The 139,801-nt window shown below is 38.6% G+C and overlaps 1 protein-coding gene across 2 annotated transcripts; it reads right to left on the reverse strand.

The window, feature by feature from the left end:
• Positions 1 to 16,626: 16,626 nt before the first annotated feature.
• On the reverse strand, positions 16,627 to 100,757 carry MOXD1 (monooxygenase DBH like 1). 2 transcript variants are annotated; one of them, XM_014781055.2, is made up of 12 exons: positions 100,480 to 100,757; positions 81,085 to 81,231; positions 79,250 to 79,417; positions 79,030 to 79,113; positions 39,742 to 39,921; positions 39,355 to 39,457; positions 37,722 to 37,888; positions 36,239 to 36,430; positions 34,645 to 34,704; positions 29,255 to 29,397; positions 18,516 to 18,684; positions 16,627 to 18,049 (listed from the first exon to the last, which is right to left on the reverse strand). In XM_014781055.2, exons 1-12 carry the CDS (start codon positions 100,741 to 100,743, stop codon positions 17,879 to 17,881), a joined length of 1,848 nt encoding a protein of 615 aa, XP_014636541.2. In that variant the 5' UTR covers positions 100,744 to 100,757; the 3' UTR covers positions 16,627 to 17,878. The 2 variants fall into 2 exon arrangements, with proteins under 2 accessions (XP_014636541.2, XP_087300251.1); XM_087444125.1 differs by lacking the exon at positions 36,239 to 36,430.
• Between the last annotated feature and the right edge of the window lie 39,044 nt (positions 100,758 to 139,801).

Consider the following 139,801-nt stretch of genomic DNA (forward strand, 5'->3'; position numbering starts at 1 on the left):
TTTCACTTAATGTAATAGTTTCAGGATCCATCCATGTTGCTGCAAATGGGGCGATTTTGTCTTTTTTATGGCTGAGTAGCATAACATTGTTTATATATACCACATTTTTTTATCCCTTCATCAGTTGATGGGCACCTGGGTTGCTTCCACATCTTGGCTATTGTGAAGAATACTGCAGTGAACATAGGGGTGCATAAATCTCTTTGTATTGTTGATTTCATGTTCTTTGGATAAATACCCAGTAGTAGGATAGCTGTTTCTCATACTAAGACTTTTTTTTTGGACCAGACTGTAAATCTTGAAAAGCACATCATAAATTCTCTCCCCTCACTCTACTCTTTTCTAAGTATCTAGAACGTGCTAAGCATATAAGAGGGTATTTGATTCACTGTGCAAAAGGAATAACGGAATGTGTGGAATAAGACCAGTGTGGGAGACATTTTCAACCTATCATCTTTCTAGAGCCCTGCACATCAAAACCCAAGAGAATTACCCTCTCTGGTTCTGTGTTCCAGTGTGAACAGGCACCACGTCTCTTAGGGAAAAAAGCAATCATGACCCTTGGCATGCTTTATTCTTCCTGAATTGGAGTACTGTTACATTAGATATGCCTTAAATTCAATTGCAGAGTCCCCAGATTGAGGAAGCAAAATCCTTATGGGTACTTTATTCTGCAGAATCCTCTTGTCTTTCCAGATTTAGTCTGCTAATTTGCAGGCCCTCAGTTGCTTCCTGAAAGCTGTGGAATGGTCAACCACAGCCCCTACTTTGTTCAAAAGATTTTGTGCTGAGATAATTATATGAAAAAGGAAAACTCTTGTCTCTGCATGCCTTGGGATCTCAGATTTCTATCTTCCACAATTATTCAGAAGGCAGGAATGGACCTTGTTCATTTTACGTGTTAACTTGACTGGGCTAAAGGATGTCCAGCTAGCTGGTAGGAACATTATTTCTGGAAGGGTCTGTGAGGGTGTCTAGGGAAGAGAGTAGCATTTGAATTGGTAAACTGAGTAAAGCAAATTGTCCTCACCAGTGTGGTGGGTGAGCATCATCTAATCCATGGAGGGCCTGAATAGAACAAAAAGGCAGAGGAAGGGTGAATTCACTCTCTCTCTGCTTGAGCTGGACGTCCATCTTCTCCTGCCCTCGGGTCATCAATGTTCCTAGTTCTTAGGCCTTGGATTCAGATAGGGACTTACACCATCAGCCCCTGAATCTCAGGCCTTCTGACTCAGACTGAATTACACCACCAACTTTCCTGCTTCTCCAGCCTACAGACAGTCTTCCCCACCCTGCCACTCTGGGAGCCAATTCCTTTAATGAGCTTCCTCCCATAAATATCTCTGTGTATTCTACCGGTTCTGTTGCTCTGGAGAACCCTAATACAGACCTCCTAGGATGGCCATATTGTGCCCAGTTTTAAATTAAGTTAAAATTTTATTGACACTCTATTTTAGAAAGTTGAAAATATAGGAAAATTAGCCATAAAAGTGTACTTCCTTTTGGGAAGAACTAAATTAATCTATAGTTTATTTTTAAATAAGTCTACATTTTAAAAAATCATTTTTTAACAAGTAAAACACAGTAGGTAATGTGCTGCATTCGTCAATGTACTAACGAAAGTGAGGACTTTATCCTTTCTCTCTATACACCTTGTGTACAGTGCAGTACCTGACACGTAGCAGGCACTACATACATTTCTAATATAATAAGCTCTCTTCAAGTGCATTTAAAACATACAAATGAATTTACACAGCTTTCATTACTTAATCCATCTATCTCACATATCTGAATTCTTGCAGACAAATAATATTATATGAAGCTTTCTATTCACTAAACAAAATTAAACAAAACCAGTATGCTTTTATTATGCCAGACACCCGCTAAACATTCAGGTTCTTGAGATAGAAAATTTAAATTTAGCAGCATTTGTCACAAATGGACATTGACAATAAATTTGGGGATGTTTTATTGTTTGTTTAATTGTTTCAGTTTGAAGTGGCTAGAAACATTTGGCATGTTGTTATTTCCAATAGATTCCACTAATGCACCCAAGACAAGAGACTGTGAAGGAAACCATGTCTGGCTTCAAAACCAATACTTTATAATAAATGCCTTTCAGAAAGTTATATTAAGATGAACTTTCTTTTCCTTCTTAAGTAATACAAGTGAATATATGTATTACTAAGGTACACACTACATATGTTTATATTCACTTATATATACACTAATAGAAAATATGAAATTCTATTAGGATTGCATTCAAGAATTTTATGCAGATCCTCTAATGCCCAGCCAACTTTTGACAATATTCAAATTCTTCTTAAAGTCTTACTTTGGATTCCCTCCAGAGAAATTTACCACTCTCTTTGCAAAGTGACAGATTTACCACGAGAGGGCACTGTGCTCCCAATTCACTCAAAAAGAAGCTAAAATTAGAAAGAGTTCTCTGTCCTGGCTTACCCCAGAAGGTTCCAGATGTTGCAAAAAGAATGTTTGCACGTATCTGTCGTATTTGGAGGGATATGAAACAGAGAAGCCATTAGGAGCTCAGTTGTTCCAAAGGCAAGAAAACAAACGTAATGAGAACTACTAGTTTGTCAGCACGTCATTTTTCGTTCATGCCACAAGATGGCACCTCTTCCTCAATCCCAGCTGTGCTGCCAGCACTGAGCCAGCTGTCGATTTCTCTTTTAAAAACTTTAGGTTTGCAGAAATAGAAGTATAATGATGTACACCTGAAATTTATACAATGTTATAAACCAATGTTACCGCAATAAAAAAATAAATAAAAAATAAACACCAAAAAAACCCACTTCGGGTTCATAATTTTTTTTGAAAAAAGAGTAGAACTTTATTAAGAAACTTTTTAAGTCTTTTTCATGTATTTAGGAAAATTTGCTATTTTTAGGGAATGTATTTCTGTTAAAGATGATCAAATATTAGAATAACGAAATGGAGAGCTGTTTTCACTGTATGTGAGGGATTCCCACAAGAACCTGATCAGAGGCTCGTTTAATACAAGTAATGCTGAGTTGCACATGTCTCTTGTTTCCAGGACTGGGTTAAAACTCTCTCAACAAAACTGATAGAAATCCTTATTTTAAACAATCAATAACAATTTATCCATGAAAACCATGAAAAAGATAAATTTTATTTTGAGGAATATGATCTCATTATTTAGGGTTGCAACCAGGTTTTCAATTCTGAGTTTAGCTGGATAATTTTCTAACTCTTAGAAAACTCCTGCTCATTTGCCTTTTGATTTGCACTATCCGTTATTCCAGTTCTCAAGCTTGAGGCGTTTATGGGCTGTATTGCAGCACCTTGAACTATGGTTTCTCTTTGCCACGTTCGGGTGATGTACTCTCCCTTTTAGAAGGAGGAAAGAAGAAAACAGGGTGCATGTGAATGGGTTTATATAGGAAATATAGACTGATATCATGTAACAATAGGAATATTGATGAGTATTTTTAAGAAGTACCGCATTGCCTTAATTAAGCAATTGTGAGTATTCATCCCCTGAGACTGTGGTTCAGCAGGTGTGACATGGGGACTGAGACTGAGGATCTTTAGTTTTACAAAATGCCCCAGGTGATTCTGACTCACATCCACGTTTTGGAATCACTGACAAGGAAACTATGGCAAAAGATCAGATAAGAGATAATAAGAACGTGAGTCGAACTCATAACAGTGAGGATGGCAGAAAGCATTTAAGGGTCTACAAGACATAAGGACAGAGAGATTGTGGGGATTAAAGAAATGGGTGAAATCTCTGATGAGTTCAAATTTCATTTTAGATGAATGAGAAGACTGTGGTGCCAGTTCACAAAAAAGGAAACAGATAAGAATACAGTCTTTTTGGAGTAAGACGACTTCTATTTGGGATGTAATAAATTTGAAATGAATATATATGTGTATATATATAGCATATAATTATATAATATAATGAGGGAATAGTGCCTGGAGACCCTACAAGGTTAGGAATAATGCTAGTGTCTATTCCCAACAGCCAGAGTGGAAAACTCATAATTTATGGGACACTGGTTAAAATACTAAGAAAGATCGTGCTTTAGCAGTGGGAAAAAATTAACCCTAGACTAAATGCTGCTCTCTTTCCACCAACAAAGTGTAAAAGCAAGATGTGGGGATTACCTTGTTTCCAAGTAACTTAAGAGTGTTCCATAACAAGTTCAAGAATATTTACAGTAATACAAAAATATCCAGCAACCAGCAAGGTAAATTTCAAAGTACCTGGCATTCAATCAAAAATCACTGCAAAGAAGCAAGAAAATACAGTCCATAACAAGGGGGAAAAAGTTAATCAGTTGAAAGTTCTCTAGAGATGTGAAGGTGATGGGATTATTAGATGAGGACATTACAATAGTTATTGCAACCGTATTTCATATGTTCAAGAAACTAGAGGAAACATTGAGCATATGTAGAGACATAGAAGATATAAAAAAGATTCGGTTCAAATTTCTAGAGATGAAAACTACAATATCATTGATGAAAATACACTGGGTGGTAATAACAGTGTATAAAACATTGCTGAAAAGACATACCAATAAAAACTATCCAAAATTTAACACAGTATAAGAAAAAATACTGCTCTGAAAAAATAAATACATAAAGCACCAATAACTGTGGGATAACTTCAAAAGGTCAAATATGCAAATAATTGGAATTCCAGAAGGAGGATGGTCCCAGACAGAAAAAATATTTGAAGAAATAATAGCCAAAATCTTTCCAAATATGACAAAAACTTTAAACCTCAGATCCAAGAACCGCAACAAACCCCAAGCACAAGAAATATGAAGACAATTACATCAAGGCATATCATAATCAAATTGCTTTAAACTAAGGATAAATAGAAAGCAGTCAGAGAAAATGACTCACATGTACAGAAGAATAAAGATAATGCTGACAGCATGTTTTTATCAGAAATGATGCAAAAGAGCAACATCTTTAAAGCCCTAAAAGAAAAATTGCCAGCCTAGAATTCTTTACCCAGCAAAAATATCTTTCAAAAAGAAGATGAAATAATACAAAAGCTGAAAGAATTTATTACTAGCAGACCTGCACTACAAGAGATGTTAGAGGAAGTCTGACATTTGACGGCAAATGATACCAGAGGGAATCCTGGATATACACTAGGAAACGAAGATCACTGGAATGTTAATTGCATGGGCAAAATAAAGACTTTTTCTTATTACTTAAATTGCTTTCATTTAAATTATACCCTGTTTAAAGCAAAAATAATATCATGTATCATGGGGTTTATAATATACGTAGAAGTAACATATATGCCAACAGTAGCAAAAAGGCCTAAAAAGGAGGAGCAGGAATAGGGCTGTGTAAGGTTCTTATACTAAACACGAAGTCGTAAGATATCACTTAAAGGCAGGTCATGATAAATTAAAGATGTATCTGCCAAACCCTGCAGCGAGCACTGAGATAACACAACTGGGAGGTGTAGCTAGCCAACAAAATGGAGCTATAATTAATAAAGGTAGAAAAAGAGAGAAGAATGAACAAAGAACGGATGGAACAAGTAGAAAACAACAAGACAGCAGGTTTGAACCCAGCCATATCAATAAGCATATTAAATGTAAACGGTCTAGATACCCCAATTAAAACAGAAATGATCTGATTGGATAAAACAGCAAGAGCCAACTATATGCTGCCCCAAAGAAACTCACTTTAAATATAAAGACATAAATCAATTAAAAGTAAAAGGGAGAAAAAAATACATACCACACTAACACTAACAAATATCAACTAAATACCTGAAAATTACTTTGCTATGAACAGGTGTCAGCTTCCTGGCTAAATTTATTTGCGTGAAAAACAGTATCTGGGGGCAGGGGAGTATATGAGAAATCTCTGTACCTTCCTTTCAATCTTGTTGTAAACCTAAAACTGCTCTAAAAAATAGTCTTTTAAAAGACAAAAATATCTACAAAATTGTTTAGGTATCTTCTGTTAGGCACCCTGTTAAGTGTTTGTCCCTTAAACATCATCCAAGTGATGTTTCATATGTTTCATAACCATAGGAGAGACGAAAACTTCATTTTGTTGGGTATAGTCACATTTTATAGCATCTACTCAAGGAAATCAAGCTGTTAAATGGGAGAGTGGACCTCAGCAGCAGTATATGCATTGTTGAGATCCTGGCATGTTTAAGAGAAAACATTGTTATTTTGCCCCAGTACACATTGACAGACTCTTCGAAATAATGATGAAGTTGGCCATGGTCTTTGAATAAGAAAGACTATATCTACAAAGCTGAGAGTCTGGCTTTCTTTGGAAAAGTTTGCACTAGAAGTCACATCACCCCTGGCAGTGAAGCTGAGATGATGGAGTAGCCTCGGGACCCTGAGGGGCTCTCACAGCTCCAGCTGAGGTGAATCACCAGGTGACAGAGGCAGCACTTCAGCTGAATGACCGGCACCTGCAAGTCCTGTCCTCACCGTGACTGGTGGCCCCAAGCTGGAAGAAAGCACAGGCTCCAGATTATGTTCCCTAACTCCCTTCCTGAAGTTAAACATTCTCCCAACACCCTGCACAGATCACAGTTCTAATACATTATTTATTTGTGTTATTTTTCCAACAAATACATAGTGAATTATTTTATTTTAAAATTTTTCATGTATACTTTTTATTATTGAATAGTTTAAGACTCACAGAAGTTGAAAAATTAGTTCAGATAATCTGTGTACCATTCACTCAGCTTCCCCTGATGATAGCATCTTATATAATCACAGTACATTGTCAAGAGCAGTAAATCGACATGGGTGCAACACAATGAACTAAACTACAGACAACATTTGTATTTCACCAGTATTCGTGTGTGCTCTCTTTTTTTTTTTGGAGAGAGGTACATAGTTCTATGAAATCTTATCACATGTATGTATTTGTGTAACTATCACCATCAGGAAACAGAACTATTCTATCACCACAAAGAAAGGTCCTGATTTTACTCATTTACAGTCAAATCCTACACCCAACCCTAATTCCTGGCAACCACAGATCTGTCCTCCATCACCACAACTGTGCATTTTGATAATATTATATAAACGGGATCATATATTATATAACCTTTGGAGATTGCCTTTTACACTCAGCATAATGACCTTGAGAACTATCTAAGCTCTTGTATCAATAGTTCATCCTTTTACTGCTGATTTTACTGGTGTTTCATTGGTTGCATGAACCCAGGTTTGTTTTTCCATTCATCCAGGTAAGAACATTTGGGTTGTTTCCAGTTTTTAGTTATTATAAATAAAGTCGCTGTGAACATTCATGTAGGTTTTTGGGTGAACATGAGGTTTCCTTTCTCTAGTGTAAATTCCTGTGACGACTGCGTTGTATGCTAAATAAATGTTTCACTTTATAAGAAGCTGCAAACTTTTCTCAAAGTGGCTGTACCATTTTACATTCCCATCAGAAATATGTAAGAAATTAATATACTTTTGCCTCACATCCTCACGGGCATTTTTTTTCAGTATTTTTAATTTTAGCCATTCCACTATATGTAGAGTGGTATTTGTGTAGTTATTGTTCATTGTATTGCTCTCCCTCTAGGCTGTCAACTCTAGAAAGTCAGGAAATTTGTCTTGTTTATGGCCTGGCAACGTGTGATGCTCAATAAGTGTGCGCTGTCTAGCTCAGAATATGCAAGAGAGAACAAAGACAGGAAGTGAGAAACGAGACGTAGAAGGGAAAATGGGGAGAGAACAAAGAATAAAGGCAGAAGAAGGATGAGGAATCTGTGGGGCCACAGTGTTGGCTCAAACTCCAGGCAGTCATTCTGTCTGCAAGAGCGGACCGCTGGACCCTGCAGTGATGAGCATATTTCTGCAGCTGGCTGGCCTCTGCCCCACAGTGGCACCCAGGTCCTTTAAAACCAAATGAGGACTTCAATGCTGTGTCACCCCCTCTACTCTTTGGTGAGGTCACCCCACCACTGAAAGGGAAGAAGGAACACCTCTGATCCCTTGACCTCTCACCCCACAACCTTGTTCTTGATTGGTCAAGTCCGTTTCTACCTGCAGAAGGCTGAAAGAAAACGTAGCTGTTGTACGTGGGGGCTCATTTTAAACTTTGCCTTAGACTTTTCCTCTTGTTAAACCGCAGACTCCTATCTCGCACTGGAATAAATATTATGCTACTTTTGTGGATGACAGGAGAGAATGCATTAAATGCAAATTATCCTGACAAATCTCAGGTGTGTGGCTTATGCACACCTGTAGTGCCAACTAAGGAAACTGGAGAGGAGGTTGTCTTAGACTCTTTTTCAGTGTCCGTTACCTTTGGCAGGTACTCTTGTTCACTCTGTCACCTGAATACTCCACCCAGTTCATCTCCTCCAACCCTCTTATCCCCGCCACATTCCACTAAATTCCTTTATCTTTTAGGAAGAATTAATATTTAATGTATTATCATTCCCATTACCAAATAATAATGCTCTATTTTTGGAATTTTAGGCATCAGCCAGCTAGGTAGTTTTTCCACCCATCCTGTAAGCTTCTGAATTCATGAAGCTGGATCATGTGACCGGTTATCCATTTTGCGTAAGTACAAAGTGAGCTCTGCCTACAAGACATGGCCTTCAACTAGTCTTAGAATTCTGTTCACTGTATTTTTCTACCAACAAGACATCCCAAGAAAGAAGTTTGTATTAAAAAGCTTGATTTATTTAGTCTGACGTTACGTGCTTTATATCACATTTGGTACAAAACACTCTAAATTTGAATTTTTAGAGTTTTAAATACTAAACATATTTAGCCTATTGGGATTTGGCAACCCACTTTGACAACATTTTTAAAGGCTAATCAGAGATAATCTAAAACTACGTATTTCAGAATTGTTCAACTAATTCTTGTAATGAAATTATTATAGGCATTTCACTGTTCTAAACTCTATAGGGGTTACAAAGGGAAATAATGAAAACTTTTCAGTTAAATCACATTAGACACTACTCAGCCCTAAAAAAAAGATGAAATCTTGCCATTTGCGACAACATGGATGGACCTTGAGGGTATTATGCTAAGCGAAATGTCAGAGAGAGAAAGTCAAATACCATATGACCTTATAAATAGAAGATAAAAACAACAGCAAACAAACACCTAGATACAGGGATGAAATTGGGGGTGACAGGGTACATGTGTATGGTGGTGGATGGTAATTAGTCTTCAGGTGGCAAACATGATGTAAGCTACACGGAAATCAAAATATAATAATGATGTTCATCTGAAATTTATATAATGTTATTAACCAATGTTTTTGCAATAAAAAAAGAAAAAGAGGGGCCGGCCCGGTGGCACAAGTGGTTAAGTGCACGCGCTCTGCTGCGGCGGCCCAGTGTTCGCCGGTTCAGATCCCGGGAGCACACCGATGCTTCATAAGCCATGCTGTGGCTGCGTCCCATATAAAGTGGAGGAAGATGGGCACAGATGTTAGCCCAGGGCCAGTCTTCCTCAGCAAAAAAAAGAGGAAGATTGGCAGCAGATGTTAGCACAGGGCTGATGGTCCTCACAGAAAAAAAAAAAAAAGAAAGAAAGAAATCACATCAGTCTAATGGACGTGGATTTTTAGTGGTTATTTTAAGAGGATTTTAAAAAATTTAATATTTTCTTCTAGCTTCTTCATTGTACTTGGGTGAACTTTAAATCAATCTTATGTTCATTGTAATGAAGTAAAGCAAAGATTTAATGTCAATTCTTCACATTAGAATAGGTACTAAAAGCTACTCTGACCTGGAGACTAAGCATTGTGTAACAATTCCAAGTAAAAGTGTTTTTCTGTAGATATGCAGTATTAGTCACAGGACACGACCAAACCTCTCCTCCTCTGGCTCTCTGCTGGCTCATCCCACGTCTTAGTCTCCCTTCACTGTCATAGGCAGAGTGCTCAAAAGTGTAATTTATAAATCAGACAGAGTTGAATGGATCCAAATCACATAAAAAAACAATATTGTTATTGGAGATGCAGGCCTACCTTACTTTAAGACAGACCTTTTAAACTGTCGAATTTAAATAAATTCACCTGGGCCGGCTCTGTGGCTTAGCGGTTAAGTGCGCGCGCTCTGATGCTGGCGGCCCGGGTTCGGATCCCGGGCGCGCCCCGAGGCACCACTTCTCCGTCCAACGCGAGGCCGAGTCCCACGTACAGCAACTAGAAGGATGTGAACCTATGACATACAACTGTCTACTGTGGCTTTGGGGGGAAAAAAAATGAATAAATAAAATCTTTAAAAAATAAAAAAAAAAATAAAAAAAAATAAATAAATAAATAAATTCATCTGTAGATAATACAGAAAATAAGTTAATGGTTCTAAAGATATCGCTAACATTGAGGTCAAATCAATGCTTAACTGTACACAACATACAAGTCACATATTATGACAGTAGAGATGTGTACTATAGGTGAAAACAACCACGTCCTATGGCCATCAGAACTGATGCTATATTAGCTATGCAAAGAGGACTCAACAATAAGAGATTTTTCAAAGTCATACCTACAATCCCAAAATAGAAGGTATAAAACACAAGCTACAGTAAAATAACAATCCCTAGATTTGAGCTTCACTTTCTTGTTCACCAGTGTATTTCAAGTCCATAGCACAGTGTCTGGTTCAAGGGTGAATGAGTAATGAATAGTTAAAATGTTTAAGAGCTGCATATGGACTTTCTGCAGAGCCCATGTGTACAACCACATTCAATAAACAAAGGACAGACTGTAGGAGATTTCTGTTAACCATAAAAATGGAATATTTTAAAACAAAGAGAGAGAAAATTTCTGCAGCCAATTAGCAATCACAGAAGTGACAAGAAAACTGAAAACCTCAGAAGTAGACTTCGTATACCATATTTGCTCAGTTCTCCAAGACCACTGCCCATATATGGCTCCTGGCTAGGCAAATGAACTTGTCATAGCTTACTCCAAATCCTGAGGTTTCATAACTTGGAGATTATGGAGTTTTAAAGAACAGAGTACTTCATCTGTGGACTAAATGGTCTGTGGAAAGCAACGCCATTCTTGCAAATCCAGTATGCCATCCGAGTGATGGGGTATATGACTCCAGCAAGATTAGCAAATGACTTCAAGCACTGGGGACTTATCCTCATCTGTCCTGGGAAATCCTTTACAGGGAGCCAGTGACGTAGACGCAGAGAGTTCCAGGGGGAAAAAATTCCTCCACTTTTCCTTGTTTATAAAGTGTGTTCTTACACTGCTCACAATCCCATTTAAGTGCTGCAAGCTGTTTTTAGAATAAAGAAGTATATTTTTTTAAACAGAGAACTAATGATAAATAATAAAGAGATGGGGAAGCAATGATTAAGATGGTTAGATCAGAATTAAAACTGGAAATTAAATTAAAAAACAAAAACAGAAAGGTGAGAGATAAGAGAACAGAAAGTTAAAGATCTAAATAATCCCAAAATAGAAGGTATAAAACACAAGCTACAGTAAAATAACAATTTGGAAATTTTAAAAAGAGGCTTAGAATCGTCACAGCAAAAGGTTAAGAGACTTAACCTTGACCTTAGAGCTAAACCCACAAAAAGAAAGTTTAAATTTAAGTAATTGCATTTAGAATTAGCAAAAATAAAGGTAGTGTGGAAGGAAGTAGGTGGAGTCGGAGACGGGAAGGGTCAGGGAGGTTGTTAGAGGCTGTCAGCATTTCCACGCCCGCGCCCACGTGGGCAGGATTCACAACCAGATACACGGACGCCCTCTAGTGGACAATAGAGAGAAACACTTTCCTCCTGAATACAGATGCCTCTCCCACCCCACTCTTTTATTTCCCTTATTTCCTTATTTTTGGTGAACAGAATATTATTATATGTAGTAGGATTATTTGGAAGAACCTGTTTTTACAGACATGGCCTCATAAGAGAAGATAATTTATGCAATAATTTCTCAAGGTGAGGTGAACATACCATAATCAAATGTGAAAGAAAAAGTCTCCTGAAGCGATAAAAAATAGAGCAGAATTTTAAAACTGTTCACGTAAAAAACTAGTCATATAAAAGACAAGAAAGGTGAACTGATTCATTTGAACTCTGAAATAGCCTCAGTTTCAATGAGAACAGATTATTTCCAAGAGGATACACAAGAGCAAAGTACAGTGTTTTTCCTCCTCAGAAACATAACATGTAACAAGTAGCCAGTCATTAAAGATTTGTGTGTGTGAGCGACTGCCACATTCACTCAGACCTAATATTCATTTGATTAAGCATTGTGCACTTAGCAGAACTGGTTCTGTTAAAGTCAAATTTCAGCCGACTATGTCTGAAAGGTAGGAGAGAAAATCCACATTGGTTGCCAGGCATCGTGCACCTTCAAAGTGAGATCTTGCAAAGGGAGGAGGAAAACTAACCTTGATCGAGCTCACTGTGCTGGGCACTGTGTCTTCATTATCACAGTTAATCCACAATCCACTTTATAAGATTGGAAACTATTATCCCTACTTTACTGATAGGAAAACAGAAGTTGAGTAACTCCAAGTAGTTTGGGTCTAGTTTACGCACACGTAGTTTGTAAAGTGATTGAAAGCTAGGTCTCCCATGATTATTGCAATACAACTGCTGTCTACTTAGCTTTTCTGAATACAATATTCACCTGTAAAGCAGTTTTAAACATTAAATGAGAAATACTGTGAAAGCACCTTGCAAATTCCAAAGGATTATGTAAATGTATTTTGGTTGTCAATATTTAATGGGGTTATTTAAAAATATTAAGGGGGAAATTGATTCAATTCAGGCTCGTGTCCTAATTTATAGATTATTCCCCTCAATTTCTTTTTTTTTTTAGTATTACATCAATTCCACACCATTAGTCTGTGTTTATAGGTATGAAACTTTCCAAAGATACATAGCCTTACTTGTCAACATTTTTCAGTTACCTTATTCATGCCATGTAATTCATTTTAGTATATTCTTTATTTAAAAAAAAAAAGGTAAATTCCTTTTTCTTGCTCTCTGTAAATTGTACTCTATTTTAGTAAAAATAATAATAATAATAATGTTATTTGTTTGTTGGCAAAACAAAACAGCAAATAAGGAATAGACCAGTGAACCCAACTGGAAGACCTACGTCTGTTGGGCTATGTTTTGCAGCTACCCATGAACAGCTTGGAATCTTCAGAAAAGTTGTTGCAGAAACCTAGACATGCTCTGCTGGGAAAGTTGTGTGCCTCAAAGCTTGTTCCTTGGGGAACGGTGCTCCCCCACAACATGGTACAGTGGTCAATGAAATGTTGGGAAATGTTTCATACTACACAACTTCTCTTGGACTTTCAAATCCACATTCATATGTTAAAGACTCTGAGAAGTTCTGCAGTTAAGTCTGTTTAACTTTGTAACAATTTTCCATGATTCTTTATATTTTCCATGGAACATAGCTCTGGCCAGGGTAATAAGAAATGCTGCCATGAATCTTTTCAATTGACCATTTTCTGCTGATAAAGTACTAGTTTGACTATGCTGACTTTGGATACAACTGTCAGTCAAGGTCTTTTAAGGCTGTGATGATCAAAAAGATATAAACCAGGTTAGTTGTCCAAATAGTCTATGGAGAAGTGATGGTCCATGAGGACGAATAGGCTTTTCATAAATGTATTCAATTTGAAGGACTTACATTTATTCTGAATCCTTCCATTGTTTTAAATGAAATGTTGGTGATAGAAGATTTTAGTTGACTCAGCTATCAGCTTCATCGAGAGACTATAATCTCTATCATGGCAGAGACAATATGTGTGTCTGCTCACAATTGTAAGCCCAACACTCTAGTACAGAGCCTGGCTCCAAGTAGGCTTTTAATAAAATTTGTTAAATAAATAGGAATTATTCTGCTTTGTGCTCTACTTGACAAAATGTGTAGTTGACAGCCCTATATTGATCTGATTGTTTTTTTTACTGAGGTAACATTGGTTTATAACATTATGTAAATTTCAGGTGACCATCATTATATTTTGATTTCTGTGTAGACTACATCATGTTCACCACCCAAAAACTAATTACTATCCATCATTGTACACATGTGCCCTTTTATCCCTTTCACCCTCTCCCCTCTCTCCTCCTTCTCTGGTAACTACCAATTTGTTCTCTATATCTATGTGTGTGTGTGTTGTTGTTGTTTTTAATCTTCCACTTATGAGTGAAATCATACAGTATTTGACTTTGTCTGAGTTATTTCACTCAGCATAACACCCTCAAGGTCCATCCATGTTGTCACAAATGGCAAGATTCCATCCATTTTATGGCTGAGTAGTATTCCATTGTGTATATATACTACATCTTCTTATCCATGATAGTCATTTCTAAAACTCAAAAATATTGGAATCACTGGACCAGAAGAAATTCAGTTTTGCTAAAAATATGCATTGCAACAGAAGTAGTTTCTCCTGTGTAGTGTTGTCATTGGGGACATTATATTCCCAGTCCCTTTTGCATTTCAGTGAAGCCATGACACTAATTTTAATCAACAGTGGGAAAGGGGGAGTGATTTCTCTCCTTCTAGGCCAGGTCTTTCTCCAGGAGCAGGCTGCATGCAGAGGACCCCCAGGTTCTAGGGATGATGGAGCCACAAGATTTCGGGTCTCTGAATCACCTTGAGAAGGAAAGCCCATTACCAATGAACCACACACAGGAAACTATTAAGTGAGCATGAAATAAACTTTATTGTGTTAAACCACTGGTATTTTCGAATTTGTTTCAGAAACTAGTGATATCTAACACCTATATATGGATTCACACAAATATATACTTTCACAGACATATACCAGAAGCATATGCACCAAAAGGTTAAAAGTGGTATTCTCTAGGTAGTAGGATTAACAGATTTTATTTTTTTCAAAGTTACCATATTTTCTAAATTTTCTTCAGTGAATAGGCATTACTATACATTAGGTTTATAATCAGAAGGAAAAACACAAAATAAATTTTATATATATATATATATATTTTAATGATTCTCAGTTCCAAGATCTCTTCCTGTTTTGATTTGGGGATCCTTCCTCACTCCTTGGACTCTCCGAGCCCGTTGTTTGTTCTGGACCTCCAAACTGGGAATGTACCCCATCTTTAGTCAGAACTGGCAAACTGCCAGTCACCCCTCCCCTCTCTCATGGGCATCTGAGGAGTAATCACAATCCAGCTTCTCTGCCACCCCAAAACGGTGGACTATTGTCTGGGGAAGAAAGCCTGCCTGGATCACTTTACTGTAAGTGGATCCTTCGTTATTTCATTTGCAGTTGTAACTTTTTATTCTGAAATAATTTCAAACTTAAAAAGTTGCAAGAATAGTATTAAAAAAAGCTCCTATACCCTTCACCCAAAGTCCTCCATTGTTATCATTTTACCATATTTGAATTATCATTCTGTCTCTGCAGACAGATAGAGGATAAATAAACAGAATTCTCTTCTGAACGGTTTGAGAATAATTTGAATAAATTGAAGACATCTGGTAATATTCATCAAAATTCTCAAAAATTTATAAATGTTAATTCAGAATTCTCAAAAATATATAATTATTAATTCTATAATTCCACTTATAGTAACTTATAAGGCAATACTTATAAAGGTGAGAAAGTTTTAACCATAACTGTTAATCACAGCCATGTTTATCATATTGAAAAACTGGAAATGGCCTGTATGTCCAACAATAAGAGTTCAATTGAGCAAATTGTACAGTGCAGTTGCATACTGCTTCCATCTGCCCTCCTGTTGGCCACTCGTCATTGGCCTCCATAGCCATTGGGAGAAGGTTCAAAGCTCTTAATACGTCTGCCTCCACTGACTGCACTGCACAGACTGCACTGCAAGGCCAGGACTGCCTTCATCCCACCCGAGACCTCTTCAGAGAAGAGGATCACCCAAGATACCCCCAACCTCACACGGCCTTGATGAATATTGGTTCAAGCACACGTCTCTCCCACCCGCCTGCATTAACGATCAAACCAGGGACCACTGTACGCGGAGACTCCATTCTCCCTTGGGTCTCAGGAGCTCCTTCCTGACAGCCTAGGAAATAGGGATGCAACCTGATCCAGGGCAGCAATGAAACGCCTAGGCTGTTCCGGAAGGTCTGCTCAGTGGAAGGGCAAACTGAGAATATAATCAGAAACCTGCCAAACTTGAACAGATAACCTATCCTAATTTCAAATAAAGAGTCAATTTCTCAAAATTACACATTCATGAGAATTCCTAGGAGAAGAAGAGTGTCAGCGTTCCTCTTCGTAACATCAACTGGAAAAATAGATGCCCCCGGCTACAAAAATGCGAGCTTCCAAAGGCTGCGTATCCTTTTCTAGCTGCTACACTGGTAAGCTTTCTTCCTTACCAAGAACGATGAAAATAAATATAATATTACATAATCCCCCCCCGAAAATCATTCTACTTTGACATCTCAGATTCAGAAATTCTGAAGTAAAAATAAACAAGAACTTTCAAATAGGGAGTGTTGGGATTATCATCTTTCTTATACAAATATTTGGACGGAAAATCACAGAATCTGATATAGCACTTACGAAATGAGAAGCAGTAAAATTAACTATAAAATATGCCTCATAAATATTAGAAACATTTCGTTAAATGGACAGATCCTGAGAATCAAGAATGAAACACTCCAAAACACAATATTTATTTAAAGGACAATGTCGTTTGTGGTGAAGACATTGTTTGCTGGGGAGAAAGGGCTTAAAAATGGGATAGAAAAATGCAACATTCTCAATTGATTTGGCTGGAAACATCAGTCCTGAATCACTTGCTTCCCTCGCAGACTGTACAAGATACCACACAAAAATTTAACTTTATTTAGTTTATTAATAGGATCCAAACAGATTTAGCCTAAGAAATGAGGAAAGAACACAAAAGATTTGGCTGAACTATACAAAAAGAACCAAAAAAGTGACGAGATTCTCAATTGGTGACAATTATGGACAGTTAGTTTATTAACTAATACAAAAATAAATCTACAATAGCAACTGTGACTCAGATCGAGCCAGTACGCAGCGTGTGTCAGTGAGGTACTCACCGCACGGACCTCACGCCCTCCTCGGCCGGCTCACACTGTCTGCCCTCTGACCTGGAACCTCATAAAGGACCCCTCACTGCCCGGAGTACGCAGCCAGCTACATTTTCTCCTAAGCCCACAATCAGTTAGATGCCATTTCTATGTTTCCCGTGGCTTCTTTCTTTTCAGACAGTGACAGAGCTCAAGAAAAACTCAACTGGCCAGTGCTGAGCAGGGAAGGAAAAGAGTATCTTGAGATGGGTTTGGGGTAGTTTGGGGGTACCAGTAGACTCTGATAAACGAGGAGACTCGAATGGGCATCATCCAAAAGGGGCCCATGGTAACTCACAGGAAGGATGGAACAGATAACAGAGAGATGGGAAGGACCATGTGACACGAAGGAAGTCGCACCCACGGGACAACGACAGGAAGAAAACCGGAATGGAGAACGCCTCCTGGCTTATATTTTTAAGACGAAAGCATTTTTAAAAATGAATATAGAAGCCAAATCAAAAATTAGAATGTAAAATAGCAACAATGAGTATTTAAATAAAATGGAATATGGAAGGAAATAAAGAATTCTTTTACTTCCACTTGGTCCAATTTTTAAAAAGGTTATACGACGTCAGGCCAGTTTGCTTTACGGGCCATCGACACATCGTATCAGACATTTCTGAGGAAAAGGAGAAGCCGATGGACACCCCTCAGGGAGCCTGGGGAGGAGGAGGCGGGGAGGACTGGAATGTGTGAAAGGAAGCAAGCTCTTCACACTCTCTCTTCGTGACCCAAGTGTCTTCCACCTGCGCGTTAAGTGACAGGTTCGGATCACAGAAACGTCGTCACCAGCGCAACAGAATTACGACCACAGGTGCCAGCTGCCTGGTGTGCTGCCGAGCACCATCAAGGCCACGAGGAGCGTGCGAGGGACATCTCTGTGCAGCGAAGAGGAGGGAGAGGTGCCACACACCAGAGGCTCGGCTTTATAGGGTCTTGCTATGTCTGGAGGTAACGCTGTCATCCCTTGAATCTGAAAATAGAAGAGCAGACAAGGCCAATCAGCGTGTGCTTCAGAGCAGGACTGCGGCCAAGCCTGCTCAGCCCTGCACTGCTGCAGGGATCAAAGGGGAGCGGGGGGGCTGCTGAGGTCAAAGGTCAGGACTCAGAACCTCAGGGATTCCCAGGGGGGTGGAGAAGACGGCCAGACATGTCTTTGGGAAAGAGGAGATAGAGGCAGGCTCTGGTGCTTTCTGGAGCTCTCATCTCCTCCTATTCCTGCTTCATCCCAACTGTAGTTTTAGAATAAATTTGAGTGGAATCAGGAGTTCTCAGTCAACCCAGGGAATCGCTGAGCAAATAAATCATCAGACACATCAAAAGACAAGCGGGCTGTTGGATGTGTGGATACTGGTCTGTTCCTTAGAGTTCACCTGTTGTGGGTGCAGGTGAAAGGTGACATCTGGTTTCCCAGAAGATTAAAACAAAGTAGGGCTTACCGACCACTCTGCGTTGTCTGTCTTGGAGCATCTCACATTCACGGGCAGGCTAAGGACAAGCTTATTGAAGGAGAGACCTTCCTCCTTAGTCCATTTAAACTTATTCATTGCATCCATGAAAGAAAGATTTTTATACTGCTTAGGGCTTTTGATAATGAAAGGCCAGGTCCTGAATTTAAAATAAAAAACCACAATTAGTCATATTCAGAACAAAAGCACCACGTTTCCATTACTTTTCAACCTCCTAAAATAGACCTCATACTTGTCCATTTTTACACACATAGATAACCTAATGCAAAGCATTGTTGAACTCATCAGCAGTTACTAAAAGAAATATATGCCAAATAAGGAGTCTTTGTAAAAAAATGAAATTCCTGGGGCCGGCCCGGTGGCGCAAGCAGTTAAGTGCGTGCGCTCCGCTGCGGCGGCCCGGGGTTCGCGGGTTTGGATCCCATGCACGGCTGGATGCACCGCTTGTCAAGCCATGCTGTGGCGGCGTCCCATATAAAGCAGAGGAAGATAGGTACGGATGTTAGCCCAGGGCCATCTTCCTCAACAAAAAAGAGGAGGATTGGCATCGGATGTTAGCTCAGGGCTGATCTTCCTCACAAAAAAAAAAAAAAAAGAAAAGAAAAGAAATTCCTTGTTTTAGTAGCAGATGCGTATCACTTTCAGACAAATAATTTTGGCTCAGAAAGCTTCCCCAGAGCCTCACAGTTCCTCACTTGTTTGTTTTGGCTCCAGTTACAACGTCACTGGTAAGCACGCGGTTCTGAAGGGCATAATGCTAGCAAAGTAATAAAGCAACGTGTATGTTCTTACAAGGTCCTGCGCAGAAATGGAAACTTCAATTCCATGCAGTTGAAAAGCCTGACCCCCTGTGGGCTGCCCTGTTTTATACGTCCCTTGGCTAAGTGACAATGAATACAAAAAAACTGAAATTGAACCACTATTTTTAAAATCGTACTGAGAAAAAACACTCTGTAGAAGATACATTCTGCTTCCACTTGTGGCTCGAAAAATACACATGTTAAATGTCCAAGAAATACAGAAGAAATCACAGAAGAATGGCACGACTAGCTGGAAAAGACACTCTTCAGGTGACGCTTTTCATTAAATATGCTTTATATTATTGATTCCCGAAAAAAGGAAAATATAATAGTTGTCATATCACAAAAATTTGCATAAACTAATTCCTGGACCTTCCAGGAGATTATTATGGGTGCACGGTAGGTATTTGGCTCCCTGACAACTCAAGAAGAGACTTTAGTGATTTTCAATAATTACCAACTAATTAACCTCCAGCCAAAGAATCTACATTTTCAGTATTTGATCTTCACAATTTCATCATTTATTTATGTCATTGCTCATTCTCTTTCTTACACACATAACCTACTCAGGCACATAGAATGTTATCTTTTTAACTAAATTAAACATCCTTTATTAATTATTTTTAGAGTTACGAAGATAAATTTTCAATGCCTAAATTAAAATTATTTCCTCCATACTCTAATAAATGAAACAATGAGTAGAACAATGGGTAATATATAAGGATCTTTCTACTCTTCCTCCTACCTTCCTTTTTCCTTTAATTAAAGTCACATCTGCTTTGAGTTTTAAACGCATTATTTTTATAGAAAACTTAAAGTTAAGTACCCTTTATAAAGAAAGAGCAATCAGCATCACACTCCGTTAAACATATCTAGGAATGACCTAAAACCGACAGCATTTTAAAATTAAGCATGCCGTGAAGACTTGTAGAGAGACAGTCCAGAATTAGTATAAAACAAAAACCTGGCTTGAAAAGAGCCTATTATATTTACAGACAATGCCTTTTTAAATACACTAAAAGCTACAGCTAGATTTTATTAAATATAAAATACTTTTAAATCAAATATTAAAAATAAAATTTACTTTTCAAAAAGATAAGGTGTCTGTCTTGAAAAAAGAAAATCAACTTTATAACCAGGGAAATGCTGGGGGAAACCATCAGGCTGTAACCATCTAAAACGCCACTAGGTGGCGCTGAAATCTCTACTAAGGCTGTGAGGTGGCTTAAATCCTCTGAATTTTCTGCAGCCTTGCTGGTAAGAGTGAGTAGGGTAATACTGTACACAGACGAAATCTTTTTTTTTTTTTTTGTGAGGAAGATCGGCCCTGAGCTAACATCCGTGCTAATCCTCTTTTTGCTGAGGAAGACCGGCTCTGAGCTAACATCTATTGCCAATCCTCCTCCTTTTATATCCCCAAAGCCCCACTAGATAGTTGTATGTCATAGTTGCACATCCTCCTAGTTGCTATATGTGGGACTAGGCTTCAGCGTGGCCAGAGAAGCAGTGTGTCAGTGCGCGCTCGGGGTTCCGAACCCGGGATCCAAACTCAGGCTGCCAGTAGCAGAGCGCACGCACTTAACCGCTAAGCCACGGGGCCGGCCCCACAGACGAAATCTTAAAAAGCTTTGCTGCTAGAATAAATCAGTAAACTAGTATTTATTGAGATTGCACAGCATAAAGTGACAGAAGAGGTGTAAACACATTTGTTAACTTACTATAAATATGTGGGAAAAGGATAGAGAAAAGGGCAAACCCAAAGGTTGACATGTTGGAGACAGCAGGACGGAGGCTGGGTGAACAGGAGATGTGCTCAGCCATCTCTCTGAGGTGCATCACTGTCTCATATTTTTTATCTCCTTTCCATTCCCACTAACTTTGTTCAGACTCCCACTGTGTAATAACATCACACCAACAAACTTCCTGTGTGTCATCTCTAACCTTTCTAGCCTATCCTGCACTGGGATCACCCCTGGAGAAAAGAAAAGAAAAAGACAGAAAGAGGAGAAATCCTGAAAAAGTTAGTATTTATCCTGAGTATTTTTCCTTAAAAGACTAAGCTTTAAACCAGAAACAGGTAACCTTGAAGTAGCAAGTTCTTCTACTATCAGGGGCTGGGATTTAGGAATATTAGGAATTTTCTAGAAATTAAAACAGTTACCTTTCTGCACATCTGGGCAGAGTGTAAATGTCTACTCAGATATACACATAAATAAAAGGGTATTACTTATACATCACTGTAGTCGATCAAAATAAATCACATTAATATGATTTAATATTGATGAGTAATTTTCCTTTGTAAGTTTAATCTAATTGACAAGTTGATTTAAAAATACACTCAAGGGGGCCAGCCCCGGGGCTTAGCGGTTAGGTGCTCGAGATCCGCTACTGGCGGCCCAGGTTCGGATCCCGGGCACGCACCGACGCACTGCTACTCCGGCCATCCTGAGGCCGCGTCCCACATACAGCAACTAGAAGGATGTGCAACTATGACACACAACTATCTACTGGGGCTTTGCGGAAAAAAAGGAGTAGGATTGGCAATAGATGTTAGCTCAGAGCCGGTCTTCCTCAGCAAAAAGAGGAGGATTAGCATGGATGTTAGCTCAGGGCTGATCTTCCTCATAAAAAAAAAAAAAAAACACTCAAAAATGGAATAAACTTAGACTATGAAAAACAATTTTGGGAAAAGAAAAAAATGACAAAGTTTGGGGACTTACATGCTCTTATTTCAAGACTTACTATAAAACTATAATAATTGAGTGTGGTATTATAGTAAGGCTAAATATGTACAGTAATGAAACAGAATACAGAGTCCAGGAATAGTCAACATATGGTCAAATGATTTTTCAACAAACATTCCAGGGTAATTCAATAGGAAAGGGTAGTTTTTTTCATCAAATGGTTCTTGAACAACTTGATATCCGAAGGAAAACAATGAACCTCACTATTTACCTCATACCACACACAAAAATTTATTCAAAATGGACCATCAATCTAAATCTAAAGGTTAAAACTGTAAAAATGTTAGGGGGGAAAAAATACAGGAGTAAATGTTCACAACCTTGGGTAGGAGGGCAAAGATTTCTTACATGGGATCTCAAAAGCACAAAACAAACCAAAAATGATAAAATGGACTTCAAAAAAATACAGTTAAAAAAATGAAAATCAAGCCAAAAATTGGGAAAAATTATTTGCAAACATATATCTGACGAAGGACTTATATCCAAAGTTTAAAGAACTCTCAAAAATTATAAAGAACTCTTACAACTCAATTATGAAAACAAGTAACCCAATTAAACAATGGACAAAAATTGAACAGGCAATTAAAAAGGAACATACATGAATGACTAATAAGTATGTGAAAAATGGCTCAACATCATTAGTCATAAGGGAAATGGGAAATAAAGCTACAATAAGATACTACCACATACACATGAAAATAGATAAAATTTAAATATTAAAAATCAAAACATTGGGAAGAATGTTAAGCAATAGGAACTCTTATATGTTACTGGTGAGAATGTGAAAAGGTACACGGTTTGGAAGAACATTTTGAGAGTCTTATGAAGTAAACATCAACTTAGTATACAATCCAGTGATTCCACCTCTAGGTATTAACCTAGAAATTGAAAACATGTGTCCACACAAAGACTAACACAATAGTGTTCATAGCAGCTTTCTTCAAAATAGTCAGGAACTAGAAACAATCCAAATGTCTTTCAGCTGGTGAATCGATGAACGATTTTGGGTGTATCCACCCAAGGGAATACTACTCAGCAATAAAAAGGAATGGGCTGCTGCTACACACACCAGCAAAGATGAATCTCAGGAACATTCTCACTCAAAGAAGCCAGGCACAAAAGAGTACATGCTATATGATCCCATTTTTATAAAATCTAGAAAAGACCAAACCAAGATAAGGACATAGAGCAGCTTCACAGTTTCCTGGGCCTTTGTGTGGGAGGTGGGATTGTCTCCAGATAGGCACAAGAGAACTTTTGGGGGGGATAGAAATGTTCTATATCTCGATTTTGATGGGGTTAAATAGGTGTACACATCTGAGAAAACAATAGGTGCATTTTATTGTATGTAAATTCTACCTCAAGCAACTTGACTTTGAAAAATAATAAAACAGAAATAAAAATATATCAACAAGCTGACAAAAAAAGACACAATCTAATACCATAAACTTTACAATCTAATTGTTAAAGAAGGAAACCAGGGAGCTGGCCTGATGACGTAGTGGTTAAGTTTGCACGCTCCGCTTCAGCTGCCCAGGGCTTGCAGGTTCAGATCCTGGGCGTGGACCTACACATTGCTCATCAAGCCATGCTGTGGCAGCATCCCACATACATAATAGAGGGAGAAGGGCATGGATGTTAGCTCAGGGACAATCTTCCTCAGCAAAAATTAATAATAAAAAAAGAAGGAAACCAGGAAATCTGACCTAACAAGATACAACCCCTAATCCTCTTGATACTCACTCTCTACATAAATGAATATTGAGGAGGACACAGTAAAGGTAAGTCTCTCTGACAGAAGATTTGATAGCCTGATATGAGGCCTGGGACCTTCCTCCATGGAAAGGGATTCAGCCCCTACCAGTTAGAAAACTTCCTTGAATTGATTTTTAATAAAATCTGAAGAAGGAATAACAGTCCCACCTCTACACTCACAGTCCTTTACCCTCAAAATATAGAAAAGTATATACATAAAATATATCACCCAAACCTCACACTGTGGTGTGGAGAGAAAGAAAGCTACTCTCAGCTTGGCTTACAAGGTCGCCAAGAATTTACCTACATTTTATGAGAGCAAAGAGGAGTTTGAGAGAGAACTGGCTCAGCATAAGCAAGAAATGACATAACCATGCAAACACAGAGCAAAAAGGAAATTCTATGACATTTCATGTAAAGAGATGGAAAAAACTGACTCTAGAAGAAAATATAAACCAAATATACCGGAGAGAATTCCCACAAGTGTTTCACGCTATAAGCTTATTTAATAAAAACATGAGTTCAATTAAACAAGAGCTCAAATACAAGACGATAAAACCACAGAAGGAGATGAAAAGGGAGACAGCACACCAAAGGAAATAAATTTGACAAAACAAATTTAGTACCAAATAAATTAGAGAAAGCAAGAAGCAGAAGGGCACTTCTGAAAAATTAGAAGAGAAATCGCTTGAGAAAAATCCCAAATAGATTAGAAAAGCTTGTAGATATAACATAAGAAAATTTCCCTGAAACGCAAAAAAAAAAAGAAGTGAACATATGTACTGAAAGAACACTGTGTTTCAGGAAAATTTGATTCAGATGCTCAACACTGAACTATGTTCAACACAACTTATGAATTCTACAGCTAGAGGAAGAATGCTCCCATTCATCCAAAGAGATCTCTGAAGGGGAGAAAAAGAGGTAGGACCCCAAAATATTATATCCAGCCAAATATTGTCCAAATATAAATGCAGAAATTCTCAAACATAAAAGAACTCAGGGCATAAAGCACCTGGGAGCCCTTCTTTATTAAACAACTTAAAGATAAAATTCTGATGAATCAAATTAAAGAACTCAGAACTGCAGAAATCATATAGAGATTAGGGATTGTCATTGAATCTATTCAAATAGAAAAATTGCATTAAATATTGTGGGAATTAGGGTTCAGAATTAAGTGTGGAAATGAAAAATCTTTAAAATATAAAAATTATAAATAATATTTGGAGGTATGGAAAAAGGAGGTAGGAGAAAATGTGAAAGCATGAATGTCCTCATCTTTTATGATCACAAATGGAAACATGTAGTTGGAAAAAAAGTGAGTGAGACACTTAATGCCTTTTATGATCTATTTTCGCAACATTTGAGAGCCCCTTTATAAAATATTTATCTCTTGTGGTTAAAAACAACAACAGCCACGCTTATTTGAGGTTCAACAATTGCTCACTTTTAGTGTAGTTTCTTTTTCTTCTGATAAATTAAAATAAAATTAAGGGGCCAGCCCAGTGGCATAGCGGTTAAGTTCGCATGCTCCACTTTGGCAACCTGGGGTTCACAGGTTCGAATCCCGGGCACAGACCAATGCACCACTCATCAAGCCATGCTGTGGCGGCATCCCATATGCAAAATAGAGGAAGATGGGCACAGATGTTAGCTCACAGCCAATCTTCCTCACACACACAAAAAACCCCACAAAATTAGAATTTAATGTTTTTGTTTAAAACAGTGCACAAATTATAATCTTTACAACAATAAGCAATTCATCTTTATATCAATGCCTACCTAGAAAGATGTCTGTAATAACATCCAATTAATGTTAGTATTGTTTATTTGTAACAGAATTTGAGGTGATTGTTTTTGTTTTCTTTTTAAAACCTTTTTCTGCATTACCTAAACTCTTTGTAAAAAACATGTGTGATTTTTACACATTATAAACATAAAGTGATTTTTCCTGAAAAAAAAATAGAAACACTTCTCTTGTTTCTTTTTCAGAAATAGAACACATAACACAGGAACTTTCCATCACATAAACCTCACTGGAACTGCATAGACAGTGTTGATGTGTGGTGCAGCAGAGATACACAATTTATCTAAACTCATTATCTATTCTGTTATCTGATCTTTGCGAGTTTTTTTGTTTTTCCTTAAGCCTTGCCAGACCTGTAAGAGGCAGACAAAAACTGCATCTCCCAGAACAAACAAATCCTGATACAGGATGCAGTTGTCTCTATTTTTCTACCAACTCATCTTCTAATCCTAGGATCACTAGAGAAGGTTTAAAATAAAATGGAGCACCTAACTAGTCATTATATTAAAAGCAGAGAATAGGAGATTTGGGGTTATATGTTATATGAAATCCCTTTTTAGTATTGTATCCTGAATCCAAATTAGCAACATTCTTTTAAGCAAAACAGGAAAACACCCAAACCATTTCTCTCTCTCTGATCTTTTAGCCAGTACCTTGTTGGTTTGCCCTTCAATAACATTTATGTCACTGTGATGATGAACTAGTCTTGAAGGTCAGATTTAAAGCACAAACATGTATTTTATAACAGAGGCTCTTTTTCACTGGTATTTTTGAAGAATAAATATGTCTAGCCGTGTAGTTAAATGGTTTTATGTGGGCAATGACATCTCAAAACCAGCCTTGTTCTATGAGGCAATTCTCCCTGTCTTTCTAAGTGATGAAAAACCCAACTTCAATATTTCCGGGGGGGGGACCAAAGGTGTGGACCCTGACAGAGCCCCTTGGGACATGGGAGCTGAGCATCTCCGGTGGCTTCACACAAACTGAACACGAAAGAAAATGGGCCATAGAATGCATTTCGAATCATCCTCTTGTAAACACACAGCTTTGAACGTCCATTTGTTTTCAACATTCTCTCAGATTAACCCTTGATTAGGAAAAGTTTCTAGTCAATATGTAAAAAATATTCTAAAGGAAAAGAAGGCTACTTAAGTCTTAGTAAGGAACAATATAATATTGATATTTTAAAAACAAGACCATAGCCTAGTGTTTTTAGAATGACATTTTATGTGCTGTTTTGATTTTTATTAATATTTTATTTGTTTGCATATATAATTATTTATTTTGAATAAAAAGATACCACAATACAAACCCAAGCTCCCCCATTTATTACGTACTATATGATGTTGAACAGTTTCTTAATCTCTCTATCCATTTCTTCCTCCGTAAAACTGAGATTGCAAATCCTGCTCTACTTATGGGAATGGTGTGAAAAGAAATTAAATGAAATCATGCGTGTGAAAATGCTTCATAAACTACAAACTAATTTACACAAGCATTTTGTTCTTTGTATTTTAGTAGATAACAGATTTCCGTTCTGGTGGACATTGGGTGGTCTGGGTAGGAACTCTGTGGAACATATCTACAAATAGTAAGTTCATACAGTTCATAATTTATAATCCCTATAATATTTCAGAACAAAAAGTAGACCATAATCATATTCTCCTTCAGCATCTGCCTTTTACCACCTCTTCACAAAGTGTCTTTTATACTCTCTCCTTAAATACACCCCCTCAAAAATCTATGTGTATCTTTTGCCTAATTACATCGGTCTCTTTCATTTTGAAAAGCCCTAATCATTAGAAAATTCTTCCTTATAGTAAAACAAAATCTATGCTCCAAAATTTCCACCAGCCACCTTAATTCTTCTCTGTGGTGTTACTGAGAATGGATAAAATCCTTTTTTCTACATCAACCTTAGTATATCCACAACAGATCTTCAATTCTCCTTCACACATGTCCCCTACACCATTTGCACACCATCAGGTTTCCTTCCTCTTCTCTTTCCACCTCCGTCTCCCTGATACGCAGTCAATCAACAAGTCCAGTGGGTGCTACCTTCAAACGGTGACCTGAACATAACCATTTCTCATCAACTCTAGCGCCACCACCCTCGTCCCACACCCCTTCGCCTCTCAACTGGACAGTCACGATACTCTCCTGGTTGGAATTATTGTCCTCCTAGAGTCCTTTCTCAACACAGTAGCCAAATTTTTTATATTTGTTTATAGCCTAAAATGGCTTCTCTTTGCACTTAAAACCCCGAGTCCTTATGTTGCCTATCAAGTCCTATATGATCTGGTCCCACTTGCTGTCAGACCTCCTCATTTATTCTCTACCATATTTCCCTCTGTTCCAGCCAAACTCACCTTCTTGCTGTTGTTTGAACATGCTAGCTTCATACCCACCACAGGTCATTACACGGCTTCTTCTCTCTGCAAAGAGTATACTCGTATATCTTTCTGTGGATGGCTCCTCATCACTTAGGTCTCTGCTCAAACATTACCTCCTGCCATGGATTGAATGTTTGTGTCCCCCCAAAATTCATATGTTAAAATCCTACCACCCGACATGATGTTATTAGGAGGTAGGCCCTTTGGGAGGTGGTTAGGTCATGAGGGAGAGTCCTCATGAATGGGATTAGTGCTCTTATAAAAGCAGCTTGAGAAAGCTCCCTTGCCCCTTCTGCCATGTGAGGTGAATGCGAGAGGACAGTTGTCTATGGGGAAGTGGGTTCTCACCAGGCACAGAATCTGCCAGCACCTTGACCTTGGACATCCCAGCCTCCAGAACTGTGAGAGATACATTTCTGTTGTATATGAGCCGCACTGTCTATGGTGTTTATATTATAGTAGCCTGGACAGCCTGAGACACCCCCCAGAAAGGCTTCTACCACCCTACTGACAACAGCCCAAGACCACCATCCTTAGAAATGCCTACTTGGATGGATGACCTTTGGCTGACATCAAGAAACTTAAAATAGTCAACAATTTCCTGAGATAAAACTTTAAGTAAATGATAAGAGTGACTCACTGTGTCTACACTGTTTGTACAAATGATGCCGTTTACGTTGAACACTTGCTTTCCTTCTGGAGTCTGGAATGTTGGTACTTACTAAGCAGAGGGCACCTATGTGACCAGCCCCCAGTAAAAACTCTCGACACTGAGTGTCTCATGAGCTTCTCCAGTTGACAACATTTCATACATGTTGTCATAATTTGATGCTGGTGGAATTACGCACATTCTGAGCAACTCCACTGGGAGAGGTTTCTTGGAAGCTTGCACCTGGTTTCCTCTGGACCTTGTCCCATGTGCCTTCTCCTTCTATTCATTTTCTTTATATTCTTTCACTGTAATAAATATTAGTCATGAGTCCAACTATATGCTGAATCCTTTAGGTCCTCCTAGAAAATCACTGAACCTGGGGGTAGTCTTGGGGACCCTGGACACAGCAACCAAGAAGCTCACCTGGTCTCTCAGTTGAAAAGAATCAAAGAGAACAGCACATAAAGGAATTCTACAACATGGTGATGAATCCAATATGAAAATAAAGCCCATCCTTCCCTGAAGTATATTACCCTACTATGAAATCCATTTACTACTTACGTGACTGGCCTGTAGATCTCCTTAACACCAATGAACTGAAGTTGTTCCATAATGTCTGGAATACTTGCACATCGAGTAAGATTAATTCTTGGGTAATAGAGAAGGTATGAGAGACACATTTCATTCCTGGTGCTTAGTCCTCCCTGAAAAATAGATATTTTATTTAGTAAAGCATGGGTTCCACCAATTCTGACCCTTATAGCACACAAGCCACTAATGTCATACAGTTCCAATATTGAAATGCAATAAATATTACAGCTGGAAAATAATAATCTAAATGATAATTTGGTTTTTTAAAAGGTAGTGACACATTTAACAATTAAAAGAGTTATTTCCATCTCTTTAAAAGTTGCCTCTCTTAAATAACCTAATAATCTCCTTAAAGTTCTGTTTATATGATGCAAACTTCCCACCACAGTGAATATTTCAGGGGATTATGGGGATGTTTGGTTAACATGATACCAGTCAGTCAGTCTGATGGAATCTGCCTGATGGAACTGAATTTTCTATAATCTTGTTGTCATGTGTATAAAGATCAGTAGCTGCATGCCACAGAGGAGACAGATTTCACATTTTGAATCTTAATAGTAAATTATCTACTAAAATTAAAAAAGATCAAAGATCCTCAGAAGAACAGAATCTAGAGTTGCTGCAACATATTATCTACAATGTCCAATTTTCAACCAAAAGTTATTAAACATGAAAAGAAACAGGAAACTATGATCTGTACTCAGGAAAATGACGTTGGTCAGTAGAAACTAATTGTGAGAGGATACAGATGCTGGATTTAGCAAAGATTTAAAAGCAGATATAAATATGTTTAAAGAGTGAAAGAAAGATGGTCAAGTAATTAAAAGCAAATACGCTAAAAATGAGTGAACAGGTAGAGGAAAAGAAAACATAAAAAAGAACCATGGGGCCGGCCCCGCGGCGTAGCGGTTAAGTACGCGTGCTCCACTACTGGCGGCCCGGGTTCGGATCCCAGGTGCGCACGGATGCACTGCTTGTCAGGCCATGCTGAGGTGGCGTCCCATATAAAGTGGACGAAGATGAGCACAGATGTTAGCCCAGGGCCAGTCTTCCTCAGCAAAAAGAGGAGGATTGGCATGGATGTTAGTTCAGGGCTGATATTCCTCACAAAAAAAAAAAAAGGACCAAATCAAAATTTTAGAGTTTAAAGGTACCATAACTGGATAAAAAAATTCACAGGATGAGCTCAACAGCAGATTTGAGATGGCAAAGGAAAGAATCAGTGAATTTGAAGATAGATCAGTAGAAATTTTCCAATCCAAAGAACAGAGAGAGAGAGAAAAAAAGACTAAAGAAAGTGAAAACATCTCAGAGATCTGTAGGACAATATTTAATGTTCCAACATACATGTAATTGGAGTTCCAGAATGAGAGGGAAGAAAGAAAAGAATAGACAAAAATTTTAAAAAATAATGGCTGAAATCTTCCCAAATTTAGCAAAAAACATTAACAGACAGACCCCAGAAGTTCAATAAATGCCAAAGATAAATATGAAGAAAGCCATACCTAGGCACATCATAGTCATATTGCTGAAAGCCCAAGAGAAAGAGAAAATCTTGAAAGCAGCAAGAGAAAAATGACACGTCACATACGGGGAACAATAATACAATTGACAGCTGACATCTCATCATAAATGATGGAAGTAACAAAAAGATATTGGAATTACATATTCAAGTGCTGTGGGGAAAAAGAAATTAACTAAGAATTCTGTATCCAGCAAATCATCTGTCCTTCAAAAATGAAGGTGAGGAGGGAGGAGGGTGAAAGGGGTGACTGGGCACATGTGTACAGTGATGGATGGTAATTAGTCTTTGGGCAGTGAACATGATGTAATCTACACAGAAATCGAAATAGAATGATGTACACCTGAAATTTATATAATGTTATAAACCAAGTTACCTCAATAAAAAAAATAAAAATAAATTTTTAAAAAATGAAGGTGAAAAACAGCAGTATTGTTCATAGTTATAAATTAACGTAGTGGCTAATATGCAATGATTTTACAAATTGCAAAACATAATGTCTTGCTCTTCAGGATTGGGCCAAGGGAAAGGCTGATCTACAAATGAGGTTACAACTGTCACCTCAGTAAATATCATATTTAATTTATCCCTGAGTTGGATGGCTCTTCAGAGTTATACCAAATTTTAGGAAGGGAGCTGGGCCTTTGTATCCTCATATCGACCAGTCATGGGCTGCTGGTCACCCCACTGGAGAGGGTGCAACTTTAAGTGAGGCATTCCCAGATACCAAGGGCTGTGCCCAATGAGGGACACAGTTGTGAGTTCTCATCATCCGATATTTTCAGTGGCTGGGGTTTAGCTGTGTTGGCCCTGAAGAGGGAGGGTATCCAGGCAGAGCACCAAAATATGCACTAAAATAATAATTTATTATGTCTATAATAAAATATTTCATGCAAACAAAATTATATATAAGGCATGAGAAAAATAAAGCCAACACCAGTGTATTGACTACACTCTGTGCTCATCTTCAATTCTCCTCTTTCCCATCCTAACCAAAGATGACAATTGTCTTAATATTTTCATTCTATTGCTTTTCATCACACTCTAAATTCAGTTTATTGATGTATGTTTCCTTAGACAATATATTGCTTATCTATATTTTGTATGTTCTTGAACCTTAGATAAATGGTATCATACTACATTTAGTCTGATGTAAACTCCTTCTTTTCAATCAACATTATTTTCTTCAGCTACATTCATGTTAATATATGTGGCTTTAGTTCATTAATTTTCATAACTATATATCACTCATATATTATATGGACATATTATAATGCATTTATTTGTTCTCCTTTTTATAAGTAGTTGAGCTGTAACCAGTTTTTTGTTCCTGTGTTGTTATACGTTACTATGAATATTTTATATATTTCTCTCCCGGAACACTTTGCAAAAATAATGTCAAGGTGAAATCTACACAGGAATAGAACTGGGTAGGGCATATACGAATCTCCAACTTTACTAGATAATGCCATGTTTTTCCCCAAAGTGGTTTTATAAATTTACCTTCAGCAGTGTAGAGGGTTCCAGTGTTAGCACATTGGAATTGCAATTTTAAATATTACCAAACTCGTGGGTATAAAATATCTCATTCTGGTTTACATGTGCATTAATTTGGTTTGCTTCAAATGAAATAGAGCATCCTTTATCTGTTTATTATTTATCTGGGCTTATATTTCTGTGAAATGTTTTTTTCTTTTGCTCTTTTTCTATTGTATGTTTATCTTATGTTACTGATTTATGGAATTTCTTTTATATGCTGGATACTAATGCTTTTCTAATCTATGCATTGCAAATTTTTTTTTTTTTTTAGTTTAAAACTTGTTTTTTCACTTACTTAATAGTGTTTTTTGGTAACCAAAATCTTTAAGGTAGTCAAATTCATCATTCTTTTAATTTATAGTTTGTACTTCTTATATATTATTTCAGAAGTTCTTACCTACCCCAAAGTCATAAAGATGTATTCATACATTTTTCTCCTAATGGTTTTAAAATTTTGCTCTTCACATTTAAATACGTAATCTACCTGGAATTGATTTTCTTTGTATATTGTGAGATAAAGACACCATTTTATTTTTGTTATCCAGATAGCCAATTGTGCCAGTATTCTTTAATGAAAAGTCTATCCTTTCCCACTTCTCTGAATGCCATGTCTACCCTAAAAACAAGTCCTCCACAAATGGAGGTTTTGTGGGTCTGTTTCTTGGCTCACTATTCTGTTCCACTGTTCGAAGTCTGGACCCAAAACATACTATTCACCATCATAGCTTTAAAATAAGACTTCATATCCAGTAGCTTGTTTCCCATCTTGTTCTTTTTTGTAGTGTTTTGCCTATGATTAACCCTTTGCTCTTCTATGTAGATTTTAGAATCAATTTGCTCCACGTAAAAGCTAAAACTGTAAAATTTTTAGAAAAGTTAAAAAATAGGAGAAAATCTCTGTGGCTATAGCCAGGCATGATTTCTTAGTTAGGATACTAAAATCCTAAATCTGAAAATCTCTCTGACTTTTTTTACTGGAATTATATCAAATTTATAGACCAATTTAAATTGAAAGATTATTTTACTGAGCCTTATTACCCATGAACATAGTATCTCTTAATTTCTTTAGGTGTTCTTTAATGTCTTGCAATAAAGACTAATAATTTTTCCATTGAGATTAAACACATCTAATGTTAGATTTTATTTCTGTAGAACTTATAATTTTAAATTTCGTTTTCTTGAGATAGTTTCTTGTATACTAAAAGACAACTAATTTTAGATATTATCAATTTTTAGGAAGTTTTTGATGTAGTAAATTACAGTATCTGTGAATAATGTGCTTTACTTCTTTGCTTCTTCCTTTCTGATCCTTGTATCTCTTTTTTTTCTTTTCCAGTACAATGTTGAGTAGAAACAATGATAATAAATATCCTATTCTTCTTGATTTTAAAGAAATACCTCTAATATTTCATTTAGTTAGATATTTGCTATCAATTTTTCATAGCCAATCTTTACCCAGTGAAGGCAATTCTCTCCTCTTCCTGGTTTGCTAAATGTCATTTTTTCCCCCATGACTGACTTAAATTTTATAAATGCTTTTTCTGCTTCTATTGAGGTGATCATATATCTTATTCCTTCAATCTCTTGGTTGAAGAATGGCATTAATATATTTTCTAAGTTAAACCAATTTTATATTCCTTGGCTAAACCCAAATTGGTCCTAACATTACATGTTTACTTAATGCAAGCTTTGGTTTGTCAATACTTTGTCAAAGATAGTTCCACCGGGGGCATGCTGTTGACCTCTCTCACATGCTCTTATCAAGTTTTAGTATTAAGATTATGTTAACTTCGTAAACTGAGTTGACGGGAGGCGTTCCCTCTTTTTGTGTTCCGTAGAAGAGAAGAGTCAGGCACGAATGATCTATTTCCTGAATGTTTGGCAGAACTCCCCAGCAAAGCTGTTGGGACCAGATTTCTCTTTGGGTCAGAAGCCCTCTGGTCATGCAATTCATTCTTCCTTTTGAAGTCTTGATTCATCTAAGTCCGGACACACGTAGATGGACATTAGTGACCACAGGTCTTTTATTAATAATATTTGGTGAGAAAAAATTAAAAGACTAAAGAAAGCTTTTCATGAAGGAGTCAATAAATTACACTGCAAATATTACCATAGTATCATTACTTAATCTGATAAAATTCTAAAACAGCTCTGATTTCAGTTTTATAATGTTTCACGCTCAAGATGTTTAGGAGTTTTGCTTCCAAATGGGAATGCTTTTTACTTTTTTTCTTCTAAAATCAAAGTTTATTCCTCCCTTTCCACAAATGAACTTTAAAAATAATAAAAATTTTCTTACCCACGTCATCCGGCCTCTATCTTTTGTGTTGTAGCGACACTCAGTAATTAGATTATCTCCCTGAAACATAAAAGTAAAAGCTTTCAGATTGGAGTTTTATGCTGTTTTATTTAGCTAACACATTTGCAGGCCAACAGGTTAATTTGCTATATGAATGGGTGTATTAAGTAATTTGATTCAGGAGAAGATCTTTGATCTGTTTAATTCTAGGATTGCTAGTATAATAAGCAAACAAACAACTAAGGCTCTCAGGCCAGACTCCACCATGCCCTAGTTGTATGACCTTTGGTAAGGAAATGAATCATCTGGGCACAGTTTGTTCACCTAAAAAATAATGATAAAAATAGCACTTATTTTGCACAGCTGTTGTGAGGAAATTAAATGACATACACACTTAGTTCTTAGAACAGATTGAACACTTCATAAATGTCAGCCGTAGATGTTAGTTATTGTGATCGCCTCTTCATTTACATTATTTTCCCCAAAGGTCTTTAATCATGTCTATTTCCTTATAACAGAACTGTGAGGCAAAGTAATAGTAATTTATTGTTCTAGTGTTTTCCAACCTTTTGAACAATTCAGTACACGCAGAAAACATTTTTTTATGGCTCCCACTCAGGTAAATGAGCAGGCTATTCATGGACCAGAGGCAGCTAGCTCTGGGTGCTAGCCCCCAGGCTCGCTCTCCCTGCTCCACTCCTCAGAGAGCCCCTGTCTCAGCATCTCAGCACACGCACACCTGCTCATGGCACACCAGGTGGGGAGCTCCGAGATAACACAATAAGACTGGTTGGAAAGCCCCAAGACAAGACAATGTAATAAAAGAGAGTGTAGTCCTTCAAATCTTGACAAGATCACTACTTCTCAATCTTCATTTTTCTACTCTCGGGGTGTATCAAGGGATTTCTCACGTAGAAAAGATAATGCTATTACTCTCATTTCTTAAACAGTATAAGAATCTGACTTTTAAGAAAGGCATAAAGGTAGGAAATTGTATAACTATGGAGCTTGATGCCTATGGAATAAAAAATTTGACAAAACAAAGCATCATAAAGTTTTTTTTAAATCCTTTATTATAAGGCACAAGATTCTCTTCTGTGTCCCTCCATCATGAACCAAGTATTGTTGCAAGCTGGATTACATAGCATAGTATAATTAGCTATGTCTGAATACCTTTGTCAAATGAAAGAATTATCTTTATGTTCATTTTTACTGAAATGAAACTACCAAAAAATATCCTATGGTATGAGGAAACCTCTGATTTTACCATTACTAGAATTGCAATCCAAAGTTTTGTTAACTGGGGAGTCAATTAAAAAAAAGAGCAATATTTAGTGCTCAGAACCCAAGTTTTTATTTTCTTTTTAAGTCAACAACTTGAATTGCCCCCGGGGAATCATAAGAAAAATGAGCTTTGATTTTGGAAAACAGATCAAACACATTCCACCTGCGTTGTGCAACACTGTGGTGGGTGGTTTAAAGACTACGCATATGACAAGCAATTCATTTTGCCAGTAGAAACCTTGCTAATTTTAGCAGATAGATGTCTCACCACTTTCATAATATTCATTGAAAAAGAACAAAACATTCATACTGGTAAGATTGTTTGTTCTTCCTTTAGATACTGAAACTCCTGGAAATTGAAGTCAAAATCGTCATCATAAGCGAGTAATCTCATTTCCTCCCCTTTGCGAAAATGACGCAGCCTGATGCCTCTGCCCGCCAGGTGAGCATGCAGAAGGACAGCAAACACATGGATTCCACTCGGCTTTTCGGCTTCCAGAGCCTTCGGGGGACACAGACAAAGACCTAATTAACCCAAACAAGCACGTGTTCAGACAGTTCGCATTAAAACAGACTTGGAGGGACAGCTGAGAAGAAAAGCTAATGCAATTTAAGTGAATGCCTGAGCCGCCAAACATTTTGAATTTGGATTTATCGTGACTTATTCCTTGTAGTGTTATCCTCGTGAAGCAACATTTGCCGGGAGAAAAGAAAGGGAGCTAACATTTATTGAGGACCTACTGGACCACTCCTAAATGTTATCTATTTCCTTCTTTTAGGAGGTAAGGAGGCAGTCAAAGCTCCTGACAAAAAGATTCCAGTATGTTAGTAACCTGCAAGTCAAAGTTTTTAAAGGAGAAATTATTTCCACTTTTCCAGATAAGAAAACCGCAGGGGGAGAGCGGAACTAAGTGAATTGCCCATGGTCCTACAGCTAGTGAATGATGTCAGGGCAATTTGAATCACGTCTAAATAACTCAGAAGAGCACAATCTTTCCACCTCACCCGTCTGGCATACTGTCTAAAAATATCTTATAATTCATAAAGAAGATGATTCATGTTGAAATACTTTCATTCAAGAAAAAAGAGCTATAAATGGAAGCAGCCATTATTAAATACTTATATATGGTTTTCTCTTATCCAACATGATTTTTTTGCGTGGGGGAGGAAGATTGGCCCTGAGCTAACATCTGTGCCAATATTCCTCTACTTTCTATATGTGGGATGCCACCAAAGCATGGCTTGATGAGTGGTGTGTAGGTCCGTGCCTGGGATCCAAACCTGCTAACCCCAGGCTGCCCAAGTGGAATAAGTGAACTTAACCACTATGCCACCAGGCCAGCCCTTCAAATATGTATTTTTATCTTAGTTATTCTTGCTCTTTGGCTAAAGAAGGGAAGGAAACTATAAGGCAGAGAAAAAGAGAAAAAAAATTGAAAATGAATAATGGAAAAAATATGGATAAAAAGCTAAGTAGAGAAAGGAAAAAAAGACTAGACAAACAAAGGTAGAAATTGTAAAAGATAAAATAAAGTGTCCAATCTGAAACAAAGGAGGGAGAAGCCAGAAGGAAATCACCCTGGAAGTTACTCTCGTCTTCAGAACTCTACTCCTGTTGCCCTCAAGATTTAATACAGCAGCCAAAGATCTTGCTAACACTAGAAATAATGGTTTTACAGCACGACAATAAGAAAAAGATGAACACTAAACAAGCATGGAATTTTCCAAACCTAGTTCTCTAAGAGCATTGATGAATCTGTAAACAGCAGCTCATAGACTCAGATGCAGCATACCTCGTCCAGGCATTCCAGGGTGCAGTGACCCTCGGACCGGAATTCGGGCATCCCTGGAGGGATGGTATGGAAGAGGCTCACCCAGAGGCCAGCCTCAATCACTCCGGCATCGTACTTCCTTATATCTGTCGTGTGAAATAACCTCAGTCCAGAATTATCGATTAAGCCTGGAACAAGGACATATAATTAAAATGAGTTCGAGTTCTTAAAAAAAAAAATGTTCTCCATATTCAGTTGAAATGGGTTCATTAATTTTCCTTAAAATCTCACAAGAGAAAGAAACACAAGCAAAGATTAATGGAAGACAACACTCAGCTTCACAAACAGGAATCAAAAGACAAGTCGCCACATTGTCTGCAACCATTTTCAACACACACAGCAAACCACGGGAGAAATGTCTGTGCTGTCCAGCTGAAATATTCCACAATTATCTAACAGGAAGACAGGATGAAAATTCTAACGTCATTCATTAGAATACAGAATAACTCAACAAAAGTTTTATTTTATATCGTTTTGAGGTAAAGTTCAATAACATTTCCATAGCAGTGAAAGTCTCTTAGTCTAGAAACCATCTGCTGATGGAGTAAACTGCTAATGATTAACTTTCTTTATAGTTCGTCATCATCTTTTAATGATTCAACAAACATTCAATAAACAAAAACTTATTGAGAATCTATTATGTGCACAGCCCTGCATTAGGCATTGTAGGGATGAAAGATGAATAAGACACATTCGTTGCTGTGACACAGTTGACATAAGGACGGAGAGTATGAGTCCCAAACACTTCATAAATCTGTTCCACTAACTTTGAAATGAATTGACTCCCTTCAGCCGCGGCAACTTACCTACCTGTGACTACCAAATGGACCCTTTGGATCGATTAGCATATACGTAATTTTATTAATTGGCGTGATTATTTTAATGTTTCTCTTTCCCGCTACACTATAATTTCCACGGGGGTGGGGACAGTATCTGTTTTTCACTCACATTATATCATTAAGCACAGACCCAGCTGGTGCTCAGTATTTGCTGAATAATTGCACCAATCAATGTAAAAAATAACTCTTAGTTGCTTTGGTTGATAATTTCATAGTGAATCTTTCAATTTTTTGGTTTTGGAATATTACATAAGTAAATTCAGAAGTCAAATGTAAATACCCCCTCTTCATTTCAATATCATATTACACAGTGTCACTGCATAAATATTTCTTGGGTATATTTATGGTTTGCCTATCACATAACAAAATGCTTAATATTTTCTAGGGTGATGAATGGTAGTTTTTCATATGTGCAATAAGATAGAAAATGTTTCATAAGCACCACGTATTGGGGACTAATTTACATTACAAAGGGAAACAGTCTATTATTCTACTTCCTGGTAAGTAGTATACAAATGGCTTGTTCAGATTAGTGACCACATGTGTCCATTGGTTCAGTGTTAGTTAACGACTGTTGTCCCAGTGGAATTATTAACAGTACCCTCTTTCACTCTAAAAAGTATCCTAACTTGGATGACAAATGTATAAGTTAATTTTTTCTAACATTGGATGCTATTTTCTTTTAACTCTATCAACGATAGGAATTGCAAAACTTTTTTAAAATCTTAGGTAGAATATATGAAGAATAAACTCACCTTCCTTATATGTCGGGTTGTCATAATGGACTTCCAGGAGCACATAGTGAGGATCTAACGGAGTGCCGAGGGATAATCCAACATGAGGTGGATAGGAAAAACCCTAAAGGAGGAGAATTCCATGAGACAGTGTCCTATGAAAGTCACCGCAAGTTCTGCTCCACTCAGAAACCAACCGTTCTGAAAGATATTTCAACAGTCCAGAACTCCATTAATCTGTAGTTGATAAAATGGCTTAAGGAAAGAATTACTTCCAATGGAAAGAAAAACAAGCCACCCTCATATCAAAAATAGTGTATAGAGCTTTACTTATAAGTGTTAGACTCACAGGGGAAAAACATGATCAATTAATAAATAGTGTCACATCTCAGTCATCGTGAGCCCCACCTCTCCACCAATGGCCCAGGCGAAAATGACGGTCTCGCAGGTGAGGAACGCATCGGGCATGTTAGGGTGGTAGCACTCGTGGCCGTAGTCCAGAACGCTGTCGTTAAAGCTGCTGCCGCACTGATAGAGCAAGATGTGATGGACCAGACTCTCGTGGCCTCTCTGTATCACTGGCTCAACCTAAACAAGCACAAACAACAGGGAGGGTGTGATAAATAAACCACCCTACAACATCCAACCGTAAGCATGAAACTAGCATAAACGATGATCAGTGTTTCAAAGCAACAGTTTTCTCAATTACTCGAATGGTATGGAGTTCAAGGATAATTTGTTCTGGAGATGACGACGACGATGATGATGACGACGACGACAATGGTAGCAGTGAAGACGAGATAACCATTTATTCCAAGAACCACAGGACTTTACTAATCCATTGTTTGTTTTTTTAACTCACTTTTGTTTCCCTTAGCATTCGGCATAGCGGCCGTTTCTAAACGTGCTTGCTTTCTTCCAGGCTTGGCCTTGCCCTTCCCCTCCTCCCTTTTTTTTTTCACATAGAAAAAAATAATCAAGGCTATAGGCATAACTCCCTCAGTCTCCCTCTCTTCCACCTCAAAATATTATCTTTACCCACCCCTAATGGAGGTGATAGATGATGTCTCATTCATCTATCTGTCATCTATCTATCTATCTATCTATCACTATCTATCTATCTATCTATCTACCTATCTATCATCTATCTATCTATCTTCTCTCCGTCTATATGGTGCTGAGCATGGTGCTGGGCATAAAGTAGGGCTCAATAATGGATATTTTTCTTTTATTGATTAAAATCAAATTCTAATAAGAATTTTACTATTAGAATATAGGAGAGGAAAAAAAACATTGTAGTGATGTGCTCCTGTGACACTGCTCAAATTAGGAGAGGGAAACCAGAAACCAGTGAAAATGGAATGAGCCGTGGAGTCGGTCCCAGTATTGAAAGCACCACCCATGTGAGCATGCTCCTTCCAGTGTCCCTTCTGTAAGGTCCCTTCATGACACTGCCCCCATCAGGCCAGGAACTCAGAATGAGCTAAGACATCCTAACATCCCAGGGAGGCTTACAGCCAGAGGAAAGGCACGAGCCAGATACTTAGCCTAGCTGGGCTACAGGCATTGCCATCAGTCACAGGGTTCTTTGACTCTTCCATTCATCTGTCAAAGAAGCGCTGATGTGTCCATAAATTTCCAAGAGTTGAGCTCATCAACACCTCTGCTTTTAGCCCTAACTCCTCAAATGCAGGCAGCACATTTTGAACCCCTGCTTGCTCTCTGCTTCACACGGATATAAAGATGAAGTGTTTTCAGCTCTTTTCTCCTAAGGCTTTCCATTTTGATTTTCTACATAGGTTTCCTTTTTTTTTTAATAGGAAAATCTAAGCAGCCAAAGAGAGAAACAATGTGTAGTAGTAGAGCTCTGAATGGGCAGCCAGGGGTTGAGTTTTTAAATCCAGCTCTCTTTCGTGTTGCAGTGAGTCATGCCACACCCAAGTCACATGAATATTTTTAACATCCCAGTCACAGAAATGATACTGCCCATGGCTTTGTTTGCACTTTTCTCATCTCTAAAAGATCTTGCACTCTGAAGGCAGAAACTATTTTCTATTTTGCTTGAAAATGACAGTGATTGTTCAAGCTTGGTTGCATAATATACAACAATTACACAGAAGGGCAGAATTTCAATTAGATTTTAGTTTTCACATCTAGTTTGAGCTTTCTTGCAAGACCTGACTTATTTGGGCACTCAGTATTCCAAGGGGACAGGGCACTGCTAATCCGGCCACAGGCAAATATTCAGGCATGTGTGAGGCTTTTGCTAAGTGCCTTCTAAGTGCAGGCAGAACTTGTAGGTTGTGCTGAGCTCTACAAGGTGGGTCCTGGGAAGGAGCCTTTAGGGCAAATGAGAGCTGGCTCTTGCTAAGGCAGTTGCAAACTAGTGGCTTCATTGAGGCCTAGCAAGACGGAACTAAGAGAGAGTGGGTACGGAGTATGTGAGGCTGGGTGGCTCCTGCCTTTAAGGAGCTTCAAATAAACTTAAGAGAAGCTTTTAAGAAGTGTTTTTTTTTTTTTAATAATTTTATTTATTTATTTATTTTTCCCCCAAAGCCCCAGTAGATAGTTGTATGTCATAGTTGCACATCCTTCTAGTTGCTGTATGTGGGACGCCGCCTCAGCACGGCCGGAGAAGCGGTGCATCGGTGGGTGCCCGGGATCCGAACCCAGGCTGCCAGCAGTGGAATGCTCGCACTTAACCGCTAAGCCATGGGGCCAGCCCCTAAGAAGTGTTTTTTTAACAGATATAGGAAGTGCTGAAACCAACACCAAGCTGCCAAGATACTAACGCATTCTGGGAACAACAGTAGTAACATCTGTCTTTTATTTGGCACCTACTCTCTGCCAGCTACTATATTAGTCATTTGACATACTTCATTTAATATTTACAACAAATTTATAAGGGAAATGTTACTGCCTCCATTTTACAGATGAGAAACTGAGGCTCAGAGGATTAGGCAACCAGGCCAAAGTACCACGGTTAGGAAGCAGCAGACGGGGATTTGAAACTAGGCTAGTACCACCCCAAGGTCAGAACTCTTCTAAGGGCAGCACGTGACTGGAGGAAGACACGCTGGAGAAGCACCAAGGCCCCTGGACGTGGCTGCCAGTGAGCGGGAGGATGAAGGCTTCACGTGAGCAAGGTGCCAACAGCCGTCAGCAATGGGGATGGCAACACCGCGGAGCCGAGGCCAGGAGGCGCTTCTGGAGCCTTTACCAAGAACCACCACATGACACGGCCATGGGAGGAGCAGTGCCAGACTGGGAGCCTTAAGCTGGGGCTCTCCTGTCCTCTTGCCACTCAGTCCAAGTGCCCCTTGGCATCTAGGGAGAGGACACAGACCCGTGGTCTCTAAATGTGCTCTCTCCTAAGGAGGGCAAATAACAAGGTCTCTCCTTGAATCCTAGCGAGGGCCTCAAGGAAAATTAAACTGTAACCCAATCACCAGATTACAAATTGAGGGTATAGACTAAAAAATAAGGATTTTCTTAGGAAAAACACACTCATGAACCAACAAAGAAACTTTCCACATGCAAACCTAGGTATTGATCATAGGAAAATATAGGAAGGCTCGGAAGAAGCAAAGCCCTTGGCAAAATAGAAAGGATGTGAGATAGGAGAGGGACAAAGAGAGAAAGAATTATATGTAAGGATAACTATTGAATTAAGGAGCCCCTAATATGGAGGAAAAAATATGGGTTATGAAACACCTGAAGAATAGGAGAATTTCTGGAGAGGGAATTTTACGATGACCCAGGGGAATAATTAAATGAGACATCAAGAATAGTCGTACGGATGGGTATAACCTGTTTAGTGCAGGGTGTGTGTTCCAGGGGATGGGAGCACTTGGATCAGAGTGGGTCAGGGCCATTGGCTCGTGGTGCCCAACATGGGATAGGATCTCCCACAAGCTCCCTGCCACGCTTACAGAGCCCAGTAATGCCCGTACAGGGCTCCCAGTCCCCAAATGACGGCCGCTCCTTATCTTGCGCCTCCTCCAGCTGTTCCACAAACAGCTGAAGCAGTCACAGCACCTGTGTGTGGCACCCTGTTGCGATACTCTTCCTGAGCCTGAGGAAGGCTGAGGCAGAGCCTGGAGAGCACGTCGGAGAAAGGAGAGTGAGGCACTCAAGTGCTCCATCACACAGCCTGCTGTTGGCTGAAAGCAAGCATTACACACTGCTCTTTCTAACGTACTAGGAACCTGCCCGCGGGAAAAAGACTTTTCCTTCTGCATCACTGCATCGTATGAAACAATGGTGGAGTTACACATTTCTGTATTTAAAGTATTTCTGAGACAAATGAGGCTGTAACAAACTAGTGCTATAGGGGGCAGCACTTAAAAAGGATTTCCTATTTCGGTTACTTCACAGATGTCATGCTATTATCACAATCAAAATGGAATGCCAAGAGTTGCCTCTATTCAAAAAAATATGAAAATTATAGAAATTCTCAAAGAAGAGCATGGCAACATAAAGTGTAAATGTAGATACATTGGTATTTCTGAGACTGGAATAAACGTTTAATTTAATTTTTATTTTAGGCTGGCTATTTGATGGCCAAAGAAATAAATTAAAAGGAATATAAAGCAGTGCATATGGAAGTGGGTGGCAGTGACACAGAGGCCTGATGACATGTGAAGCTATGTTATTGGTCACTGTGTTCTTGCACATCAGCGGGATTTACAGACACAGAACAGGGGATAGGCCTGTACTCCCACCTTCAGATGCAACTGATGCCAGGCAAGGATGCCTGGCAGCCATGGGCTATCTGTTAGCCTCATATTAAACGAACAGCCAGGAACCAAAACACAGATGAAAAAGAGAGGGGAAGACTTCAACCTGAAGGATTTTAAAGAATAAAACAGGACCTTCAGTTAGTTCAAGTAACTAGAACTTTGGGGTCCTCTGGAGAGGAGTTAGGAGTAAAAAGAGAAGAAGAAAGAAAAGAGCTACTAAGCACAGGCAAAACCAAAGTGGAGATGAACCTCGACCATAAAACTGAATCTGGAAACTGAAAAGCCCCAAATATTTACACCGTTCCTCATGACCCCATCATCTTCTCTTGTCCTCTTTATCCGTGTCAAATATATCTAGCATAGTCGCTGCAACACACAGACTGTTTAATAACTATTTATCGAATGGAAAAGAAGTGAATGCTACCCTTTCCATGAAGCCAACATCAACGAGCCTGAGTCATCAAATTCATTGCCTCCTAATTTCTTGACTGTCTCAACTCCAGCAACCTACCCTGCATTCCACTTTAGCAACCCAATCCCACTGCCCCACCCTGTACTCATCACCACCCTGCACTGCACTCCCTCTGAAGCTCTCGTTCTGTCCCCCTTTCCTGCTCTTTTTGTTCTTTCACACATTTCTAGTCGCTCAACCGCACTTTTTCCCAGGAGGCCACTTGAACTACTTACTCCCCAGATGCTCATACTGTGGATCAAGCCTGTTGATCCTCCACTTGGGAGACTGAAGATAATTTCACAACCATTCATAAAAGACCTCAAAACTCATGATTCACACTTTTGCCTCCATGCATCAATCTTTGTTTTCTTTTGCTCTGCATTCTGTTCCCTGGCTATGGACGGGCATAATCTGTTCAGTGCAGGGTATAAGTTCCAGGGAATCGGAGCACTTTGCTTCCATTGCAAACTTTCAAGAATCCATGCATACCACCCAATCAGCTCTCAGCAAATGACTCAACTATTTTGGTAAGAGAGAAAAGAATTTCTGTCCACTCTATAACTGCATGAGGGCAGAGCTGGGGATGGAATTTTATGCAAAGGACACAACATAATTGAAAAATCTTAAACATCAGCAACCCACTCTACATAGCCAGTAAAAATAAAAAGTATATAAAAATTATATAAAGTAATGAAATGATCCAAAGAATCTCACTTGGAATAAGATGAAGATAGGCCAAAAATCTCCTAAGTGTCTCAGAATTCCTTAGAACTTAGAACCAAGGCACTATATGAGAACAGCAGGTAGGAAAATCTTAGGGGAAATGTATGTAATCTTTCTACAGTGAAGGTAGGGGGTCCTTGACAAAACTGTGCCCACCTGCTGGTCTTCTTTCACCAGTTCCTACTGTGAAATAGATTCAGTTCCAAAAGGACTTCTCCAGAAAGCCACTGAGCATTGGCAAACTTAAGAATCCACATGCTTTTGTAACCTCCAAATATCAATTACCCAAATGATAACACTTGGTGAAAGAAACATATTTTTTTTTGCTTAATTCCCCTGTACTGTTGAATAGTGTCCCTCCAAAATTCATGTTCCCGTGGAACACCAGAATGTGACCTTATTTGAAAATAGGATCTCTGCAGGTATAATTGGTTAAGATGAGGTTACACTGGCTTAGGGTGGGTCCTAAATCCAATGACTAGTGTCTTTATAAAAGAGAAAGGAGAGGGAGATTCAGACTCAGACACGCACACACAGAGAAGATGACCATGTGAAGACGGAGGCAGAGACTGGAGTCAAGCTGCCATAAGCCAAGAATGCCAGAAACCATCAGCAGCTGGAAGAGCCAAGGAAGGATTCTTCCCTAGAGCCTCCGGAGGGAGCATGGCCCTGCCCATGCCTTGATTTTAGACTTCTGGCTTCCAGAACTGTGAGAGAACAAACTTCTGCTCTTTCAAGCTACCCAGCTGTGGTCATTTATTATGGCAGCCCTGGTAACTAATACATCTCCTACTCTCAATTCTTTTTTATGACAAACTAACAATTTTCAGATTTGTACATTTATACCCAGGTCATGATTGTCCCTGCACTTGTTCATGACATCACAAATATATCACAAATATACATTGTTTCCCCTCAACACGATTGATGTTAAATAAGTGTCATTATCTATAGCTAAATGTATGTGTATCTTGCTTTAGTTTTTATTTGGAGGGGTAGGAAAAAAGTGGGGAGAAAGCACTCTTCTTGATTTGTCTAAGTGCAGTGAGCTCAGTGTAAGAAAAAAGGAGGTTATTAGAGCTCCTTATGAGCCATTTTCCTATACTTCTTCTTCCAGGTCTACCCATTTAAGATGTGGCCTGTTGAAACATGAGTGGAACGTAGCTCTCCAAAAACAACTTGCAATTCAATAAATTAACAATTAAAATAAAAGGAGAAAGGTGATGGGCGGAATCTGTAATGAGCTGGAAATTGTGTAAACTCCCATCACTTTTCTTCCTGCCCATTCTTGTTCCCGGCATCCTGCTTTACATACCCACTCGAGGCACAGGTTGCCATCCCTACAAAAGCCAGCAAACCACCTCTGACAAAGGTTATCCAAAGGGCAGCTGGCTCATAAAGCGATGCCGCCTATGAGAACGTTTCAGCCGGAACCAACAGTGTAGCTAGGTGATTATAAGATCATGCGGATACGTCCATGTGACTGTGGTGGGACAGGGGTATCTGCCTCTCTCTCTCTCTCCCCCCCTCTCTTTATCCTCATCCCTAATGGGAAAAGCTTTTTTAGCACAACAATATATCTGACTTATGAAGCAACCTAATTGAGCAAGAGAATGGTATCATTGTCCCGTAGGTAATCCATTCTTCAAAAGGTCAGGGTTCAAAGCAAAGCGGGACTTGCTGATGGCGTGTCAAGAAGCCAGAGCCTGAATGGACTTGGCAGCTAAATGCCAGGAAGTGATGGTGAAGGGGGACAGAGATGAAGAAAAGGAAGGAAGAAAAGGGAAGAACCGAGGGAGAGGAGACTTCTGGGAAATAATTCTCCCCCTACTGCAATCCTGAATTCTCACGGGAACTACCACCTTCAGGCATGACCATGCCCTGCCACCCACAGTTGACCAGTTCAGGGATGGGTGTCCAACCCATCGACCTTTTCTTGGGATTTTCAAACTATGAAAAAGAACCCATCTGGAGTTCTTTGGAAGCTGGGGACTGTGGAAGAAGCCAGTGTGTAGTGAGATACAATGAAGTCAACACCCAGAAAAGTTCCAAGGACAAGATGAAACAGTCTTGGCAGGATTTGATCACCTAACTTAAGCTGTCCCTGAAACCAGCTGCATCTCGGCCATTCTGTGGCTTATTTAGTCAAGCTTTCCTCTGATTTCATGAGTCAATACGTTCCTTTCTACTTCCTAAGCCAGTTCAAGTTGGGTTTCTGTTATTTGCAACCAAGAGTCCTGATTAATAACCAAACAGAAGTAACTATAATTATCAACCCATCATACTATAATTATCAACCCAACACACACATATTGATTATGTGTGTGTATTTGTGTATGTGCTATCTGAAATTATCTTTTTTTTTTTCTTAGGAACCTTGCCACATAAAACTACTTTGCTTTTGTTTTACTCTTTCATTTTATTTAGTATTCTTAATGAGATCTGGGTAAGTTAATAACAAAATTACTTCAATAAATGCCCTTGAAAAGCAATACGGGAAAAAAGATCACCCCCTGTAATACACACAAATGTCTCTCTCCCTTGCTTACTGATTCCTGAAATTCCACATAGGTATTTAGTATTAAGTCTGTTTTACTTGATGAATATGTAAGTATCCTTGAGAGAGTAAAATGTTATGATTTACAGTCATTTATTTCTGAATGTGAATTAATTAGATTCTTTTGCCAAACACCTCAAGAAAACAAAAGCAAACAAAACAAAACAGAAAATTACCTTTAAGAAAGATTATAACATAGCACGCTTAGTGAATATACTGTTCTTTGAATTTTTAATGGATTATTCATGAACTCTAAGGTAGCTTCTGGCCCTATATTAACATATATGTTAATTTTCAGTTAACTGAGATACCCAAACTAGAGATCCCGTAACTACCATAAGAAATTTTAAATTAACACCTATATGGCCAGTAAGCAGTAGTGGAAAGACCTGGAGGTTAGGAGACCAAGTTTACTTCTTGGCTATGCCACTAACCAGCTGTGTGACATGACCTTGAGCAAGTCACATCACACTAGCTCTTCCTTTCCATCAGGCTCTAACACTCGAGTCTAGTCTATATATAGACTAAACAAATACATGTATATATATAGTCATTTAATTCTCAAAACAACCTTATGAGCTTAAGTGATAGAATTATCACACATTTTACAGATGCAGAAAATAAAACACGTAAAATTAAGAAATCTGCCCAAGTGTCAGAGCTCAGATTTGACCTCTGGTGCCTGAATCAGGAGTCGGTGGTCCTAACATCCACTGATATAGTCATTCTTTACTGGCAGGGTAGAGACAGGACAGTGTCAGTGCTCCACCAAGGTCATTTCAGTCCCTTTAACCTTTTCCATGTACCCATCACCCAGGTTCTGGGTGCCTTATTTCTAATCACTTGCACCTGTGATTTTCCTCAAAGGCCTGATCTTGGGCTCACTTTGCAGAGAGCAAGAAGCATCAGAAAATGTACATTCCTCTAGGGCAGGGGAAAGGTAAGGGAGTATGAATGTCCAGCCATCTAGTGTCAGATGGGACAAACTCTGAACACATTTTATGTTCTCCATGGGTGCTATGGACTGAATATTTGTGTCCCCAAAAATTCATATATTGAAATCCTAAACACCAAGGTGATGATATTAGAAGGTGGGGCCATAGAGGGAAGACCCCTGATGAATGGGATTAGTGCCCTTATAGAAGAGACCCCAGAGAGATCCCTCATCCCTTCCACCATGTGAGGGTACAGTGAGAAGACCAGCCTCACAAGAAAAGCAATCCTCAGCAGACACCAAATCTGTTAGTGCCTTGATCTTGGACTTCCCAGACTCCAGAACTGCAAGAAATAAATTTCTGCTGTTTATAAGCCAGCCAGTCTACGGTATTTTGTTATTGCAGTCTGACAGACTAAGACAATGGGATTAGGTTGAAGGGAGAACTACAACGCAATCATGGGCTTGCTTTGCTTCTTCCCCTTCCCTAGCCATACTTTCCCCCCTGGTGTTTGCTCCTGACGCTTCCTTAACCAAACACTTGCACACAAATCCTTGTCTCAAGGAACTGCATCTGGGAACCCAACCTAAGACAAGTAGCATAACGGAAGAGCGTTTTTTTGGATCACATTGTCTTGGGTTTGAATCTTCTCCATCATTTTCTCTGTTTCCTAGTTGCTTAACTTCTCTCCAAATCTCAGTTTCCTTATCAGTAAATCAGTGATAATGAAGTTGACTTATAAGATTACTTGAGAATTAAATGGCCATCACATATAAAGCAACAGACACCTTGTAGGTGCTCAAAGAATGATGTGAGTATTATTATTATAAGTTGGGTTCTGGGTTTTTCAATACATTTTTAACATTGTGCTCACATAGATAACAAGCAAATCTACACAAGTAATCCATTTACAAATTCCAGTATTTCGAAATCTAATTTTAAGACTTGTATGTTACAAAAATTCAGGCAAAAAATATTGCCATGGTCAAATGTTTTACTAAAAAATACGTAATCATATGACATATATATTTATGTGTGCCACGTCAATTTATTTAGGATTTGATTTTCAAATTAGTATGTATAAGATGGAGCTGTATTTTCTCTACAGAGGTCTTTTTCTGAAATATGACCTCTCTCCTTTCTCCAAAAGAAACTTAGCCCTAAGGACACATCTTATGTGTGTTTATATACAGTTCTGAATATAAATTTTCCTTACAATTTTTCTGTAAAAATCTTCTCTCTCAAAGAGATGTCCTCCATTCATTCATTTATGCCTGCACGCGTGCCCTCAGCTAATCAACTAAAAAAAATACAGCCCACCTATATCTACCTACTCTATGCTCTTTGTTACATGCCAACAGAGAAAACAAAGATGCATCAAACATAAATCTGACGGTCATACAGTTCATATTCTAGAATGGTAGAGAAGCCAAGGCCAAGGAATGATAATTTTTGGTTGCCTTCCAGCATCGATTCCTCCAGAAGACATTCCTACCAGGATCTTGAGTTGCTTAGCCACACCATTTGGCTAAGAATAATTCCTGCCTTCCTGGAGCAGCCTAAACCCATCTATGTGATCCCACCCTTGACATGAACTTCAACTGGTCAAATCACAGGGACTTTTACATGGTGGTTGACAGAAGAGCTGTCCTCTCCCTTCCCTAAGACATGAAAGAAAAAGTGCTACTTCAGGAGGTTGAGCTGCCGTTTTTCTACCAAAAGGGAAAACAGCCTAAGGATAAAGACAACACAATATTAAGGGCAAAGCTCAAAATGAAGCCGCAGCTCTTCAAACATCATAAACCTCTGGACGAGGGGACTGCCTGAAATAAACCCAAGCAACACTCAGTTGAAATAAAAGTGGCTTTGATGCTGATGGTAATTGTCAACGACAATTGTTTTCTCAGTCACTCTTTATTTGTTTCTTTCCCCTCTTTAGACAAACAAAGAAAACGGAGATGACTACCCAAATCTGGATTAAGTTAGAAGCTTTGTTAATTCAGGCTTCTGAAAAAAACAAAAAAGAGTTCCCAAAATAACTAATAGCTGAGTCTCTGCTTCTATCACGTATTTGAAAACTGAATTTTTTCCTGAGAACACTGAGTATTTAGAACATGCCAAAGCAACATGACTCATCCTGTTTCATATTTCTCATCTTCCAAATGTCCTTCATGTTACTTTCCAGCCACAGCAATCATCCTAGTCCACACCTCCTAGCCGTCCTACCTGGGTTATACCAACAGCCACCTATTTATCTTCTTGGATGTTCAAGGGCCTGCTTTCCGGACAAGACTCCATACCCCAGCCAAACAATCTTCCCAGATCCACACTTTTCACCTGGTTAATCTAACTGATAATATTCAGTGGCTCCACATCACCCATCCTGTAGCTGATCACATCCTCATTTCTTTCCCTGACATTCAGGGCCTCTGTGGTTGCTGCATGTTACCTACACAGTTCCACATGCATGGATTCCCAGTCACAGGGATCCCTCCACTTTAGACACCACATTCATTCTTACTTCTGAGATTTCATTCACACTGTTTCTCCATCCAATAAGTCCCCCGTATTCAACTTTGCTTATTAAAATCCTACTCATTCTTGAAAGCCCAGGTTTTGTTTTCCCTGGATGTCTTCTCGGATTATTTTGGCCCACATTTGCCTTGTTTCTCTGAACTTCTTTCAGGAGGCAGTACTATGTGGTACCTTGACGCCAAAGACTTAGTTTGGAATCCAACGTCTGGCACTTACTAGCTCTGTGACCTGAGGCAAATGACTTAACCCTATTGAAACTCAGTTTTCTTATTTATAAAATGAAACTACAAATCCACTGTTAATCCATTATAAAAAGTAAAGGAGAAAATGTGTCTAGCAGATAATAATTTGTAGTAAGCAGTCGAAAACTATAGTCAGTTCTGTACAACTTAGCACATATACCATTTTTTATTGAATGCAATTATTTCATACGTGAATTTTTTTTCTCCTTAGTTGGAGCAGCAACCCATTGTTGCATCACTTGCTGACAATTCATTACATGGAGCAGACTTCTTCAAAGCCTTTATTATTTGTGTGTGTTGTAATTAAGAAAATATAACATCAAGACTAGATCTTGCTAGTTATTCTGTGACATGCCATTGCTTACATCCTTATAAATGTGAGCTGTTTTTAAATGATAAATTGAACTATTTTTTTAGGTTAACCTGTATTTCAAATGCTGGCGCTTCATGGAATGGAAAGTACATACAGCTCATATAAAGTAGATATGATTTTGCTGTTTCATACTGCAGAAAAATGGTTCAGAGAACTTTTCCAACAGTTTTATTGGTTAACACATGTTCTTCAGTGCAACCATACATAGGTCAAAGGTGTAAGTATATCTGGGTTTCTGCCAATTCCCATGCAGGGTAAAGAGACACACATGGACCAACATGTTTTATGGAGGATAAAAACTGCAGGAATGGGGAACATCTTATAGGAACACAGTTCCACATCAGAGAATGACAGGGGAGACAGAACTGTGCAACAAAATGCATGGACTCTCCAACTTTATTTAATATACCCCATCCTCCTATCCTGGAGAAGTGAACTAAAGATTAACAGAGGAAAGAACTGGAAGCAACACTCAGCTGAACAAAGATAAGTAAACATTAAATTACCAAAATGATGAAGAAAATTTTTGCAACATTTATGTCACGAAAAGGGCTAATTCCCTTACCATAAAAAAGCTCTGCTAAAGCAAACACAAAAGCCCAATAGTGAAAATGGGCAAAATACATGAATGAAAAGTTCATAGCAGAGAGACAAAGTGGTTACAAACAGAGAAAAAGGTGTTCAAAGTCATTCATAATTACGTGGATGGAAATAAAAACAACAAACTCTCTCACCTATCAGACCAGTAACATATTAAAAGTTTGTTACTAGGCAACGTTGGAGAGTGTTCTGGACTGAATGTTGTATCCCCCCAAATTCATATGTTGAAGCCCTAATCCCCAAAGTGACTACATTTGGAGATGGGGCCTTATGGAGGTAATTAAGGTTAAATGAGGTCATAAGGGTAAGGCCCTGATCCAGTAGGATTAGAGTCCTTACCAGAAGAGATAAGCGAGTGCTCGATCTCTCTCTCTACCTCTAATGAGAACACAGTGAGAATACAGCCATCTACAAGCCAAGAGAAGGGGCTTCAGAATGAAACCCACCTTGCTGGCATCTTGATTTTGGACTTCCCAACCTCCAGAACTGTGAGAAATAAATGTCTGTTGTTTAAGCCACCCAGTCTATGGCATTTTGTTATGGCAGCCCAAGCAGACTAATACAGAGAGAAAGTACATAATAGCATAAAACTGGAAATAATTTAACATTGTTTATTAAATTATATTAAATTCAGACAACGGACTACCACACAGTCATAAAAGAATAAGATAGATCTATACCTACTGAAGTGAAACATTTTCCAAGACATACTGCTAAATGTAAAAAGCAAGTATCAAAATATATAGTGTAATCTGATTAGAGTCTAAAAATAAAAACAAGAAAAACTATAGATACATAAAGAGAGAGAGATGAAAATATAAAAAAAAAGACATAAAGGTATATGACCGCACATGTATAGAAAATTTCAGAAAATATGAATGATGGCTTATGGGAAGTGGAACTTGAGTGGTAGAAGTTAAGAGTTTTTTGCTCTTCACTTTATGGCTTTCTGTATTTGAATTTTTACAGTGAACAAATATTAATTTTATAATATATTTTTAAAATTCTGGTTTCATCACTTACTAGCTGAATGACCCCTGACAAGTTGATTAGCTGTATGAGGCTCTATTCCTACCTTACAAGGTGATGGTGAGAATTACACGAGATACTGGAAACCCCCACATAGTGCATGCTATGTACAAAGCAGTCATCAAACGTTAGTTCTCATATTTCTCAGCCATAATCGATCACAGATAGATATACTATATATATACATAATATTACGTATGTTACATATATATTATATATAATATTACACACACATTTATGCTATGCTATTATACTTAATTATATAATATGGAGTCCCCAAAAATCTTCAAACATGTTTATTTCCCTAATCTTGAATCAATGCAACGTTACCTATTTCCTCCCATAATTTTTTTAATTTAAAATTTGTTATTTAGAGTAATAATTGGCCAGCATGGATTTGAGTTAGGTTTCCAGAACAACATATTGTTCCTCTGAAAACCCAATGATATCCTCCAAGTTTTTAGGCCTTTAGAATAAAAAAGTTTTCTTCCCCAAACCTGCTGTCAAGACTTCACAGCTCTATGGCAGATGTCACTACGTGTAGCTTCACCCCTGAGCAGGCATAGCTCCTGCTGGGAGGCACCAGCAAAGGCACCAAGACCTTTCCTCGGTTCTATATCAGTTTGTGTCTCTCTGGATTTTTTTTTGCTGTTTGGTCTCCTTTGAAGTTACAGTTGCTAGTCTGCTTTTTTTGTTGTTGTGTGTGGGGTTTTTTTATGGCTTAAAGGCCCAATAATTCCATCCATGAAAGGACAGAACTCAATTACTAACAGATGATCCTCATGATAAAACACCACAGCCCCAAATTAGGGGAAAGGAAAAAACCTAGTTTTTCATTTAGTCCAATAAAACTTACATATAAAAATAACCAATTTAATTCTGCAGATTTTAAAACTTGTTTTCACATCCTGAAACTTCTATTACTTGTGTTTATATATAATTTATCATAGTGATTTTGGAAGTTTTAAATAAAGTATATTATTTTAGCATTTATTCATCATAATTTGAGAATTGTATTTCCCGGAGAAATTTAATAAATGGGCCATGTTGTTTTTCTTCTAGGAGTAGGGAAATAATCATTCAATGGCACTTTTTATTCCTTCAGGCATACTTTAAAGATTAGATCTAATTGTAGGCAACACGAATTAATAACACCACCTCATGCAGAGTTCTGCGTTCGCTTTTAACCAGAGGTCTAGAATTCATTGCTCTTTAAATTTAAACTAAATTTAAATGTAAAGTATATTCTGATTCATCCTGTAATGAAAATAAAAACTGATGTTAAGTGTTTTTCTCTAGGATAAAAAATAATGTTGCTTTAGAACTGGTAAATTATCAAATCATAATTTACTTTATTGAATTTTGGCCCATTCTATGAAGTCTACAAGTAGCACAGCAGAACTGTTCAGTTCAGCCCTTAAATTAGACACAGGATCCACAGTACCACACATTCAAAATTCATGTGTCCCAGGGATAAGAGATTTTCTAAACATTGTTTACAACTCACCATCACTGACTTGAGTCTAGATTTGAGTCATTCATCCAACAAACCCTCCTTGAGCACCACAGTCAGGAACTGTGCCCAGGTTTAAAGATCGAAGGATGAACACAGCACAATGTCAGGGACTTAGATTCCATGGTCGGGTAAAAAGATGAGTCCCATAAAAAACATATAGGTGCTACGGGATCAATAATTGCTACTATTTGTGAGTATTTACATGTGCCAAGCACATTACACATTTAATTTCATTTAATCTTCATATACTCCAGAGACAGATGTCACCGTCTTCGTTTCACAGACAAGGAAATTGAGGTACAGTTAAGTAAGCTGAACAACCTCACGTAGACTTGAAAGTGCGCCCAGGGCCAAGCGGCTCAAGTCCCACTCTCTGGATGACTGCTTGTCCCCCTTAGCTATGTGCACAGGCTACAGTGGGGGTGTGAAGGGAGATCTATGGAATAAGGAATACGGCTCAAAAGCATCCTGTACTTTCCTATTATATACTGTTTCAAAGAGCCATTGGATTTATTTGATGGAGTTTTGCCCTCTGGTTGGAAAAAGGATGATAAAAAAAAATGAAAAAGACTATGCTTGACTTGTCACAGAATTTGTGATTAACCACTATTACAATTAAGAGATACAGTCTTTTACACTTCAGGAAAGTTAAATAAATGAATACCAGTGGATGGCTTTTGTAATTCTGGCTCCTCTCTCTATTTCTCTTATTCTCTATGTGTTTAAACATGAGGCCTCCATGAAAAGAAGTCCCTGTTTATAGGGCAATCCCAATAGAAAGGGAAAACAACAAGCTGAACTGTGTCTTGGGCTATGGCTAAGATGAACGCTGGTCTGTGGGCGCATCTCCACTCTAGGTGGACAACCTCTCTTCCACGAAGCCTTTGCTTCGCTTAGTAAACAGGTTCACACTGAATTCACCTTCTCAAAGCCCTTACGTCTCCTGCTGCCTTCCAGCTATTTGAATAAATAAATCTCTAGATGTAGGTTTCTGCAGAGCAAAGCAAATGTCTTATTAATCTTCGAGGTTGTTAGTTTGCCTGCTTTTGATTTAATTTGAGCATTTTATATATAGAGAAAATAATACAACATCATTCACAGACCAACCACCTGGAATTAATTAGCATTTTGTCATTTTTGCTTTGCCCTACATATTTGATGAATAATCCCACTTAACCCAGCACATTTCTATGTTCCCACTAAGTACTCAACGATGACCTGGATTGCCAAACTCGTATATCAGGATGAGTCGCAAGGACAAACTCAAGAGTTGTTCATCTTAGGCCTGATCTGCCTTTTTTCCTAAATGTGTCAGCCATCTCCTTTAAATTAAACCTAAAATAATGTTTGCAATCAATACTTTTTATCAGAGGGCAAATATTCTCAGACCTGTAGTCACAGAAATTACATTAAAAGTGGATCTGCTCATGAAGGAAACATATAAAAAGCATGAGTGATTGATTCCATATTACTCTCTGTCAGACAAAAACCACACTCAATCTAAATTCGTAGTTTACAGGCTGCACAGGTATTCATATTCAAAGAGAAATGTGCAGTTTCAGAAATGCAGCTAATCTGCTTTCTTGGCAGTTGAAAGAAGAAACCAAAAAAAGATTTGATAAATGGAATCAGAATAAGGTTCCAAAAGAGAACTTGTTATCTGCTTTCCCCCATGAACCATCACTTCTTGCAGATTTTTACTGAAGTCCTAACCCTGAACATCAAATGAGTTGCCAAGTGTTTCAACTTCTCCCTCCACAACAATCTTTGTGTGCATTCTCTTCTTATGTCCAAGGCCACTTTCTCAGTTGAGGTTGCTTTCTCCTCTCACATACACTCTCCTAACATGTCCAGGCTAAACTCCTGGCTCTAAACTGTACCCTAAAGTCTCTACAACGAATCACGCCATTCCTTCAGCCAAAACCCAATAGTTCCACTTGGCCTCAAGAGAAACTCACTTTTTGGCCTCCTATCCATGCTCTCTCTGATCCTGTCACAAGACCCCCCAAACATTACCAGGAATGTCTGGTCTCTGTGCCTTTGGTCACAGCACTCTAGCCTTCCCAGCCCTGAATCTGGCAAAACTGAGTTGCATCCATCACAACATGAGTTTTCAGTAGGATAGCTAGATGTTCTGAATACCCCTCACTTGGAAAACATCTGGATTCTCAAAACTTAAAATAAACATGCCTTCAAATGTATTGATAAGCTCAAGAAATTAGGGGTAAATTTCCCAGAGTAATATATATATATATATATATAAAATTGAAATCAAAGTGATAAACAAAAACAGAAACTAAGGCTCCCCTGAGAACATACGTCCATCCTATGATCCTAGAGTCTCCAGGAATAATGGTCACAGGAAAGGCTAACTGAACGATGGGGGAGACTGAACTGGACACACCTCTTCCCCCGCACCATTCATTTGAACACAGAACCTGGACCCTCCAAGTTGATACAACTCCAGTGAAATGGTAGACGAGAAAAATCTAGCTGCTGGCAAAGGCAGCCAATGAAAAAACCTGTCTGTCCCTGCCAAAATTCTGGGTTATTATGGACTAAATGTTTATGTCTTTCCCAAATTCCTAGGTTGAGTCCTAACCTAGGCACTTGAAGATGGGGCCTTTGGGAGGTAATTAGGATTGGATGAGGTCATGGGGGTGGGGCCTTCACGATGGAATTAACACCTTTATAAGAAAGACACCAGAGAGCTTGCTCTCGCTCTCCATGCTCACACAAGAAAGAGGTCACATGGGCACACAGTGACATGGTAGCCACCTACAAGCCAAAAGAAGAGGCCTCAGAATGACACCACCTTGCTGGTACCTTGATCTTGGACTTCCTGGCCTCTAGAACTGTGAGAAATAAATTGCTGCTGTGTCCCAGTTTACGAGTCATTTTGTTATGGCAGCCCAAGCTGACTGAGACATGGGTAGACAAAAATAATAACAATCTTCTCCCCTGGAGATGTGTAAACATAGCTCCACCCACACCTGAGAGGAGGATTTGAATTTATAGCCCGGTATGGTTGGGAAAATTCCAAACCAAGAAAATAAAAGACCCTTCAAGGGTTGTATTCCCTGGTTTCTGGCAAAAGCAAACACAACGCTTCCTGGAGGAAAGCATCCTCAGTCCAGAGCCCTGTGATTCCCACGGACTAGGTGAACCTGGCAAAGTTGAGGCAACTCTTGGAGCAACAAGAGACTATCCACACATATTTACATTCCCAAAGACTTGAGTGATTGGAATTATCAGACATAAAATAGAATATAACCATGTATATTTTATCTTAAAATGTTATTCATTACATTTAAATGTTTAAAAACAATAAAAAATGGACTTGGAAAGATGAGCCAGAACTGAGTCAAGGCTAACTCTGCAGATTTGAAAAAGAACAAAATAGAATTTCTAGAACTAAAAAATGATGTAGCAATTGAAATTTGGAACTCTACGGATGAGTTAAATGACATATTAAAAATAATTTAAGGAAGAATTACTGAATGTGAAAATATTCTGACCTCAGACTTTTCCAGGGTGACATTGTTTTTCACTTTTATTAAAGTATAATTGAAATACACTAAATTGCACATATTTCAGTAGAAAATCTGATAAGTTTTGACATACGGATATACTCATAAAACCACTGCTACAATTGAGATAATCAATATACCTATTATCCCCAAAAGTTTCCTCATGCCCCTTGGCAATCTCTCCTTGTCTTCCCTCCTTGCTCCAACTTCATCACCAGGAAACCACTGAAGAGCTTCGTGTCACTATAGATTACTTTCATTTTCTAGAATTTTATAAAAAATGGAATCATATTATATGTACACTGTTTTGTCTGACTCCTTTCATTCAGCATAATTATTTTCAGATTAATCCATGTTGCTTTTATGTATCATTAGTTCATTCTTTTTACTTGCTGAGTAGTATTTAGCACAATATGTTTGTCCATTCACCTATTAATAGATATTTGGGTTGTTTCCATTTCTTAGCTATTACAAATAAAGCTTCTATGAACACTCTTTTAAAGTCTTTGTATGGACATATGCTTTCATTACTCTTGGATACATATCTAGCAGTGGAATAGTTGGAATGTGTAGTATTGTATATTTAAGTATTTAAGAAACTACCAAATAGTTTTTCAAAGTAGTGGTACCACTTCATACTTCCATCAGCAGTGTATTAGAGTTCCAGATACCTCACATCTCACCAACCCTTTAATTGTAGTTATTCATATAGGTGTGGGGTGGTATCCCAGTGCAGTTTTAATTTGCACTTCCTTAATGAGCAATGGTGTTGAGCAGCATCTCAAGACACTGGACACCAGGCGAAAAAGAGAGTGACCTCTGAGAAACGAGAAACAAATGAGGTGAGTCCTATGATTCCTCAGCTTTCTGCCTGGAGAGCTTCCAGGCTTTTTCAGAGGAAGGGGAAACCCAGGCAGAACCTGGCATTGTCCCTGAGTTGAACAGATAGAATTGGGAGTCCAGGGAGGCCAAGCAGGTTTCAGTTCATGGAAAAAAATAAGGGAGAGGAGACAGATGCACAGAGAGAGAACTCAGGACATCCGCAGAAGGTCTGCCACACGCACCTTACTGAGTACTATCCTCTCGTGCAGGTAAAAGTCACCCTAAAAAATCCTACCCACAACCAGGTAAAAACCACTCTAAAGGATTAGAAGAAACAATGTCAGAAATATCACAGTGCGGAGAATAGGGCCTTTTCCCAACAGAGTGGAAAATCTTATAATTCACAGAGCATTAGGTACAGCACTCAGAAGCATTTTGCCTTGCAGTGGGTAAAATTAGCATCTAACAAAGCTTAAAAATAAAGTCCCAAAGGTCTGATTGCAAGTAATTTAACTACATCCCAGAACAAAGCTCAAGAGTATTTATGGGAATACAAACATATCCAGCATCTGGTAAGGTAAATTAAAAATATCTGGCATCCAACCAAAAATTACTAGTTATACAAAGAATTAGGAAAATAAAACCCATAATGACAAAAGTCAAATCAATCTAACCCAGAAATCATGCAAATGATAGAAGCAATAGACAAGGACGTTAAAGTAGATATTATAACGGTATTCCATATATTCTATATGTTCCAGAGGATAGAGCAAAGATTGAACATGGTAAGGGGCCGGCCTGGTGGCGTAGTGGTGAAGTGCTCGCGCTCTGCTGCCGCAGCCCGAAGTTCAAAGTTTTGGATCCTGGGCGTGGACCGATGCACCGCTTGTCAAGCCATGCTGTGGCGGCGTCCCATATAAAATAGAGGAAGATGGGCACGGATGTTAGCCCAGGGCCAATCTTCCTCAGCAAAAAGAGGAGGATTGGCATCAGATGTTAGCTCAGGGCTAATCTTCCTCAAAAAAAAAAAAAAAAAGATTGAACATGTTAAGTAGAGACATGGAGATATTTTTAAAATACTCAAATCTAACTTTTAGAGATTAAAATTATAATGTCTAAGATGAGAGGGACAGTGTACAGTATTAAGAGCAGAGTAGACAATGAAGAAGAAAAGATTGGCAAGCTTGAAGATAGAGCAATAAAACTATTCAAAGTTAGAAAACAGACTGAAAGAAATGAAGTTTCAGTGAGCTATGGGACAACTAGAAGCAGCCTACTATACATATAATTGGAGTCACCATAAGAGAAGAGTGATGGCAAAACCTAGAACTCACAGCACACAGCACACCTAATGATAAAAGACTGAATACTTTCTCCCTTAGTTAAGGAACAAGCAAGGAGTCCCCTCTCATCATCTCTATACATCATTAGACTGGGGGTTCCACACAGTACAATAAGGAAAAAATTTGAAAAGAAAGAAAGAAAAGGCATCAGATCAGAAAGGAAGAAGTAAAACTTTCTTCTCAGATGACATGATGATCCACGTAGAAAGTCCAGTTGAATCTATAACGCTGCTAGAACTAATAGGTGAGTTTAGCACATTTGAGGGATACAAGATCCATATATAAAAATTATTTCTACATATTGGTAATAATCAGAAAATGAAATTTAGAGGTAAATGCCATTTAAAATAACATCAAAAATATTAAATACTTAGGAATAAATCTGACAAAAGCTATGCAAGACTTCTACACTAAAAACCAAAAACATTGCTAAGAGAAGTTAAATAAGAAAATATTCACGACCTTGGGTGTGGCAAAAATTTCTTAGTTACAACACCAAAAGTGCAATCCATAAAAGAAAAAGAAATAGAATAGACTTTAGCAAAATTAAGAACTTTCAAAAACAATTTTCAGTGAGTGAAAAGACAGACTATAGATTAAGACAACATATTTGCAAATCACATGTGTGATAAACAAATTATATTCAGAATATTAAAGACTACTCAAGACTCAATAATAAGAAAACAAACATCCAATTTTAAAAACGGATAAAGATTTGAAGAGGCACTTCACCAAAGAAGATATACCAATAGCAAATAAGCACGTGAAAAGATGTTCAAGGGGGCCAGCCCCATGGCTTAGCAGTTAAGTGTGCGCGCTCCGCTACTGGCGGCCCGGGTTCGGATCCCGGGCACGCACCAAGGTACTGCTTCTCCGGCCATGCTGAGGCAGCGTCCCACATACAGCAACTAGAAGGATGTGCAACTATGTCATACAACTATCTACTGGGGCTTTGGGGAGAAAAAGGGAAAAAAAGGAGGAGGACTGGCAATAGATGTTAGCTCAGGGCCGGTCTTCCTCAGCAAAAAGAGGAGGATTGGCACAGATGTTAGCTCAGAGCTGATCTTCCTCACAAAACAAAAAGAAAAGAAAAGAAAAGATGTTCAACAACCTTGGTCATTAGGGAAATACAAATTGAGACGACAATGAGAAATAAGTATTAGAACGGCTAGAATTTTAAAAGATGACTATTCCAAGTGTTGGTGAAGACACAGAGCACAACAATTCACACATTGTTGCTGAGACTATAAAATGATGCAACTAATTGGAAACAGTTTAGCAGCTTTTTAAAATGTTAAACATACTGCATACCATGTGACCCAGTCATTCCACTCGTAGGCATACATCCAAGAGAAAAGAAAGAACACCTTCATACAAAGAGTTGTACACAAATGTTCATAGCAGCTTTATTTATAATAGCCCCAAAATGGAAACAACACAAATATCCATCAAGTGAATGGATAAACAAATTGTGTTATATCCACACAATGGAATGCCACTCAACAGTAAAAAGAATGAACTATTAAAACACACACACATGCAACAACATGGATAAATTTCAAACACTTACACTGAGTAAAAGAAAGCAGACCAAAAAAATACATAAACTGGGATTCTATTATACAAAATTCTAGAAAACTAATCTATAGTGACAGGAAGCAGATATATGGTTGCCTGGGAATAGAGGGAGGGAAGGAGTGGAAGAAAGAGTTTACAAAGAACCATGATGAAATTTGAGGGATATGCTTACTATTTTTATTTTATTTTTTTTAAATTTATTTATTTATTTATTTTTTTGAGGAAGATCAGCCCTGAGCTAACATCCATGCTAATCCTCCTCTTTGTTTTGCTGAGGAAGACCAGCTCTGAGCTAACATCTATTGCCAATCCTCCTCCTTTTTTGTCCCCCCCAGACCCCCAGTAGATAGTTGTATGTCATAGTTGCACATCCTTCTAGTTGCTGTATGTGGGACGCGGCCTCAGCATGGCTGGAGAAGCGGTGCGTCGGTGTGGGCCCGGGATCCGAACCCAGGCTGCCAGTAGCGGAGTGTGCTCACTTAACTGCTAAGCCATGGGGCCAGCCCTGCTTACTATTTTTATTGTGATGATGATTTCACAGGTGTACACATAGATCAGAACTTATCAAATTATACACTTTAAATATGTGCAATTTATAATCAGTTGTACCTCAACAAAGCCACGAAAAATAACACCATGTAATACCACTATACTCCCTCTAGAATGGCTAACATGAAAAGTATTGATAATACCAAGTATTCATGAGGGTATGGAGCAACTAGAACTGCTATACACTTTCAAAACTGTCCTGTATCCAGGCTGGAACTGTTTTTGGGGGCAAGAGTAATGGTGTGCCAATCCCAAGACCAGTTACGTGGCCTTCCAGTTTCTACTCTCTCTTTTGGAACCTTGTCACCGTCTTTTGAACAAGCTCAGTCTAGACATCTGGAGAACAAGATACCAGCCCAGGCTCCTATACCAGCCTACAAAGAGCTGACTTCCAACCATGAAAGAGCCCAGCCACCATTAAAGAACCGCCTACCCAACCCAAGCTGGGTACAGACTTAAGAGTCACCAAAACAAGAAACAGAAGAGCCCTAAGCTGATCCGTAAACTACAAGAGAGGTGTATTTATTTAAAGCCTTTGCATTTGGGGTGGTTTGGTCCATAAGGGTTTCTACATGCAATAGCATGGCTTACTCAGACACTGTGTTGAGCAAAAGAACCCACACAAAAAAGCACTACTGTCTGATTCTCTCCACATAAAGTCCAAAGCAGGCAAATTAATACATAGTGTTCAAAGTCAGAATAGTGGATATGTCTGGAGATGATAGCACCTGGAGGGGTGCTGGGAGCCACTTCTGGGGCCCTGGCAATGTTCTGATTTCTTGATCTTGACTCTGATTCCATAAGTCAGCTCACCATACGAAAATCCAACGAGTTGTACACTAGTGCTTCTGCACTTTTACGCGTGTAATTCAATAAAAGGATTTTAAAAAAAGGAATTGGTAAAGATTTGAACAGCAAATTCACTGAAGAGGAAATGTGAATAAAAAGAGCTTTAGTCTCATTGGCAGTCTGAGAAAAGCAAGTCAAAGCAAGTTTTCATCCATCACTAGGCAATACATCTAAAAGACTGAAATATCCAGTACTTGAGAGGGAATGAGGAAATATGCACATGTGCTAGTAAGTGGATTTTAGAAACTATCTGACAAGTATATTAAAATTTGGAATGAATGTAACCTTTACTCAATGCATTTAGGAATCTAGTCTGCAGAAATTAAAACACTAATTAATAAGGATATACTTACAAGAACATTTATGGAAGCATTGTTTACAGCAGCAAAAATATTAAATCACCTCAAATGTGCATCAATAGGGGATGGCTGCAAAAATTGTGGTTAATGCATAATAGGGCATTAAATTATGTAAATGTGAAAATGGATGTATTATTATATTTTAACCTGTAATGACAAGGGTGGTAATTTGAAAAAGCAAATTTCAATGTAATATATATACTGATTCTAATTTTGTTTAAAAAAAAGAGATTAACTCAAAATCTTATATAACTTTATAAATGTTTTCTTTCTTTTTTTGTGTGTGAGGAAGATTCACTCTGAGCTAACATCTGTGCCAGTCTTCCTCTATTTTGCATGTGGGACACTGCCACAGCATGGCTGGTGAGTGGTGTAGGTCTGCACCCAGAATCCGAACCTGCAAACCCGGGCCACCGAAGCAGAGCACGTTGAACTTAACCACTACACCACTGGGCCGGCCTCTATAAACATTTTCTCGAGCATAAAGTTAAGAAGGATACAAATAGACCTGTTAACATTGGTTACCTCAGGCAAACGGAATTTGGAGGAAGGGGAACACCACCATTATTTATTTTATACACTTTCCACTTTTTTTCTTGTTGTAACAAGTACATATTACATTGAAAATGAAATAAACACACATTAGAATTTTTTTTTAATTCGCAGCATTTAAGTTAAAATAAAAATAAGAACATCAAGTCATTTAATTAAATGCAGTTTTTAAATATTATGTCAAATCAGTGCAGGTAGACACAGGCATCATACAAAAAAGGAGAAAAAACTAAAGCGTTCTCTTGAGAAACAGTGTACAGAACAAATTCCTTCCTCTGCCAAACCAGGAGGAATAAAAATTTAACAGTTATGATCTCTTTTCAAGACTGTGAAAGGCCAGTCCAGAGCACATCATATAACATTAAACTTCATATGATTATTAACTCAAGCTAAAGAAATGAATTATTCCATAAAACATCTTTTAGCACTTGGAATAAATATACTTTGAAATAATGTGACTGAACCAGCAATCTGCCAGAAAATTTTATTTGCTATATGAGTGGAAGATATTACTCAGAGTAATGACATTTCCTGTTTATCACTGAAAAAAGAACTTAGTTCTCTAACCTTGTAAATTTAATTCCATTGTGGATCTTACTACTTCTTGCAATTAGAGCCTGCCTTACATAAAAAACAAGATGCATTACCCCTATGTTCATTGCAGCATTATTCACCATAGCCAAGAAGTGGAAGCAACCTAAGTGTCCCTCAACTGATGACTGGATCAAGAAAATGTGGTATATATATACAATGGAATACTACTCTGCCATAAAAAAAGACAAAATCGTCCCATTTGCAACAACATGGATGGGCCTCGAGGGTATTATGTTAAGTGACGTAAGCCAGAAAGAGAAAGACAAACACTGTATGATCTCACTCACATGTGGAATATAAACCAACACATGGACAGAGAAAACCGTATCGTGGTTACCAGGGGCAATGGGGGTGGGGGGTGGGCACAAGGGGTGAAGGGAGTCATATATATGGTGATGGACAAACAAAAATGTACAACCCAAAATTTCACAATGTTAAAAACTATTAAAACATCAATTAAAAAAAAAAAACAAGATGCATTTGGCAGGCTAGTTCTTAAAAGAGCTAAACTTTGTCTTAAAGGTGAATATAGAAATAAAAAGCAAAGATAGGAGAAATAGTGAACTCCAAGTTTCAAAGGAACTATTCCCCTATGAAATCCAGTTGGATATACACAAATATATTTCAATGTTTTCTCTCTTTTAATGTCTCAGAAAAGTCAATGAAAGCAAAATGAGTTTTGCAACTGCTCTAAATTACTGGATAATTACGTCTATGTAATTTAGCTTTTGCACAAGCTCCAAAAATTCTTTCATTACAGATTATTAAAGATTATAAAAGATGACAGAGTAGAAAGGGATATAAATCTTGGGTATATTTTTTACCTTGAAATTGTTTTATATTTCACATATTGAAAGAAAGATACAAACAAGTAACAGCAATTTGGGATTTAGGACCCAACTTTGAATCCCGGTTTCAGTTAATTAACTGGATGGAAAAGACAGTTTTTTTCACTAGACTTCATTTTCTGCAACCAGGAAATAAAACGTTGACCAAAGCAAACAGAAAGTTTAGAGTGTCAGAGTAAAAAACACATTACTATGGAAGGACAGTGTTTCATATCTATCATGTCTCAGTTGCTTTATAAACATTTTCAAATAATTTTCACAGTAATCTTGTGACTAGGCGGTATCCCCATTTTGCTAACTAGGAAACTGAGATTCAGAGAAGTCCCGTAAGTTGCCTGAGGTCATGTAAGTGGTAAAGAGGAGAGCCAGGATTTGAAATCAGCTGTAAGTGACCGGAAAGACAGGGCCCTCCAAACTTAGGTTCATACAAGTTAAATAAATTGTGCAACTTCCCACTGCTAGATTAAGTGAGTGATGTTTCATGATACTAAATACTTTGCGCCATTAGAAAAGACATCTAATTTTTCTGAGCCTCAATTTCCTCATCTGCCAAATGGCATAAGTTGTAAGTAAAGCATAGTGCCTGGTACATAAAGAGCAATCGACAAATATTTGTTTTCCAAAATTCAGTATTTTTAAAGCACTTTCAGAGTAATCTTGAGAAGACAGGAATTGTTATGTCCATTTTACATATGGGTATATACTGATACCCACATAATGAAAGGTAAGAGGAAAGCTAAGGGGCATATGCAACAACAGGCCATGGTGTTGATTGCTGTCATGAAGAATGTGTGTTGAGCTTCCATCCAAAAGGACTAATTTTGCCTTGAAGTCATAAAGTTAAAATCAGCTATTATGGAGAAAATACCCTATTTCATTCATAAAGATGATTTTAGAAAGCCGATGGAAAATTTTAATAATGACGAGAAACATACATCTTTGAAGGGTGGTTTTAAAGCAATATTTTTATTTAAATCTTGTGCAATAAATAAATTATCTCTTGAGATCTTTATTAGGCCCATGATTCCATAAAATGGAAAGCTAAATGATGTACACCTCTTCTTTAAAGAAGCCCACACGCATTTTATACATTTAAACTATCAGGAAAACACGACTTATGGTGACAATGGGAATGGACATCCAACAACTCAACCGTCAAGTCACTCTCCATGGACCATAGCTCTAGGGAGGTCCCCTTCACGTCCACAGGAACTGAAAGGCCCTCACTCTCTTCCGAGGAACTGCCCGCAGCTTTTCTCTAAAGAACTAAATGGTTACGTGCATGTGTGGACGATTAGGAGGTAGCCTTGATTTCTGTTTCGGAGAGTATGACGCAACTTGCCAGAGTTTTAACATTAAGTAAAACTGGTAAGTTCATGTCTGGGGTAAAGCTGCACAATGGTACCATTCAAGATAAAATCAGTGACCCCATTTAGGTACTAAAGGCCACAGCCCGCAGTCCCTTTCAATATTTCACACTAGGGGCTTTGGTACGGTGAAGGCATTCTCCGATCAAAAAATGCAGTTGCCCTGACAACAAGGGACAGCAGGGATTCTGCATTCTAATCTGACATAACTAGACTATGGATTTAAGTGGAGCCAGCAGCTGCTAGCTGGCTCTAGCACAGGCAGATGTTGCTTGTAGCATCAAGTATTCTTTTCCACATGTGGGACCAGATGGAGCTTCCGCACAGACCAATGTGTAATACTGCAGAGCTTTAACACTGAAGCAAGAGTCCTAGTTTTTAGTCAACGAATGCTGTTTTCCACAGACCTCTAAGTCACGTTTTGAGGCTAAACCAGCAAAAGTTCGCATACATATTTAGTTTTAAAATATACTATCTCCCTCAGGGAAAGTATACAAACAGGAAAATTATCAGCAGTGGGCAAGTTACTTAACGTCTCGGCCTCCATTTCCCCATCTGTAAAATGAGGATAGTAATACTACCTACTTCCTAGGGTTTTTCCTGAGGGTTGATAAGCCACAAAATACACAGTGCTCTCCATAAATGTTGTCTTATCATCTAATTTCATTTTGGTGCTTAAGCACATAAACAGAGGTTGCCTCCCAGCCATCCTTACCACACGTCCCTATCTACATAGGATGCATCCAGATGTAATTTCCCCAAATTATTCTTTCCATATGCCACGGGACTGTGCTCAAACTTCACTGCTCCTCTTTTCTTGTTGTCTTCACTGTCAAATACGCAGTTTGACACCAATGATCGCTTGCCAGCTTTGGGGTTTCTCTATTATTCTTGTGCGAATCTCTTCTCCTCATCTAGACTGGGAGGTCTTTGGGGTGAAGGGCTGTGTCTTACACTGCCTTATACGTATCTGACAAAAGACAGAGCACTGAGCACTGTCCAAAGCAGGCACTCACTAGATACCCCTTGATTCCTCTGGGATTTAGAGGGGAGTGTGCAGGGATGTTTCCAGCTGATTAAGACACACAGTGCATTAAGTACACATCTGATTTCTGAAACACACCACAAAGTGCCCTTCCTATATTCTCAGGACTTCCTCATGCCAAGCTAAAGACTGAGAGGCTGTGGGCAGCATTTACAAACTTACTAACAGTTATTTACATGGTCTTGCCTTCACTTAATATTTAAAATTCCACATAGAGCAATTCAGTGAGTTTTCAGTGATGAAAAAATCTCTCTTTATTCGAAATGGAATGCATTTAAAGTCAGCAAGGTGGCCTTCAGTATAAAATTTCTAGAATGGGTCCATTACATTACAAACGTTGATGTATAGAGTTAACGTCAATGTATATATTTCACTAGAACATAAATCTTTTTCCCTTCCCAGAAGAAAGTATCCCTTATATCTGAATTAGTCCATGTTGAAATTTTATAATGAGAGTCAGCTGTGGTTCCAGGAAACAGCTGGTGTTTTTGCCTCTCCATTTCCACACAGAAATATGCAATGCATGAAGGAATAAGCTCTCTCAAAACCATAAACTGCTTAAATCTTCTTCATGTGCAAATAGCTAACAGTGTATTTCGATAGTAGATGCTCCATGTGGGTTCAATTTTTATAATATTTGTTGAATAAAACAGTGTATTACTATAAAAAAAAGTATTGATGCTACTTGATATGAAGGGCATTTTATTAGGTGCTATAAAATATAACTTAAATACAGTCTCCTGGGAAATTGGAATAAATATAAAACAGTCATTCTCAACCACGGAGTCTGTAACAAGATCACTTGGGGAACCTTTCAAATGACAGCAGTAACCACCATCAACATAAGGGTCTGGACTCCATCCTTAAAGATTCTATTCGGATGATTCTAATGTGAACCCTAGGTTGTGAATCAAGAAAAATACAATGACTCAGTGAAGCAAGACTCAACCATAACATTTTGATATGTGAGTGTAATATTTTTCTTCGTAAAATAGATATATTATTAAACTCTTACATATCTGAATTTTTGATGTAGAAATACATTCATTTTAAATGCACCAAGAGAGGCTTGATAATTTAAAGAATACAACTGTGCAGCCTTTCACAATTTGATGAGGGTTGTATAAAACTATCCTTTGATTTGTAAGTGTTATAAACTTCAATAGTAAATATCTCATTTATTTAAGGTGAGTTTCTACTACATATATAATTTTTTCTGCTAATTACTAAAAGCTCCATTCATAAAAACCATAAAAAATTTCATTGTTGCATCAAACAGGAAATAGTGGATGTCATTCTGTTTTGATAAGTATACAATTTTTCTTTTCTTTTTTTTTTTTTTTTGGTGAGGAAGATTAGCCCTGAGCTGATATCCGATGCCAATCCTCCTCTTTTTGTTGAGGAAGATTGGAATGTTAGCCCTGGGCTAACATCCGTGCCCATCTTCCTCTACTCTATATGGGACGCCATCACAGCATGGCTTGACAAGTGGTGCGTCAGTGCACGCCCGGGATCCAAACCTGCGAACCCCGGGCCGCCAAAGTGGACCACACGCACTTAAGCCCTGCGCCACTGGGCCAGCCCCCAAGGATACAATTTTTTACATTGAAAACACACATCAAAATAAAATTGGCATGTTATATGTCATGGGAACACAAGAAAAATTATCTTCATTCCTTTCATAAATTTTTAGGATAAACTTTTAGTACAGCTTTTTTCTAAATGTTATAAATTTATCAAATTTATAAATTTATTTTATAAATTTACAGTTTTGTCAATTCCAATACTACAGTCATAGAATTTTAAGGGTTAAAGACCACATAGAACAACCACTCAGTAACAGAGATTCATAGTCTTTGAACCGTATTACTGACATGAACTCAGTCTCTTGAAGAGCACTGTGGGGCAGCCACACTAATCTTCAGCTGACTGATGGTCAGTGTAGGATTAGAACCCCCACTGTCAGTCTGTTCTCAGGCCACTCCAAGATGCCAACACTTCTAGTTCTCTCTCCAACAACATAGCTCTTCTTGTTTTTACAGTACTTTTCTCTAGGCCTTTTGCCATAAATTTAACTTCTCAATGAAAATGTTAGTATTTCTTCTCACAAGTCCCTTTTTATAAGACCATTATAGTGAAGGGGAATAAAATAGCTTATGACCATTATTTTCACTTAACTCCAAGAGGGTTGTTAACTCAGCTTAAACAGAAGGCTATGGGCTAGTTTCCAAGGATCCTTGTTACAAGATGTGTCCAATAAGATTAGCAGGACTACCTCTTTCCACTGAAATTATTTCCAGTTCCTTTCTCCCTAACATCATCTCTAAGATTTAACATTCTGTGCTGTTTTGCAGCCATATGCATAATCTTTCACCTAATCATCTTAACTCTCATCTTATTTAAATGACTTCCTAAATCTCAAATGAAACTTTCCATGTGTCATGCCTTGTTGATGAGCATTTCCAACCCCCAAGAGTGAAAACAGCAGTCCTTTGTGTACTCAAATGCCATCCCACTAGGTCTAAGTCAATTCCCAGGGTCTTTGAACTGATATGTCTGGAAGGTTCTAGTGGGATCTGCTCATGTAGCCTTCAGTCTATGCACTGATCCTGTAGGACCCAAAAGTAGCCTGGGTTCTGAGAAGCTTATTTGAAGGGGCAGTAGCTAGATATAAGCTACCAGACTTCTCTTACACAAATTATTTTTCATTGTAGCATATATCATCTAGAAAAATCATAAGGCCTGGGCTAGCAGAATTGTATAGAGGAAGGTCCACTAGTTTTGCTCAGAAGATCTGTGTTCAAACTTGACTCTGCTTCACAGAATTTGTGTAATGTTAAACAAGTTACTTACGCATGCCATGCCTCGGTGTGTTCATCTGGAAAGTGGTGGTAATTTAGCTTACCTTGTGGGAGGCTGTGAAAATCTAACAAAATAATGTGTTTAAAGTAGCAAAAAATAGGTATTTTACCTACATACTTCCCTGTATGTAAGTAAAAGTCATTCATATCTTAATATTACCATACTTCTTAATCCTATTGTGCCATCAACATCTAGAATCCAACATAAATATCTTAGTACTCTTTTAATAAAAGTGCTGTTAAATTACTTACCAATTTTATACCCAATAATTATCCAAAAAATGCACTAATGTTTTTCAAGTTTGTCATCCAACTTTTTGAACTACTTAAAAAAGACATACTAGGTCGGGGGGAGAGTTAGGCAGTAGAAAAACAACAAAGAAAAATGAATATCTTTTAATGTCTGTTGAAAATGGCATTACTTAAGGCCACAGAATGGAAGACTAATGGGTTACCTAAGAATGTGAAGGAATATTTCCCAGAGGATAGTCACCAGCTGGTTTTCATCCTCACTTAGACAAGAACAGGAGGAAATTAGCTTAAATTTCATTTGGTTTAGAATAATGGAAGCAAGCTATGAAATCTAATTCCCAGGGAATCTTTTCTTCAAAATAAAATAGAGACTTACTGCCTACCGTGGTTTCAGTGTGGCCCTGACTTGAAGTATGAGAAAATACTGGATGAAGTTTTAGGCGTCCATCTCTATAACCCCCACCAAGAGAAGAAAACAAGCCATTACGATCCTATTATGCAACAGGTGTTTTCACTGGTATTCATTTCATCGCCACTGGAAATGATTTTTCCTACTTCACAAGTGAAGACGCAAACTTTGAGAGTATAGTTTGCCCACAGTCCCTGAACTATTGAAAAGCAGAGTTAGAACACAAACCCCACCTTTCTGCAGGGCCCATTCTGTGCCCTGTACCAGCCTACAAGCCGTGCTTATCCTGGCACTCTTAATTTCTATTCTTATTTTAAAATGACATTATTTCCAAGATTTCTTTCTTTATTTATTTAGATTTATCTCATTTAGATTATTTCCAAGATTTAGAGGTACCTGAAAACCAACATAAATTGGGAATATAGCTAGTACTTATTGAGCTAAGATATGCCAAACATACCAGAACTCTACAGATGTTCTCTCACTTGACAATGACAGTGATCATTTGAGACAAGTATTATTACCCTCATTTACAGATTAAAACCTAAGCCTCAGAATATATGCTAAGAGAGCCCGTGCCCTAGGAACTAAAGAAGGGGGCCTTTCAACTTCAAGGGAGGCAGTGGGGTCCTGAGCTTTGTCACCCTGGCACGCCTGGGGGCAGTGAGAATCAAGCCGTCTCGGAACTCAGACCCCAGGGCATCCAAACCCCAGCACAGACTTCACTTTTAGTTTTTAGCAAGTCATAGATATTTAGAAGTAAAAAGAGCCAATTGAAATCATCTGGTCCAATCCCTTTATCTTACAGACAAGGAATTTGAGGACCAGGGTGAGGTTAAGTACTTTCTCTAGGGTCAGAAAGCTAATTAGTGACAGAGTTAGCAATAAATCACTTCCATGAAAAGACATGCTTTCAAAGTGGATTCAGTTACCTTGCACTCTCAAGAGGCTCTCGAGAACACCCATGTAGCTAGACAATCGCCAATGTCTCCGTGAAGCAGATGTAACCCAAGAGCATCTAGAAAGAACTTTGCAACACTGAGCAATCTAAGTTGGCAATCTTTAAAATGTGCTAATTTGAGTCAACTCATTATTGTTAACGGCAGAGTTCCTACCAACTTTTTTTCTGTCCAAAATTATAGTTTCAGCCACAGTAAATGCCCAAGTATTTTCATCTCTTCTCTAATAGATAAAAGACATACGGAACTTCAGATATACTTGGATATAAGGGTAGAACTATCTTGGTATTTATAAACTTCAGATGATAAATTCCCCCCAAAAAAAGGATTCTTATGATTTGACAGCATAATTTTTTCTAGAAGATCAAGAATCATCCATTTTGTCAGTCGGTGACAAAATCCACAGATGCTAGTGGTAATGCATTGGAATTACAGATTTAATAACCAAATGTAGTGTTGCAAAGCATTTAAAAGGAATGGAAAGTATTTTCACAGAAGGCATTCTCCGAAAGTTAATTTCTTTCAACATACTAAATAGGTCTATCTAAAGATCCAAAGATTTGCCTTTAGGAAATATGGTTAAATTAGTAAAAGAGAAAAGGGAAACATCGACCAGCCAAAAAAAGTTCTACAGATTTGGGGTGGAGATGGGTGAAAATACAGACAACCATTCAGTCCACAGTCAGTAGCAAACACCTCCTAGTCTGCCACACAATAAGGTGAAACAGAAAAGAATGAAAACTAAAGCGCAGAGTCTGTGGAAATGCATCCTGATGACAAGCCAAAATGCTATTTCCATTAGGGGAAAAAACTCACTTCAGTTAAAATATATTTTGAAATATCATTTCAGGAAAAAGAAAAGGAAGAAGATATACTGACAGAGAAGAGAGAATTCTAATAGTTGTCAAATCATGTAGTTTGACACTGAGAATTCCCACAACTTACTAAATTTAACCCTGAAGTCTTACACATTTTCGGAAATAGAAACCCTCTATCACACTTGACATTTCAGAACGCGTTAATGCTCAAGTTCTCCATTTGACGGTATCTTTTCTTTAAAAAACAGAAGGAATAAACACAACAAGGAAATTAGTCAACACTGTCCATTTAACAGAGCATATAAAGTCAAATGTTCATGCTACATGAACGGTAGAGGAAAACCAATTTTTGAATGACTATTTCACGGCTCTACAGTCTTCTGGCTTCAAGGTCACGTCACAGTTATTCAATGTCAATTACACTTAGATTTTCTTGTCCTAGGAAACATTCCCCAAATTAAATTGTTCAGATTTATGAATGCCACCAACAAAAAAGAACAGTAGCATCTAATTTCATTCCAAGAAAGATGTTCCCTTCAGTAGTTAACATAAAGTACAGCACTTTCCTTCCTGTGTCTACTGATGAAGAGAGAATGATGACGCTCTTCCGTTCACCTCAACTGCACATTTCTCCAAAGCACACAGTTCTCAAGGTGGCCTCCCGAAATGAAACGAGTGACAATCTAGGTCTTATTTGAAATTCTCACTGTCTAGAAAGGGTTGGCTGGTTTGGGATCCCTCAGCAACCCAGAAACCTAACAAGATGATCAACAGATTAGCAACTGTATATTGTGCTAGTGATCTACACAATTTTTAGTTACTTTATTTAACAACGCCATGTGCCAGGCACTGTTCTAAATACTTTACAAATATTAAACTCCTTTGACTCACTTAATAGTCATAATAACCCTATTAGGTGAGAACTATCATGCCCATTTTCCAGATGAAGAGACCGAGGCACAGGACAGTAAATAATTTTCCCAAAACCACACAACTAGTAAAAGTAATCCCCTCTTAAAACTCAGCAATTGTCAAACTTGAGCATGATGCCATCCCTTCCTGGGCCTCCTCACCACATGGTAGTTTTCAGTGAAAATTCATCCAGAGAGCAACATTGAAAGAAAATGGCCTGATCATAATAGCTGGGTTTATTAAGAGTTTTCTGTGTCAGATACTGTGCTAAGTGCTAAAGATATTTGAAAAAAAAAAAAAAACACTGCTATTTAATCTTCAGTCTAAACAATCCCATAAGGAAGGCACCATTCCCATTTAAATGATAAAACTGAGCTGTGGGTGACTAATTACTTTCTCACGGTTAAAGGACTAATAATGGAAAGAAAGGATTCAAATCTGGCCCATCAAAGCCCAGAACCCACCTACCAGGCCACAAGGCTCACTGCCTCCCTGTGAGGAAGCTGGTCCTTTAAGAGGAGAAGACCAAGGGTGATGATTCAACCTGCCTGTGTTTCTTTTTTCCCACTTAACACAATAGGCCATCCCCAACTATTTATTAAATTGACTAAGACACATCACATTTAAACAGATGAATTAGGAGTTTTGTTTATCTACGAGAAGAATTTTCTGACAATAAAAGCTCCTCAAAAAAAAGCAGTGTGATAAAACTAATTGATAACCCCAGCTTCCAGCAGAGTATATCCAATCATTACTCTATGTTGTGATAATGACATTAACTATTGATTAAAGAGAGTAGAGAGAATCACTTGCTCTAAAAAATTTTCAGCTTAGGGTCAAGTCACATATTTGGCAAAGCTTAAATAGGGTCATGCTTAAATATGGACAGATGGGCTAGATAGTGGGTCTCAAGAGAGAGACAGAGATGATCTCATACGAGAAGTATGGTTTTAATACAAATTACCAAGAATTTTCTTTTGTACAATCTGCATATCCATCATCTGACTATACAAACATTTCCAAGTCATAATTTTAAGCATATTTTGCAAGAATCAAAATACAAATCAATAAAATAGAATCACAAGTGAATTGGAACCACCACTAATTCCATCTTTCCTGCAGACGAAATTATCTTCATCATTTTCTAATTTTAGAAATTATTTACCTTATTATTTCAAACTTTCAGTAATAAATAATTTTTTATTACGTGATTAAAATTTAAATTGAAAGTGTAATTAATATTTTGAATTTCAGTCATTCCCATTAAATATATTCATGATCAGCACACTGATATATTTTATTTATCTGCTCAGTAACAACTAGATAACAACTACTACACGTATGTTGGGCAGTACTATCAATGTTTAAACTACAATTACAACCTTTTTCTTTGTTTGAAATAGAGACCAGACAACGAAATTGATTTCTCACAAAACTACTGTAATCAATATGTTCTTAAAACTCACTGCAAATGACACAGCACATAATATAAAAGCTATATTCTTTTTTCTGAGAAAGTGCTTTTTGTCTGTATCAGAGAAGGACTGAGGCTTTTTCATATAGTGATTTGTGGGACATAAAATAAGGAATAAAGAGAAGCACGTAGCTGATGGCTTTTCAACAGTCTTTGATTCTAAGAAAAGAAGATACACTTTTCTTAAATTATTAGAAATCATCTAATTAATTTAGATGATTTTATCTAGATAGATAATTAATCATCTAATTAAATTAGAAAAGAGAATGGAAATTAGACAATTTCTTGAGGTAAGTTCTAGATCTATGAATTCTACTTCAGAAATTTATTAAAATTTTATTGTAAACCAGCATAAACTGCAAATTAAAACTGTTTTTGAAAGACAGTCTCAAAACGTATACAACCTAAATATTTTGAATTTATTTTCCCAGTAGAGCTTTCTTTTTGTTTTCATTTTACATTATCCTAGTTGAGTTCACTTTTGAGTTAAATGTTTCATAATACTTAATGAACTTTAAAATATCTTGGGGTTTAGCAACAAGCTCAGGAATCTATCCTATAAGTGGCATTCTTAAACAATAATAGAATTTTAAATTCTAGCCACCAATGCTCTGCCCCCACAACAAGAAAAGCTTGTACAGGCACCTCTCTCTGACCTGCAGCCCCTCCCTCGAATCCCCACTCGCTCAGCGTAAAGAACTTTCCTCCTTCTATAGACCTCCAATCATTGCAAAAAATGTCCCAAAGCCTTTCAAGTCATTGAGATCCCTCTTGATACCTAGTGAAGTGAGCAATGTGAACCCAAAGGTACTTACTTCTAAGCACACCCTTGGATAATAGATGCTCCCATACCTGAGTATTACTATGATGTGCTTGTGATGGGAAAGCTGGCTAAGAATTCTTAGCGGAGGTACCAAGCAAATGTCCTAAACAGAGGGTCAGAACATAAACTGCCCTCCTTTAAGTGTTGACAATTGTCTTTATTTCATTCAACTGAATTAGTAGCATTAATAATAACAAGAATAAAAATGCATTAATGTAAGTGGTTAAGGACTTCACATCCTAGCAATTAACGATTGCTGAAAAACAAATCAAGGAACTATTTTGTGAAACATCTGTTTTCCTTTCCGAACCTATAGTTTTACATTTGTCCCTTAACCTAGGTTCCAATTAAACTTATTGCAAATGACACACAGTAATATATGCCACACAGTATACATAAATAGAACATTCTTTTTGCTGAGAAAGTCTTTTCATTGGTGTAAGGGAAGGACTTAGGCACTGAATTAAGCATGTAAGACTAGAATTTGCATTCCCCTTTCATATGCAAGAAATAGAAAATAACATTGTACAGAGGTAAGTGAGTCACCCCGGGCCATGTTGTGGGTAAGTCTTCTGACTGCAAAAATATTCCACAAATATTTAGGACTACTTATGAACTCAATCAACATTCACTCAACCTGCTCCTCTTGCCCCTCTAAGTAGCTACCAATCATTCTGTAAACAAAAGGCAGATCTGTGCTACTGGAGAAATATACTAGAAATTAACAAATTTAAGGCATTTTATAGAATGTATTCAGTGTTTCCATCTCTGCCAAAATGCTTTGAGGTCGGTAGGGAAAGTGTTATTACTGCCCACCTTTTACAGCGTTACCCCAGAGCAACCTACCTGAGAGTGCAGAGTTAATTAAAGAGTCGACCTGCGATTCGAACCCACATATTTCCCTCTAGATTCCAGAATCTAGAAGTTCTCTCATTTCTCATATCCACACTGCTTCATTACACAGTCTGGAGGCTGACAAAAAGTCGGCAAACTCTGGCCTTCTGGATGTTCACAGTATTTCATTCGCACTATTTAATTCTATCGTACTCTTTCTTGTGTCTTGGTCATGTCACCTACAATCCCACTGCAGGTTCTATGCAAGCATTGATCACCCTTTCGGCCTCTGTGGAAGTGCCAGACAATTCCTAGCCCAGAGCCAAGAACCTGTAAGTTTTTTAAAATACTCGTTCATTCACTAACTCAATGCAAAAGTTTTGAGAGACCTATCCCCAGGGGAGTGGGAGGAAATTATGTCAAGCAAATTGGGCTTATTTATTACCCAATTCCGTATTTTTTATTTCTGTAGAAATTCACTAATTTTCTTTCTTTTTTTTTTCTTTTTGTGAGGAAGATCAGCCCTGAGCTAACATTTGTCGCCAATCCTCCTCTTTTTGGTGAGGAAGACTGGCCCTGGGCTAACATCTGTGCCCATCTTCCTCCGCTTTATATGGGACGCCACCACAGCATGGCTTGACTAGTGGTGGGTTGGTGTTCGCCAGGGATCCGAACCCGAGGCCACCACAGCAGAGTGCTCGCACTTAACCACTGTGCCACCAGGACGGCCCCTCACTAATTTTCTTGGTTTCCTATTTTCAAAAAAATACTGTAACAAATATTTTTATGACAATATCCAGTATTTTCAATGAAGCAGATATTCTCAAACAAAATTGGTGGGGAATGCAACCTTCCTGGGTATAATTTATCAACATGTAAATATATTATTTTTTTAATTATAAATTATAGCAATTTCAATTGTACAAGCGTTGCCTAAGAAATAACTAAGGGTGTTGAAATGCATCCCCAAATGTTTACCTTTAACATGTAAAATTAGGAGACAAAACCCAAAATACTAGCTCCAATCCAAAGTTTCTCTCTAAATTCCGTGACTCTTAAGACGGAGTGAGTCAGATAAGCCAGTTCTTTGTTCTTTAAATAACTTTCATATAATTTAAAATCATTTTGATGCTTTTTTTTATCATTTTCATTTTAAGAACAACAATTTCTCCTCAGTTAAAACTAAGTTTAGTTTGTGAGTGAGACACATACCTTTACGACGTGATGCTTTTCCTGGAACACAGGAATCTTAAACATTTGGCACCAATATGTCGTACCTTTGTTTGGGATGGGGACCTGTCTTAATAAAAAGGGGAGGAGAACACAAAGTCATATGCTGTTGATATGCTATTATATACAATAATCTAAGTAAAAACTCTTACACACTTCCAATTAGCCCACCTCCACAATAATAAAACCTGAAAACACTCACGTCCTGGTTTACCAGGTCAAAGTATGGAGTGGTTGCAGACAACACATCGGGTTTCTCAGGATTCAATAACCGCAGACTCTTGGTGCCACGGTTGGAGTCGTGGTACTTGGGACCAGCTTCTCCCACGTCTTCGTGGTGGTAGGCCCAGATCACCCTCATGGTGCTCTCCTGGTGACCAGACATGGGCACGATTATGTCTCAGGAGAGCGCTTTCCTTACCACTGAGCTGAGTGTAAAGAACTCTATTTAAAGCAGGATAAAGAAGTGAAGAAAGGAGAACAATGACATTTGGAGTTCTGAATACGGTCTCTAACATTAATTGTGTGAATCTGATTAAGTCATTAAGTATCCAAATAGACGGGTTCCTTTTTGGAAGAAATCATCTCTCTCAGCACTCAAGATCATGTGTTCCAAAAATAGAGCGAAGGACAAGCGACTTAGTGGTTACGCCTTCACACCCACGGCAGCAGTAAATCATCGCCATGCTAAAACTCCAAACCAGCAGCTACAAGTTACCAAGCACAAACTCTTGTTAAGCAGCAGGGATTCTGGAAAATTAAAACCTGTTTTAACATCATAGAACATTTTAGGGAAAATAAATAAATAATTCTATCTTTAGAAAATAAATAAATAAATTCTAATTTTAAAATTAAGTTCCAGGTCAGGACTTTTACTTTCACAAAACATTTTTCACAGGTGCGAGCCCAGTCACATGTATGAATTCACAGAAAGTGCAAATATAGGAGAAATGTCTGATTCTGGGTTTGTTTATTATCCTAAACTCTATCTATAGTCATTTTATGAATCCTGGGAATTTCTAAAGAACTGGGGTATCCTAGTACTGTCAGGTGAAATTGGTTTCCATTGAGCAACCAAAAGAGATTGCCCAAAGGGGGCGTGGAGGATGGGGTGGTTTGCTGGGGTATAAAGAAATTGTTCAGTCTTCCCGCAGATAAAGGTGTCTTTGCCAGATCTTTGTAACAAGAACTGTGAAAATAAATAATAAAGCCAGAGCTATTTATTTTAAAAGCTATATTCTCTCTTAATAAGTCAAATTACTATAATTATTATTCCATAAAAGTATATTTGCCCCGTATATGACATAAAAAGTGATTCATGTCTTTGCATGTGTTTTTTTCTTTCTCTTTTACTCTTTATGCTGAATGTTAATCAAAACTGCTTCAGATTTTCACACTCCCGATTTTAAAGCTTTGAGTTACCAAATAAAAAAGATAATTTTATTGTTCTATACAAAATGAAATTGATCCAAGAAATACATGCAAACTTCCAAAGTACCACGTGAATTATATACCTTCTAAATATTTAATTTGCATATGCATAAAGATATTAATTTTTGCATGAAGTCTGACAATAAGAAATCTTGTATAACATGTCGATAGGCAATTTTAATCAGTCTACTATTCATCTTGATTTTAGAAATTTACAAAAATGAATCAGTTCCAAATCAGATGAATTATATCCTAATATTCAGTATCGTAATTCCCTCTTGTGTAATACCTTTCTTTCAACCTTTATCTATTGTCTATTTTCAAACTTTATAGAGAAGAAGCTGGAAATGATTTATAGATAAAATCATACACACTTTAAACAGCTCTTCAAAACTTTAGATTCACACAAAAATTGCCTTTATTGAAATTTATAGTCTTAGATTTTCTTGTGGCTTCTAAAAAGAATTCAAAACAATTCCAAAACAGACTATGTGACTTTGTTGTCAAAGGTTATTTTTAAATATTTGTTCCTTTTACCCTGGAAAGTGTCTCACAACCGTAAACGTATAATTTGTTGGTGCACGCACTCCCTCGCAGGCTCCCTACCGTTAGAGTCCTGTCGTTCTCGTCACACGTGTGCAGCTCTCTGGTAAATTCAATGACTGTGTGTGTACTATTTTCCATGGCATATTCTAGGTGGTAATCTTGCTGAGAGTCTTTTTTCAACTCTCTGTTTGCATTTGTAAAATAATCCTGTGGGAAATATGGAAAAGAAAAATCAGGATATCCTAAAGTCAGAGTGAAAAGAATTTAGATGGAGCATTTATAGGACCTTAAAAAATTGATTCTGGGTTTGCTTATTACAAAATCCTGTCTCTGTAGTCATTTTTGAAGTCCTGGGAATTTTCAAGGAGCTGGAGTATCCCCACTAAGTAATGAGTTCTCTAGGAAACTGGTCCATATTTAAACTTCTGGCCCTCCAGGAAAATGTAGTGAGAGTTTACAATACTGTAGAGCATCAAAAGAGATGGAATGAACAAACATTCGAGATCACTGAGGACTTTTCCTTCATTATACAAATGAGAAAAGGAACTGCAACACTCTGAAATGGCCTGCCCCAAAGTGAAATAACTGGTTTGTGACAAAGTCAGAACCAACCCCAAGGTCGGCACATTTTCCGCTATTACACCAGGAGGAGCTTCCCTTGACTCCAAAACGCAGAGAGCCCCACCCTGAGGTTATAGGTTGGTTTAGTATGTGCTTTAATGGCATATGCTTATTAAAATGAAATGCAATGGAAAAATATGGAAAGTAAGGAAACTAGTTGAATTAGAAGACATTGAAAAACTGGGGAGGGGCCGCCCCGTGGCTTAGCGGTTAAGAGCACGCGCTCCGCTGCTGGCGGCCCGGGTTCGGATCCCGGGCGAACACCGACGCACCGCTTCTCCGGCCATGATGAGGTTGTGTCCCACGTACAGCAATTAGAAGGATGTGCAGCTATGACGTACAACTATCTACTGGGGCTTTGGGGGGAAAAATAAATAAATAAAATTATAAAAAAAAAAGAAAAACTGAGGAAGTTTTGTTTTTATGGATCAGCTATAATTTCTGTACTAAACTTGTTCAGTGGCATACAGATCACTTCTGGGAGGCAGACAGATGCAGTGACAAGGGCATAGGCTTTGAAATCAAATGGCCAGGACCTGATTCCCAGCCCTACACATAAATAGCCTTGAAGAATTATTGAGGTCAAACCCTGTGAACTTTCATTCTAACATTAGTAAAATGGGGATAATATACATCTATTTTATGGATTTTGAAAGATAAATATGAAACAGCAGCTGGGAGGAAAAAACTGCCTACTATGGTTAGTGCCCATTCAATGCTAATTTCTTTCCCTCTTTTGCAATATAGTTTGTTTTTAACCAAATTATTTCCCTATGCTTTTTACCATTAGCTTGCCATGTTGAGAGTTATAAAACTCATGGTGTTAATTTTCATCACTTATAGAAGACACAGAATTTGCCTTAATTAAGCTGGTTTTTCAGTACATAATGATATTTTATTTTTAAAAAATCACAAAAAGTTTAGAATATACATGCTGAAACATAATTCTTTTTACTAACATTAAAATTACATTTGAAAAAATGATTGCTATCCTTGGCAAAGAAAATACAGTATATAGGGAAAAACCTTAAATTGTCTGTAAATGTCACACTCAAATGGATGGCATTTGGCATTTTTATTCCTAGTACTTTTTTAAGGTAGTTATCAAGTGTGTGTAAATCTGACATCCAGGGTACCAGATCTAGATATTGTTCAAACTCCACATTATTGGCGATGCACATAGCCTAACTATCCTTTTTTTCACTCGCAACTGCAACTTATTGAGTACCTACTATGCACCAGGCCCAGTTTAAGCATGTATTACACATGTGTTAATACATGTACATGTAACTCATTTAAGCTTCATATCAAATCTATAAGATAAAATTATTTTCCTATATCATAGATGAAGACAATGAAGCACACAGAGTAGTTAAGCATCTTGCCCAGGATCACACAGCTGGTAAGTAGTAAAGCCAGTAGTCACACCCAGACAATCTGACTCGAGTCTGTATCCTTCTTCACTGTTCTACACCGTAGTGGCCACTGCTGGAAAAGTATAGATTAATTTATATTTTTCTGCCTACAGAAAATATCTATATCAAGAGTTTTTTTGTTGTTTAACATAAAATGTTACTTTTTCTACTTCTAAAGTTGAGGTTTGTCAAAAAATTTATTCTGAGAACCTGCTGTAACTGTGAAAACAATTTAAATGAAATATTCCTATGATCTTGTTCTTTTGATCACATAGATTTTCAATATGCTAATGAAATAACAATGCCTATGGGCAACGAGGGATTTAGACAAACTAAGCATGCTTTTACACTGAGCTCACATTTCCTTATAGGATTCAAGCAATCACAGTTTTTGTAAACAAAAAGAATACAATACAAAATGTAATCAGTTCAAAGAGTAGAATAATTATCCTAGTCTCACAAATATGTTTCCAAAACCATTAGTCCCACAAAATCTCCAGCTGGCTTGCCAATTTTCCATTTGTTCTATTTTCATTCACCAATACAATTCCTTCCAGCTATGCCACCTTCTTCCAGCGTTTCGGATAACTTAGCTATGAGAAAATGGGAGAAACTTCACTCAGGTCTTATTGAAAATCCCGTAAGCTCATCTGTCCTGTGAAAACCTCTGAGTGTTCAATATTTAGAAAAGATGGCTGCCAATTACGTCCAAGTTCTGGAAAAATGTGATCATCTAAAAGAAGCTGATATCTTCAACCTTATTGAGGGAAAACATGAATGGATTTTATTAAAATTAAAATTGAAATGTGAAATATCCTGATTGCCACTTGATTCCATTACAATTTTTTTCACTTTTTCCAATTTTAGGGCGTATTTTGAGTTATTATCTTCAGATTTGATCATAGTATACCTTAGCTATCCAAATAGTATTGTTAGTTACATGTTTACTTCAGTTGGGCCCTTATTAATACTTGGAAATCCACTTGTTAATCTCTTGCCATTTTCTCAGGTGACCTCCCAAGACAAATATTCTAAACCTTACCCATACAAGATGCCAACATTTCCCCACCCTCACCTTCTGGTCATACATCTCACTTTATTAGGAGAATTTCAGTTATGATACATGAGAGCTCACATCTTGCCTTCTTTCTATCCTAAATAACACCTACTTTATGAAATCATAAAAAATACTCAAGCTAAAAGAAAGGAGAAAAAGAAAAATATAAAACAGAGCAGATAGGACAAGTAGAAAACAGATATAAATGAAGTGGAAGAGAACTATAATAGATCCTACAGACACTGAAAGATTAACAATATCATCACACCTTGATGTAAAAAACTTGGATAATTGAGCTGAGAAACAAGAAAAGTCCTTGAAAAACACAAACCAGCACAAGTTATTCAGGAAAACAGATACTCTGAATAGCCCTATAATCTACCCATGAGTAAAAACCTTCCTACAAAGAAAATTCTAAGCTAAGGTGCTTTCACTTGGAATTTTACCAAATATTTAAAGAAGAGGTAATATCAATTCTTCACAAACTCTTCCAGAAGATAAAAGATCAGGGAGCACTTCCCAACTCATTTTTTGATGCCAGCATTACCCTGATACCAAAATCAAAAACATTACCAAAAAAACTTACAGATCAATACCTTTTATGTGCCTAGATGCAACTTTTCTTAAAAATAGCAAATAGAGGGCCGGCCCTGTGGCTTGGTGGTTAAGTGCGCGCGCTGTGATGCTGGTGGCCCGGGTTCGGATCCCGGGTGCGCATCGAGGCACCACTTCTCCGTTCATCCTGAGGCCGAGTCCCACATACAACAACTAGAAGGATGTGCAGCTACGACAAACAACTATCCACTGGGGCTTTGGGAAAAATAAAAATAAATAAAAAAAAATCTTTAAAAAAAAAAAAAAATAGCAAATAGAACCCAGTGATTACAAAAAAGATAATATATCGTGACCATGCAGAGTCGGTTCAACATTAGAAAATCTATCCATGAAATTTATCACATCAAAAATCTGAAAAAGAAAAATAATTTTATCATCTCAATAAATGCAGAAAAACCATTTGAAACATTCATTCATTCACAGCAAAATCTCTCAGCAAACTAGCAATAGAAGGGTATGTCCTCAACCTTAAAAAGGGCATCTGTAAAAAACCTGCAGCTAACATCATACTTAATGATGAAAGACTGAATTCTTTCTCCCTAAGTTTGGGAACAAGTAAGTCCTGGGAAAAAGGCGAGGAGGTCTACACTCCCCCCTTCCAGAAGGCCCCACTGTTGACAGTCCATCTCCGGCAGTTTCTCTGTTATTCCCATTCCCTAACTATGGACATCAAATTTCTGTCCTTGACATTATACTCCTCTGTCCTCATATTTCATCCTTTGGGAATCTCATCTACTCCAAGTGTTTCCAGTCATCACTTTTATTCAGTATCATATATCCAGAAATCCATTGGATAACTTCACCTGGAAGTCTTATTATCATTTCAAATGCAATATATCCAAACTTGTATTCACCCTTTATCTGTAAGACTCCTTTTCCTCATTTTTTCATTACACTCCCATTCTCCCAGCGACCCTAATTCAAAACCACAGTCTTCTTCAACTTCTTCGTCTATTCCTCACACCTCCACAGACAACCTTGCTCTGATCAGGCCCTCCTTTGAAAAAAAATAACACACCTTTTACTTCTACTTCATTACAACTTCTCCTATCTCAGTTCAGACTCTATTGCCTGCAGATTTCTGTCAAGGTTTCCTTAAAAATCACTCTCAACGGGTCATTACATTTCATTTAACAGTATACAGTACAAAGTTCTATAATTTAGATTCGAGTTTCTCTAAAATTTAGCCTAACCTGGTTTTCCCAGGGTGTCTATCATTAATCTCACCACATGATCTCTATTACCTATTTATTGTTCCTCTCAAATACTCGGCCTTTTTTGAGTTTTTTGCTTTTGTTCACATTCTTCCTTTCCATCTCCCCTGCTCCCTTCACCCCACTGAGATCTCCTCTCCACTAACTCCACCCACTGAAACACCTCCTTCTCTTCAACACTCATGCTTCTATCTCTCTAATAAAGTTCTCTTTGATGATTCCAACTGGAAGTGATCATTCCTCTTTGAATCCCATGTAGCATGCAACATACTCTAGACATAGCATTATCTTCTCAACCATGTGGTAATTGCCTACAAATAGAAAGCTAATCTTGTTAATCTAGTTATAAATTTGTACCTTTAATAGTTGTTTACATTGTAAACAGAACAAAAAGAAGGAGACAACAGATTATTTTCCCAATTGCTCTCAATTGTATTTACACATGGTTAAGATCTGGTGTGGAATGTGTTTAACCAGAATGAGTTTGGGTCTGCATGATCTGCCATGCAGACACATCTGGCACTGAAATCTGGGAGCATTGCTATGACCTTTCGCCCCTAAATGGACATAAATCTTATGAAACTGACATCAGCATTTAGAAAAAAGAGTTTATGCATGCAACAGCTCTTTGAAATCTTTTTATGCTAGGAGGGCATTTCCTACCTTTTTTAAAGAAATAAGGGGAAAGAAAACAGATCTGAGAGAGAGAAAGCATGTTTCAGAATGTTTTCTAATGTGAATTTACATCTTCACTGCCTTAACAGAGTGACTTGCATATTGCAGATGCTTATTAACTATACGTAATTTTAAAAGGAGCCTCCTCCTAAGGATTTAGCATTCTTTTGCTAAATCTAAATAAGGCGGTAATTTTGAAAAGAAAAGAAAAGAACCCAAGAACCATCATCTGATATTCACATGTCTGTGGTATAGGAATAGTTTAATTTGGTGGGAGCAAAACATTCCCCAGCAGCACCTTCTGTCTTCCTCCAGCCTGTACTAAGAAAATACACGGACTGTACTCGAACACAGTCTTAATGGTGTCAATATTATACCATTGACCACAGCACACTCTCACTGTCATGGTCTGATGTCACAGCCGTTAAAAAATCTAATTGCATGATGTGTGTATTAACACATTGTATATATTACAAATCTAAAATACCGATGAAAGTAGGCTCCAATAAAGTATCATTAAAAATGGACCTTATGAGGGGAAGAGGGTTGAGGAGGATTCAGAGAATCCTGATTCCGAGAGATATTGTAAGAGTTTAAGAATAAAAATATGTAGATGTTTTAATTATGTAAATATAAAAACTGATAGGCAGAAATCCTCTGTGCTTATTCAGTTTGAATGTTCTGTAAAGTAACAAGTGAAATAATGTCACCCTAGATAAATGGCTTTATGTGGATTTCAATCATATTCTAACTCAGATATCTGCATAAGACCAGCTTCAACATGAATTGTCACTGAGGTATTATTTTTTGTTTTTATTGTGGATTATTACATGAATCACGTATTTAGCTTGTTTATATTTTTCAAAGTTAAAATATTGTCTGTTACCCTTGGCAATCTGAGTTGATGATTAGATTCCAGCAATAAAGTTAATGTGCAGTTGTGTCATAAAAATATTACTCCTGAAACATGTTCTCACAGGATATTTTTCCTTTGGAACACTTCAGGCTTTGAAAAAAATGGTGAAGTCTATCTTTGAGGTTTCCCAATGCTGTGCGACAACAGTTAAGCGGGCTGGCATCAACAGAAGCTGGCATTTGTCATCTAGCATGATAGGGCGGGTACTGACTGCCACTTGCAAACTAAGATAACACACCCAAAAGGCTCGCTTTGATAATACACCAGATTGCTACGACCTCTTCTTAAAAAACATGATTACACAGATGTTAAATTGGTTCTTACTCATTGTCAGCCTTTTTTTTTCTCTCTTGAATAAAATTTCTGCAACAGAAAAGAGCTTTGACTGGTGCTGTGTTAAAGAGGATGAGTGAAAACTCTTACGGGTGTAATAAAAGATTTGAATAAACCCCAGTTCAGCCTGCAGAACTGAACGTAAGCACAGCTGCGGAGGGAGGCTTGAGAAAAATGTTACCATCTGTCCTGATTTTCCTCAACAGGTGCTTGTAGTTTTTCTTCCTTTGCTAAATCTCAAAAGCCTCGTTACTTCAAACATTCCTGTTTGTGATATCAATTTCTATAATAAGTGTTATGGTGGTTTAATAATATTGAGTATGATAATAAATACTTTTCTGTTAAAGAGAATCTTTGATCCTAAAATATCATAAAACTGTATAAACAAACTATATAAACATAATCTTCAGCTTGCAGTATAAGCTGATTTTAATAAGTTATTTCTTCACTAATCTTAGAAATTTGAGCAGAATGTCAAAACAGAAGGGGCTTGCCTTTTAGAGACCACTTCAGATGAAACTGAAACTCTCTTGGTCTAATAAGGAATCTGTTAGATAGCTACCAGAAAGCCAAAATATGAGCTCGGTTAGCTTGTGTTCCAATGAGGGGCCCATATGAGCAATCTGTTCTTTAAATGTCACCTTCTGAAAATACACATCCTGAATTTTCTCCCACAGCCAATCATCTCATTTTAGTTTTCATGTAATTTAATACTTTCCTATAATTATAGAATTATCAGAGATACAGTATAAAATTAAAATTTTGAGTCTTTATCTCTAACAATAAACTTCAGTGGAAAAAATAATTTCAGATCTTACCATTGAAATAGGGTGTTATTTTACCTTCATCTGACCCTATCGTGTTAATTTTCAGATGACTTCTCTTAACTGTCCATGAACAGTTTATGCAAGGAATGAATTTTGAGGAGAAAGCTGGTTCCTTCCTCCCTCCCTCCCTCCCTTCCTTCCTTCTTCCTCTCCTTTCTGCCAACACATATTTTATTGAGTGACTACTATTCCCCAGCCCCTGTTGTAGGGCTGAGGGCACGTGATTGTACAGGATAGTAGACAAAGTCCCTACTATAATGAAACTTATGGTCTAGTGGGGGGGACCAATTATTTTAAAAATTTAAATACTATGACCAAAAATGTTTAGATAATAAGTGCTTATAGAAAAACAAAACAGGGCCAGCCCTGGCGGCCTGGTGGTTAAGTTCAGTGCCCTCTGCTTCGACAGCCTGGGTTCGGTTCCCGGGCACGGACCTACACCACTCATCTGTCAGTGGCCATGCTGTGGTGGCAGCTCACGTACAAAAAGAGGACGATTGGCAATGGATGTTAGCTTAGGGCGAATCTTCCTCAGCAAAACAAAAAAAATAAAATAAAATAACAGAGATTATAGAGAGGGATTGGAAAGCCTTCAGGCTGAGTGATCAGAAAAGTTACCACTGAGGCAACGATACTTACTCTGAGAGATAAACTACAATTAGGAGCCAGCCACGAAAAGTGTAGAGGAAGTAGATTCCAGGAAGAGAGAAGCTATTGGGAACACCCTGAAGTGGGGGACAGATTTATCCAGTTTGATAAAGCAAATAAAAGCCAGTGTGGCTGAACTATCATGCCCAGGATGGGTAAATGAAGTCAAGAGGGATCAGATGAGGCCCAGACATTGTGATGCCTTCTAGGTCAGTGTAGGGAGTTCGAATTTAATACTAAGCTTATATAAAAGTCATTTGAGCTTTAAGCAGCAGGTGACATATTCTGATTGACATGAAAAAAATATATATACGTGTGTGCGTGTGTGTGTATATTATTGTGGCTACCGTGTAGAGAACAAAGAGAAGAAAGAAGAATGAGTGGAAGTCAGAAGACAGGAGTCATGCAGTGGTCCCAGGGGTCGAGCTTGAGTAGTGGTGGTAAAAGTGAAGGGAAGTGGGCAGGTCTTAGATGAGGACTGAAAGCAGGGTCCACAGAACCTAAAGAAGGGTTTTACATGTGGGGTGAAAGAAGGAGAGGAAACAAGGAGGACTGCTAATTTTTGAGAGGAGTTACCAGGAGGTGCCCTTTATTGAGACTGCGCATCTGGGAAAGCAGCAGGTTGGTTTGATGCCTATCTACACATCAGGCAGGAAGGTCGGGAGTCGGAGAATATTTAGACTGTTCTTAGATCAACACAATGCACCAACCAAGTTTCAGAAACTCACCAACTTTACACTCAGCTTGCTTTTGAAGCCCTCCAAATTCTTCTCTTGGGTATATACGAATCACTAAACATTCTTTTTCTTTCTTTTTATCAGATTGCAAAATTAATATGTATCCACTAGACATAATTCAAATATACTGAAATATATAATAGGGAAAGAAATGAAATATTCCTATCACCATTGCAATGGTTCAGTGCACACCTATCCACAGAGACAGGAGAACTTCTTCAAGCAGGTTAAAAAACACTATAGACAGTTTCATAGTTGTTAATGTCTTCCCTTCTACTAATTTCTTGAATAATCTAAAAGGTAAATGTGGAGTAAAGCTATTTTCAGCATCACACTCAAGCTGGAAGACAACCTGAAGGATACCTAATCCTAGCTTCCATCAAAAGATTTCTCTCAAAAATATTTTTTAAGAGATGATGACACAGTATTTAATACCTCCAGTGACAGAGCTCATGAACTTACAACCTCACAAGCAACTCATTCCGTTTTAATTGTCAGAAATATATTTCTTATACTAAGCTAAAATCTTCTGCTCTTTAATGTATATGAATTGGGTCTTTTTTTCTTCCTTCTGGAGCCTAATAATTAGCATTGAATCCATATTTTCTGAGGAAGACTGTCCACTTTTTCAAAGACAACGATCATGTCTTTTCTAATCGTCCTTTCTCCAGGCAAAATATTGTCAGCTGTTTCCTAGTACTCAGGTACCCCGATTTCCAGACATTTCCACTATCTTTGTAATCCTCCTTTAGAATGCTCCAGTTCACCCACACATCCTTTAAAAAATGTTATTCTAGAAGGTACTGTCTGGTGTGATCGGCCCAGCACAGAGTACTATGTCAGTATGACTTCCCTCAATGTAAACAGTCGAGTTTACGGGCTAATACTGCATCTGTGTGTTCAGCAGGCACATCTTTTGAGCTTAAAGTGAAATAATCCTTAGACTTTTTTCATATGAATTCCAATTACCTCCAATTTTACACAACTAATTTTTTAACCAAGTGTTTTAACTTTATTTGCATTCTCAGTGAATTTTTAACTTTTAGTTTCCTTTCATTATTTTAATATATCACTATCTTTTGAGTCCTCATTCTGTAGCCTAATATAGCCAGTCATGTTTTGAGTATGGATGTTTAAATATTTACGATTATAACTAAATCAACTTTATTAGTTCATCTTCTACAAAGAGATCATGAGAAACCTGCTAATTACCTTACTATCATTTAGATGGACCATTTATTTTATATCCCAACTACAGGTCCAGAAAATCAAATGCACAAGAACACGCAGTCTTGTCAGTATAATCTGTGTTTATTGAAACCATGCTGGCCTCCAGGCATTAATGATTGCAACATGTTCCCAAGCCAATTGCTTAATGTTTGTCCTTGAATTTTCTCAAAAATTGCTATCAATCTCCCCCACCTATACATTTAGCAGCCGTCTTTTCCCCAAGTTGAAAAGCTGGGATATTTGTCTCCATGTAATCTTCTGACAATTCTGACATTCCACCAAGTGATTGATTCGCTATAATAATATCTGGTATTTATTGAGAACTTTCAATGTGCCACATACTCTGCTAAGAGTGTTACATGCCTATTTCATTTAATCCTCACAAAACCCCCTGCATTAGATTTCATGATTCCCTTCTTCATAAGGAAACTGTCACTTAGAGAGGAGTTTGCCAAGGGCCACACAACGAACACGACTACGGAGCAGGCAGTGCTGGGATTCATACCAGGGCTGCCTGCTTTTAACTGCTCAGCAGTTCTTCAGCAGGTATTTCCCGAGGACCTGCCAAGCACTTGGAATTGTCCCTGGTACCTCCGGAAGATGTGGCAGCAGTGGCACAGTCATTGACTTGTAAATGTCCCACCCATACCCTAATAAAACAGTAATTACCCATCACTCCTGCTACTTTTCCTCCTTTTCCCCTGGGCAACGATAGCTTTAGGGCATTTCACTGCCTATTAGTAACCTTGGAGAATGGGGGAGGGAAGGGAACATCTATTTACATAACTGGAAAGACGCTTGAGAAATTTTCTAAATACAAAGGGAGTCTATTTTGTTACCGTTAACTCTTAACAAAAGATTTTAGAGCAGAACACTTCCTTTGGCTTAAATACAGGCTGAGAATTATCTGGGACTTTCATTTATTAATGTTCCTTTGATGTTCTGTGACCATATCCAACTTATAAATTTTAGACTCTGTGTGGGCAGATGTTCCTGTTGCTTAGAAATACAGCAGAGAGTACCAACTGACAAAAGGTGTGTAGAAATGATAGAGGGCTACGAGAAGGAGAGAGATTTCTGGTTCTGCATATTTTGAAACACACCACTACCCACAGTTCTTCCATTGCTGCTCTTTTTCAGCACATAAATTTGAGAAAAATACTTAGAATTAACAATATATTCATTAAACTCATCTCAAAAGGCTTTCCATTCTAGGCAAACCACTTTATTTTTCAATTTTACAGGATAATCTTAAATATCCAAGCACATACTAGCTCCTGCTTCAAACATCAAATGGTCACTGTGAATTGCTTTGTATGGAATCCTGCTTTGCATCCCCATGCCCTATACCTGGAATCTTCCAAGCTGTAAGTTGACCACAAAGGAGTCACCTGATTCCTATCAAAGAGCCTGACCACATAAGGTCAGTAGTTCCTGAACTTGTCTGCACATTAGAATCACCTGGAAAAATTTAAAATATATTAATGCCTGTGTCCATCTCTCAAAGGTTGTGATTTAATTGGTATGCAAGAGGTAGAGACACCGGAAATTTTAAAAGACCCCCAAGTGGTTCTAATGTGCAGACAAGTTTGGGAACTTCTGACACAGCAAGTACCTTTCCCAGTTCTCAGTTCTCTGTTAGCTCTGCCTGCTCATTACTGGACTACAGTCTGCCATAACATGAATCCCCCATCTTGGCTCTGTCCAAAGGGATCTGGATGTCCAAAGTAGCAGGAGGCCTAACTTCTACACAGTTTCATCTACCGCGAGTTTCTGTGCGAGTTTCTGTGTACGAGTGGGTTTCAGTGCATGAACTCTGCAGGGGGAAAAAAAGGCAGCAATTTAGTTTTGTCTAAGAAACTGAGATTTAGTTTGAAAATTCCCAGAAAGATGGAAATCTTCCCCAGACACATGTGGTTTTGTTGACCTCGCTTCTCAAAGTTTTTAGCTCTCTAACATTATTGAAGGTGAGTAAGAACACAGAGAAGAAGAGAAAAACATTCACACCTAGTATTAACAACGCAACTTCTATAAAAGCACCAAGTCTCTAGATCAAAGTTTGAAAGACTCTAGTCGAGCTTACTAAACATCTGTGTAACGATGCCACAGAAATAGAAAGGAGAGCTCACGTGGTTCAGACACATTTGAAAAAACATTAATTATATTTCCTCCTGGTAGGCAGTTTCCTATATTCAAGGTCTACACAGTTCTTTGAAGCCCAGGCTAGATAATCTTCTTCATGGTAGATAATATTTGGAATTATAAACACTACGGTTAATCTCAAAAGACAACCTTTACAACTTGTTTTCCTTCGTGTTTTGATTATAAGCATCCTAATCTGAAATAGCCACACAGCTGCCCCATCACCTCACTCTATTTTAATTCTCTGCAGAGCACATCACTCTCTGATATTTTTCTTGCTTATTCATCTATTTTTTACCCCCCCAAAAAATATGAGCTCCATGATATCACTGATTTCATTTCACTCAATGCCATGTCCCCAGCATCTAGAACTGTTCAATAAACTGTCAATAAATATTGGCTGAATGAGTGAACGAACATTCCAACACTCTCTGCCCATAGGTGAGCACTTTACTGAAACAGTCATGTGAGAGTCATAAATGATTCCCACGCTGTGTGACGTCGAGCCTCAAGTTTATACATCTACAAAGTGGGAGAAATAAGATAGTGACCTCAGAGGGCTATGGTGAAAATTACACGAGATAACACACTTTAAGGACTTATCATGATGTATGGCATATATTAAGAACTCAATCAATGAAAAATCGTACCACAGAAATGCATATCTATGATATTTATAGTGGAACAAAAGTAGTAAAAGAAATACTATCATTTTATCAATCTCTTTAAAAATGTATTTTATTATACGTGTTCTTTCACTATTGAGGAAGAAAATTGGAATACATTTTTATGTGAGCTACTGCTTGCTTGTAGGAAAGAAAGTACACTGAACAGGGAGGGAATCAGAGGAAACGAATCATCCAGGCTGCTGATCTGTCTGGCCTCCAACAAGCCATTTACTAGGTACTTAAGGCTCAGTTGCTCACCTGTAAAATTTAGGGGCAGGGGGGTCGGGGGTGGTTGGAAAATTTGAGGGGAATCAATCGAACTCTGAGCTCTTAAGAGCAGCAAATAAATACCCAAAACATCAATATTTAACCTGTAGAAACAAACGTTGTTTAAAGATTTTCTCATAATTTGGGGGCTACATTATATGAATAAGAAAGACCTCAATAACAAATTAAATTTGGTCTATACATTATTGTATAGCACTCAGATATATAATCCCAATTTTACAGTTAACAAAAATTACTCATTTGAAATCATTTTTGCAGAATTCTCTGTTTATCTGCTGTACGCTGGTCTTATGAGCAGCTTTTTTTTCCTTCAGTCTACTCCAGAATTTAACAAATTAAAAAGACACAGATTTGGAAGAAGCTTCCCAGAGAAATATTTTTCTGTTTAAAAGTTCTGTACTAGTTATTTTTTAAAAGTTACAATAAACAGAATTGTGAGGCATCAATATGCACAGTTTTTTAAAAATATGGATCAAACATTTCCAAAAATATGATGATGTATAATGAATTCACCCCTTTTGCCAGCAACTTTATTTTCACAGGCTCTATTACAAATGATGAATCAATAAATCACGGTTCACTTTCTTTGAAGTGGACTCTTGCCTCTCCTTCCAAGAATCCACAAATATGCCATTGGTTGCCTGAAGCCTTGAACTTTGTTGGTCAGCTCAGGTGCATTGTTCCCTTGGCTCTCAGGTCTGCCCCTTTCCTCAGGCTGGCATTATGAAATCATCTGCTTTGCCAGGGAGAACCACACAGCTGAAGAGCATCATCGTGTGTTTGCACATTACACTGCCGCATGTGTCGGAATTACTAATACACAAAGCACGAAGCTTGGAGAGGTCCCTTCGTCATCTGGAAATCAGGCTGGGGAGCAGGGTGGCAGCTAATCCGAAGACTTATAAATATCTCTTAACAAAGCCCCAGCTGAACTGTGTCAGGGTTGCACACTCTCTTCATCTTTCCCTTACAGCTTTCAATTTGCTTTCCAAACATTTCTTTGTTGCCGTTGGCTGGGGTGCACTTAAAAGAAGCACATCGTTAACCACAAAGAATGCTCACTGTTTTCTGTGATTTCAAATGAGTTCCAAGCACTTCCTCAGCAAGCACCCAGCAGCAATTACCCTGCTGCTGAAGACTTCTCATCACAGAAAGCCTTCAGTTTTAGAGACAGCCAACAAGCAAGGCTGTAACAAATGATGACATATGTTTCAGCCCCCATTCACTAGCGATTTATACCCCCAGAGGAAGAGGGACTCAATTTTTGTGCAAATTCTACAGGCACATCCGACAATGCTGCTCTCTTCTCTAACCCACACAAACTGGGCATTCATCAACCGGGATTACTTGTCTCAAATGGGGACTCACAGTTGCTCAGTGGCTCGGGTGGGGGTGGGATTGCTCGGTGTCAAAAAGGGGCAAAGTACAAGGAAAGGACACGAATCCATCAGGGAAGTGGGAGCTGAGTTAATTCATTGAGACAAAATAGTGAGGTTTTCAAAAGCCAATGCAAAAGGAAAGACCGCATCCCATCCCCACCTCTGGCCATTCAGGGAAAGACAGCGTAGAAACTGACCCCAGCCACACCCCAGGGGTAACATTTCCCCAAGTGAAAGCTGCTCCAGAACAATTCATCTAATAGATTACACTGAGACAGGCTTCACTTCGCAACCATGTTGCTCTCTTTTCTTTCATACACCATTTGAGGAACTATCTCCAGACAAGGCCAAGGGTTACAAAATGGGCAGGGTAAATTTCCACCATGTCTCCTCTCTCTGGGTACAGTAAGTCTGTTGCCTTGAGACAAGGAAACCAAAATCTGATCTTTCCCTCCACAAGCCTACAAGCAAATGTCACACTGCCCTCTGGAGGTAGTCTCATTGGGTCTAACCCTGAATTCGTGATGGCATCCAGCTGCCAATATGGGTTGTGGAAGTTCAGAACGCTTTTTCTGATGGTGGGGGGTAGGGAGAGGTGGAGGGAGTATGGAATGGGGGACAGTGGAGAAACTATCAACTGTTCACTAACTTCTTGTGAGTGAGTGTGTGTGTGTGTGTGTGTGTGTGATAGAGAGTGCGAGTGAGGAAAAGGAAAGAAGATGAATAAGTAAAGATTGCCTCCCAGTCTCAGCAGTGTCAAGAGATGTCAAGATGTTTGTAGGCAGGTTCTCAAAAGTGGTGGTAGGAGGGCAACTATGGTTAGTCAGTGAGGATGGCTGTGGTAGAATGGATTTTCCAAAGATGGCCGCCCTAATATATTCCATTCCCATGTCACCTCCTTACAATGTCATGTTGAGGTGAAGTCTATGTTCCCTCTTAAATCCAGTGGGACCGTGACTATGGCAGAAGACACACTATGTGACTCAAAGGCTAAGTTATAAAAAGCTATACAGTTTCCACCTGGGCCTCTCGGGATGTTCACTCTTGGGACCCAGCCACTCTGCTGCAGGGAGGACGAACAGTTACACGGAGGGCCCACGTTCCCACCACAGTAGCAGCTGAGTCCCAGCCAATAGCCAACATCAACTACCAGGCAGACATGCGAGCAAGCAAGCCTTCAGACGATTCCAGTCACCCACCCTGCAGCTGACACCAAGTGGAGCAGAGAAGATCTGTCCCCACTAAGCCCTGCTCAAATTGCAGATTTGTGAGCAAACTAAGTGTTCTCACTGTGTTAAGCCACTGACACTGGACGGAATCTTCTTGGCACAGAATAAACATGACCTGAAAATAAATGGGACCTGCCTCTCTGCCTTTCATAGATTTTTTTAATTTGGGTTGATTCTGTATTAACCTTAGCTTTTTTCTTCTTGGTCCCAGATTCAGCCATCCACGGGATATATCTCAATTGAACTTGCGTGTGTAGGTGGTGCTTTGTACAAGCTTGAACTGCGGCCACTATTTAGTAATCAGAAGATTTTACTTACACACACACAAAGTCTAAATTTCTGTCTTCTCTCAAAACAAAACAAACAGAAGATCTGGCAATACTTGATTTACATTCCCTCATAACAGTAGTTCGCTCACAAAACCTCTGATGTCCTCACCCGCCTCGGTTCTCTGCTGCATTACATCCTGCCTGTTCCACTCAAGCCCTGTCACTCTTAAATTTACGGCCTGACCTCCACAGGCATTTGGGTTGGTGACATCTATTTAGCAACAATTCTCAACCTGGTTGGTTGGGCTTTATTCTTATATAGTTATGTAGGAGTTAACATCCTATTGAAAAGAAGAGTTTAAGATAATCAGAAAAATAAAAGAATAATGAAAGAATAAAAAATATCTAAAGGTCAAGTTTTTAAAAATTAAACAAGAAAAGATGAAATATATGGAAAAAATCCAGAAGGGGAGGTGACTGGGATGTCAATGTAGGTTATTATCATCCAGCTTGATGCCATTTCCCACTATCTGCGGCCCAGTGGCCACTGCACGTACATTGATGCCCCAGAAGCCAATGCTTCTTGTTTCATTGTTTCATGTACAGTTTGTACTCCCTGGGAGTAAAATTACACGAAATCCAAAGTCTACTAATGGAATCACATATGCTAGGATGAAGAACCCTATTTACCTTTTGGTATAGATGCTGACAACAGCCTTATCACACTACTGAAGGAAGAATCTCAAATAAATAGTTTCTAGGGAGAAGATTCAATTTCAAGTGTTGGAAAATGGAATCACCTAGCCTGGATGACCCAGCTGGAACTGACATTTCTTTGTATTTTTAGTCTTCGGTGTCTTTAATTTTATTAAAGAGGTGTTTTTTGGTTTGTTTTTTTTGGGGGGTGAGGAAGATTAGCCCTGAGCTAACATCTGTTGCCAATCCTCCTCTTTTTGCTGAGGAAGATTGGCCCTGGGCTAACATCCGTGCCCATGTTCCTCTACTTGATATGTGGGACGCCTGCCACAGCACGGCTTGATAAGCAGTCCATAGGTCCACATCCAGGATCCGAACACGCAAACCCCGGGCCGCCGAAGCGGAACATGGGATCTTAACCACTACACCACCAGGCCGGCCCCTAAAGAGGTTTTTAATAAATTGTCTTTCCACTTAACTGAGTAGCATAATTTTATTGTATTTTATATGGCCTAAAATGAGTAGGATGTATAAAGAAATGGAATAGTAAAAGGTGTCAGCCAACCAAGAAAATGAATATCTTTATATATGAAAATAAGGATTGTATTTCCTGAGGAATAAAAATGGAGGGGAAATCCTATTTCTTTCTCATTCAATATATTGGGAAAGTGTCCACTTCTAAGGTTTATTTCACAGCTGTATGTATTCACTAATTACTTTAAGAAAAGTTCTATGGTTCAAAATCAATCTAAAGAGCACTTAATTCTTACGCAGTCTTTATGAAGAACCACCAGCAGTGTGAAGACACTCTGTAGTTTAACAGTCTGTGCTTACGGTGAACCCCTTACTGCATGACGAAACAGGATTCCAGTCTTGGCTTTTCATTTCATATCAAATTGGGTGGGCTTTCTAGAAATGCCACTCTTTGGTAAAAACAATATCAAGTTATCTTTGAAAGTATACCCTGCTTTATGATATTACCATAGTATGATTTCCCATGCTCACTTCAACAAAACATACAGATAGCTAAGGGGCCATATTACCCTCCCCACTCTAAAAAAACAAAACGACTTGGCTCAAATACGTATTTAAATAAGGTATTGTCTACTTCATATCACAAAAGAGTTAAGTTATTCAGTTAGGGAGGCCTGTGTTTAGGATCCAACTCTTGGTTTATAAATTTAACGTCTGAGATGCTGCAGCAGGAGAAAATTTATACATCAATGACTTCAGCAGAGTGCAATCCTCATAAAACTTTATTTTATTGGAGTTGTAGAGTACTTATTTTGGGAGGAACCGATTAGTTTATGAAAAAATACACAACAGGGTGGTTTTGAAGTTTTTATTGCTGTTATTTTCTTTGTTTCCAGCCAAAGTTAATAGCTCTGTGGCAGAATTAGCGTTCAGATTTGACAGCGTCTCAGTCAGAACGTTGTGGAAATCAAATTTAGAAGTCAGGAATAAAATTACCAAGAAATGGACTTTGAAATCCATCGGGTACATTGATTTTAATATCATCAAAGCCTTAACACAGTGCCAGAGCAACTAGGACAACTGCATCTACATCAAGAGACTTTTAGCAAAGGGCAGCATTTTGAATGAACTTGGATAAGTAACAAAGAGCGTGTATTTACCAAGATGTTATGTCATCGGGGAAACGTGTCCAAATGCTGGTCAAGATCAAAGAAACAAAGATGTACAAAAAGCCTTATCATACCCTATCATTCTGGTCATCTCACAATTCTTTTTTTTCCTGTTCATAAAGACATCTATGGACAGGCAACATCTCTGGTTCTTTCAAAGCACCTCGGCAGCTGTCAAATTAACTTTGTTGGCTGCTAAAGTAAGGGAAACGTTTGGCGCCTTCCTAGGGGATTTTGCCTGGGGACTAGGTTTTGCAGGTCTCCAAATGCGGCTTCCTAAGCGGCTCTCGGAACAGCAGAGTTCCTAACCGATTCTTGGGGACCCTTCCTTCATTTCTCCCGTGAGGTAGCTGCCACCAGCCCCGCGCCTGGGGGCTCCAAAATCGTTGTGATTTGGGAAATTCTGAGATCCTCGACCCTAGACAGCAAGCCAGCAAAGTGCCACGGCTCTCTGGCCCTCCAAACCTGAGAGCCGTCCTGTTAGGGCTGCAAAGCCGGGGTCCCTCTGCTTTCCCATCCAGGGATGCAGGCGGATGCATGACAGGTGTGTACGTGGGGGTCTATGAATGGGGCGCTGGGGACAGGAAAGTGTTCAAAGACGGAAAACTGCCTGGGGTCGGTCACCCGTGCTCAGCTGCCCGGGGCGACAACTCGGAGTCGGTAGCGGAGGTGGGGAGCGGGGCGCGGGCGCCGTGGGCCCCGTGGTGCAGGAGCCGACGGCGCAGGGGAGCGCGCGGGGCCGGGGCTGCCGGGCGACAGCGTCCAGCCCCGGCCGGAGAGCGCGGGGGCGCCGGGGACCCTGCACCCGCGCCTCCCGTGGTGGGGACGGGCTCGGGGGGGGGCACGCGCTTACCTGCAGGTAGGGCCGGCCGTGGGCCACCCCGCCCACGACGATGTCGGCCGCGGCCATGGCCCCGGTGGGCGAGAAGCCGAAGCCCACGTAGCCGGCGGTGCGCACCTCGAGGCGGAAGGCGAGCCGGCCGCCCCGCGGGCCCCAGCTCAGCCAGTACTCGCCGTCGGGGTCCAGCAGGGTGCGGTGCGCGAAGGGCCGGCCCGCGCCCCCCGCCGCCGCGCCGCCGAGCAGCCCCCACAGCAGGAGCAGCGGCCAGGCGCGCATCCTCGGGCGCTGCCGCCCCGCACCTGGGCTCCCGCCGACTGGCCGCGCCGCGAGGCACGGGGAGCCGCGGCGGGCCTGGGCCCGCCCCTCGGCCCTCCGCCCGCCCTCCGCCCTCCGCCCGCCGGGAGGGGCCGCGCCGCGCGCCCTCCCCGCCCCGGGCGGCCCGCCAGGCCCTGGCCGGGCTCCCGCCCTGGCCGCCGATCCACCTGCCGCCCCGCGCCCCCGACTTGGTCCCCCAGGTCTGGGATCGGTGGAGAGCGCAGCGAGGGGCGTCCTGGAGAGAGAGGGAGGGAGAGGAAGAAGCCGAGAAAAGGGGGAGGGAGGTGCTAGTGCCGGGAGTGCTTGGCACTTGTTGGGGAACTGGGAGGGATCCCTGGGGAAAGAATGAGAAATTGATGAGAGAGGGCAAGTTCAGCCTAGCCGGGGAGGGGAGGAGTTGAGCGATCAAAAGGCGTAATCCCGGGTCCGGTGGAGGGAAAGCGAGAGAAAGTCCCGTCCAGGGTAACATTAACACCTCTCTATCCGTTGCAATTGATTTTCCGGAGGCACTGCACCCAGCGATACCTCTCAACCAGGGAGGGACAAGGGTCACCTCCTCCAGCGCATGTCCCAGGCACGGGGCCCCAGTCTGGGAAGTCTTGTTCCCGACGGCAGGAGTCAGCGCCCCGCCCGGTGCTTGCCCTCCGCCTGATTTTGGTTTGGTTTGGAGGGGACGAATTCTTCCCAACTACTTTGCCATCAGCAGAGTAGGTCAGGGTTGAAGGATCATTTGGGAGTTAGATTTTAATTTGAAATCCTCTTTTCCTGCTATTTCAAGTTCTGGCCATAGTCATGTTTATTAAAAAGCATTTTTGTCTAGACCTTCGACCACATCACTCCTGTCTTGGGCCTGCTAATTCCCCAATGTGGCAACTGTAAATTACCTTCTTGCTTTATTTATTCGTTTATTTATACTCTGCCATGTTTCAAAAAAAGTTCTAAGATGGCTTACAAAAATACAAACAATACAAAGTAGAAAAACAAACAAGATATAAGATGAAAAAATACGGGTAAGAAGAATACTACAAATATGAGCTCTTTACTCTGCATTTAGAGGCCCCACACAAGCGTGCTATACTTCTCTCTCTTCAAGTCATATTTCAGCCTGTTTTTTTCTTGCTCCTGTTTTTAATTCCCATTTCTCTTCCTATAATTTTTCTAAAGTCCCATCATGCATCAAAACTGTGTTCTCCCAAGGATTCGGGCATATTTGACCATGTCCGGAAGGCAGCCTTCAAGTGGATCTGCTTACCAGGAAGTTCAAGCAGTTGTCCCTGAGAAAGGCCTTATCCCAAGGAGAGAGGGGATGGAGGTCTACGGGTTTAGCCAACGACAAGATGCCAGCATCAGAGAAGAGTGAGGCTGAATCCTTGGGACAAGGCAAGAAATAAAAGAGCCTAGCCTTAAAAGGACTGAGGCATTGAGAGTATGAACTACCAGCAAGCAGCCACCGGGCCCCCTGGGCAGCCATCGGGGCAGCAGCAGCAACTGCAGTAGCCTGAGAATTGCAACCTGAGCACTGAGCTTCTACAAGCACCAGAGACTTGGCTTCTGCCGCTGGCTCCAGCCAAGAAGAGGAACAACATGGCGGACATGGAGGCCAAGAGGAGTGAGTCTTGGCATGATGTGAGGCACACTCACCACATTGCACAGGGATTGCAGGGCAGTTAAACTACTCCAGAGTGATCAAGGTAATCTTCTAGTTTCATGACCCTACTTTTACTCCTAGCATAGAGCAGCCTGGAACACATGGCTGCGTCTGTTTCCTGGGGTTCATCATGGAAATCCCAAATTCACATCTAGAATCTGACCCCCGTTGCCCATTGTAGCTTCACCTTCCATCACTCTCATCTCATGCACCCACTGCCCTCTAGACACATGAAAATGACCTCTAGAATCCTCAGAAGAGAGCCCTGCGGTTCCCATCACTGCCTTTTCAGATTGCTCACTCCGCCACGTTTGCCTTTTCTCCCCACTGTTCTTCAAAGTATTTTCTGATCCTCTTTCCCGAACTTCAGCCAGATTGCATTGACCCCTCCAGGGTGGTGCAGTGGAATGTTCTGTCCAGACCTCATGATAGCACCCCTACTCATCAGTCTGTCTAATGCTTGTTTTCTCTCCAGCAACCACTTCTCATTCTAACCCCATTGCCTAGAATATGGACCAGCAGGCAATAGGTGCTTAATAAATACTTGTAGGAACAGTGAAGAGATGCATTTCCAGATCTTCCTGGAAGCATTCTCTTAACAAATTTGGACTGCGGGCAGAAAGCTTGGCCCCCAGATATGATTGAATGTTCTGCTCTGCATTGGAATTGAGACAAAAATAGAAAAGAAGACCACACATGAACACACAAAAGAGAAAGTCTTAAATGGTTTTTATTCTTTCATTAAGTAAGATGAGTCGAGTGTGAAGTTATTGTCTTTTGTTTGTCTGTGACTGGCATTGAATCTAAAACACCATAAGTGCTTAAGAAATATTAAAACTAATATAATCATCTTGAGATTAGGTCAACAAACATGAACATTATTAGCATAATTCATACTCAAGAGACTCATTCTACTTTGGCTTGAATTACCCCAGTAAATGAAGACAAAAGAGAACATTTTATCTAAGTGTGCTTCGTAAGTGCCTGGGGTCTCTAGATCGAAACCAGCTCCCCACTCAACTGCATAGAGGACTCAGTTTCCTAATTTGGACGTTAATTACTGTACAACTGCTTGTCTTAAATCTTCAAGAAAAGCAGGAAGAAAGCATAGGTCTATTAAAAACTCGGAGTATATGGCAGAGAGGAAAATCAAATCAGTGGTAAGGGGTTTCATATTTTTTTTTTAAATATTATTTTTGTAAAAATGATACTTGCTCCTTATTTAAAGAAAAAACATCAGCAAAGGCAGGAAAGTATGAATAAGAAAGCAAACTAAAAAATTCACCTGAAATTCCACCATCCAAAAATAACCCTTGTATGCATTCCAAGAACATCATTCGAGAACGTAGTTCCATTCAAACCTTGGAGCAAGAGCCTGTTGGAGAATTTGCAAAGAAACAGGTGAATTAATGGTGTAAGACTCCACTTGAAATAAACTGAGAGATTCTACACTGCCAGTTACAATCACATTTTTTTTAGGTTTCTTTCCTCCACATGGATCCAAAGAAGAAACAGAACAGACAAAACTGGAGATTCAGTGAGGTCTTATTTAAGTTCAGAACATTCGACCAAATTACTCATTCTTAAAATGAATCATTTTCTCACCACTTCAATCTGGAATTGTAAACGTCATGTTTATTTTGCCTCCTCACCCCTTCTGATGCACTGTGTGACTGCACCCATGCGGAGCTTCCTCACCTCTCAGCCCTCCTGGAGGGTTTATTTATATTTCCACATCCATCAACTGAAAGCAGGGGGGGGGACTTTAAAAAAAAGCCCAAGGGACAGTAACAAGCCAATGCAAAGTCGCTTGGTATGGACTAGGTTATTTCTTACTTAAATGTGGGAGTCTCATAATTGTCCTGTCTCTTTGCACCTAAGGTGTAACAATAATACTAAATATTTGTAAAGTTCCTGTCTTCTAGGGAGCTCAGAGAAAAACCTTTATATAAGTGAGCTCAGCAGCTCTCCAACATTCAAACAGGGAAACTGAAGCATTTGCTCACTTTCGTCTGCTAACTGAGCCTCTTGTGTGGATAGGCTTCGTTAAGAGACGAAAGTTGGTTACTGGTTCAAATTAATACTATGAGTCAGTGGCTGAAAAGCCAAAAATAGAACTTTGGTTTCTTTCTTTCTTTTTTGTAATTTTATTTATTTATTTTTTTTTTGTGAGGAAGATCAGCCCTGAGCTAACATCCGTGCTAATCCTCCTCTTTTTGCTGAGGAAGACCGGCTCTGAGCTAACATCTATTGCCAATCCTCCTCATTTTTTTCCCCCAAAGCCCCAGTAGATAGTTGTATGTCATAGTTGCACATCCTTCTAGTTGCTGTATGTGGGACGCGGCCTCGGCATGGCTGGAGAAGCGGTGCATCGGTGTGCGCGTGGGATCCAAACCCGGGCTGCCAGCAGCGGAGCACGTGCTCTTAACCACTAAGCCACAGGGCCGGCCCACCACCTCATTTCCATAAAAAAATTATAATAATTTTTAAAGCCACCAGGTCATCACTCTGAAACTTTCAACAGGGCTGATATTTTTCATGTGAGCAAGATACTGTGATCCACAGTTAGCACAATGCTATCTCCCTCATTTTAATCATGGATGATACTGATGATGATGCTGGTGTGGAGGAAGAAGGGGAGGCTATAGTGCATTTACCTTTATTATCAGGAAACTGAGATGGGCTTAACCGAGTTCTTTGAAGTTGAGTGCCATTTGGCATTGCAGATCACTCTTGGCTCTTCCGTATGAAAATAACAGCAAGCAAACTGCTTTCTCTCTGCAAAGTCCACACTTTGGTATTATCTATAAACTGTACTCTAAAATAGACCTGTTTCATCTAAAAAAAAAGTCTGTGGAAGAAAACAATTATACCCTTTTTTGTCACTAATGACCATCTGTTAGAATTTCCCTTTACAGGGAACCATGATGTACACCAATAACATGGTAGGGAATAAATTGCTTTATACTAGTACTCAGACTAGATTATTGTAAAGCCATGTTTCGAGAGTTTTTTTGGATATTGATGAAAGCAACAGACCCTTAAATTGTGCTCTTTATCAGAGTGATCTTTAGCATGAGAAAAATAACCATGTCCTCACATTTCGGTAAATTTCACTTTTATGGGGATGAAGCAACTGAAGCCCTGAGTGATTATGGGAGAAGACATGAGGGGTGATAATCTGAGCTGAGTTAGTCCTAGGAATGTCAGCCTTGGAAGGAGCCTTAGGGTCCCTCCAGTCCATACTGTCATCTTGCAGCTGAGGAAAGGAAGTCCTAGAGAGAAGTGAATTGTTCAAGGTTACAATTTTTTAATAGATACAGCAGGAAGGTTGCTTGCCTGACACAGTGGACAACAATGTCTGGCTCTTTCCACGCCCTCCTCCTAACAGTGATTCTTTCAGATGTCTCATGGTCACCACTGGTATTGGTTTTACCAGGTTTTAACCTCCATAAACATGTTGGGAGAAAGAGTAGAGAGGAAGAGGGCCCTGAGTATGCAGTGCGATTCTCCCCAAGCCTAGCACTCCCTACATGTTACCGTTCTGGTCATGCAACAGATTTGGCATTTAAATCCTTCTTCTCTGTGCTTATACTTCTAAGGCCATCAACTTAAAGAAAAGTCCAAGTGGTTAGTCAAAATGAGCAACGAGCATCAAATCAAAATTGAATACATTCCACCTAAGAATGATGAGATGATTCAATACTACTTGATTCCAAAATTCCACATGTGGTTTGGGAAAAATTTAAAGAAATATGTACTATAATGAAAAAACATAAAGACTAGAAATATAAATACAAAACTTTAATTATCCAAAAAACTTAATCAAAGTCATTACAATTATTACTAGGCCTAATAAATAATGAAAAGAGTTTCCATTAAATGAAAAACTGAAAAATGAATAATTAGCAATTATTTTTCCATATGGAAACTGGCAAATATAAGACAGGGTCAGGAAATGAGTATTAAATGAGGCTTTGAGGCTCTCTAATCAATACCTGGATAAAGAAGAAAAATATGTGTGTATTTCCTGTGCTGCAAGATTTTACTTCCTCTCATTTCTAATTCTAAGCTCTAGTCTCAATTCTTCCGAAATTTCCACATTTAAAGATCCAAATTAGAAGTTAAAGAAATTAAAGATTAATTTAAAATTTAAAGATTAATTAACTTAGCCTTACATAAATGCAATTTGGTCTTAAAAGGCATCTTTTCCCTTACTTAGGTAATTAAACAAAAGACTGTAAATTTTAAACCAATGATCAGATTGGCTGTCACTGGCCAGATAATTGCTGTCCGTTTACTTACAGCAGAGTTTGCCCACAGAGTCTATCAGAAGTCCAGGCCATTACAGGTTAGCCTTAGGAGTAAACGCATCAATAATAATGAGAACACAGGAGCAGGACCAGAAGGGTAATTTCTGGGGAGCCCTAGGCTTAGGGAGAATCTCACTGTATTCACAGTGCCCTCTTCCTCTCCACTCTTTCTTCTTCCAACATGTTTATGGAAGTTAATATTTGGTAAAACCCATTCCAACAGTCAGCTCGAGACACCAAAAGAATAAAGAATAACTACGAAGGGAAGGCTATGGAAGGAGCCAGGTATTGTTAGCCTGAGGAGTAAGACCATAACACTAACAATGATCATGATAACACATTATCACAATAACACCACCAATGCCATTATTGAGTGCTGCAGGTGTGTTATATCCAGGAACTTGATGAGGGCAGTGGTGTCTTCTCCCCATCTGGAGGAAACTAAGGAAGAAAATTGCTTTCCAATTGATATAAGCACAAAGAAACAGGATCTTCTCTCAATTGTGTAGGAAGAAATTCCTTATAATATTAAATATTTATTAATACCATAAACTGTTACATATGTTAGAAAATTTTTTACATCTCTTAACAAACGACCCTATTGGTAGTATTTTTATTGAATATAAATAAAATAAACAAAAAAACCCACAGAAAACCAATTTGCTGCAGATGTTGGGAGCTCTTTCTGACACAAGTTTCTAAAACTTTGTGTGGTTACCGAGTTCCCAGAGGAGTGGTTATAGCCTGAAATTGGTTATATGCCACAGAACATAAAAATTGAATGTCAAAACAGTCATGATGAGGGACATGATGTAAAGAAGGGAAGCGAGTTTGAGTGAAATGCAAGAAAATGAGTCATCATCTTTAATTTTATTTCTCTCTCATTATCTCTCTCTTTTTCTCTCTCTCTCTTTCTACACAGACACACACACACACCACTTAGAGTAATTCAATTATTCTTTTAGGGGAAATGGTAATTACCAAACCATTTTTCTCCTTTTTTCAGAGGTTAGGAAAAGGAGAACTAGACATGTTGAAAATTTAAACTTCAACAGAAAATGAGAGTTGATGTTTTGTAAGGAACAACTTAGAAAAAAATAAGTAACCTAGCTCTCTTTCTCAAGGATATAATCAGTGCTAAGAATTCACAGCAGCAAAAAATTGTGGAGAAAATTGCCGTGGTCACATTTTTTCAAATTGTAGGTTTATTTCGTGATCCCTAGTGACTTGACAGAGTAAAAGCATTTAGATAATTCAGACTGTGACTACAAGTATTAACCAGTTAGTGGGATGAAATATTTCGAAAACCTAGTTTTAAAAAGAAAACTTTTCTTTTTTTAAAAAAACCTGAGAAATAATGTTTTATTATTGATACTTATATTGGAGGATTGTTAAGCTAGAAAAAAAATCTAAGGGAGTCAAAAAATATGATTTGGGGGGCTGGACCAGTGGTGTAGTGGTTAAGTTCATGCACTCTGCTTCGGCGGCCTGGGGTTCCCAGGTTCAGATCCTGGGCGCAGACCTCCACACCACTTATCAAGCCATGCTGTGGCGGCATCCTGTATAAAGTAGACGAAGATGGGCACGATGTTAGCCCAGGGCCAGTCTTCCTAAGCAAAAAGAGGGGGATTGGCAACAGATGTTAGCTCAGGGCTAATCTTCCTCACAAAAAAAATATATATATACATGATTTGGGATATAAACCAGAGAACTCAAAATATTATTTCTGTATCCCCAAAACTGTTAAAAAGCTTTTTTGACTAGCATAACCAATGTTTTGATTTGAAAATATTTCAAAAATATCTACCCTGGTGAGAGAGGTTTATTCATGTAAAGAATATTTAGGAGGCTTAAATATTCCAGGAAAGGGGCTTGACCTGACCTGTGGGGTCACTGACCTGCCTCCCACAAAGAGGAAGCCCAATGTTCAGCCAAAACAGACCATCTCCTGCTCCATTCTTCCTTCCTCTTTAAAAGTGATGTCTTGATTCAGTCTTGCAGAAATTCCTGGATCCATATATTTCCCAAGGAAATAATAAGTAATATAGAGTAAAGAGAATTAATTTTAATTCTTAGTTCACTGTGAACAAGAGCAAACACCATGTGATAAAATGCACGTTATTTCAGGTAGCAAAGATAGGCAAACAGATAAATCATTTGGTAGTCATTTCTTAAAGCATATTTATTGTCAACTCTGAATTACCTACTGAAGCAAATGACCCCTTTAACATGAAGAAATTACCTGAAAAGCGTTGTCTAAGGTAATGTGAATTCGGTATGTTTCTTTGGTGGTTGAGAATGGAGAAAGAGAGAACTAGAAAAAGCAACAGAACAAACCCCACAAATGAGTCAGAAGAGTGGGAGATGTGTAAAAATGAACAGGACAGGGTGACAGCAGAAAATCAGAGTCCTGCCATCATCAGTCCCATGACCTCCACCCTCATTATCTTGCCTCCTTCGGAGAGCCCATTTCAAGGTAACTCTCCATCCATTACGGTCACTGCCCTGCCTTGGCTAGTTTGTGGTATTTCAAAATAGAGCTTCTAAACCAGGAGAGCAGGAGCTTTGGGATCTTCCAACAGAAAACAGAAACTTCACTAGGTTATCCAAAACTACTCTGCCCAACTAACATAGATATCGATGAGAGGGAAGACAAGTTGGTGCAAAGAGATGACAGTAGGAGTAGAGCTTATCTAGAGATCCAGCCTGAAAAGGAAAGTTAAAGATTAAAAGAAAATTTAAAGGTATATATGAGACATGATGTCAGATTCGTGAGGAGTCTTCTATGCAGTTTTGGTTAGAAGAGAAGTCTCCGTCTATAGAACAAATTTTAGATTGAGGAACACTAGAACTTTAAAATCAGCAAGTTTAAGAAAATTGTGATTTTTATAGAAAGAACAGTTTAAAATTAAGAAATACTACTCAAGGGCTGGCCCTGTGACATAGTGGTTAAGTTGGCACACTCCGCTTCTGAGGCCCGAGGTTCGAATCCTGGGTGTAGACCCACACACTGCTCATCAAGCCATGCTATGGCGGCGTCTCATATACAAAATAGAGGAAGATGAGCACAGATGTTAGCTCAGGGCTAATCTTCCTCACCAAAAAAAAAAAAAAGAAAGAAATACTACTCAAATATTTAATAGAAAGAAATGTTCACAGTATACATTCTATAATGGAGAAGTTTGTGTTTTTTATTTAGCCTTTTGTGAATAGCTACCAGGATTTGCAAGCTTCTGTATTTTTACCAATGATTAAAAATTATCAGAGCAGCTGATTTTCATGAGAACTTCTAAACAAGCAAAACCTCTGTGAAGAAAAACCTTTCTAAGAAATCATGTTTACACAGCCCTATAAAAATAAAGAACACTTTCTTAATTCATTGGGATTAATCCCTTTAAATATTTTTTGTTTGAAATTTGTTAGTTTTTCATTTAGATTGTATTTCAGAATGTTATTTTATATGTTTATTCACAATACTTTTGAGAACATATTGTGTGCCTATACTTCTAGACACTAGAGATATGTCGCTGAACAAAACTCATTAAATAAAATCTGTGCCTCATGGAGTTTGCAGTCTAATGACCTAAGTAACTGAGGAAGCATTAGAGGAAGAATCAAATCATAGGTAGTCAAAAACCTGATCAGTTTTTTTTCACTTTTGAGGTGGATATGGAACACATTTTTCTTTAATATAAAACCATTTTTGAAATATTATCACTTTCTTATTTTGAGCTCCATCAAAAGAAAGAACAAAATAAGGGCCTCCATTCTCTAAATAAAGTATTGAAATGTTTTGCTCCACGTGGTAAGAATTATCGGAACACGGACAGTAACTAAAACAAAGCAGAAATTGTGGGGAAGAGTATTTATATAAGAGAGAACTGCATCAGGATACTCTTAGTGGAGCCAAGAAACAAAGTCTAAACCACCATAAAGAAATAATGTGTCCAAGCACTAACGAAACAAATGGCGATGTGCCATTCTGAGCAGGGCTAGCGCATCGTGTTCATGCAGGTCTGAAAGGCCAGCGTGTTCCGTTACCTGATACCTCAAAGTATCGCTGGTTAAACTTATCAAATTAATTTATTAGGAAGAAAATTCAGTCAACTAAATGAATGTTTGGGTATGACACTTTGAATCATTAGCTTTGTTACATAAATACTTTCGTCTCCTCCTGTCTTATATTTACTCAAATTGCTTCACACACAACCATTCTTTGGGTCTCCCTGTTCCAGCTTCTCTTCTGCAGCCTTTTTTCCTGTGCATCCTGACATCACCTCCAGACTGCTGCCTCCACAACACACACAGTTAAAACACATCTCCAATTTCATAATAAATTTCATATTTATTACGTTATGGGATAGCTGGATTTGCCAAGAAAACACACATGCCCGTAGAGCATCTCTCTAATATCTATTTAACCCATTTTTGCAAAAGTTAAAACTCAGTTATTGAGTCTACATTTGAAAACAGAATACAATTTTTAGGAACATGGTAGAAACTGAAAACTTTCTTCTGATTTTCCTTAGCCAGTTATTGAGAAGTTTCTGAATATCCTGAAAAATATGATGAAATAACCTCTTTATTCTCCTACAATCAGTGTCTACTCAGCAAATTAAAATGATTGATTTAAAGCAAATTCAGATGTTAATGCAGTATTTCCTGCTTTCAAGTACAGGTATACACTTTGCAGCAAAGATAAGATTACACTGGAAGCATTTTCAAATGGTACATACTTTAAATGTATGCTATCAAATTAAATAGACGCAGCTTGTGAAGATAATGATGAAAGTGACTGATCATTGTCATTTATGATTCTCTTTCTCCCTCTGTCCCTCCTCCGTCTCCCCCCTCCCTCCCTCCCTTTCTCTCCCTCTCCTTTTCCCTCTCATTCCCCTTCTCCCTTCCTTTCTTCCTTCCCTATTAATTTCTACAAGCAGAGCGTACCTATAGGTAACAAGGTAGGGGGTCAATTTTACAGAAAAGGAAGAGCGTGGACTTTGGAGCAGGGAACCACCTGGAGTTGAATCTCAGTCCTGCCACTTGCCAGCTGTGCAAAGTTAGGAAGTCAGTTTCTCTGTGCTTTGTTTTTTTTTAATCCCTTATAAAATGTGGTTACAATTAATAGTTATACTATCATAGGATTATTAGGATTAAATGAGTTCATACTTATAAAGTCCTTAAAGCCTGGCACTAGGAAGTTCTATTTAAGTACATGTTAAATAAAATAAATAAATAAGCCTAAAGACAAAACTGTTCTTCACTCCCAGAAATAATTTCTCTAGGAAATAGAAAGTTAGTCAAGCCACCCAGTGTTTTGTTCACCTCCCACATTGCGCTTGTTCTTGCACAACAAATATATTCTATTTCAAGGAACTGAAATCGATTCATTTTTGTCCATTTCATTCACATTTGTAAATAAAAATTCCAGAAGTTATCTATTGTTTCCATTCCATTGCTCACTAATGAAAGGCAGATTCCTTCTGAAATTAGACAACACGGGAGAAGCAGAGTGGAAAGATAGAAAAGTACAGCAGAAGTGACTAAAACTGAAATACAGGAAAGCAGAAGAAAACATTTAAAAACCCTTTAGTTAAAAGCATGCAAGAGTCCTGCTGACCTTGGCTGACTCCAATAACACAGCTACAAGAGAAGTGGTCCATCCAGCCTGTCGTTAACCATAAATGCAGAGGTGAAGAGTTCCAGGGCAAATAACATGAAAGGCAAAGGGAAAGCGTGATGGGGCCAAGGCGCCCCACCCAACCTCCCTGGGTGAGCTGGGTTTAACATACTTTTCCAGCAGACTAAGCAAACCAGCAGCTTGGACCTTCAGTGTGAATTTTCACCAACTCTGGCAGACAAGCCTCAAGAGGAGTTACAGGCAGTTAGTCTTGGGGATCGAGGAGCACACTGAAATTAGAGACAGATGTTTTGTTCCCTTTTCTCTTGAGTGGTGACTGTCTGGGAGCCTTGAGTTTGACTGGGAAGAATGAAGCCCCTCAGACTGCAGGCTCCCCCGAAGGCTTCTGAATCATTCGCAAAGCACTGGCTTTCCGTGAGCTGCATGGTGTTGCCCTCTGACCTAATGGAAAGACCTAGTTCCGAACAGAGTTCTGAGACAGCCATTCATTTGTGAGGAAGTTAAAATACAAGTCTACAGGCCTGGGAAATCATTTTGAACTAGTTATTAATTCTGGAAATTTAAAATGTGAATGTTTTGAGTGATTTTTTATTGCTCCTTAATCATTCAATTTACTAATCACTTTTCAATATCTACTTTCAAAAAAATATAGGGGGAGTAAAATGTGTAGAAAGAAAATGTTCAAGAAGTATTTTTATTTACATTATCAAGAAAAGGATAGCAATTTCCTTTGAGATCAGGAGAAATGTAATTTCTCTGTGTGGTAGAGAAAGGTGATTCCATAAGGGCTGTGATGCCAACACAGCGTAGTTCTTGGGATACATTACCCTCCCTACCACTAATCTACCACCAACCTTGCCCTGAATGTGCCTACTTCTGAACATGAAATCTTTCTAATTACTTAAATTATGAAAACTTACTAGCACACAAAAAGATTTAAATAATAATATAACACACTTCCAAATAAAGATGGTCAACTGAACACTTGATCTGCCTGGACTCCCTCCCTCCTGAAATGCACTAACACAATTTTTCGAAGTCCTAAACCCACAAGGAAAAAGAGAATGTTAGGGTGGAAAAGAGCAGCGAACTTTTGGAAACCAGAAAGCATGTGGATCAGTGGTAACTCAGCAAACTGAGAAAACTAAATCCTAACCAGGCAAAAGAGAAAGTGCAAAAGAAAGGTGGTTTAAATCACAGATCTGCCAAATGACCCAGCACTGAGGACTCCTTGCTCTGACATGTTACAAGCGGAAGGGTCCCAATGAGACTGTAATTTTGATTATTATATTATTTCTTCCTAGTTTGTGGTTGCTATTGTTCTTATTTCTTTTCAAATCTGACTGATCATTTTTACGTGCTTATTTCATTTTTTATTTCTCCTACTTTTTCAAAAACGGTTACATTAGGTACTTATTTTCATAATCCTTTAATCCCAAATCCTGGGTGTTCAATTCTACAGCTTATAGTTTCTTTTGAGTCTCACTCAGAATGCCTTGTTTCCTGGTGTGCTTCATAATCTTGTGATGTACGCTCATTGTTATTAAGCATATACTACATGGGAATCACGGATGTCATGGTTTGAAGATTTGTTTCTCCAGAGAGGATTTAGAATTGATTCTACCAAACACCTCAAGGCTACAACTCAAGACTACTGTCTGTGAATTTTTCTAGTTTGGGGTTCTTGGTTCCTGTAGGCAGTGTAAATCCAAACCTGAAGGCAAGTGAGGGTCCCACTGCGGCTACAAATTCTCAGAGAACAATTTTTTTCAGAACTCAGGCCCATAAAGATGGCACTTATTGTTTTCCTTTCTTGGTGGGCAGATTTTTCCAGCCCCCATTTGGCTAAGGGTATAACACTTTCAGGGTTCCATCAACACTATTAGGTTTTTATTCCAAATCCCCCTCTTTCTGGGTCTAAGCCTAAGTTATCACTAACTGCTGTGGTTAGAATATTGTGCCTCAGACCCAGGAAGATGGGGACTGGCAAATCCCTTGGGGGTAAATATTAATTCAGTGCTGCTTAGTACTAAGGTTTTTAGCTTCTTTTACTTGTTTTTCCTTATTTCTTGAGTGTACACCTGTGTAACTATATATACACAATGTTGTGTCTAGTTATCAAGATGGCCTTTGATGATGTTTATTTCCTGGTATTCTCATCTTTCTCGCTCACACTGAATCATGGTTGACCTGTGTGCCCAGGAGGATAATGTGGAAATGAGACTGTGTCTCTTCCAAGGAAAGGTCATAAAAACATTGCAGCTTCCATCTTGGCCTCTCATGGATTGCTTTCTTTAGGGGAAACCGGTGTCATGTTGTAGGGACATTCAAGCAGCCTGTGGAGAGGCCCATATGGGGATGAACCGAGGCTTCCCACCAACAATCAGCATCAACCTTCCAACTAAGTGAGGGAGCCATCGTGAAAGCAGGTTGCAGCTATGCTGCTCCTGAATTCCTGAGCTATCAAAACGGTGAGAGATAATGAATGTCTACTGTTGTTTTAAGCCACTAAGTAATTTGTCATACAGCAATAGAAATCTAATACAGGTAGCATTTATTATACCTTATCCAGCATTTAAAGATGTTTCTAAAAGGAGCACTCACAATTTTTTAGTCTACTGTATTCCCAGAAACAGAAGTATTGGCCATGAAATAAATACACAGATACCCTCCTCCTCAAGGCTTTTTCGTTTGTGAGTCCCTTCCCTTGTTATCCTATCTAAAATTTCATCCCCTCTCTCATACTTCCTATCCTCCTTCCCTGTCTTTTTTTCCTTCTCCCTAGCATTTATCACTATTAAATACACTAATAATTTCACTTATTTTTAAAAAATTGTCTATATTCCAACTAGAACATATACTCTATTAAGAGCAAGGATTTTGTCCTAATTAGTTCACTGCTATGCCCATGACCTGAGAACAGTGCCTGGCAAATTGTAGATATCCAATATATATTTGTAGAATTAGTAAAGCAGGAGATGAAATTTTAGCCTGAGCTTCAGTTACATTATCTTGATAAAACCTTCCTCTATCATGCTCTGCTATCTCCCCAAAGCTTTCATAACTCCCAACAGTATCAGGTACAACGTCCCAGTTCTCCAGATTTGGAGGTGGAGTGGGTCATGCTCTCCCCTCTGTGCAATTCTAGTCCTTTTAATGTCTACAGCACTTATTCGGTTCTTAATCATTCAAAATTTTTGACTAGTAAAATTCCCTGAGCTTCCCATTTTTCTCCATAGGGTTTGCTTTGGCCCAAGTTTGACATATGTTATCTGCTTCTTAAAACTTATTTAGCTAGAACAAACCCTCCATATTGGAACTCACTCACTTCAGATCGCTGAAATGGGAAAACGGTGTACATTTCACGACTACATCCATTTATCTGGGCTCAGCATTTCCTTCACCATTTCACTTAATTTTTTAATTTAGATGATGTCAACACTGTTCCTCATAATATTAAATTTTAAAAACCAGACTCTTACACATAGTAACGTTAGAAAACTCTAGAAAGAAAAAAAGTATACAAAGGCTTTTAAGAATTTTATTCTTCCTTGCATACTTAGCCAAAATGGTCTTTTTATGTTAGTTTAAATTCCACGAAAAGACTATGTTTATTTGGTTATTCTTCAAGAAAAAAAAGAAAACTTGTGCTTGTTATTGTAAGTATTAAAGTGGAGAAGAATGCTAGTTTCCAAATAACAGGAATATGACCTAATTAGACTTATCCCTTGCTTTCCTCTTACAGACTTTTGCTGTGCCAGAAGAATACCAACCAAAGCATGTCCATTTATTATAGCAAAAACAATACAAACGAACAGTTGGTTTTTAACTTAAGCAATATTGTCTTGAGAAATGCTACTAGGAAATATTTACTTGACTTGAGTATGGAGAAGAAGATTATTTCTGGTCCCTAGAACATATGACTGTTCTTGACTGTTTTAAATATGCCTTGAGACCATCATTTGGCTGACTAAAGTCTCATCTCCACATGGCAAATGAACCAAGCCAATTACACTAGAAAATGCTTGTTGACTTTTGATTAATTCAGCTGTCAGGGCTGTGGAATGATATAACAGAGAATCAAAAATCCCTTGGAATCAATAGTCTACCAAAATAGAACAAATTTTTAGATCTCAAGAGTTTTTCATGATAATGTAGAAAATCTAAAAAGAAAATATGGACCATTTCCCCACAGTGTATTCCAATGATGAGGATACTCTTATTGTTACTATCAATTTCAATGGCGCAGTTAATACAATTCATAATTACATACAAAACATCCCAAATTCTCCTTTCCTTGAGATAGTCACACATTGTTTTATTGAGACCAACTTGCCCTTTCTGAAATGAGTCTAGACTGTTTCGAGTTCACCACAGAGACGTTTTTCAGTGGCATATGGAAGTATGCATGAAGGGAGGGAGAGTAGATCAGCACACCTTCATTCATCATTCCACCTGCAGCCCTGAGATCAAGCTGTCAGGCTTGTAGCTTTTCAGCACGTGGAACACCATTCAATGAGTTGGTACAAAACCCAAGTGTATGTTATGTTCCTGAAGAAAAGTTCCCCAGTCCACCTGTGACTGCGGATGCTATTCCCGTGGGTACTCAGGCTACTGTCTTCCAGGAAATCTGAGCTAAATTAATTTTATATGAGCTAATGCAAGAATTTATATACAGATACTAGAGCAATCAGCAATGGTTTGGGGTAATAAGGTCAATAGCCATGGAGAAGATGAAGAGACTCAGGTCGCAGTGGAGGTTGAGGAAGGAAAGATTGGGTTAATCTTTAGAGAATCCCTAAGCTTGAATGGGGAAAATGAACTTGGGTTGATTCTCTTTATTTATTTATCTAATATATATATATATACACACATATATAATATTTATGTAATTAGAGATAGCAAAGTTGTTGAAGGGATGGAGTATTGCAATTGAAAAAGAAAGACAAGAACAGAGACACAAGCAGGACCACAAATCTCACATGGGGATATTCAGGAATTGAGGTCTCTGGTCCCCTGCCTCCACCAAGCATAAGCCTGAGAGGAGCTCAAGATGTTTTTTCTTAGGGAATCTTTTGAAATACAAGAGAAAGGAGTTGATTTCCTGACCCAGCGGGCAGTACTTCCTTACCTCTACTCATACTTGCATCCAACAAATCTTACTCACAGCTCTGTCTCCTCTTCGAAACTGGGTGTCCTGGAACATGAGTAGCTGGGACACTTCTTCATTAATTATACTCATTCAGCTGCCCTCTCCAAACTGAAAATGATAAATATGTATCAACTGACTACATATTAGTCACTCAATAAATGGGTACTTTTTTTTGGGGGGGGGTGAAGGGTAAAAATATAAACATGAAACTCATCCCCTAACTGAACAACCTCATTCTGTTTTGAAATTTTTAAATTCCAAGGTCAGATTGGTAAACCCTCTATATCCTTAAAATATTCTGTTGTGCACAAGATTTAATACCATACTCTGCACTAGAAAGTCAATAGATTCACTGCATAAAATATTGTTATGTGTTTCTTTTCTTTGTATATTCTGGATACAAATTCACAATCATTTGTTTCTCTACACATAACTTGTTTCCTAATTATGAACCTACCAACTGTTTCACCTTTTGTTAGCTTTTCAAATCACTGGTAAGTGGGGAAATGTTTTGAACTCAAGTATAATGTAAAAGAATTATGATCATTGCCTGCTCTGGACATATGGCTTCATTTAGAGTGTTTATAGTTATTAAACTTTCGGAAAAATATAATTGAAGGGAAGTAATGTGAACATGGAATAAAGTTTACTTAAGTGTTTGCGAATCTCTTTAAATTCATTAAAAACAATCTATAGTGAGTTTTCTCAAATGTAAACAGTGTTGATTTTCAAATGTCAAAAGTTGCTCATTCAATCATGTTCTTTCTTCAAACGGAGACAAATGGTGTAGTGTTCATCACTGTGCAAGATTATTTTAAACAAAATCTGAGGCTGCAAACCGAAAATGTCTTATTATTTCTATTCTTCTTTGAAGGTTAAACATTAAAAGGTTTAGAAAGCTAATTCAATATTTTTAAATATTTTATCCTTTGTGCTTATTATTCTAAATATTTGATATCTCTAATTCTGTAATTTATTGGCTTAAAATATCCTTTTTAATATTTAGATCAGTTATTTCCTGGACTAGTTAATTGAATTGATTTTGTTTCTGTGAAATCTCATCTTTACCTATCTTCATTTTACCTATTTTCAACTGAATCAAATTAGATATCAAGTAATGTGACCTGCAAAATAAAAAGAAGATATTTAATTGAGGTTTTTTTAAACTAGAAATAAACAAGCACGTCATCTCAAGTTCTGCTTTAGAGAAAACAGTACATTATTATATTTGAAACTAAATATGTATTAATTCTGTGTCAAGTTTACTCCATTCATTGTGCATGAGCTTGATTCTTTAAACATAAATATATTTAAGAACTATAATATCAAAATATAAACCAGTTAAAACAAGTTTTCTGACCTACCAATGCTGAGATTATAATGCAGCTCTATAAGCATGGCCAAACGTACCCACAGTCCCCCATGCCCTACAGGAGCCTAAAAGCATACCTCAAAGGGATTAAAATGAGGGTGGCCATCACGACACACAGGCTGTTGAACTGACGTCATCAAGCAGGTCTTTAGATCGGAAGAAGAGTCACTCTACTCACTGAACTTTCCCATTGAGCCAATAATCTCTTTAATTCTTGGGAGCCCCTCTACTGAAGCTGAGAAGAGAAAGCAATCTCTTTCTCTGCTGAACACATTGGGGAAAGCATGCTTCACAGAAGAAACTCCTGTTGTGAAGTTTTGGAGCCAAGTTCCCCACTCAAGTCAAAGTGTTTGATTCAACCTTTTTTTTTTTTTTTTCGTGAGAAAGATTAGCCCTGAGCTGACATCTGTTCTCAATCCTCCTCTTTTTGCTGAGGAAGATTGGCCCTGGGCTAACATCCATGCCCATCTTCCTCTACTTTATATGTGGGACGCTGCCACAGCCTGGCTTGATAAGCAGTGTGTAGGTCTGTGCCCAGGATCCAAACCTGCAAACCCCAGGCTGCCGAAGTGGAGGGCACAAACTTAACCACTATGCCACCAGGCCAGCCCCACGAGTCAACCTTTTCTTAAGCTGTCATTTATTATTGCTATTTTTATTTGGGAGATGATGGACGCATGCACCCTTGAAGATTCAAAGACAATCAAGCACTAATAAACAAGGAGGATGTCATAAGACAGCACATGTCCATAGTTGCATGTTCACAAAATGCATAGGGAGAGCTCAAGTCAGGGAATCCAGGGCACATCACCTCCCTCCCTAGGGCAGGGGAGGAATAGGAGCTGCATATTCTGAGGCACAGAGACCACAAAGGACCCCCACAAATATATTCAGGGGGAAAAAAATCACAATTCACCCAGTCTTGTTATTAAGCGCTTTTCTAAATGTATTAACAGATGGAGACAAGGAAATCCAGTCCCTAATTTGTCTCTTAGTTCCCTGGGTCCTGGCTACCTTTTGGTGAAGCGGGCACATATTGTGCCCATGATGTACACCAAAGTCTGTATTTGGATTTGGAAGTGATGTGCATTAGAACATGCCCATCAACTAATATGTACTTCCATGCCCAGATATAGGGAATTATCTTGCTTTTTCATGCTGACTTTTATTTTTATCTTAACAAAATACAGAAGATAAATGTAGAAAAATCAATACGAAGTTTCTCTCTCTCTTTTTTTTAATAAAAAAGATAACTGGTGACAGTTTTTCCTAGGGATACTTTAAAAGTTAGGCCACTTTGGAGTTTGCGAAGCATAGTTGGCATTCTCTTTTTAGATAAATACTATTGTTGGATGGACGATTCAGTAGAGAGACAGTTAAGACTTTCTTTTCTGGAGGTTATAAAATTCTTCCTAATAAAATAAAAACTAAAATAAAAAAAACAAAAGGTAACCTTAACATACAATTTATTTGTTTGCTTGTTTTTGCCTTCCTGTACCTGAAAAGGGTCGGGGAGGGGAGGTGGTGTAGAACCACAGTCATATGTCATGAGAGAAATGTGACTTAGGCAGTAGTGATATTTTGGCAAGGAAAGCATTGGTGAATGCTACTGATCCTCCCCAATTCTTCACGCCTCTTTTCGTGGTGGGTGGGCGGAGGACAAGAGAGGGAGTGTTAGAGAGACAGAGAGGATGGGGTCTAGTTGCTGTACCACAGAGCTACAGAACTACAGCAGAAAGCTTCTCAGCAACCCCCACCCCTGCAAAGTCAATCAGTGATGTAAAGCATGTGGAAAAGGAGAAGTACAACACCCAGAAGTCTTAGGGTTCCTAATGCTCATGGGCCTCAGACAGCAAAGCTGAGGGGCAGAACCAGGGAACCAGCGCCAGGGAGCAAGAGGCAGCCAGAGTACTAGTAACATAGGAGTAATAGAGGAGGTGAAGGGAGGGCCGTGAGAGGAGATGATGGCCTAGCACAGTGCAGTCCTGTGAAATTTCCTGGGCAGTTTGTTAAAATACAGATTCCCAGGCCACAAACACAGGGCTTTCTGATGCTGTAGGTTTTGTACAGGCTCAGACACCCTGCATTTTAATAAGTACCAGAGGTTATTCCAATTCACAGTCTATCAACTACACTTCACGAAATCTTAGCTTAAGGGATCACAGGCAACGTGCCTTGGTCTTCTGGCAACAAGGCATGGACTTGACCGTTTTTCAAAGGGTGGGAATAAGCTTCTGTCCTAGTCCTTCTGTGTAGTCAATTTCTACATCTTTTGAGAAGTAGATGTGAAGTCCACATCCTCCAGAAGTGGTGAAGTTGACACCATGGGCACTTAATGGTAGCTTTAAGCATTCTTCACTCTCTGAGTAATAACCCGCAATTCAGGGCAGCATGGCAAGGCAGGAGGAAGACCAGGAGTCAAAGAACAACCTTTTCAGGAAGGTCTATTCCTTCTTCAGAACACACGACTACATAATATCCATTGTTGTAGGCAAAAGGAACATACTATTTTGCATCTTATTTTTTACTTACATCGTATCTTTAACATCATTTCATGCTTCTATAAAATCTTTATATTTTGCATAATGTACAATCAAGTAGACATTTGATAATTTAAACAACTACTCCACCATTGTGGGTATAATATATCACTTCTAAGTTCTTGCTATTACATGGAGATTAACATCTGGTGATAGAGCATCTTTTCTTGTTTTCTGGGCTAAATTCCCACAAGTCTCTGGATACAGGTTGGGATCCTGGTCAAATGGCATATGCATTATTATTTTTTTTTTTTTACTGGGAAAGATTTGCTCTGAACTAACGTCTGTTGCCAATCTCCTTCTCTTTTTTGTTCCTCCTCCCAAAAGCTCCAGTACATAGTTGTACATTCTAGTTGTAGGTCCTCCTAGTTCTTCTACGTGAGCTGCCGCAACAGTGTTTCTACTGACAGATGAGTGGTGTGGTTCTGAGCCCAGGACGCAAACCCTGGCCACTGAGGTAGAGCATGCCGAACTGTAACCGCTAGGCCGTTAGGGCTGGCTCAAACGGCTTACGCAATTTTGTTTAGCCTTGATACATACTGCTAAACAGTAAGAATTGTTTTAGAAAAAATGCAGCATAACCTAATTTTCAAGGAGATGCTTCCGTTTGTGGTCAAAAAGAAGTGTCAAAAAATCCTCTTTGGAAGACATTGGTTCAGAAGCCTGGGAATTCAGTTTCAAAGCATCTGTGGCATTACACCAGATTTCTCAAGATATTCTTCAACTATGTGGGACTTGGAGCATGCAGGAAAGCTAGTATTCCATCTGGACCCATTCCTTTCTTTTCTTTTTATTAATTTACTTGAAGTTAGAAATGTTTTTTATGCCCTATGGAAGAGAAGGGAAAAAAACAAAGTTGGTCAGATCAGCTGCAGGTGTCCATCATACTCGATAATTGCATCTTTGCTAACACTTTATGATAAATGTGTATTTTGTGAAGATAAACACCCTGTGACAAAGCTCTAAAGCATTCATGTCCAGGGTCTACACTCAGCCAGCTCATTGCACATGCACGGTTCGTTGTCAACTACACTCCCAAAGATTCCTAGCATATCAAACGTAGTCTTCCATTTGGCTTTTCTGTGGCCTCTGGGATTAACCCATGCTTTATAGAGACTATGATTTCTAGAGTTCTCCGATGAGTTGATCCTATAGGAGAAAAGAGAAAAGTTTTCAGCCAGGAAAACGTGAAAAATCATAGAGCTGAACAAGTTTAACATAGACGCTGATTTATCTTAATGCCAAGGTGAGTCTTAAAGGAAAATTAAGGTAGATTCAGGCTAATTCATGATTATTAAGGCTAGAATGACCATTGAAGAAAACAGGAGTTGGTTTGGAGTGAGACTGCAGAAAAACAAAAGAAAGGTTTTGAAAGATGGAGATGTAGACCACAGGAAAGGCCATAGCTGCCAGATAGGACGTGATCCAAATGGGACTGATTTTTGTGAAAAACATTAATAGTCACTAGGATGAGCAGCATTAGCATTTATGCTAATTCTGAAGGCATGGGAGCAGAACGGCATAGTAATGAGACCACGGAACTTAAGAGTCAGACAGCCTGGGTTTAAAACTTCTTCATATTTTGTTAGCTCTGTGACCATGGATAAGTTAACTTATTTTTTTTTTTTGAGGAAGATTGGCCCTGAGCTAATATCTGTTGCCAATCTTCCTCCTTTTTTCCTTTTTCCTCCCCAAAGCCCCAGTAGATAGTTGTATGTCATCGTTGTACATCCTTCTAGTTGCTCTATGTGGGATGCTGCCGCAGCATGGCTGGATGAGCAGTGAGTAGGTCTGCACCCAGGATCCTAAGTGGTGAACCCCCGGGCCACCGAAGCAGGGTGTGCTAACTTAACCACTATACCTCCAGGCCGGCCCCAAGTTAACCTTTCTTAACCTCAGTTTCCTATCTGTAAAATAATGATGGTGATAATAGCTGCTTCACAGGGCTATTGTAAAGATTCAATAAGGTAACACATGAAAAGTTCTTAGCACAATGCTGGCCACTAGTAAGCACACATGAGAGGTAGCCATTAAAGATAAGGTATATCATAATGATAATTACTAATAATTGCCATAAATAGTGCAGGATCATGAGCTATAACCAAGCAGAAGTTAAATGTAAGGCATACTATGAGCAAGGATTAATTTCTGTATCTTCTACAAAACCAGAAACCTTCAATAAAATTTGATGTCACACAATAGTATCTTAGTCGGGCTTTGGAAAACAAGGAGATGAGACTGTGGTTTTGAAGAAAACTGAAGATGTCAGCAGAAGTAAAGAGGAGGCAACACAAACCAATAAGCAATTGAGTTGGGAACTGGATACAGAGCAAGAGGTAATAAACCAGCATCATATTTGCATCCTCCTCAGGAATCACTGAAACAACTGGAGAAAATGCTAGATTCCCAAAACTACCTAAGATGGGTACTCAAGCTATTTTATTTTTATTAATGTAAAATGTGACCCCAATATCCTGGAAACCTTAGAATGATTTGAGTTACAGACATATAGATATGGGTGTTTATAGCTATATAGAAAAAATTCTGGAAGGATATAAACCAAACCATTAAACAGTATTTATTGGGAAGGGGGATAACTGGAAACCTTCAGTTTTCTATTTTGTCATTCTCACTCCCTCTGCTGGCTGGCCAATAGGAGCAATTGAAGCATACTTCATCCCTGCCACATGTTCTAGGAGACTCATGCAGAATAGAATAAGAGCACCTCCTCATTAGAGGCTGTTGATTGCAGAATCAGGACCATATTACTGGTCATTTCTTGGTCTGGAGGGAACCAGGTGACTGTCAGTGGAGGTAGTTCTTCCTGGAGAATTCTTAGTGCGAAGGCAATTCATTATATGTCACCTGATGTTTCCCTAAGTTCCACCAACAGTATTTCATGTATGGATGGCTACTTTTAACCTTAAATTTGATAGATAGACTAATAGCCTCAAATTATCAAGTGACAAAATCCCTGGCCTTTCCTTCTTGTGTCTGTCTGGAATTTTCCAGGAAACAGCAAGAGTGTGCTGCATGAAATCAGAGCCAGCTCATTGGATGCTTTGCACCAGCAGATGCTCTGACTTTAGGAAAGCATCTGCTCCTAGATCTCCAGCATCTTGAACACACACCCACAGGCATGCTAGGAGACCCACGGGGTGATAATGACTCCAGTGTGGTCTCCGGGTGGCCCACTTTCCCTCTCAGATGCCGGGGTTCTTCCTTTCTGCTTCCAGGTCCCTGGACTTGAAATGGCGCTGGCTTCCTCTGCTAAGGTGTGCCCATGGCCATGCTGATCTGGACCTGGCCTGTGCTACCCTGGGACACCCTTCACCCTCTCATTTCTGCTGTCTCCTGTCCAGATCCTGACTGTCTGCAATATGCCTTCTGATCCCCAGCATTAACTTCTCTCTCTGCCAGTTGGGAAACATTGTCCTCTCTGTCTGTCCAGCTTGTTCAAAGAGAAGTCCTGACAGCAAAGAAGTAGCCCCAGTGGCAATTTGTTCTGCTCTTCTCTTTCCTTCCTAGCGCAGCCTCACAAATTGTAAAATAAACCACTCAAGCACTGTTGAGGAGTCTGACTGCCAGACAGTTTAATTACTACTGGGAATTTCCCCCAAAAGGACCCTTTGTTCCTCCCTGCTATCTGTCTTTCTTCACATCTACACTCACCATCCCTCTCACCCTACTCAGTCTGTCCATTGGCATATCTCCACTTAACCAAACCCAAACTCTGAACTGATTTCCAGGTCTTTTGTAGGATGTTATGCTAATGAGAACATGTGGCTAATTGCCTTCTAACCCTCTGTGACAGAGAAGCTTTGAGGGTTTGTTTGGCAATGTACATAGACACCCTCCAGAAAGATGTCAGCTGTGGTCAGAGGTGGATTTATAGACTTACCACATTATTAATGAAGCTTAATCTTCAGGGCCTCTCACTTGCAACCGCTCTGAGGCTTGCTGTGTTCTCTGGGTTACCAGGGAAGAAGAGGTAGCCGTGTGCAGGAGGCAGGAAGTACTGCCCAGCCTAGTGGTCACCCTCACAACCTGGGGGTGGTACTGGGATGGCAGTGGGACTAGTAGGCTGCCAGGAATACTTCCAAATCATCCTGGGCCCCCAGATATAACCTCAGGCCTCCAGACTCTATCTTTGACCCCAAGAAGAAGGGCCAAGGAGATGTCGCCCTGCCTGTGGATCACTACGACCCATGATTCAAGAATATTTTCTGTCCACCATCTCAGTGGGAAGAGGGGGTAGCAAACACTTAACCAAAGCGGACCATCTGCTGTGGCAGGGGCCATCAGGGGCCATACCCAGTGTCAACAGGCTGGACTTGTCCCATGACTTTCCTGATCACTGCCTCAGCAAGAAACTCAGATGTGGCATTACCAGTAACGGAAGTTGCAAGAAAGCTTTCTGGTCAATTTCCATCAATCACAGTAGAAGAAAGATTGGATTATATTTCTAGTCTTTCTAGAGAAAAATATGACAAAATGTTTCATATGAAGAGATAATCAAAGTGTGTACAGCCCAAAAACATAGGGAAAAAACTGGTATAGAGGTGTTTGGCAGATCATCGTTGTCATCATCATCACCTATTATTTTTCTAGATTTTGTGGTGCTTGTGCTATTTGTCTGCGTTTTTAAAAAATTTTAATTTTTTTGTGATTTATTTTCTCATTCTAAATACTTTCATAGCTAATTTTGTATTCATAATTCTGTGTTCTTTTTCTTAAAGAATGCCCACCCACCTGGCTCTGGTCTGTTCAAGACAAGCTGTTGTCTGCTTCCTATTCAGGCTGTGCTTAGCAAAGGCTGATCCTGCAGGGACAGATGTAAAAGGCAAAAGAGTTTTAAATTTTGATGAAGTTCAAATTAATTAAATCAATTGATCATAAATGTAAGGACTTACATCTGTATTCTGAAGTCTATTCCATTGATCTATATGCTTATTCTTGTGCCAATACCACATTGTCTTGATCACTATGCCATTACAGTAAGCTTTGAAATCAGGAAGATTAAGTCCGCCAATGTTGTTTTTCTTTTTGAAAATTGTTTTGGCAACTCTACGTCTTTTGCATTTCCATGTAAATTTTAGGATCATCTTGTTGATTTCTACAGAAATTCCTATTGGAATTTTGATAGAGATTGCATTGAATTCACAGATCCTTTGGAGATAATTGCCATCTTGCAATATTGAGCTTTGAATCAATAAACACAAAATACATCTTCATTTATTTAGATATCTCTAATTTCTCTCAGTCATATTTTATAGTTTTCAGTGTACAAGTCTTGCACTTTTTTTTGTTAAATTTATTACTAATTATTTTACTCTTTTTGATGCTAAAGTGAATGAAATTATTTTCCTAATTTCATTTGAAGAATGTTCATTGCTATAGAAATACAACTGATTTTGTATATTGACCTTGCATCCTTCAACTTTGCAAAACTTGCTTATTAGTTCTAGTAGCTTTTTTGTAGATTCCATCTGATTTTCTACATAAACGGTCATGTCATCTGCAATTAATGACAGTTTTACTTCTTCATTTCCCATCTAGATGACTTTTCTTTCTTTTTCTTGCATTATTGCACTGGCTATAAACACCAGTACAATGTTAAATACAAGTGGTGAGAATGGGCATCTTTGTCTTATTCTCAATCTCAGGGGCAAAGGATTTAGTCTTTTGCCATTGCTGATGGTATTAGCTTTGAGTTTTTTGAAGATGCCTTTATCAGGTTGAAGAAGTTTGTTTTTCTTTCTAGTTTGTTGAGAGTGTCATCATGACTGGGTGTTGGATTTTGTCAAGTGCATTTTCTGAATTTATTAAGATGATCATGTGTTTTTTGCTTTCTTCTGTTAATACAGTATGTTACATTAACTGCTTTTTAAATGTTACACCAACCTTGCATTCCAAGATTATACTTTTAATGTCTATCTTGTTACATCTAGTCTTTCCTAATTTTATTAAATTAGGATTACTCTTTATGAGCAAGTACAGAGCTAGAGCGACTGGGGTTCCTCCAAAATTGAGACTAAGAGGCATATGCTATGGCATTTGTAGGCATACCTCAGGTCCAGATAGGGAAATATTGCATAGTGATACAGGGCAGTCATTCTTCCCAGGATGGCTTGACAACAGCAAATATTTTATAAGCACCTCCTCTAGCAGCATTTAACAATGATCCTGTCACCCTCCCCCCCGAAGATGTAATAGAAATACAGATAAATTGGGATGGCCTAGTGATTATAACTATGATCTTTGCAGGCAGGCTCCCTAGATTCAAATTCTGGCTCTAGAACCTACTTATTTTGGGTAAGTTACTTAAACTCTTTGAGCCTTACATTCCTCATCTCTAAAATTCATCATGGGTAAAATGGGGCAATAATATAACCTACCCTAAAGCATTGTTGGGAAGGTTACCAATAAATGTAAGTAAAACATGTAGCCCAGTACCAGACATACAGAACTCAACAGATGGTAGTAATTATTGACTAAGATGGTTTTAAAGATCCCCTCAGCTTGACTAAACTTTAGACAGGTTTCTTCTTGACTATGGGCCCCTGATCTCCCTTTTCATAGAGCATTTACTTTAGAAAACTTGCAATTATAAATTCTTTCTCTGTCACTTTGAGATGTAAATCTTTTACAGCCCAAGAATGTCTTTCTCAAGGACCTGGGAGCCATCCCTTTGAAACATAATCACCAAGAAAGATAGCACCCTTGTCTTGTCTCGTAGTCTCTGTGGGAAGGTAGGAGCTCAACCTCAATAAGCACCAATCAGCAAACACAGATGGCCTAATTGACAATGACCTTCCTCCCCACTAATGCCCTCCTGTACTTTTCCATTAGGTCACCTCTGTGCTTAAAAACTCTCCCACCTTTTATTTCAGTCGAGTTGAGTTCAAGCTCTCTCTCCTATTGCAATAGTCTTGAATAATGTCTTTCTTGTCTGTTTAACCCGCCCAGTGCAACTTTTCTTACATTATGATGGTTATTACAAGGAGAAAGGAGCATGAGTTCTCCCTCTGGTGGTTTCAGCTGTGGAATTGAAGTCAATATCCACTGAAGAGTATTAATAAAACGAAACTATTGTTTTGCTGGGTAAAGGGGAGGGACCTAGGGAATGAGTGATAGAATGTCGATGTAAACAAAGAAATATTGTGGTTCAATTATAGTGTTCTCTCATTCCTTGTGAGATCCTCTAGTTGCATATTATAATTTAAATGGAGACAACTACTTAGCTTTATTCCCTTAAAATACTGCTAACGAAAGGCTATTTGTCTTCTCTCTGTTAAATGCTTTTCCAACAGCCCTCAATAGTTTTAAAGGAATTACAAGGGCAATGAAGCTAAGAGTCTGAGAGAACTTAGTATAATTGATGACCCAAAGGAAAGCACCACATATTAAATAGTGACTTAAACGCTATTCAACAGATAAAATTGTGCCACTGTAGGATGTGTTTGCTTGTGTGTCTCTCTGTGTTTGTTTCTCCTCAATAATTAATTCAGTTTCAGTAAAAAAGAATGTCTTTCAAATAGTATTGTTGTTATATAAAGACAATTACACCATTAAATTTAGATAATTTGAGGCCCGGCCCCATGGCTTAGCGGTTAAGTGCGCACACTCCGCTGCTGGCAGCCTGGGTTTGGATCCCGGGTGTGCACTGACGCACCGCTTCTCCGGCCATGCTGAGGCCGCGTCCCACATACAGCAACTAGAAGGCTGTGCAACTATGACATACAACTATCTACTGGGGCTTTGGGGGGAAAAAAATTTAGATAATTTGAAAATAGTCTTAAGCAGAGAAACAAAAATTAAATAAAAAGTATTGAAAGATAAGGTAAGGAATTGAGATTTTTTGCTTCCTTCAGTGAAGGTAATGTTTATTCTTGCATTAAGATCTTGATATAACAGATGTTTTCCACTTAATGATTCATCCAACAAAAAAGAGTCAATTTCTCTTTGCTCTGTTCCATAGAGCTCAAGGAGGTTTTTAGTAAAAAAAAAAAAAAAAAAGAACACAAACGTCATATTGAAATCATTAAGTGGGAGCTGTTGTCTTTTAATTTGCTCTTAATACAGTGATTTTTAAAGAAAGTTAAATATACTACTTTGCATCATGAATATCTTTGAGAATTAGGAAAGAGTAGACCTTTAACCAGTCTTCTTTATTTAGTCAAAAATGCCTGGCTCAACTTCACCCTAGTTCTCTGAGGCACATTACCACCAAGTCTTGGAAAAGCAAATCAGCAAAAGGCCTGGCCCACGAATCTCAGTGACCCTTAACACCTAAGTGTCCTCTCCAAACATGTTTAATCTAAACCAAACACTGTATAGTATCAAAATAAGATGTGCATTGTTTTTCTAAATCCCATATTACTTTGCCATTGTGTAAATCCCATATTACTCTGTCATTGTGTAATATATTTGGGATTAAAGGTTGCTCCTTACTAGAACTACTTAGGAAGAAAATTTAGTCTAGAGGACCCCAAATCAAAGCACATTGTTTGCTGTGAGTGATCAAATTCCTCTCTGAAATAACATTCTTTCCTTCCATCTATATTTTGGAAATTACAGCAAGATTAATAGATATTTGTAATGCAGTCAATGCTGAATGATTACCCAACAGGCTAAGTGCATGCTTAGGATAGGAGCAAAGCAGATGAACCAGAAATGACTAAGAAAAGTTTAACTGTGATGAATTTATGCAGCATTTCAAAATAAGAAAATCTAGAAAAAAAGTAATTTTAATTTCAGTATTTAGGTGAGTTTTATGACCTTTTGAAAAAATAAATTTTCTTTTGAATTACATATGGGGTTGTCATCACAATCTTCTCAGTATTTGGAGTTTCTAAAATTCTCAATCCAGCCCTGGAAATAAAACCTCTAAACACAGAGGGTTAGGGCATCAAAGATGAAAGCTAGTACACTTACAACTATTTATATTGCAAAAGCTTTGCCCTTCTGCAAGAACACGCAGTTTCCCAAACACTAACCTCTCTTTACAAGGTTATGCTTATTAGCTGGGATTTGTAGCTCAATAGCAACACTGTTCATCCTTGGTTCAATTCAGATTGTAATTTCTTTTTAAACTACCTGACCCTTATAATCATATGGTGAGTAGGTGTGATCATTCATCTTCCCGAGACCACGTGCTTGGTCTGAACACAGAGGCACTTGTGTTTCTGAACCCTTGCAGCATCATGACGATTGGGGTAAAAACTCGATTGAGAATAGTCTGAAAGAAACCTTTCGCACAACGTTTTCATTGTCTTGTTCTTTTTCTGGAACTAAAATTCCTGATTGGAAAAACAGAAGTCTTCCTAGATACAAGGATGACATTTTCAGAGATGATCTTTGTTTCTAATTAAGTGTGGAAGCTATCAACTATTTCATTGTCTCCAGTGTCAGAATTTGCTGAATAAGATTTTGCTTTTTCTAAGGGCCTGGCATTTACTAAGCGCTCAGCGTACTGAATGAATTGAACGAATGACTACCCAACCTCACGTCCATGTCCTGAAGCTGTATCATTCTTCATGGTATCAAGATGTTGCATTCACATCCGGCTTCACATTGAGAGCACCACAGTTCACATGTTGCCCAAACTGGCTTGGAGGTTGGAGGAGAGTAATTCCTGAGCTGATTGCTTAGACTGGGTTTCTGCCCATCCCTGAACCAATCACTGAGGCAAGACGAATGGGATTATGCTGACTGATTTATGTAGAGTTGTGCCCATCATCTCTAGAGTTGGGATGGAGTCAATTCCACCCAAAGCACATGGCTGCTACCCAAAAGAGAAGAGAAAATATTCCAAACGAAAGTCAGGGAACATTAAGAACTGATGAGGATGGCATGGATGCTGGGTAGCCAACCAAGAAATATTGACTATGTAATTTCTATTTTCAATACAACTCAGTGAAAAATTGATGAATATAAGTTACATGTTAGAAATAATGCCTCATCTCTTAAAATTTAGAAAAACCTCCTTTAAATTGGTTAAAAAAAAACTCAAAATTTTCAGTTACATTTGACACTATGCTTTTGTTTTTAAGAAAGGGACCCTAAGATAGAATGTCACCTATTGTGTAGTGGAAAGAGTTTTAGATTTTAACTAGACATCAATTCGTTGACTGGCCTTGAGTGTTTCTTAAACTGTTAACAATACTATTTCCAGATAGGTTTTAAATAAAAAGTGATTGATTTTATGTAGATTATGGTTAATATATTTTGCATATTTTCTAAGAAATATTTTGCTAATTAGAGGTCATACAAACATTCTTCTAACACTTTCCTTCTAAATCTTTTACGCATGTTTGAGCGAAATGTGCATTCCCTAATTTTTGGGTGCATGATCCTTTATGTATTAAATCAATTTTGTTTATTGATTAAAAATTGAGAGAGGTATATGAAATACAATATAATAGGTTTCTCCATTTTTCTCTGTAGTTCTATCAATTTTGGATTTTTCTTTGTTTAGAATTGTTATTCCTGCCTCATTAGTTGAAACTTTTATTATTTTTAGATGCTTTTTATCCCTATTAAGGCTTTTCACCTTAGTATGTATAAGGGCTGATATTGATATAGCTACCCTAGTTTGGTATATTTGCTTGTCACGTTACTTTTCCTAATCCTACTTTTTTTCTTTCTCTATCCTCATGCTTTCTGCCTTTTTGTAAACTGTACATATTGGGAGATATAGCCTTCTTTTTTCTGATGGGGTAGGCCATTTATATTTATTGTAACTTTTGATCTACTATGCCTTCCATTTCTTTGCTTTTTCTATGCTCTTTCTCCTTTATTGCATTTTTTGGTCTATCAAAGTTGGGATTTTTTTTTTTTTTTTTAAAGATTTTATTTATTCAGTTTTTTCCCCCCAAAGCCCCAGTAGATAGTTGTACGTCATAGGTTCACATCCTTCTAGTTGCTGTACGTGGGACTCGGCCTCGCGTTGGACGGAGAAGTGGTGCCTCGGGGCGCTCCCGGGATCCGAACCCGGGCCGCCAGCATCAGAGCGCGCGCACTTAACCGCTAAGCCACGGGGCCGGCCCAAAGTTGGGATTTTTAAAGAAAGTTTTTTCCTTATTTCAGAGTGTTTTCTTTCTATTGGTTTGGAAGTTATACTTCATTGTTATTCTTTAATGGTTACTCTTAAAATTTACCATGAATACTTAGGTCAACAACGCCTAAAGTTATTCATTGGCTTAACTTCCATCTTAAAGGGTCTATGGTTCTTGGAACACTCACACTGATTTCCAAGTGCTCCCTCCCACCTTCCCCACATATGTATTTCTTGGCTAATACACCATTTTGCTAGTATTTTACTTATGTTCTTCTTTTTAACCCTACAAAGTAAATATTTTTTTTAATATAGGCAGTATTATTTACATTTCCTACATGATTACCAGTTTCTTAGCTCATCATTCCTTCTTGCATCTCAGACTTTCCATCTGACTTTCCTCCTAGTCATTTTTCTCTACCCTACAATTCATCTTTATTCTCTAAGTGAAAGTCTATTGGTCATAAATTCTCCTTTTGAAAAGAAAAATCCCGAATATATTTTTATTTTGCTTTCATTCTTGAAAGATAACCTTACTCATTCTAAGTTGACAATTATTGTCACTCAGCCCCTTGATGATGTTATTCCACTGTCTTTTGGCTTCAATTTTTGGTATTGAAAAGTCTTCTGTCAATTTATCATTCCTCTGTCAGTGGATGTTTAGTTATTCTGGCTGCTTTTACTATCTCTGTCTTTGTTGTTCTGAAGTTTCCTTATAAGGAAACTACATTGGTTTCCTTTTACTTATCATGCTCGATATACATTTTATTTCTTGTATATGTGAATTCATTTTTTTGATTAGTTCTGGAAGTTTCTCAGCAGTCAACTCCTCCATTTTTTCTGTTCTCTGTCTCTGAGACTCCAATTAGATACATATCAGTTCTCATTCTATCCTTCAGCATCTCATAATCTGTCATTCATATTTGCTGTCTGTCTTTGCTGCAATATGTGTTATTTTCTTAGTTAACTAATATTCCTCTAGTTGTGACTAATCTGCTCTTAAACTACTCATTGAGTTATATATTTCAATAATTATATTTCATACTTTAAGTTCTTTTGCTTCTTTTTAATATCTATCTTTTATTTGTACATATCTCTTATTTCACATTCATTTTAATTCATAGTTATTTCTTTAAGCATTTCATAATAGTTACGCCATTTCTGCTACCAATATATGAATTCTTTGAGTACATAAATCTTCTGTTTCTCAATCAAAATGGCTTATTTCCCTGTGTGTTTGATTAATTAATCTAGAAGCATTAATTAGGGAGGCTTTCCTTCAGAGAGGATTTTCATTACTTCTTAGAGTAACCATCAGACTCCACTTACCCGGGACCACTTTCATATTTTAAAAGAATATGAAAGTGGTTTTATGCAGGAGTCTTAGGTTCAGCTTCTTTACTTTGCCTGGAATCCATAACTTCGTCTCAGAATCACAGGCTTTTCCTGTTTCTCAATTACTTTGAGTTGAACTCACTTTCATTTGTAACAGCCCTTAGTGATTAACTTGCTTTCTAATGAGCTAGGAAACGAACTAAATATTATATGTGTTGTACTTTATCCAAGAACTAATTTTATTTTAGCAGAAGAATCACTGAGTGTACCTAGTCAAAACACTACAAAAGAGAGAAAGCTATAGGTCCATATCCTTCATGAATACAGATGCAAAAATCCTGAACAAAACATTTGCCAATAGAATTCAGCAATATATAAAGAGAATTACACACCATGACCAAGCAGGGTTTATTCCAGGGATGTAAGGCTGGTTCAATATTCAAAAACCAATCAATGTAGCTACCATATTAACAGGCTAAAGAAGGAAAAATCATATGATTATATCAATTGATGCAGAAACAGCAGCTCACAAAATTTAATGCCAATTCATGATAAAAACTCTCAGAAAAATAGGAATAAAGGAGAACATCCTCAGCTTGACGAAGAGCATCTACAAGAAAGCTACAGTTAACACTATACTTAATGGTGAAACACTGAAGCCTTTCCTGCAAAGATGGGGAACAAGGCAAGGATATCATCTCCTCTCACTGCCCTTATTCAATATAGTGCTGGAAGTTCTAGACAACGCATTAAGGCAAGGAAATGAAACAAACATCACACAGATCAGAAGAGAAGAAATACAACTACTGCTATTTGCAGATAACATGATTGTCTAAGTAAAATATCCCAAGAAATCTACAAAAACCTCCTAAAACTAATAAGTGAGTTCAGCAAGGTCTCAGGATACAAAATAAACATACAAAAATCAATTGTATGTATACTTGCAATAAACATGTGAATATCGGAATTAAGAATACAATATCATTTACAATCTCTAAACAAATGAAATGTTTAGGTGTAAATCTAATAAAAGCATGTATAGAAGTTAATATGCTGAAAACTGCACAATACTGATTAAAGAAATCAAAAAATATCTAAATGAATGGAGACATCCTGTGATCATGGATTGGAAGACTCAACATAGTAAAATGGCAAATCTCCTTAAATTGATATACAAGTTTAACATAATTCTTATCAAAATCCCAGCATGATATTTGTGTAGATATAGATAAGATTATTCTAAAATGTATATGGAATGACAATGGACAAAGGCAGGTAAAACAATTTTGAAAAAGAATAAAGTGGAAGCAACCAGTCTGTTTGATTTCAAGACTTATTAAATAGAGTAATTAATACTGCCTGGTATCAGTGGAGGTATAGACACATAGGTCAGTGGAACACAACAGACAACTCACATATAGACACAAATATGTCCAACTGATTTTCTTCCATTAACTCATTTTTGTCCAACTGGTTTTTGACAGAGGAGCAAAACAATTCAATGGAGGAACACCTTTACAACAAATACGGTGTTGGGACAATTGGACATCCACATGCAAAAAAATGAACTTATACCTAAGTCTCACATTTCAAAACTAACTCAAAATGGACCATGGACTTAAAAGTAAACCGTAAAACTATAAAACTTTTAGAAAAGAACATAAGATAACAGAGAAAATCTTTGGGATCTAGGGCTAGGCAGAGTTCTCGATACCAAAAGCATGATTCATAAAAGGAAAAACTGATAAATGAGACTTCAAAATTAAAAACTTTTGCTTTGTGAAAGACCTTGTTAGGAAGAAAAGACAAGCTACAGACTGGGAGAAAATACTTGCAAATCAATTTACGTATCAGACAAAGGACTAGTATCTAGAATATATATTTAAAAAAAAAACACTCAAAACTCAACAGTAAAAAAAAATAAACAATCCAATTAGAAAAAGGAAAAAAGACATGAAGAAACACGTCACCGAAGAAGAAATACAGGTGCCAAACAAGCACATAAAAAGATGTTCAACATCATTAGCCATTAGTGAAGTATAAACTAAAACCACAATAAGATATCGCTATATCCCTATCAAAATAACTAAAATAAAAAATGACACCACCAAATGCCGATAAGGAAGGGAAGAAATGGGATCATTCAAACATCGCTGGTGGGAATGTAAAGTGGTATAGCCACTGTGGAAAACAGTTTGGTGATTTCTTTAAAACTAAACATTCAACTACCATATGACCCAGTAATTGAATTACTGGGCATTTATCCCAGAGAAATGAAGGTTATGTTCACACAAAAATCTGCACACAAATGTTTATTGCAACTCTAATCGTAATAACCCCAAACTGTCCAGATGTCCTTCAGCGGCTGAATGGTTAAACAAACTGTGACGCATCCATACTGTGGAATGCTACTCAGCACTGAGAAAGGAAGGATCTATTGATACACTTGATACACTCAACAACCTGGCTGAATCTCCACAGAATTGTGCGGAATGAAAAAAGCTAATCCCAACAGGTTACATACCGTATGATTCCAGTTATATAACATTATTGAAATAATAACATTCTAAAAACGGAGAGCAGACGATGGTTGGCAAGAGTGAAGGAGGGGGTGGAGAGAGGAATAAAGTGGGTGTGGTTACAAAAGGGCAACAGCAGGGGTCTTTGTGCTGGGAAATGTTCTGTATCTTGACTGCATCACTGTCAATATCCTGGTTGTGATACTGTACTACAGTTTTGCAAGATGTTACCATTGGGAGAACTGAGTGAACGGTACATGGGAGGGAGCTCTGTGTTGTTTCTCACAACTGCATGTGAATCTACAATTATCTCAAAATAAAAGTTTAATTTAAAATACTAGCATTAAACATATTTTATACTTGAAAGAGATTGGGCTCTTTATCTTGTATCCATGCCATTCCAAAGGCAAGCATTGGTCAACTGCCTCCATTTCAGTTTAGTGCAACATAGAGACCTCCTAAATTACTGAGAAAAATGTTTGATCATAAATCAGGAAAAGACACAGAGACAACAGAGTAGCCCTAATTTAGAAAAAATAATCTCCTATTGCATCCAAGATAGAATTTAAATGATATATGAGGTTATCTTACTAAATTTTGGTATCTACTCCACCACAAAATAACAACTAAATGTTAAAATCATGCTAACGTTTAGGGAGATTAAAACATTAAATTTGGCACTGGAAAGAGGTCGGATGTGGTGAGGTCCACTAGAACGTCTTTGAATGAACTTAAAATGACATAGCATCTGCATTTGGAAAAAGAATGAAATAAAATAGAATATTCTCCACTTGATTATAATTTGGCTTTTTGTTTCTAGAATCATTACTGATGGAAGGCTTAGCTTTGATCTGAAAGCTTCTCATGGGGGCCGGCCCCGTGGCTTAGCGGTTAGGTGCGCATGCTCCGATGCTGGTGGCCCGGGGTTCGGATCCCGGGCATGCACCGATGCACCGCTTCTCCGGCCATGCTGAGGCCGCGTCCCACATACAGCAACTAGAAGGATGTGCAACTACGACATACAACTATCTACTGGGGCTTTGGTGGAAAAATAAACAAATAAAATGATGAAAGCTTCTCATGATCAGGTCTTCAGCTATGCAAGTTACCAAGAGCTGGTATCTTGCTTGGGTTAAATCTCTCATTTCTCGAGATGTAAACACGGTTCTTCCAGTCTGGTCTGACTACAGTATTTCAGACTTACCGTTAAACAGTTGATAGGAAACTTTTAGAAGGCATTAGAAACTGAAAGTAGTACCAGTAAATCTTCTGTGAGGCTAAATCATTGCCTTTCTTAGGTTTTCACCAATGCTAATAGGTTTTGGAGTCAGCGACTACTGTCTAACGGTACTTACAGTAAATACTTAAAAATTTGTACTTCGGGTTTGCCAAAGTGCGAATTAATGCCCTTTCAAGTTTATTTAAAGACTGAGCTCCGTTCTAGAAGGCTCCCGCTACAACAAGCAGGGGTGTTGTGCGTGTACCGACGGCACAGGAAGTGTGGTTTGCCTTCCATCACTTGCATTTTAAGCAGCAATGCCATCACTGCACAAAACCTACAGGAATCCCACTCTGAGTAATTTAAGTGACCAACCTCTTAAAAACCTGCCAGAAGCAACAGTGTCTATAAAAACCTATTTAGTGGGTCAGTCCTTTAGTTCTATTTCTGCATTTAAAATTAGGATTATTTGGAAAAAAATAAGATATTACATAATTTTCCTATTAACTCAATGATTGCCAAAACAAAGGATTAAAACTTACATATTGACACAGCATTTGAATTATGAGAAAATGGGTTAACATGAGCCATTAAGAGGGTGTATTTTATTCCCTTTTGATACCAAAAAGAAAAAAAGATTTGCCAAGGGATAGGGTAGGGTTAAATTAAAAACATTCTAAGGGACATTTTCCCAGGAGCATATGTGATGCATTGAGACTTTGGGTGCACTCTGAAGAAACAGGTTACAAATTTCCCTTGGCTCTTTCCCTTCTTGCCAATGCTCTGCCCTCTATGGGGAGCAATAATCTTGCAAACGTCAGTCCTGACTATCAGGACACCCTTGCTCTGAATTCAGATGCTGCCACCAAAAGAAGAAATGTCCATTTTTGGAGACATTACATACAGATCACCTTTCAAATTAGTAGCTACTCTTCAGCAAACTATCGATTTTCTAGTAGTCTGTTAACTAAAAAAATGAAACTGAGTTACTCGGTAAGGGGGAATAGGATACTAGGAAGCCAGCCCTTCAGAGTGAATGGTCCCCAATTCTAAGGTGCTTGGTGGTGGTTGGGAGAGTGATAAATCCCTCCTCACACATTCCCTCTCCTCCTGTCTCCTTCCTCTGTCACTCACTGTTTCTTCTTTCTAACACATCGAGTGCTTTTTATACAGCGAATGTCTAACTGCAAGCTCCCTGCGGGCAGGGACCATGCTCTTTGGTTCACTCTTATACCCTCTCTGCCCAGGCATGTCGCAGCCTGGCACAAAATAAGTGCCAAATTAAGTCAACCAATATTTATTGAGCAACTACGGAGGGAGTGGGGGAAGTAGGAAACCGCCAGGTGCTGGGGCCCAGAGCGTTCGCATATACAGACTTTGTTCTCCTTGGGAAAAGTGACTTACCATTTAGAAGCAGTGCTTCTAAATTTTTTCCCTCAAAGATCCCCTAATGGAAGGGAAGAGAATTCTGCACGGCTTTCTGCTTCCCATGTGCTTTCTCTGCACAGCGGTGTTCAGTAATGTGCTGTTAGCTCAGCATCACTGCCCCCTCCTTCTGTAGCGTCCTCTGTATAGCACGGAGGCCAGAAACTACATTTCCCAGAACCTCCTTCGCTTCCTGGTTCTAAGGCAGAGTGGACCACTGAGAGGCATTTCCATGACATTGGGAGGCCGTCCTTCCTGAGGCTGTTGCAACAGAAGGGCAGGCAGGCAGCAGATGTGGGCACCGCAGCAGCTTCAAGATCTCTTGCACGTCACCTGCTTTGGTGCTATCCACAGCCGAGACAGTTCCTTGAGACTCACCGGCATCAGAGCTGCCGGCTGAGATGACAGGAGCTCCCGATGTTTCCAGATTGGACCAGCTCCTGAGACCCACCCAAGGCGGTGCTGCAGAAGCACCTCCCTCGCCTGCCCTTCTGATGCTTGTGGAAGCTCCCAATTCCCCACACTGAAACCCTTCATGCTTCTATCAAGTGGCTGTTTTCCTGACTGAACCCTGCAGAAATGTTACAACTGTTTAAATCAGAACTAAGGGGGAAGTTTCCTACAGGTCTCATTAACTCAGTGAATGAGATGCTGCTTCACTGAATCTACTGACTTTGGAAAACCCAGCTGAAATGAAGAAAGATGACCCTGCCTGCTTACATCCAGCCAACTTCTTTCCCGTTACAGTACTCAAACTCCTAAACTTGGGGGGGAAATGGTTTTCTCTTCACTAGTT

This window comes from Ceratotherium simum, chromosome 19 (genome assembly GCF_057802395.1).
Source record: "Ceratotherium simum simum isolate JZ-2026a chromosome 19, ASM5780239v1, whole genome shotgun sequence".
NCBI lineage: Eukaryota > Metazoa > Chordata > Mammalia > Perissodactyla > Rhinocerotidae > Ceratotherium > Ceratotherium simum.

What these genes read in the sequence shown, in the direction of transcription:
- MOXD1 (XM_014781055.2), bottom strand. Translation starts at nt 100,743, where the DNA reads ATGCGCGCCTGGCCGCTGCTCCTGCTGTGGGGGCTGCTCGGCGGCGCG. An exon ending in TTGACCTGGTAAACCAGGAC is followed by an intron (nt 79,114 to 79,249) that starts GTGAGTGTTTTC and finishes TTATTAAGACAG; the next exon opens with GTCCCCATCCCAAACAAAGG. An exon ending in AAGAACAAACAATCTTACCA is followed by an intron (nt 34,705 to 36,238) that starts GTATGAATGTTT and finishes TTTATGTTTCAG; the next exon opens with GGAGATAATCTAATTACTGA.